This window comes from Fistularia commersonii, chromosome 9, assembly GCF_037954325.1.
Source record: "Fistularia commersonii isolate RoL2024-O1a breed Wild chromosome 9, RoL_Fcom_v1.0, whole genome shotgun sequence".
Classification (NCBI taxonomy): Eukaryota; Metazoa; Chordata; class Actinopteri; order Syngnathiformes; family Fistulariidae; genus Fistularia; species Fistularia commersonii.
The window spans coordinates 6,711,862-6,844,349 of record NC_141292.1 but is presented as its reverse complement, the minus strand read 5'-3'; the positions used below and the strand labels follow the sequence as shown (position 1 = coordinate 6,844,349).

The 132,488-nt window shown below is 39.1% G+C and overlaps 4 protein-coding genes across 7 annotated transcripts; 2 read left to right on the top strand and 2 right to left on the bottom strand.

Moving 5' to 3' along the window:
* Positions 1 to 2,174: 2,174 nt before the first annotated feature.
* Positions 2,175 to 9,164, bottom strand: st6galnac4 (ST6 (alpha-N-acetyl-neuraminyl-2,3-beta-galactosyl-1,3)-N-acetylgalactosaminide alpha-2,6-sialyltransferase 4). Its single transcript, XM_086152189.1, has 5 exons — positions 8,808 to 9,164; positions 8,548 to 8,694; positions 7,771 to 8,180; positions 4,441 to 4,548; positions 2,175 to 4,323 (listed from the first exon to the last, which is right to left on the bottom strand). The coding sequence occupies exons 1-5, from the start codon at positions 8,862 to 8,864 to the stop codon at positions 4,137 to 4,139; spliced, it is 909 nt and encodes a 302-aa protein (XP_086008315.1). The 5' UTR covers positions 8,865 to 9,164; the 3' UTR covers positions 2,175 to 4,136.
* Positions 9,165 to 10,567: 1,403 nt separating this feature from the next.
* On the top strand, positions 10,568 to 19,443 carry miga2 (mitoguardin 2). Of its 2 annotated transcripts, XM_086152187.1 has the most exons (16): positions 10,568 to 10,632; positions 11,412 to 11,681; positions 12,415 to 12,625; positions 12,965 to 13,080; positions 13,185 to 13,305; positions 13,539 to 13,666; positions 14,356 to 14,473; positions 14,689 to 14,795; positions 14,947 to 15,059; positions 15,588 to 15,660; positions 16,475 to 16,561; positions 16,702 to 16,800; positions 17,338 to 17,472; positions 17,560 to 17,613; positions 17,713 to 17,829; positions 18,460 to 19,443. In XM_086152187.1, the coding sequence occupies exons 2-16, from the start codon at positions 11,586 to 11,588 to the stop codon at positions 18,658 to 18,660; spliced, it is 1,776 nt and encodes a 591-aa protein (XP_086008313.1). In that variant the 5' UTR covers positions 10,568 to 10,632; positions 11,412 to 11,585; the 3' UTR covers positions 18,661 to 19,443. The 2 variants fall into 2 exon arrangements, with proteins under 2 accessions (XP_086008313.1, XP_086008314.1); XM_086152188.1 differs by lacking the exon at positions 16,702 to 16,800 and having other exon boundaries at positions 18,460 to 18,795.
* Positions 19,444 to 25,912: 6,469 nt separating this feature from the next.
* Positions 25,913 to 32,575, top strand: dolpp1 (dolichyldiphosphatase 1). The gene is made up of 8 exons (XM_086153065.1): positions 25,913 to 26,003; positions 26,688 to 26,788; positions 26,906 to 26,990; positions 28,716 to 28,812; positions 29,029 to 29,127; positions 29,971 to 30,099; positions 30,229 to 30,318; positions 31,195 to 32,575. Exons 1-8 carry the CDS (start codon positions 25,928 to 25,930, stop codon positions 31,229 to 31,231), a joined length of 714 nt encoding a protein of 237 aa, XP_086009191.1. The 5' UTR covers positions 25,913 to 25,927; the 3' UTR covers positions 31,232 to 32,575.
* Positions 32,576 to 63,305: 30,730 nt separating this feature from the next.
* ntng2b (netrin g2b) lies at positions 63,306 to 129,222 on the bottom strand. Of its 3 annotated transcripts, XM_086152183.1 has the most exons (27): positions 128,794 to 129,222; positions 126,995 to 127,738; positions 114,345 to 114,988; positions 94,053 to 94,225; positions 91,864 to 91,893; positions 90,796 to 90,960; positions 87,978 to 88,043; positions 87,248 to 87,274; positions 84,675 to 85,079; positions 79,676 to 79,789; positions 79,474 to 79,575; positions 78,978 to 79,103; positions 78,311 to 78,427; positions 77,393 to 77,503; positions 74,953 to 75,048; positions 74,764 to 74,862; positions 74,501 to 74,554; positions 74,283 to 74,393; positions 73,085 to 73,168; positions 72,902 to 72,988; positions 72,562 to 72,678; positions 71,655 to 71,774; positions 71,055 to 71,165; positions 70,128 to 70,202; positions 68,207 to 68,374; positions 65,261 to 65,395; positions 63,306 to 64,237 (listed from the first exon to the last, which is right to left on the bottom strand). In XM_086152183.1, exons 2-27 carry the CDS (start codon positions 127,211 to 127,213, stop codon positions 64,014 to 64,016), a joined length of 3,780 nt encoding a protein of 1,259 aa, XP_086008309.1. In that variant the 5' UTR covers positions 127,214 to 127,738; positions 128,794 to 129,222; the 3' UTR covers positions 63,306 to 64,013. The 3 variants fall into 3 exon arrangements, with proteins under 3 accessions (XP_086008309.1, XP_086008311.1, XP_086008312.1); XM_086152185.1 differs by lacking the exon at positions 70,128 to 70,202; XM_086152186.1 differs by lacking the exon at positions 84,675 to 85,079.
* Positions 129,223 to 132,488: the final 3,266 nt, after the last annotated feature.

The following is a 132,488-nucleotide window of genomic DNA, read 5'->3' as shown; positions in this document are numbered from 1 at the left end:
TCACAATGTAACAAGCGCTGCGACCGAAAAGAGATGGAATGCAGAATGGAACATCATATCCAAGTATTGGAATGGGTGGCTAAGAGTGACGAGATGTAACCAAACCTCACCCCTCTGCTATCTGAAAAACATGTCTCTACAGTATAAGGTTTAGTTTATTTTTGTACATGATTTAAAAACAAAACATCCGGTCCAAACTGCCAATCCAGCCATTCTTCACTCTACATGAGAGCCCCTTGGTGTTCCTGGAGACACTTTCCGTCCTCAGTAGATTTAAATCTTTCCTAATCTTGTGATCGTCTCGGCTGCGTCAAAGTTTACGATTATCCAAACTTTTTATTTCATTCTATCAATAATGAGATGTTTTGCAGGTCTCAATAAATCTATCTAAGTTGTCTAGATTAATATCAAAGTGTCATACTGGTACGAGATTTCCATCCATCTATTGTCTGCCACTTATCCTACTCAAGGTCAATGCTGGAGCCTATCCCAGCTGCCATCAGGCGAGAAGCACGGTACACCTGGACCGGTCTCCAGTCAATTACAGTCATATCGAGATGAACAACCACTCGCTCAATCGTTCGCACATATGGGCAGTATAACCAATTACTGCATGCTTTTGGGCAGTGGGAGGAAACCAGAAAACTCAGAAGAAATGGGGAGAACATGCAAAGAACTCCACAAAGAAAGATTGGAATAAAACCAGGGTCCTTCGGGCTTTGGGGCTGGAATGTTAGCCACCATGCCACTAGTTTTTCTCAACTAAGTACTATTAAAACAGCCTAAATTTGATTGGCTGCCAGATATCAGAACACCTTTCTGTCTGTTGGTCGGCAAAGACTTACTGTTTGGCTTGGCAGTATTTCAAAAATTGGGCAATTGTTTTTTAATCTTTGGCCATCTTGCTCTTGCAATTTAAATTATAATATGGGCCTTTTTTATATTCTTCTAACAGCAACAGTAAGCAAGCTTTGAATTTAAAATGACTATGGAAACAACCTCTTAGCACTCTTAGATCAAAATCAATTAACAGGTTTGAGATTGTTCCACACTCAACCTTTAGTATTTGAATAGGATTTAAGAAAATTGTACCGGTAAGTTATGCATGTCCCCTCCCTCAGCTATGGACTTCACAATCTAAGGAAATTAGATCAGGAGAATTATTTTCTTTTAAATCTCAGTTTAAAAGGGTCGAGAAAATACATACATTTTTTGATCATAGAGCCTTCCTTCATTTTGCTTGAAATTTATTGAGATTCTTTCTCTGGTTTTGCTTTTTGTTCTCTATAGGAGGAGCTTTGTTGATTGTCCCTTTTTCAAATTTGCTTGTTAAGTGCATTTGTGATCCAAGGGTGCTTTGCTCAGACATAAAGCTACTGTCTTGGATGTTCCAGCTGATGTTTAGGACATTCTCCACTAAATGTTTATTGTTGTCATGATGTTAATTCTGATAATCGTCTGCACGAATTTGTTTCCTCAGTCCCTTGATTGTTTACACCTGTTCCCCAATCAAAATATAAATATGAATACATTTTTATACACATTGATATATGGTCTAAGGTGCTAAGTGGGTGCCACTTTGTGCACATCCATGTCTAGTGGTATTCCTGATGATGGTCCTGGTCTGTACTGAATTCTTGCTCTTGTCGTATTCCTGTAAGTCTATAGAGCACTGATTTCCATGTTTTATGACTTTTTTTTTTTTCACCTTTTGAGACTTACCTTTGTTGATAATTTCAACTGAGTTAAGTTCACCATCAGCCCCTTGACATAGGATTGGATACAATCCTTCACAATAATTTTCATATTTACCAAAAAGTATCCACAAACTACCTTCATTTTCTATGCACAACATTTCAACATATTAGTTAACACACTATATATATATTGACGTTCATCTATGTGTTCAACTACTGCTCTTAATATTTCACAGATCACAAATTTTGTGTACATATTATTGACATTGGCAAAGGGGGTCTAAGAGAATTTTACAAGAATACTGTTTTGACCAATTTTAACTTTTTATTTATGGTCTCACACACACACACACACACACACACACACACACACACACACACACACACACACACACACACACACACACACGTCTTTTGCTGCAGCAGTAACAAATTACTGCCTTTACATTGTTAAAGCCTGTACAGTACTGTGCATGCTTGAACCACAACAAAGTCCTCAGTCAATGGTATTTGAATCACAAACAATCATCAGTCACAGGGAATTACTTTGACAAAGCAGTTCCTCAATAGTGCAAATATAATTAGTCAATAAGAAATGGCTACAAATAAGAACTGTATAACTGAAAAGGAAGCACTATAGTTTGTTTTTTTTATACACATGAACAGGAAGCAAAAGGGTGTGAACAATTTTAAAGTGAATATTTGAAGAAAAACATCTGAATTTACTGTCTTGCATAAGACTTTGTCTTTGCTTTTTTAGAATTATCTTCCATTAGATGCTTTAAAATTCCACACAATTACTAAATATTTTATTAGAATTATGTGGTGGTGCTATGTAATGATCCATCCATGGGCACAGTTTGCACTTCTTCAGAAGCCTCACAGAAACCCTGAGTGGTGCAATTTGAGTGTTTTAGCTATTGTATTATTTATGCTTGTGTAGTGTGCAGTGGCAGCAGTCAATAGAAGCCAGTAGGGCACCTGCCAGCGGCGATAGCAGCTATTGCCCTACCAGGCATGGTGTTCGCCTGCAACAAGCGCAATATTGCAGGAAAGTCTGTTTTTCCTGTATTGACTGTACAGCCAAAGTTGGCACTGTACAGCCAACATGTGACCAAAACCAAGGCACGAAATTCCATTGTCTACTGAGACAATGAGACGGATGCCAACAATAATATTTACACTTACACAAAAATAGTGGTTGTATTATTTATTTAATTGTAGAGTTTATACTGTGCCCGCACATGTCTCCATACTTGTGAAACAGAAAATCTGCAAAGATTATTTCATACGTTTGTAGTCCATCATTCTCGTGTAGGCATCAGCACTACAGGTAAAATATCAAAAGGCAGCAGATGCTAGGGAGCAAATATATAACACAATGTCTATTCAGTGGTCCATTAATACCTTACCTCATGCATTAATGCTGTGTATGCATAAGATAAAGGTACATTAGATGGCCCATTACATATATCACGACTGTAAGGGAAGCGTGGCACGGAGGTCACTATAAAATCACCCGAACAGCATTTCAGTTCAATGAATAGCTACCTAAATGTCAAGCACTTCAAAGTAGTAACAGACTGCAGTCATTGTACAGAATGAGCTTAATAATAAACCATATCTGTGTGACGAAAAATACCATGATGACAAAGCTTTGTTTTTCACAGTAAAGGTCAATATTTTAGCTTAAATTTACAGATTGCAGCACAATAAGACTAAAAACGAAGGCACCATGATTAAAAAAATACTAAGAAGTTTATACTTTCGTATAAACTGGCTTCCAGTATGAATACTGATATGTCTATACACAACTGAATGTGTATGATGCTATCTTGTCAATAGCTGTAGAATATAATAATCTTCACAATTTCTCACTCTTTGTTCCTAAACTTAGATTTTAGAATTGGGGAGAAAATGGAACTTCAAATAGTAAATTGCCCTCAGAAAACACTGTTGTTGGAACACGAGACCCTTTAGGAACAACTGAACTTAATTCACCCAAAAAAGAAGATAGAGGGAGGACTTTGGATTAATAATAGTAGGTCCTGACCATTATTAAAAACTAAACTCTTAAGGTCAAAATAAATCAAAACTTAACACTATGTGGATGTCAATATTTGAATCTTTGGAGAATGTTAGATTTTGGTTCATCAGCAAGATAAATTCAAAAACCACATAGATGCCACCAGTTGTCTCCACTGACATTGGGCATTCTGACATTGAAATGACATCATGCAATCAACCAAATACCAACATCTAAGCAATCTTGGTGTCCAGCTGGATGTCTAATGAAAATTGATACACAACACATTTGGATCAGCTACTTACAAATACTGAGTTAAGTGTCATCTTGATCAGTGCGTACAAATATAACTGCAATGGGCCGACATAGGCTGAAAAAGGCCAAAAGAAGCCCAGCCCCAACTTTCATCTATTTCATATTTTCCATGAGGGATGTTTGAACTGTATCTTATGGTGTGATGCCCACTTGGCATATATGGCCTTCTCAGTGATAAAACGGTGTCCTCCACGTTGTGTGCCTTCATGGACCTTGTACATCTTGCATTCATCAATTCTGTTCCGCTCATAGTAATGGTAAGGAACAGTGGTGTGATTGGCTTCACTGGCAGGAAGAGAAAATAAAGGAAATAAAATAAAGGCTAGAACATGAACATACATGAAGAGAAAACATGCAGTCTGGGTATGGATTATATTAGTAAATTATAATCAAATGTCTTACCTGCAGTGGTTTTGATTGATCATTCCATAAACATTGATGCTGTCACACACATCCATTGCAAGAATCATCGTAAAGAATCCTGTGCTGAGAAATGCCCCTGTCTTCATTCTGAGTAAGACACAGAAAACTTAAGCTCATCTTAAACTACACAGATGAACGTAGCTATGAATCTAGAATTACGGCTAGGTGCTATGTCAAAAATCTTCTATTACTGCACGTAAGGGGTAAGCAATATGCATGTAAACTATATAACTATTGTATTAACTTTCTCATTCACAGCAATGTAAAATTTTGAGTCTTCAGATTACCTAGATTTTTGTACTGTGAGAGGAAAACAATGAATCCAGAGGAAACCCACACAGAAAGACCCCAGTTGGCTACTGAAATTAAACCTGAAACCTTCTTCTGAGCTGCATGAGTGAATGCACAACCATGACAACCATGATCTCAACATATACTAAGAATATTACAATAGAAGTTTTTTTTTCCTCAAATATTCTGTTTTCCCTCCTCACTGTCCAATATTTTTCCCTGTCTTGTCAAAGTAAAAGGTACAAAATGGTATTAAAGGGCACATGTAACAGATTACATTTCCAGCTCCATTATTCAGTGACCCAGCAGCTCAGTGTGCTACCAAAGAAATCTTCACTCCACAAACTAATCCCCTATAAGCAAAGTCGATGTGATCCACATAGTTGCCGTCATATCCAGCTGGGGGTATTTCAACAGCTGAGCAATTGGTTTGCACAGACATGCTGATTTATTACATATTCTTTGAGTTTTCTGCTTCACTCATGGATGAGGAGCTTAAAATTGTCCAAATGTTTCTCATTTGTTTTTCAAACTACTGTCATTTTGTTTTTCTGTCTTGCAGCGCTGTCACTCACAGGGTTAATAATATTCAGTCGACTTATTTTGTGTCTTTAAATCTTAGGCAGTGAAGCCATGTTTAAATCTTTTGACTTCAGTATTGTTTTGTGAACACTATATTTATTAGGCATATTGATTATATTTATGAAGTATATATGTATATAATCACAAGATATATACACATATCTTGCTATTATTCTAAATGCGAGCAGAGGCTACAATGTCCACACAACTGACCTTTTGTCCTGCTAGATTAGCTCTTTGCAAACAGACATGCTTTTCCTCAAAAATGGTAATTGTGAGTAAAAGAGCGACCTGTCACGTTCGTACCTATAATCTGAATGAGCAGTAAATTTTCTCTGGACAGAAAAAAACCTCAAAGTAACTAATAAATACTAACAACGAGAAATTCCTTGTTCAACTCTAAAAAGGTCCCAATCTGCCGATGTCTCTAGCTAACAGTTCATACCAAAGAAAACTTTAAGTTTGAAAACTTAGTGCACAGTTTCGTAAGACCATCTACCGTTTTGTATGATTTACAATTGAGAATGATGGTTAAGTTAATGTTCTCAAATTCAATATAACCTCACCGTACTCTACTTTGTCCTGACAGAGATTCTGGATCTCAGAGTCCTCATGTTGGGCCTCTTACTGTATATAATCTCATCATAGGTAGATTGTTCCAGAATAGGCCCTCCTGAGATAGTCAGTCAGTACGATAGTACATGAATATTTCTTTCTGCTGGTACCCTCAGCAGTACAGGGACTGCATACTAGTTTCCATTTATACATTCATCAGTCAAGGGGAACTCCTGCAACTGAAGGCACACCAGGTTAATCAAGTACTTGGTTTCTGTGTATGGAGGAACCACACAGAGAAAGGAATGGTCTGTTACAGCTCTCTCACTTCCAGATAGTATCTCCATCTATTCAGAAATCAGAAAATATCTATGCATTGCTTTTGCATTTCCTTTTAGACCTATATCCCTTCTAAAGCCATTCTGTAGAACCAATACCCCCAATTCAGACATCACCAGCAGCCAAAGACCAAAAAAAAAACATGTAAAAAGCCCGTAATGCATGGAGAGATTAAGTTTTGTTGGAGTCCAAGAGTCCATCAAAACCAATGTCCTTCCCTTTAAATAGATTCGGGGATTAGGATAGCTTGTCATGAATATTTGTTGCATCTATTGCTTACATCCGTCTCCCTCTTCTCGGTCTCTTCTTGATAGTTTTCACCTGTTCCCTATTCTAGTTGAGTATATATATGTTCTGTATATCCCGAAGTCAGTGTTTGTTTTATTCCGGTTTACTGCTTTTCTTGTTTATGGATTTCCTTGGATTTCATGTTTTCAGTTTATTGTTAGTCAGGTCCATTAGTTTTGGGAGTATGATTTCTGGTTCTGGTAAGTATTTTTCTTTGCACCTTTTGTAAAGACCATTCAAATGACACTAGCCTCATATTGTCCATTTAGGTTTTGTCATTCTAACCAAGTCAGTCGTGTCTTGACAAAAGGAAACCCCCCAAAATTAACCCAGCCAACATGGACTTGCTGGCGGAAGCCACTTTCTCCCAGGAGGTGCGTCTGGTCTGGGCAGCGGACCAGATATTGTCTGTGGACCGCTGTGTGGGGAAACTGAAGTTGCTTCAGAGGAAAAACCAGGTGAACCCTCCAGGGGCCCAAATTCAGACACTGAAAACACATTTTGCTTGCTCTTCTGCCGAGTCCCCCAGCGTAGTGCTGCTTCCCTCCATAAAGATAAGATTGCTATCAACTCTGTGTCTTGTCAGTCCAAAACATACAAATACTTCGCCCGCCCATGATCAGCCGGAATCAAAGCGCTACAAAACGCTTGCAAACACCTTACACAAGAGACAAAGCAGTTTCAACACAGCAACATAACATCAGGGTTGTAACTCTTTGTTTACACACAACCACACACCTACAGTGTAATGGTGCTAGTCATCCAATTTTTAATGGGTCTTAAGACTCAGTCTGTGTTAACTTGTGAGAAAAGGTCCAACAAGATCCAGGCACATACCAAATTTGAGGGAAATAAACTGTATTCTAACTAGAACCTGTTTAAATTTCTTATTTTTTTCAGCTTTACTGTTCCCGCTTCAAAATAATGAAGATATATGTTTTAGACTACACTGTCATGTTGACTGATAGATTAGGTATACTTGATCATCCATCTGTATTTGCTTCAATTTTAGTGTTGTACTTTACTGCAGTAGCTGCATCATGAAGCTCCACCTTGCTGGTGGTACAAGTGTTATCTTGGTGCGCCCGCTCTACGGCATATTTTGCCGTGTCAGTGTCACATTCAAATTGGGAGATAAAAAGAAAATCCAGCCCTAACTTGCAAAAACAGCTTCAACTGTAACACAATAATTATCACAGCAATATTAAACACATTACACCAGTACAGTCCATTTTAAAAGCATTCATAGCTTACCTGTTTTTTCCTGTTTCATTCTGAAACAGAAAGTCACAATATTGGATCTTCTCCCGGGTCAAAGCGTATAGTCTGACATTTGGATACTTCTTTGCTATTTTCAAAAGGGCATTAAAGATGTGGCCTTTACCATCTTGCCTCATGTTTCTCTCAGGACCCCAGAACACATATATGGTGTCTGCTGATTGTTGGAAATAGTAATCCTCATTTTTTACCAACAGAGGGACACTAGTGTGGGAGACAACTCTGACACTGGTTTGACTGCCCACATCTGTCTCAAAACCCTGGGTGGGTGCGTTGTTCATCCTGATCACACATTCGGTTTTATCTATCTCCTGTCCAGCGCTGGCTCCGAGCATCTGGCCGGAGCTTGAGATCAAGGCACACTGGCTGCAGCTCAGGTCCAGGAACTGGAGACAATACATGGAAAACTGTCAGCTGTTGATTTTGGAATAAACACCTGGTTATTAAAGCCAAAGAGAATAGTTTTACTATGTTGGGAGCGGTCTGACTTCTCATTTGTGTTGTATATCGGACTTGATTTTGCAAACCGATGCTTATATGGTAATAAGTAGATATAGGAATGTGACAAAAAAAAGGAACTTGTACAATGAGGAGATAATCCTTGTAGCAGAGGTGCAGATTGCATTTGCGGCACAAACGAGACATATTCTGGCTGATAAGTAAGAAAACAAATTACCCTGTGAAACCAACACTTCCGAAGCTGTGATCTGAGCCAAATCTCTGCGTGTTTTATTTGTATATCCTCATCCTCACCTGATCCACGCTGCCTGGGAGGATTCTCATGTACCCAATGAGCCCGGTGTCTCGCACCGCAGGCGATGGATGCTCCCGACTGATCACATGTCCGAACCAAAACAACAGAGGAAGGCTCAGGCTTAGCAGACAGAGCCAGCGGAGAATCTGTGCAAGATAATGCCTCGTTATTACGCTTACAAGGACGACACCTGAACATGCAAGTGCGCGCCTGACTCACATGTGGGGAGGCTAATACACATTTCAGTGGGAGCGCTTACCAGAGATTTCATGTCAAGGCCTTTGGAAGAGCCCTGATCCAGAGAGCCGAACGGCATTCATTCCCCCGCTCCTCCAAGACGTGAAAAGCAAGGCAAGTCCATAAATGATCGAGATCTCGCAAAAGGAGTCCACATTTTCAACATCCGATGATCGGCTTTTGTCGATCAATTCCGATCGGCGTTTACAAACACCCCGGACTGCGCTCCTTGACGATGGGCTGGTCACTACAACGCATAAAATACTCAATTCTAGACTATTAGACCGCACATAACATCAGTACCGCTGCCTGACAGCTGTCCAGATAAAACTTGAGTCATCGCGCCGCTTTGTTGATAAAGAATCCCCGGTCTTGACGGTGGCTGAATTCAAGCGACTTCTCCGGGGGCGGGCTTCTCATCCGGACTTCTTCCATAATAAACGCGCCAATGTGAAACTATTCATTACAATTGAAACAAAGCGGAGACCTGAAAATGCATTGCACACTAAAATTTGATTTTACACTACACAAAAAATTCAGATGATTGTAAATCCTCTCATACACAACATATGTTTGGAGAATTTTATAAATGACACTTGTGGTAGTTATGTTACTTTGAAAAAACACAGGATGTTCGCTCTGCTTTTTAGCAGAATCGGAATCAGAATCTCTTTAATCACCACATGAACAATGTACATAGGAATTTGACAAGGTATGACAGCACCTTATAGCAAGAAGTGTGGTCTTTCATTATTTTTAAACTGTTATAGAACACTCATTTAAATGGGCAATCCAACCGGAAGCGATACACTCTTGTCAATATAGGCAACTTAACGTAGTTCAATTCTGAGGTTTTCTGCTGATACTCGTGAGTCCAATATTATATGTTGAGCCTGCTGATGCCATGCGTTTTTGCTCCAAATACTATTACCAAGTTGAAATTAACCATTTTTATCAAACTGGTATATATAGGTGATGATATTCATGTAAATATCCTTCATTCGACTTTGTAATTAAAAAAATATATACAATGCGAATTTAAGTTACTAACTTGTAGACGCTGTGCAATATTTAAATACAACGTTGATTATCCTAACAAATTGTGATTATTCAATAACAACTATTCTATGTGAAAGTGAATTACTTTCCAAGTTGACCCTAACTCTGAGTTCACCATACTGGTGTAGTGCCTGCTTCCAATGTGATATCACATCCCCGCTGCTGCTGCTGCTGCTGCTGCTGCCACAAACACACACACACACACACACACACACACACACACACACACACACACACACACACACACACACACACACACACACACACACACACACACACACACGCACGCACGCACACACACGCTCTCTCTCACACACACACGCAAACAAATTTTTTGATTTCCAGTAAACTAGATATCATTATAATAGGTTGCAGTGCACGTTAGAAAGTATGAAATAACGATTTAATTGTAAACTTGCAAACAGAAAAAAATACTTTCCCTGTTGCCAATTTATGAATAGTGAATCAGCGAAATTAAACTCATGCGTCTGCAAAATTGCTGCAATTAATTAATGGACTTTTTGAGGGAATTTCCGATCCCCTTTTTACTTTTGATTTTTGTCCCAGCAGACTATGATCTTTAATGTCCCATATGATTGGATAGTAGAACAGCTTCCTCACTTACATTTCATCTGATTGGCCAGTAATAAAATACCCTCTTCATACCCTTGCGATCTATTGGCTTAAAGCGTTTCGGCAGTCCCGCATTTCTGAAATAGGGAAGCCGTGTGGCGCTTTCACTGACTGTGACACAGGAACGTCCTTCCATGGTCCCTCGGATGCTCCCGGTATGTAACCATGCAAGAGATTAAGCTATTAGCCGTGTCTTGGGCGAGTCATGCCTACAGCCACCCGTTAAAGCCTCCGAGTTCACCGTTTATCCGCACAGTGTCTTACGGAGCTGGTGATGGTGTGACGTGAAGTGAAAGATCACATAGAGCTATGCTAGCTTATGTGCTAACCAATGTTGTTACGCCTGGGTATGATAACCGGTGCCCCATCCTCACTGTTATGGTCCTGGTAAAGAAAACGGCCACATATGGAAATCAAACTTTTTTCTCCTCTGTGTAAAATTTTGGTAATTGGAGCAAGGTCTGTATTTGACCACAGCTTCCTGACAAGCTAGCATCCTAGCTTGCTGTTTAACTTTCCATTTGGTCTCCAGAGAAACAGTGATGAGTCCCTAGACCGGATTATTATTAATATATATTTATTAAAAAATTAAATCGTGAATGCGACAGTTTTGGCCTCAAGAGTCCGATAGTTTTCTACATTGAAGCAGCACCTGCTGTTGGCCACGTACAGTAGTTATGGGGGCTGGCTAGTTACTAGCAGTGTGGAATATTTGGAAGCATGTCAAGTTGCTCAACTGCTTAGCAGTTAATACAGGCGTGAGTTTTCCAGCTTAAACTATTAACCTCATCAAGATGTCCCTAGAGGGTTTTCCCTTGGGGTCTTAGTTATACCATATTCTCTGCTGTCTGTTGACCTCCAGCCTTAAACTATGAATGTAATACTGCTGAAGATGAAAAATGAAGTCTGATTATATTTCTTTCATCTGTTGCAGGGTAATCAATCTACTTTCAGACACTGTAGACTACAATTTTAGGAGTGGATGACAACAGTTGGTTTATCAGCAAGCTCAGAGCCTGCTGATCCCAAAGAAGAAAGAAAAACCTTGATGCAGGTGAATGTGAGGGCACCCTGTTGAGCAGAGGAGGGAGACATCTCAATCCCTGAAATGTCAGTCAAACGAGCCGACGGGATGTCCATTGCCCAAGCTTTGGCAATGACTGTGGCAGAAATCCCAGTTTTTCTGTATTCTACATTTGGACAGGTAAGCCCCCTTGCTCTCAGTACTTGCATGGCTTCACTGAGGTATTCTTTTTTTCATTTTTCATTTGGAAGTAGTAGTTGTCGTAGTAGTACAGATCAGTCAATTGAGTATAATATTTCAGATATCCACAAATTAAATGTCAAAACCTGCCCCAAACCTCATATAATTCGAGGTTGAAATAACAATATTGCATATGTCAAAGTCATTGAGACATGCTGAGAATTATTTTAGAGTGAATCTTAAACACTCTGGTAACATCAATCTAAGGAGTGTAATCATTTACAGTGGGACAATCTCACACAATATTTATCAGGAAGAATAGTTGGCAATATTGAGTCAATTAAAATATCTGCCAAAACACAAGAGGGCTCTGTTGTGTTTACAGTTTGCTTGATGGGAAAATGTAATAAGAAATCAATCCTATTATGATATCAGTTTTTAATGAAAGAAGACTTAGCCACAAGCATAATTTTATTGTTAATAAAAAATGAAATACAGGGCCCACAACCAATTCTTGTCTCCCCATCACATTTTTTCTATATATTTGTGAACACAAAAAAGTAGAGTGAGGGAGATTCACTTGTAAGAACCAAACAGAATACATAAGTGATATTGTGATATAATTATAAATTATTTACCTTGCAAACAGTTTATTATTCACCACATCAGATGACGATTCTATTAAAAATTACTAAAGAATCCTGACTCATGATGGGTTTTTCCCTGGTTTCAGTCAATCTTTTCTCAGCTAAAGCTCACCCCAAGCCTGAAGAAAGTGCTGTTTGCCACAGCACTGGGAAGTGTAGCCCTGGCTCTCACTGCTCATCAACTGAAACGCAGAGGGAGAAAAAGAAAGCAGGCAACAAAGGCAAAGGAGGGCCAGAAGACAGTAGGAATTCCCGAGGCACTGATGAAGACAGGGAGGCCCTCCTCATTAAAGAGAGGTGTGCATATTTTTCAATTTTAAGTGTTGATATCTTACTTTTAGATTCTTTTAATTTTTTTTGAACATCACTAGTAGTTTTTGATTATAAAGCTGACATCACCAATATTACCATTAGTCCATTTGGTGTCTTCATGTAGTACTTATTAATTAAAGCGATATTATATACACAATAATACATTGAAATACATACAAGTTCCAGAAGAGGAAGTATTGTGAAGAAATTTTAAACAATAATTAACACATTTAACAGTGTTTATTCTAAAAATTCAGACTTTCTAGGTAAATATGCCACTGCTAAGGAATATAAAGGTAACAAAATCTGTAAAATTTTCCACAGGTCCATTTACTGGGCGACAAATGATGAGCCCCAGTACTCGCAGCAATGACACAATGAGTGGAATCTCCTCTCTCGCCCCGAGTAAACATTCAAGTTCCTCTCACAGCTTGGCATCTGTTAGTTTAAAATTTTACATTCTTTTAAACATTTTAATCTTGAAATGTTGTCTTTATATGTTAGGCGTTTCTCATTTCTTTTTATTTAAATTTTTTTGGCACAGATGCGGGTCCCGACCTCCCCCAATCAGTCTGCCAATCCATCAACCCCCTGGGAGGCGGAGCCTGTGGTAGAAGAATCCGGTACATTAGAGGATACAAATGCAGAAAACCTATATTTAGTGGGTAAGTGTCAGCCATAGTTCTGCACTGTCTGTGGCAATTGCTTGGGTTGGAGAATAAGTAAAGGAAATTTGTAGATAAAAGACCACTGATCTGACTTTGCATTATGCTGTGTGACTGTCTGGCATTTGTCATCTGCTTTTTTACCCTCTAAATTCTCCCTGTTTAGTCTTCAAGGCTCTGGTCATTTACAAAATGAATTAAGAGTCTTTGATCTAACCACTCTTTTTCTGCAGGGATGGAATTGTTTGACGAGGCTCTTCGAAAGTGGGAACAGGCCCTGATCATACGTCACCAAGGCCAGTCTTCCTCCAGCAACAGCAGCCTTGCTCTTCAAGGGGCAGCGGGTGGAGACTTTTCTATGGTAACAGTTATATAATTCTTGTCTCTACCTACAACCCAGATCCATTTTAAATAGTTTATTACTATCCAAGCATAATATTGTATATTAAGTTCTCTTAGGTGTTCCAGTTTTGATGTTTTCGATATCTTGTGTTTTGCCTTATGATGGAAACCATTGCTCTTTCTAATTTCATAACTTGTATTTCACTACTGACAATTCAGAGGTCTTTGTACTTTAATAACACAAAAAGTGTTGTAGTACCAATTATAAATATTTATCCTTTTGTTTGGTATATGAGTTCATGCATTTACACTCAGAAAAATCCCACTTGAACGGTACAAATAACCCAGGAATGAGTTGTATCAGTTGTCATTGAAGTGTGCCAAGAGTTATTTAAAAATACCACAATACACCTGCTTGGTTTCTTGTTACATGCAAAGAATATTCAGGAATGTGTGTGAAACAAGAACTGGGTCACTTTTGTCAACAGTTGTGGATACATCCATGATCGTCTTCAGTCGCTTTGAGAAATGTATACCGTTGTGGAAATGTAGTCTGAGTATCAAGAGGTTGTTATTGTTCTGGAAAGTAAACCGTAAAGACACCTTCTAAAGCTAAATTGCAAAAGCAGTACAATTTAAATGAATATGTAATGACTTTTGATTAAAAGTATTTTGGGTCTCCCTAATGTGTAATCCTGTTGTTTACAGGTTGAAGCTCGTAATAAAGTGTTTGCTGACAAATTAGAGACACTGCTACACAGGGCGTACCACTTGCAAGAGGATTTCGGTAGCAGCATCCCAGCAGACAGCGTGCTAGCTGACTTTGGTAAGAAAGCTGGTTTGTGACCTGAATAAAAGGCTAAAAGTCTCATTATCAGGAAAACTGATGAAATTTGAATCCCAAATTCAAAATAAAATTGTATCCAGTGCTTATTAGTGAAATTATTTTGTTTAAGTTAACAGTGTTATAAATTTTAGTCGTCCTCATCATGTATATTTCCATTCTTGTCCCTGTAGTCAACTTTTCTGTTTCTTTGGCAGAGAGTGAGGGAACCCTCATCTTGCCACAGGTTGAGAGTTTCCACAGACTTCAAGACGATGATGCAACAACTGTTACTTCTGATGATTCCTTTTTCTCTGCTGCGGAGGTTAGTTCATCTCCTGCCTCTTCACACTGACAGAAACCACAATGTGTAAGACACATTTTCCTGGACAGCTCTTGTAGTAACCAAGTTACTAAAATTTTACTTTTATTGAGGTCTGCTGATGTATTCACCTGACATGTTTTTGCATGTGCAGTTGTTTGATGCCATCTCTCTGGAGGACGTCTACCAGCCACTTAAGCCGGCAGCTCTATATGAAGAGGCTTTGTGTCTGGTCAGGGAGGGGAAAGTGGCCTATCGATCCCTGAGGTAACTGAAGAAACAAGTCTGAGCTAAAACACCTGGACAACCAGTGTGTGAAGGCTTATTTGTGGTTGGAGCCAAATTTGTGTGCAGATTCGTAGACAGCCTTTTGTCTATACCTTGAGTAAATATTGTCTATTTGTGCATGCTTTCTGGAAGCTCGCAGATAAAAACAAAATTGAGAAATCCCACTCGAAAATTGTGGGTCAAGTTTAGGGATATCTAGTGCTGTTGCAGCTGCAGAAACATATGATCTGATGATATTACAATAGCATAATATTTAGCATTTTCAAAAAACTGTTTGCAGTCTGCATCTTTGTTGTAAAGGGGATTAAATCAGTGTTCATTAGGGTTTCAGAAATACAAAGCCTATGTGTCTTTGATAAATTAGATAACTCAACCAGCATATACGCCTTAACAATAGCTTCCAGGTGGATTAAAAAAAAAAAACGTTTACTGTTTCTGTTCTCTCCCAAATATAAGGTAAATTCAAGAACCCGGTCTTACTTGTTTCGCACAATTTCTGTTTTCCAGGACTGAATTACTTGAATGTTATAGTGACCAGGACTTTCTTGCCAAGCTTCACTGTGTGAGACAAGCATTCCAGGTATGTTTCAGGTGGTAGGATTTTCTATTTTTTCCATTTTCTATTTTTTTTCTTACCACTAGTATAAATGCCAACATCTTCCAGTGGACCCAATGTTAAAATCCTAATAACTTGGCATTTCATTATCTTAATTTCTAGTGTTTATTTTAAGTTTAGTGGGCATGTTTGAGTTGATAAGTGGTAGATGATGGATGGATGGACATGTTAGAATTAAACAGCACCATGTATTTATAATTACATACGGGTAATTTAATGTACATGGGTATCAAATAACACTAAGTTTTTCAGCAACATTTACATCCAAATATACGTATTGTTTGGACTCTACTATCCTACCTGAATGTTGTCTCATCTTCTGATATTTAAACTGCTAATGATTGGGGTTTTGTCTATGGGCTGTTCTTGTATTGAATTGTCCAGACTACTTCAGATCTGAGGTTTTAGGCAGTGAGCCTCTGATAGAAAAAAGAAGACAAGGGCAATAAATCATGTTCTGTTAAGGGTCAGATGAAAAGATAACTGCTCTTCAATCTTCGACAATATTTTTGGCTCCCACAAGAAGAAGTAGAAGTTAAACTGCGGGAATTGAGGAGAGCTTTTGCTGTCTGCAGCGTCCAGCTACTTCTCTATATATTTACTGAGGTTCTCCTGAATTTTCTTTACGCTTTACAGTATAATACGAGCTCAGTTAAGTTTTGAAGCAAGTTGTAGGCAGGAACATGTTGCACTTTAACATTAGTTGATCATTGTACAGAACTTACTTGAAAGGAAAATATGATGAACCAAAACATTTGCTTTTTTTTTAATTTCTCAGGTCCTACTCTTAGATGAAACTCATCGGACCTTCTTCATGGAGACTGGCAAGCAAATGATTGCTGGGTTAATGGTAAAGGCAAAGAAGGTAAGCCACAGCTATCCTCAGGTAATTTTGTGGAAAGGTGTCCACAGAGGCAGACACCTATCACCAACAGACACACACAAGTTTGCAAAATGATGTTTTTTTAGATGTATGTAAGTATTTATTTATCATTTATATTTTAGAGTCCAAAATCCTTTCTTGAAAGTTATGAGGACATGCTGCTTTATACTCAGAGAGAGGAAACATGGTCTGTAACAAAGATGGAACTGGAGGGCCGTGGGGTGTGTATATATCACTTGTTGTATCCTGGGACACCTTTGTTTTATATATTTTTTTCCTGTCATTATCATACAGTTGACTATTTGCTGTTGTCAAAGATCTAATGTTTGCTTTTGGCAGGCTGTTAGGCTTTTTACATTCAGTCAGTTTCAATATGTGTGTTCAAATGAAGAGTCTAAAACCGAGGCTGCCTTTTTACCAAAGCCATTTTTTTTCTTTTTACCCATCCCAGAAGACATAGATTGCATATGTATCATTGAGATTAAATCAGGAAATAGAAAAGGATTCTGTCTGTATAATATGTTCAGCATGAATCTGGGGTTCACGTGGCTTAAAATGTAATCCATTTTATATGCAAAGGGCGAGCTTAAATTGCAGCAGGGCTTTCAAAATTATAGCAGAAATGAAATACCTGTGTCAATACATTGGTGTATCACTAAATCCTAATTAAATGTATTGTAATTCTGTTTTCCTTTTTAATGAATTGTAATTGTTGGCATATTAAGTCTAATATTCTGTTGGGGTCCTGATGCCTTCAGGTGGTTTGCATGAACTTCTTCGACATCGTGTTGGACTTCATCCTCATGGATGCCTTTGAGGACCTCGAAAGCCCCCCCACGTCTGTGGTAGCGGTGCTGAGGAATCGTTGGCTATCAGACAGCTTTAAAGAGACAGTAAATAAACACACCTTGAAATGCCTCAATCACAATTCTCATTTGGTTGTTTCAAGGGTCCCCAAATCAATGTTTTTTTTCTTCTAGGCTCTAGCAACAGCATGCTGGTCTGTCTTGAAAGCAAAACGACGCCTTCTCATGGTAAATTTGAGCCAAGTTGCTCTTCATTACTTTTCGTGTATCTCAAGGCACTGTTTAGTTGTTTTTTTTTTTACAGCCCTGTCTCTACCTGATTTACAGGTTCCTGATGGTTTTATCTCTCACTTCTACGCCATATCGGAACACGTGAGCCCAGTTTTAGCTTTTGGGTTTTTGGGACCCAGGCAGCTCTTAAGTGAAGTGTGTACTATTTTCAAGGTGAGAACCTGCTGCACTATAATGGTGGAAAGCCTTTTTTCAGCCAAAATCTTACCATTCCAGATTAGTTTGTTTTTCATTTTTTTAATTGGTGCCTGTTTTTAATTTTTTTGGACAAAGTAATCACTATACATGCAAAACACTTCTTCAGTTAGCCTTAAGGTAGTTCTTAATTTATAATTTCGAAAGGGAACATGAAAGTAAATTTCCACTTAATTGCTGTCCCATACCAGATTTTTTTCAAGCAGTAAGTCTGTAGGATGTTTGTACGTTGTTTATCCCCAATGGCTAAATTTAGTCTCTGTCTAATTTCTGACATAAATAAAAGCCAGTTTACTCACCCAATTTGTTTAAAAAATCTGTGCAAAATTTCATGTGTAATTAAGAAAGATAAGTCTTCAATATCTGCAATTTCATACATACATAGCGGGTAACAGTACCATGGCAATCCTCTGGCACATTTATTTCTAGGGTTGGGTTCTGCAGTGTTAAAAATTCTGGCTCACTCAGGTGGTTTCAAGTTGCATCTTGAAGGTGCACAACCGCCCACTTATGCAGACACAGTAGAATCAAATATTTTGATATTCTGTGTACCTGTCATTAATCTATCTTCTCTCCTTTCATCTACAGCAACAAATTGTTCAGTACCTTAAGGACATGTTCGATCATGACAAGGTCCGCTTCACCTCGGCTCACTGTCTGGCAGAGGACATTCTGAACCTTTCCCATCGTCGGAGTGAGATTTTACTGGGGTATTTGGGTATTGATAGCCTTCTGGAGCTAAATGGTGCCCTTCCCAGAGACAAAGAGGGATCTTTGGGGCCCAGCTAAGATTATTCCTCAACCTAGGATTCACTTGGCAAGAACAAGCCGAATGCCGGAAATTATGTATGTTTGTCCATCAAGACCCCAATGATGCTCTGAGAACCAATGTTGTTTTTCACTCATTTGTGTCTATCAAATACAGATGCTTTAAGAGGATCTACTATCATCTTTTACCCCTCTATTAATGGGGGAACCTTCTTAGATGGTTTGATCCTTTCCTTGTTGTGTATCAAGAATGCCTTCATGAAATTTCAGGGGTATGAGGATCAGCCCCTGCCTTGCTGAGTCAGATGTATTTTTAGTTTAAAAAAAAAAAAAAAATCCCCCACTAAAGCAACACAAACCCTGGGTCTTCTACACCATGTTCCACATTGTTCAAGTCACCTCAAAGAATCATTGTTTCATCACTTGTCGAATTGGATGAGCTATATTATGCTTAAGTCTTTTTATAATCAGAAAATGTAAAATTCATAATTGCTGTCTGACAACTGAAGATAAGGTGATGGATGTTTTTTTATTTCTTCACTGGTTGTACTTCCATCTTTTCTATTCAGTCATATTTATTTGAGATGGGTTTTAATTGAGCAGAATCAGATGTGGTAACTGTGAAATGTCCTAATTTTTCATAACTTGTGTTTCTGTTGCTTATAGGAGTATATATTCTCACTCCAGGCATAAATGAAATCTTTTCAGTGAGCAGCTACTATTCGAATGATCTTGTCTAGGTACTCAGAAAAGGTCTGATTGATGGATGAAGTGTACAATATCAAGGCACAAAAAAAGAAAAAATATTGATGCAAATAACTGTCAGGTGTGAAAACAGCTGTACCGTCCAGCAGATTATCATTGCCAGTTTTGACGGCACAACTGATCACAAACCTTAAAATACTGCTCTCAGGGAGTAAAAGGAGACCGAGAATAAATATTAGTGCAGAGTGCATTTATATTCAAGATGACATTTTTTAATCATACTGAGAATGTTAGTGCAAATATTGACTATTTGCTGTAAAAAACGAGTATACAGTAGTAAAATTGTCACATATTTGAACTGCATTTAAATGTTGTCATACTAAAGCTCAGTTCAGTTATCCTGTTGGAACAATCAGCAGCTTTGATCATCAGCTTGTCAGATATTAAAGCAAAACACAAACCTTTTAACAATCACATTGTTGAGATGCTAACATTTGGTCATTTGAAAGATGTTTGACTTTGGCTGGCTGGTTTTAAAGCAACACAAAGGCAACATCTGCCATTGTCATGTAAAAACCAATTGGTTGATAGGTCTTACATTTATATTGTAACCAAATATCACCATCTAAACAATGCAAGCGTTCAGCCGGGGGCTGATGGGACAACAAGTAAGAAAATTAGTATGAAATTAAACAAATAATAAGAATAAGACAGTTCTCATGTAAACTACAGATATACAGTTGTAGCCTGTATCTGTGAGGCTATATGCCATATATTTATTATCCTAATATATTTTGGCTTCAAATCGCTAATTTATTACATATTAGTGAAAATATTTGGTAGGTGCAATTGAAAAGAAGTGTTTAACAAGAAAATGAAAACTAAACTAAAAATGACTCACATGTCAAAGTCCAGATAGCAATGAGTTAGATTTTTTTTAAATTTCAAATTGAAGGAACAGATGTGAGTTACAAGCCCACAAAACTTTAAATGGGTTCTTTTCTACTGAGGGCACCTTAAACATGAGCCTTTCAATGTTGTTCATGCATTATGAATTATATAACTGACACTCGTGCTTTCTCTTGCAAGGGGTTTTGTGTAAGGAGGCTTACCAACTCCCCCAGCTGCTTAGCTTAAAATAATGTACATGTAAGAATTTGAGTATTACCTACTTATTAGATACTAACAGAAAAATAATGGAACATTATGCTTCATCATTAGACAATGGAAAAATGTTAGAATAACAGCCAAAATGAAAAGTTGCCTGAAAACAAAATAGCCTGATAATTGGAAGACAAATACATAGCATGAGAAACAAAAATGATCCGGGTATTGTTGTAGAAAATATTTTCAAGTGTGATGGAAATTGGAAGAAAGTACCTGAAAACTAACAAAATGTAAATTACAATCAGTTTAAAATTACTATATGTGCATTTGAACAACACATTTCTTAACGTATTCCCAAACATTTAATTTGGACTGAAAGATTTCTTCATTTTGCTTGACTTTAAATTCATTAATTATATTTCCTGTAGATGGTGTTTGTGAACCCACCAACTTAAAGTTCTAATTGCACCTCTATGTAAGTGTTTATCCTTGGGGGGGAGTCCAGGAGTGTAACACAATGCAACTTCACCTGCAAAAAAAAAAAAAAAAAAATAAGTTAGTTCTTGTACAAGTGGGCATTTTTGGGTCCGCAAGGTATAAAAAGAAATGGTGCCAAATATCAGGTCTGGGATGGCTGTTTTGACTAACTTACAAAGCTTGTAGGTCAAGCACTGTAAGTCAAGTGTTCAAACCATGTTTGAATATTGATTTTCATCGCTCTTTTTTTTTTTTTCTTCTTGAGTTAGGAGATTCATTCTCAGCTGGAGGGAGACCAGAAGTTGACGTTACAGGGTTAGACCGCAACTTATACATGCACTGAAAACTGCTGAAGTTCTGCCCGTTTTTTGGGTGCCGAGTTACTGATGGGCCACGAGGATGCCAAAGTCTAAGGGATTCTAAATCCCTCCCCCTCCCGCCCCCTTTATGGGAATGTAATTTCCTTGGAATTTCCTTGGTTTTGTGTTGAAGAAACTGTCAGATTCCAACCTGTCTTCACAAGATGATGATTTTGGTGTCATTTATAGAAGGGGTGATTTATTTCTGCTTCACAGTTTTAAGTATTGGTTACACTAATCACCGTAAATTAGTAGTTTGCTTTGTGTTACAAATCCCACTCTCGTTGCAACATGCTTATGAAATTCTGATGGATTCTCATTGATATTAAAAAAACAATGAAGTCTCTTAAATGTGTTGCAGCATTATAGGATTATTTGTGTCACACATGAACCACAATTCCCAAATGTAAATAGGGCCTTTATAATGAAATTACACAGTTTTGTTCTGGCACATACTGGCGCGCAGCTTATTGTTGCTAAACATTTTGCACTTTATTAAAGAAATAAAAAATATATATATATACAAAGATGCAGGAATGTCCCAAAACCCATTTTGGAATGGTCAGTTACACAATATTGAATTATTTATTGCATTACTGAATGAGAATTTGAATAACTTGTTGTGCAGTACAGCAATTAATTGTCAGAAATGTATATTATGAAAATGTTTTTTTCAGTTTTTCTTTTATCAGTTCTTGTTTTCGTCTCTTTGCTGATGTGTTCAAATTCCCTGATGTGACTGTTCTCAGTGTGTTCCAATCCTACATGAACTTCTTAAGACACTATGTTAAGTGCTTTCTTCCTATGTAAGTGTATTGTTGAATATCAAGGATATTTACAATAATACGTGTCATACAGTTAATATAATAGCAAAAAAGTCTTAATGTTTAATCCCTTGTTCACAGATTGGTCACTTTTTCCACTTGTTCTCTTTACGGAGTAGTTAAGCAGAGACTATACAGAGTAGTATCGCAGAGATTAATTCTTCCAGTAGTCTTTTGCATGTTAACATTTTGATACTCAAAAAATGCATTACTCTTGTAATCTTGCAACATTTAACCCCAAGACAGTTAATCCGTTTAAAGAACAATGAACAAGGAAGATATAAAAGACAAGCATTTTCAATCTTGAGAATTGAACTGCTGATTCAGTTTCACATTTATTAATTGTTGATCATTTCAGATGGCCAAATGTATGTTTTGTATGTGATTATGTGTCTTTTTTTAACTGTTCATTATGAATGTCTTGTCCATGCCTTTTGTCTTTTCTGTTGTTGCCACAAACTGTCACTTGATTTTGATTCTCCATAATAAATGTTATTTTGTGTTATTAAGCAATGTTTTATTATACCTTCTCTCAACTGATGATACCTAGTTCATGGTAAATCAAGATATGTTGACTTCTTTCAGATTTAAATTTTAGTGGACACACAGTCCTGAAAATGGCCAACATTAAAAGGATAGTGATATTAATATCCCTCCTGCAAAGACTTAACTTTGCCTTTTAACCAGTGAGCTACATCTACTGTAATAAAGAATTACATCAATAGATAACTTATTAGCAGGGACACAAAGCACTATTTGCATTCAAACTATAAATTCTCCTTTTTCAATTTAATTTGATTTAAAGTTAAATGGTAGCTGATTATGTTGAGAAATTGGCTCATCTACTTCCACTCAAAAAAAAAAAACAGCATTAAACTGAAAGAAACTATCAGAAATCAGTCTTATGGTCACCTTAAAAGAAAAACAGTCATAGGTCATTCAGGGATATGAACACATTATTTTTATATGCACATAATATTTATTACTTTGATACTAGCAACTCAGACTAAGGCATTTCAAGAAATTTCTTGAAATTAAATTGACATAACTAGGTTTCTATGCTTGTCTTCTAGTTGTTTATGTCAGTGATTTTGGCTTAACTTTCTATGTAGTGTTGCATAGTACTGAAATGTATATAAATAAAGTTTTGTTTACAAAATGAAGGGTTTGCTATCATTATTTCAAGATTTAAGACACAGGAGAGGTAGACAGTAAGTCATCTAAAAGTCTGAGTCTACAGCCCGGTGGCATTAACGTCACATGTCAGTTGTTCAAGAGGCTAGTACTCCAGCACCTGAAAGACCAGCTATCTGCTTCCCTGGACCCTCTGCATGTGCAGGCAGCACTTGGGTGTGGAGGATGTAGTCATCTTCCTTCCCCATGGGGCCAAATCTCATTTGGAGGGTACAGGAAGCACTGTGAGAGTCACCTTCTTTGACTTCTCCAGTGCCTCCAACAGCGTCCAACTTCACCCTGACATCACAGCCTGGATCCTGGAATACCTCACAGGATGGCCGCAGTAGGTCAGGGTTGATGGCTGTGCTTCCAAGGCCGTGGTGTGCAACACAGGAGTGCCCCAAGGTACTGACCTTTCTCCATTCCTCCTCCCCGTGACTTCCAGTACAACTCCAGTTGCTGCCACCTCCTGAAGTTCTCTGATGACTCTTCCATCGTTGGATGCATCAATAATGACGACGATCGAGTTTTGTTGAGTGGAGCAACAGGAACCACCTCGAACTCAACATCTCCCAGGCCGAGGCGGTGGTTGTGGACTTTCGGAAGAATCTGAAGAGACAGGAACCAATCACAATCCAGGGGAAAGAGGTGGCGATAGTGGACTCCCACAAGTACCTTGGGGTCCACATTAACAATAAACTGGACTGGTCACACAACACTGATGCACTCTACTGTCTGCTGTCTTTTTTTATACTTGTTGGTCTCAGCCTGCATGCATCCTGCCAATTTTTTTTTAAATCTATTTTAGTCTTGTCATTGCTATTGCCACTCTATTAATATTGTTGTTTAGTTTTGGTTGTCTATTTTCACCCTTAGGGGCGGTTTGGCGCAGAAGGTACAGCAATCATCTTTGGAACCGGACATTCCTGCTTTGATTCCCGGCTCCTCCTAGTGTTTTTACGTGTTGTTGAGCAAGACACTGAACCCTTAACTGCTCCCTTGGCACTGGTGGACCGCAGCCAACTACTCATAGTTCATCCATGATGGGTTAATTGCAGAGAATGAATTTTAATAAAGGATAAATTACTATTATTACTATTCCATTCTGTTGTCCATTCTTATCCCTGATGTTGTTGCTGTTGTTGCTCTCCCTGCTGTCTATTTATATGTGGATGTCTTTGCTATCTTCTGTCTTCTACCTGTCTCTCTATTTATATTCATATTCATATTTATTTTTGACATTATAACTGTATTTATTTTCTCCAATCGGGATCAATAAAATTTAAATCTTATCTTATCTGATCTTAAGGTAGATAGACAGAATCATGATCTAACTGCTAGTCCTCAATTTGAAATCTAATTCTACCTGGCAATAGGGATATAATTAAGTTTATGAAGGTTGTGAAGAAAGGGAGGATAATAACAATCAACTTTGAGAATTTGTGTTCTCGAAAAAGGATGTGGCTGTGTCGCATAGAAATACATTGCTTTTTTTCGAAATTGTTAGCCTACTATTGGGCTGGATATGAAGATGGAAAACCTGCAATTGACCCATTAAACCAGTCCAGGCAAAAAAACTAAGAAAGAAATCCCATGTTAAACCCTTTCCTATTGATGTGGTCAGAGTTCCACAAAATGATGGGGGAATCTTAATATCGACAGGGATATTCTCATAATGGAATAAATCTTTTTTGGTGAATAAAAAAGCCCTGGCCGATACCTCCTCCGATACCACAGGCCTTCTTCTACAGCTACCAAAGGATGTCACTAAATTACAGTTAAAATGTGAACCGCCATCATTATCAAAACTTGCTTTTTGTAATTTTGGGAAGTTACCGTATTCCGTTCTTTCAAATGTTCTTTATTGGTATCACTGTTATTAGATGTTCCACGTGAGATCCGTGCTTTGCAATGTAAATAACAAAAATAAAAAGGATTCTAAGTTTTCCCATGCATGAACACCTCTTAAGTAGAATCAGGTGTTTGGGGAAAATCTTGAACTTAAGATCTATTTAGTCTTATTTACAATATTTACAATATGACTTTAATAGATGATTACACAATAGAAACACAATAGACACACAATAGAAATCAACTACATTTTTAATAACTCGTTTGGGGAATGTCTTCCTGCGTAATTTCTTCAGCGTACATTTTAGGAATATCAGTCTCACTTTTGTGGATTATGTCTCATGTCAAATTTGTCAATTTTTGTCAATAAATTGAAAAAAATCATGAAATGCTGTTATTAAATATACATAAACTTGATTATGGTGATATGTGTTTGTATTTCCTCACTGTTCTCAGTGTTGTTTGCTTGTCTGGTGCAAGGTCTTTGAGATCGTCCTCAGCATGTGGACAAACATATTATGCTCTTCATTCGTTTTCAAGAATATTTGAAACACTTTTTATTTTTGAATGAGCGCAGTTCGGTCCTTTAATGCACTGGAGCACTGGACTTGGTTCCCGTGCTTCATTCAATAATTCTTCTCTATGGACATCATTTCTCATCTCCAGCGTGCCGCTGATTGGACGCCTCCGCGGCCACCGGGGCCGGTTTGAACGCGAAGCTCCGCTCGCCATTGGCTGGACGTCTGTCTGGGGCGTTTCACTGGGGCTACCCGGTTGTGTCCGGGTAAGATGGCGTTGGAAGAGCAGTGCTCGGCACCACCTCGATGGCGGTCTATATCTCTAACACACGTTGAATTCCCAGAGGGTAAGTAGACTGAACATATTTCTCTTACCACGGATCGTCTGCCTGTGTACAACACGCTTTGTGAATTTCGAGTTATGCGTTTTTTTTCTTCTTGCAAGTGAATGGACACGGCAGTCTCTGGTACTGCCAAATTGTGTGATGCTGTTAAAGCCATAGCACAGCGGGGAATGTCACCGGGACTGCAAAATTGTGAGACAGCGCCGCATGCGCAGTTGATCACAGTGTCCACAATGAAGGCTAGCTAGCTCGCTAGCTGTTTAAATATCGGCATCGATATTTTATGTAAAAATTCAATAAATAGCCGAAATATTCATTAGAATTGGCCTACCCAGAACACTAATATCTGATATGTTGAACATGTATCAAACGAATTAATTTTTCACATATTTTACATATATTCCTAGACTGGCTAACCTAATAGCAAAGTTAGCATATTGGCCTGATACTGTTTAGTATAACTATAATAAACCACGTTGCCGCTCATAACATAATTAAACGTTACGGGTTATTTCCTGAATGAAGCGGCGGCTAATAAATTCCATCCAACCAGTTTCCTTCCGGTTCACCCGTTTACTTGTCCTAATTTTGGTGCTTATTGAGCACCTAAAAAGTGTCACTCCCATCATGCAAGGTGCTTAAGAAAGTCTTGAAAACACTTAACAATTCTGTGCCTCTGTGTTCTAGGTGATCTGACGGGACAAGTGCTGGCCTATATCAGTCTCCTACCCATTGCAATTCTGGTGGGATTTGTCACACTTATAGTGTTTAAACGGGAGTTACACACAGTGAGTTCTCACACGTAGCAACCCATTTAAACTCAGTCTGGCTGTTCGGTGTTCAGCAACTGCTGGAACCGCAGCATTATCAGGCTGCAGTGTTCTTATGTTGACCTGTTTCTGCAGATTTCTTTCTTTGGTGGGCTCCTCCTCAATGAAGGGGTGAACTGGTTAATGAAGCATATTCTCAGAGAGCCGCGCCCATGTGCAGGTGAGTGTTAGGCTTGGTTGTAATATTGTGATAGCACCACCAGAGCCATTCATTTCCAGTACTGTGTATATGCAAAAAGTGTGTCTATCTCTGGTGTCTGCTGTTTTTTTCCGAAAAATATCGGGAATTTATGACCTCCACTCTCTCATCAGGTGCTATTAATGCACAATGCATTGCAAAAACCAGGAATCATAAAATTTCCAATTTACATTTATTTAAATGTAATTAATCTTACAGCAGCCAAATTATTTTTTTTTACTTTTCTCCAGTTAGTGAAAACAGGTAATCAAATTCAATGGAAATGGAACCTATTGGTCTGTATTCAGAGCATTATCATTTAACATCTTGTCCTTTTCAAATGTAAAATATTACATGCAATGATTGGTGGGATAAATTTGATGATACAGTCAACTAATATTTTGCCAAGAATTTATGACACTGGGCGAATACAGCGGACCCTTACTTTTCGTGACAGTTTACTTTCAAGACCCCTCACGAAAAGTGAATTTCTGTGACGTAGAGACTTGATGATTTTGATGATATTGACAGATATATTAACCCAATTAATAATTTTGTAGTGTACTAACCATTGAAAATACTTTGCTGCGCTGAAACGTGAATGATGATGAATTTGCTGTGCAGTGGTTATGGTGATGTATACTGATTAGGGACCATGGAGCAAATGAGAGCTTTACAATTCTATTGATTGCGGCTCTGGCAATTAATTTATTTTGTTTCTTCATCACCTGTTTTGCCGTTTTACTGCAGCTTAAGGTCGCTGTCTTTCTAATGTTACCTTTGTCTTTCTTAATGTAACAAACTGTAGTTTTGTTAATGTCATAATGGTAGCCAACTTCAGCAAAACTTCTGCCTTCCCTGAACATATTGAGAAGTTTTATCTTTTCAGCAATAGTCAGCATCTTCCTGCTACGCTTGGGTCTGTTCCAAACTTTCGGGTAGATGCTGGGCGTTTAGGAAGCATCGTAGAGCTTGGGGTATCTATACTTAGCCAGTGTTATTCCGTATGCGATCTCGTGTAAGTACAGTGGGAGGAGTGAGTTCACAATGCTGGGTATCTTTGTTTAGCAAAGGGGATGTCATATTTTATTTATTGTATAAAATGAATTATAGTTTAATATTACTATATTTTTTCAGTTTTTTTCTTCTTAGGCTAGAATATGGCTATTTCATCACGAAAAAAATTCAAATACTGCCAAAAAACACTAAAGAACGATAAATCACGAGAACCAAATTAGAAAAAATCTGCGAAGTATTGAGGCTGCGAAAGCCGAACCGTGAAGTAGCGAGGGTCCATTGTAGTTTCATATGACAACATTATAATTAGTCAAACAAACAAACATCTCATTTACAATTTCTGATTTGGTTTCTTACAGTGTTCTCTTCTTTAACCATTCTTTACTGTATACATTGTAAAGTACAATCTTTTTTCCTTGTCAGTACAGACCCTTGAATCCAAGCCATGGACATGATATTGGGATAGATCATTCAGTTTCACAGTGCATGTTTTGTTCTGTACAGTTCAGCAACATTGCATTGTCAGAGCCTCAGTCTCAAATGAAATGCATAGTCAAAGATATCAACTGAAATTTAAATCGATGCAGATCTTGAATTCATTTTCTTGTGAATTTGCCATGCTTAGCTTTTCAAGATTTGGAAAATGATTGTGAATTCATTTTTATACTTGGTTCTGTTTACTTTCTGCAGGGACTCATTCAGTGCACACAGACTATGGGATGCCCTCCAGTCATTCCCAGCTCATCTGGTTCTTTGTTGTTTACTTCTTTCTTTTCCTTTATTTACGGTGAGCATGTTTTTAAATGGTTTGAGAATGGAATATGTACAAATTTCCCATGTTTTTTTGCTTTTCAAAATGTATTATAAAGTTCTGTGTTTGTATTGTTAAATGTTATTTTGTATCGATTTTTCAGAAACTATCTCACATCTTTTTAATTCATTGTAATCATCAAAACTATCAGAAGAGGTATTTTCAAGGTTTTAAAGTAACACTTTTCTCCAGAATGCATCAAACGAACAATGCTCGATGTGTGGACCTGCTGTGGAGACACATTCTGTCCATTATCCTGTTGGGCATTGCCTTATCAGTTTCATACAGCAGGTAAGGGATTTACATCTTCTCCTATAAATCCTATTCCAAAATCCGGGAAAGTTGCAAGTTGTAGGTGTAAAATGAGGGATTCAGTTGATCACAAGCCCAAGAACATGTTCATTTAATTTATTTTCTTAAACTAATTTCATGAGCTACATTTATCTTATTTCTTTAAAAGTACCAATTACATTGATTTAGGGCTATAACGTTTTAATGACTGACTCCTCTTGTGTAATTCTGCATGACTAGTAAAAGTTGGAGCAGCTGTTGGCCCTTTAAGCAACCTCTCAGCCCCATTTTCACTCTGAGTCAAGTAGTCAACCGAACATTAATGTCTCTAAATGGCCACTTTCTTCTGATAAGCCAAATTTTAGAGGCCTGCGGAAGTTCAGAGTACCTGGCCATGAGCACACATTGTGTGTGTGATTGAGAAAGACCTCTATGATTAGTTGGCGTCAGCCTGACATGAAAAAACAACTTTTGAACCTGGTCAGAGGAATCTGAAATCTGAGCTTGTTGTCAGCTTGTTGGTAACCACTACTTACGAAATTGCCTGATTTCCAAACACTTATTTATCAAAAAAAATCCTTTCTTTCAGCAGTGTGAAAACATTTTTTAGAAATTTCATACAAAGTAAGCCAAAACTTTTTGAATTTATGTTTAGATGAGTTTGGGGGAAATATGAGGAACGTTGAAAATAAGGCTTTGGACTATAGCATTTCAGCCATTGTTTTATTACATTTTCACTTGCTTTGATTCATTCTTAAAAGAGCACACAAAATTCTCCAGCATTTCTGTAGCCTCTGTACAAACAGACTTTGTTTCTGTTTTTTTCTTGGTTCTTATTCTCAGGGTCTACCTGTTGTACCACACCTGGAGCCAGATTTTCTATGGTGGAGTGGCTGGTTGTACAATTGGTATAATCTGGTTCTTTTTTACACAAGAGGTGCTGACACCATTATTCCCCAAAATAGCTGCCTGGTAAGTGGTGTTCTATTTTCTCCATCTTATGTCACAGGGGAGGTCTATTTAGTCTTCAGCCTGAATATTAACTGGTCCATTATGGTTTGTGTTATACTTTCCTTTCCAATTCCTTCTTTCAATCCGTAGGCCAATATCAGAGTACTTCCTCGTGCGAGACACAAGCCTGATTCCCAACATCCTATGGTTTGAGTACACAGTGACCAGATCAGAAGCAAGGTACATCACTGTCTGACACCTGTTTGCGCCATTTTAATACAAGCAAGCAAACATTCACCACATCAGTATTTTGTGTCCGACCAGGGTTTGTGTATTAGGGAAAAGGCAGTAGATATTTATTTACTTTTAAAGTGGTCTATTTCCTCAACGTTGCCTGGACATATTTTTGCTTCAAACTGTGTTGGTGTTCAAAATCCTGCCCTTGGGCCAAAAACTGTTTCCACGCCACTCCCATAGTAAACATGGAAGCTGAATGGCTAGTCTATGAGGCAGAGAAGCAGTGGATCCCATAATCCCATGCTCACAATATCTCAAGACAGGTCATCGGGAAAAGAGCAATTGATCAATCACTATATGAATGGGAAATCACTTGCCAGATATTAGGGTTGTCAAAATCTTGGTACTTCAACAGTTTCTCATTACCATTACCATAAAAATGTTTATACATTCCTTTCTTTGGAAAAGTACCAGCACAATATAAACAGATTTAGACCTTTGAAACAAATGGCTTTAAAATGGCCTTAAATGGCTGACCTGTGTCTGCAGTTTACCTTTTAAGTTATGTGACAAACCCATGCCATGTGACAGAACTCTAAAAGGACTAAACACACTCAATCACTGATTTTATAGATTGTAAAATAATGACACCAAGTTGTTGAATGTTTTATACTATTTTTTGGAGTTTCAAACGAAGTGCGCTACAGCTAAGTTCAGAATGGCCTTTATTCTACTTCAAGGTGGCAAGATACTGACAGTCACTGCAAATTTGCTCACTTGTGTTATGTTAGGAGTGGATGATAGTGACAAACACCTGTTATTTGTAAAGCCTTGCCTTTTTACATTTAACTCATTAATCTTTTTTGTTTTCTCTTTCAGGAACAGACAACGAAAGCTTGGAACAAAACTTCAGTGATCCAAACAGTTCTATGAAACTGAGTTAATAACCCCACATTAGACCACACACAAACACACACACACACACACACACACACACACATAAACAAATGTTCACACAAATCACACTGGAGAAGCATCTTTTGGACTGACATGGTTGCAAGGAGAAAAGGGCAAAAAAAAAAGTTTACAGGTGGCGATAGAGTGCCTGGACATGGCCCGGAGCCTACAGCCTGAGCAAGTCCGTCCTCACACCTCTCCTTCTTGTACAGCTTGCCCAAATGCTCTTCAGTGCATGCAAGATTGTGCAAGAGGCGTTCTATTTAATGATAGATTAATATATATATTTTAACGATAAACGCACGCTGAGAGTAACGTTGTACTGTAAGAAGAGATTCAAGGAGCCCAAAAGGAAGTGGTCAAGTTTCAAACAAAGTAATGGGCGTTATTGCAGCATGTATTAGTGATTCCTTTTTGTAATACTCTGGATAGCTGGTGGGGTTTGGGGTTGGCTAGAATTCTGGGTATGTGGAATTAACAATTTTTCATTGTAAAAAAAAATATATATATATAAAAAAAAGAACCATTTCTTAAATCGGTGATGGTGTAATATACATGGAAAATTGCACTTTGTGAAATTTATAAGTAAAAGAAAAAAACAATTAACACTAGTTAAATGTTAAGACCCCTACCCTCTTATCCCTCATCAGTCTTTGCTTTGTGTCTTTGACCGTCAGTCCCAATATATTAGACTCCAAGGCTCATCTGCAAGCAGTGTGAATTTAATGTACTATTGAGCATCAAGGTTGTGGTTACTGTTCATATCCAGGTTTAAAGTTGAAAATGAATCGCAGGAGCAAATTTCTGTTGTTTTTTGTTCTTGTGCCCACTTTGGACTGAGACGGTGTTTTCTTTTCTTTTTTTCTATTATTAATGCCTCGCACACAGTAGCAGCCTGGGAACAGAATTCTGGGACAATAAGTTTTTTTACTCTATCATTCAGTTTATCTGTTTTTTCTGCTGTAGCAGAGAACAGATTAATTTTTACTTGCTTTTCCAAAATAACATTCCATGTCCTTTAGTGAGAAAACATACAGAATGACTGCTGAGGGGGTATACTTTCTTTTTGTATCGTTTTTGAAGAAAGGAAATGAAAAGTAAAGCCTCAGGTCAGTCGTAGCATGTGATGATGCTCAATTCCTCACGGAGAACAGCAGCTAATGTTTGAACGCTGTCCAGTAGGGATCCGAAGCTGATTTCAAACTGTCATATCATTAGCTCTACAAAGGGAAGTAGTTCTCTTAGAAATGATTTTTTTTTCCATGTGTAACCTATATCAGGCAGAATAAAATGTGTTTATGTACAGGTGATGGTTCAAGTCTTTAATTTAAAAAAAATATGACTGGTATCTTGTCCTTGTGCACAATTATAACATATGGAAAAAGATCACTTCATGGTTTCCACATAAAAACGATGGAAACAATGGTATACCTATTGGGGGTTGTTAGAGAACATATTTGACTCAAAGGTGATGAAGAAAACCGATGAGCATTTTACTATAACATCCAGTTTTTGTAAATCTTACTCCAATCCAAAACCGCAACGTTGCTTAGTCTATGTACTGTAAACATAAAATTTAAGCTGTTTTTAACTTTAAGATCATTTAACATGATCTTGAAGTTAAAAATATTTAGATGTGTTTTTTAATTTTACTTTTTAATTGCTGAGAACAACCTTTTTTGGGGTGTGCCAGGATGTTAGCCAGTTTCTGATCAATTATAAAAAATTGTAAACATTTGACCGCCTGTATGAATTTCTTGGGTCAAACTTCAGCTGGCCGAAGATTCATATCAGGTTATAAGATATCAGAAGCTTATTCATGTCACAGGTGCAATCTCGCATTGGCTCCTGTGATGATCCAAATTCCCCAGTGGCCCAAACCAAAGATGCATGCTATACAGATAATTTATATTATATTATTATTATATTTTATTATACAGATCATTTCCTGTAGCTTTTAGAAAATATACTTAACATTCAAGATAAGATCATACTTTATTGATCCCCATAGGAGAATTTCAGATGTGGCAGCAGCACAGGGCAGAGAACAGGTAACAAAATTAAACATTGTTTAAAAACTGTTTAACAACAGTTTAACAAAATCAAACAGTGGCAATAAGTATAAGTAGAGACATTAACGAGGACAGACAACAACAGTTAAAACTATCTGGGCGTGAGGACAGGAGTAAAGTGACCATGAAAAAAAAAAAACAACTTAGAAAACATTTATCAGCTTAAAGTCTTACTAATAGATGTACACCAACCAGCAGAATTTGTCAATATTGTCACCAGTTCCAGTAATGTTGCAGAATGCATCTCTTTCAGGAGGGATACAGATATTTGAAGCTTCCACTGCACAAACACAATGTTGTGGATGACTACTGTAGTGGACAGTTCATCCAATACTTTGACTTTTATGTGACAAATCTAGATGCATGCTCATGTGCTTTGGATTTTTCAACTAAGATGAGGAATTCAATGTAACTGTCAAAACCCTAATTATGTATGGATCTAATAATAATAGGAAGAGCATGTTTTATTTGGCAACAATTTTTTTCCCAAGATCTTTTAGGCTATAAAGCAAGTGACTTGCAGTGAAACTTTGGCTAAGACTTTTGTATGGAAATTACTCACTTTTATGCAAAGTAATCCAAAGAAAATATGAAAACTAATCACAAAAAGCAAATTGGGATCGTTCGAGCCATGACTTTGTGTTTTAAGCCAGCTCCAATAGAGGGCGCCATGCTTCCATTGGCCATAACTGATGGAAAATTGGTGGCTTTAGAACCAAAAACCTCAATTAAAGTTATACGCATTATGCAAAAATTTTAATCTAAACAAGCCAAATAGAAAAAAAAAAGATGTTGTCTGGTTTGGTTAAATGTTTTTTTTTCCCTTGGTAAAGGTCACTTTGTTCATTAACAGCATAACAGCAACAACATTAACAGAAAGATCCAAATCTGAGTTTCAGAAACCTTGAGCCGCATGATCTATATGTGTTATAACTTCACCATAATGAGCTAAAAAAATGACCTCGACATTGAATAGATAATTCATTTGAATATGTATATTCAATTTCTATCTGAATGTTTCGGTGATAAAAATTACAGCCTGTCTCTGTGTACTGCTATTTCTCCAGTTGGAGGCAGCACACTCCAACCGGCTGTCTTTTCATCCAAGGCGATGTTGCACTTGTGCTGTGGGGTTGGTTCAAGGGTAAACCAACTGTTTCAAGGACAAACCGGAGGTATGAAAGCATTTTCTTCTATATAATGCTTTAATTTTGTGAAAATTAAGGGAATCTTGTTCTTACTTTAACAGATTAGTCCAGATGAACATCTTGTGTTGGATTACTTTCAGTCCTCCATGATTTCAAAGTTGCTTTAAAGTCAATGAATAGTTTTTACTTTTTGAGGTAAAACTCCCAAGACTTTCACTGAACTTTTAAGATGTTCAGAAGTTTTAATTGCTCAGGGTTTTTTTTCTCAAGCGCCGACCTCTCACCTCCGACAGTTTCAGTCTTCATTCAGAAAGTAAGAGCAAAGAGAGAGAGAGCAAAGTTTCTACAAAATTCTGATTCAAGATTGGCCATTGAACACAGAGTTGGTCTTTGAACAGTGTTGAGTTTAAGTTTAACAAACATGGTCAAGGTATTACATAAACAGAAACAAGATGAATTTTGTTGAATTTTATTTTAACCAAGTGTTGAACCCATTGCATGCTGTTATGTATCCTTGAACTGTATTTGCCTCAGACCCCCTTCAAGTTGGACTCCAATTTATGAGTCACACCGATGTCTCAGAATGTCATCCGAAACACCAGTTGGACTCTCACTCCACAGATGGGTGTGTAATCTGCAATGCAGTATGATTTAAGCAATAGGGGACACTTCCTCTGTGCTATGCAGTCCACCTCAGCGAGGCCGTCAGTTGACAGATCATAGAGACGTAGATGTAGACATAACAATCTTTGTGTTAAAAGAATTCCCCTGTGGCTACTTAATGTTTAAACTCAGATTTAAAGATGAAATTATAGTGACACTATTGTGATACAGTTGTGAAGTGTTTACCCTATATTGTCGGATTTAGCCTCTGTAGAGCCAGTGTTTACTCTATATTACCATTTTTGAATGTTTTTGACTGAATTTTCTATTTCAATTCAAGCAATTCAAATCAATTTTGATTTTGTTGTTGTACTTGTTTCACCTGCTTTTAAATATTTACATAGACATATTGATATCAATGAATAAACCCTGTGGGAAATGTCAGTGCAGTAAAACAACAAATAGATAAATTAAGTGCATGAACATGAAAAGCTCAGCGTAATAAATAATAGTAAAGTGTAAATGGCATTTGTCTTGGGTTGCTCAAAGTGCAAAAAATAACTATGGTGATTCATCCTTGATGTAATTTATTCATTTCTATACCATTTGTACACATGGCTGTGGGCAGGTTACCAGTCAATCGCATGATATACAACTGTTCTCTCTCTATCTCATTCGTAACAAGAGAGCCTCCCAGTGCATACTGCATGTTTTTGCAAGAAAATGAATGAAAACTCACTCATGCATTGGGAGAACATGTTGTGAATAGAGAGGCCTGAGTTGAGATCAAACCAGCTTCTTTCTTGCTGTATGGTAGTAATCTGCATTGAGTCTTTGCAAGTTGTTTTGCATGTAGGAGTGGAAGAAATAACATTTTACATTTTGTACATAGAAAATACATTGAAACTAATGACCTGGCTTCTAAACCTTGTTCTGAGCATCTTCATTTCAATCTTGGGTTGTAGTTCAGTCAAAAGAATACAGAGCAATAATAACTACAAATAGACAAATAACATTTAGTCCACTCGTGGTGGATATATATGTCTATTTCTGGACAACCCAAGATCAGCCTCCTGCTTCCTGTCACTCGCTCTCTCTCATTCATCTCTTCAGGGTTTCCCCTCATTGTCCCCTTTATGTCACCCTGTTTTCCAGTTCTTTTCGGTTGCTTCACCCACAGACGGAGCTCCCTTCACCCTGGAGTCTTCCACTTTTCTTCTTTACTTTCTTTCATTCTGACCTTTTATTTCTTCACTGTCTTTTGGCTTTTTTGCTTGCCTTTCAACTGATGGGTTTCAGTTTTTTCAAGCCTGCACTCTCTCCTTTTGAAGTGGCTTCCTGCCAAGCCATTTTAAAATGCCTTGGTGAACAAAAAAGCCTCATCATAACCATAATTCACTTTTTAAAAAGCCTTGTAATGAGCATTTAAAAAAATACAAAACTAAATGAATCCACCATTTTATCCCTTCTAAAAAAGGGTGGTTCTTGATAATTATCTCTATTTATAATTCTTAAAACTCTCCTGGATTAAACAATGCATGTTTCTGATAGTCCAGATGAATTTAGAAGTGTTTATGACGGGATTTGGTGTTGTGCAGTTTTGAGGCATCACCATTTCATTGACAGGCAAAGCCTACTGTCATGCACAGTCAAGTGAATTCACTGTCAATGCTTTTAGTGAGGAGATAATGTCATTGTCATTGTAAGCGTTTTCATTATATATATATTTCATTATATATATATTTCATATATTTATTAAGTCTTCTATTTATTTCTGATTTCCACACAGACCCTCCACTCACAAGTGATATTGTTGAAAACACTCACAAAGAGGGCTGTGATCAAAAATGACTTCATTGTGAAAAATGTTTAGGCTGTAAATCATAAAAATTAAATGCTATTATGAAAAAGTTAAAAAATGGAAATCTTTTGTAAATATAAATGGACATTTGAGAAGTAGTCTTCTTTTTGGGTCCATCTCCAAACTGGAAGCATCTTTTTTATTAATGCATGTTTATTTCAGTGTTCTTTTTCATTTTGTTATGCTTATTTCACTTTTTTCTTCATCCTTTATTTTTGCCATTTCAACTCTGGTGCTGTGAATTACTTCAATCAACTGTGATATACGCAACTGCATGGGCTGGTGCAATTGTCCTTGTGTAATTTGAATTGAAATGACCAGATTTGGAAAGGGTTAATCAAATTCCATTTCTCTTTATGACCTACGATGCCCTGTGTGTTGTGTAATTACCTGCTTATTATGAGGAGACTGACCTAAATTATGATGCAATACTGAGAAACAGCATCTGTCAAGTACAAAAAAGAGAATGCTGACTCATGTTGCCTAAACTATCAGTATCGACCATTTTCTTGTGCTCTTGACTTTCCCACATGCTTCTCTTTTAGGTTTCGCCTCTACTTCTGATCATATTCATGGGAAAACATAACACTGCCTGCCTATTTCCTGCACCTGCTATCCCTAATCAATTTTGAATCAAGCGGAGGAACACATTTCTTGGATTATCACATTCACACAGCTAAATAATCTAAATCCCCCAATAAATATAAATGTGTTTCTGATGAAAACAATCTACCTGAACACAAGCTGATGCTCACCCTTGTGTATTTTTTAGCTGTAGAGAAATGAAATTGTTGGTCTGTCCTTCCACCACTTTGTTCTGAAATGAAATATTAATGGTAGTTTGTTGAGATGTTCATGGTTCACTGAGGAAAAGGCTATCTGTAATTTTTTGCTGTTTAGTGGAATATCAGCCTGTACATATATGATTTGCTTTGAAAGTCATTTGTGATTGGTGTGCTGGGTCATCCATAGCTCACCAGGTGGAGTGAGTTTAACAAAGACTTGAGCTCTGACCTGCAGGAACATGGCTTTTCAAAATAAGACTTCCTGAGGGCAGCAGAGAATGCTGATACTTTTTAAAGCACACTAAAAATAACTTCCTCTTTAATCCAGCAGTTTCCCATTTTTATACATGATATGCTAAGATATTTTATTTTACCATTGTACATGGTCAACTTTAATTTTATATTTTTGTGTCTTGGTTGATCTTTTTTTTCATGTTATTTAATGTCCACCTCTATTTCCTTAAATGCATCACCATTCTGCAAGGTTCATTTTCTTATGTCGTCTTTATATTTCTCCTACATCCTTTTTTGACCAGAGTATTTTCACAAATGCTGTTAGTGCTATCCTGTTATTGTAATAGGTTAAAAATATAAAATGGTACAGAACTGGGTTCAGGCTGTTTTGTGTTGTATCATTTGAATTGTATGTATCACTTTGATAAACACTTGGTTTTATGATATTAAGTACGTAAAAAAGCTAAGTGAATCAAACTTGCATCTCTTTGTTACTTGTCATTTACTCATTCATCTCCCTTTAATAAAAACACGCTAGAAAATGAATCTCTGTAAATTGTAATAATCTCTTCCGATCTCTGTCCGTTAAGTTATTGACTTACTGATCTCCTGTTCCATTGCTGAACTAGCATTGCCCGTATTATGAATGATGTCGCACAGAGCCAAAGGGACTAACATCACCTTCTGTTGCTGCACAATGTCAGCAGCAAATGATCACAATTTGAAATTGAGAAGCAAACATTTTCCACCTGCATTAAAATGTCTGCATCATCATGAGACTCCTTATAAGTCTATAGCTTCTCTCTAATTCTTTGTCATTTTAAAAGTCTGTTTCTTTTTCTGCCTTTTGAGGAAGATGATTTTACTTGATTGCTCCCTTGTGCACTTAACAATATAACATTTTTTTTTTTTTTTTTTTTTTTTCAAAAATGTTGTCATTGTCATGTCATCTGACATTTTGTGGCCAAAGCTTAAATTGAAAATTAGAATAGAAATATATTTTCCAAAATAATACATTTATTTTTAATTAGCATGGTGTTGCAGTTAATTTCTGCTCTGTGTTATAAAGACGAGGGGATCCAATCTCTGTATGCATTTCTTCCTCTGGCCACTGAAGGCTCATGTCTGCACTCTAAACCAGTGCAAACTGTGGGCTGTGTTTGTAGGGATGATGTTACTGATCATCTGACAAAACAAACAAAAAAATAGAGCACTGATGTACAGCAGGAATGTCTGTGATAAATATTGATGAATGAATTTTATGGACAAAAGAAGAGGGTTTTTACTATTTGAATGGGACCTGAGGTACCTGATGAGCTGAAATTAAACTCTCCATATCATAAAATAGAAATATTTAGAGCAAGGGTCCAATTATATGAAATATGTATTTTATGTACTTCATACGTGTATTTCAAAATTGTTAGTTCACTCATAGCAACCATCTCTTTCTGTCCACATGTAACCCATTCCATATATATAAACACATCTATGTATCAATCTATTTCTGTAGACGCTGCATTTTTTATTCCTATGGTGAGACCACTTTGGTCTGTCTATCTATCTATCTATCTATCTATCTATCTATCTATCTATCTATCTATCTATCTATCTATCTATCTATCTATCTATCTATCTATCTATCTATCTATCTATCTATCTATCTGTCTGTCTGTCTGTCTGTCTGTCTGTCTGTCTGTCTGTCTGTCTGTCTGCCGATTACCTTTTCTCTTGCAGGGCTGTCTGTACTTAAATGCCCTCCTTCCCGTGTGTGCTGGTGTTGTTTGAGCCTTGTGCAGCAGGTGGAGTGATCCTCCCTAATTGTGTGCTGTCATCTGTTGGTACTTCTGCTCCATCACAATGTGAATGCTAATCCCCCCCCCTCCCTGTAGACCAAGTTTCTTTAGCCTTTATTTAAAGTTCACCTTGACAGAGTCTGCTGATGAAAAAGTGACTGTAATTCAAATTAAACCTGCCCGAAATATTATAATATCTTCAGCAGCATGAGTTAAAACTGGTATCGTATTCAATGAAAGCTACCAATGTGGATTTAGAGAATTTATCTACCTTAGTAAAATAAGTGGGTGAAAACAAGGCTGATGGTTTATGAACCCCATGGGTTTACTAAATTAAACATTCTTCCATTCATGAAAACTGATTTTAAATTTGATCACAAAGGCAGAATTAGAGGCAGTTACATAACATCCACTCTATTGTGGAAATATGATATCAGGGCTGGATGGATAAAGTGACTTCATTTAATTTAATTAAATGGGCTGTATTTTTGTATTTAAATGATTTAACATAATTATTTTCAGCATAATTTTGTCAACTGTTACCAATTGTACTGTATATACTGTATATATACAGAATTTTTGGCTTGTTTCTGATATGATTTCTGGGCTCTTTTCAGGTGTCATCATATGATACTGTGAGGTAACATCGCCGTCATTTCAATAAGTATGAAATTAGATGAAAATTCACAAAACATCTTAGAGAAGAAGCATATTGGTAAATAATTGACATATTAAAACATTTCATAAATTTAATCACCCATTTATTACGGGCTGATGATTATTTGACTATTTCATTACATTGCATAAAAGTGAGTGTTAAGTTTGAGAAATACAATCCTGACTGAAATGCAAAACATCGACACCTGTGTATCTCTGTTTTCTGTTTATTGCTTGTTTGTGTTGGCCTACTTCACCAGGAAATTTATGCTCATGTTTATTAAAATGTGGCTTTTAATTTCTGACCGTTTGACCGCCATCCATACCCATTTTCTATTTGTCTACACACACCGCCATTTTTTTTTATTCAATAAAACAATTTTCCAACACTTTTTCTCACACTTAAGTTTGCATTGTTAGGTCACAGTTCTCCATCACAGTTGTGAGGTGCCTGCAGCACTGGCAGTCATTTTACACAAAAGATATTAGTTTGTTTTATGTTTGATGTTTTAACCATTTATTAAATCAGCCCACCATCTCTGTACTCAGAATCTTTCCCTCTCACTGTGAAAATCCACACTCCTGTCCTCTTCCATCTGGCCAATCTCCCACACAATCCAGATTTGTGAAGTGTAGCACTGACTGTTTTCTCTCCAGAAAAATCTGCCGTTGGTGCCAGGGAACATTGTAGTTCAGATAGACAGGGTCCTTGGATTGTGGTCATCCACGCCACTTTTTGCTTTTACTTGATTTTCTTTTTTTTTTCCTGTTCGTCTTCTTGTCATGGGGAACGAGTCCTAACTGATTTCATGAAGGCCAAACATTTCCAGTGTCTTTACTTTGGCAAAATAAACCGAGCCCAATACAAATGCAGAGTGTGTCTCGCGGAGTAGATTCAGATGATGTGACTGATGTGGGACCATGTTCTCGCAGTATTATCTTTTTTCACAAAGTTTTTCTCTGTCACGCTCTGTGTTTACCGAATGGAACGTGTCACCAAGTGCGCATTGATGGACAGCAGTGATCCATCTGAGAACTGCAGGGAGCTTTAACTCAGCATGCTTTTCTGATTTCCTGAGCTCTCTGACAGCGTCATGAATATCTGGTCACATCTACACAACGCACTGATGCAACATTTTCTATTTTTCCCAGCCTCTTGTTAGGATTGTAAACCCCCCCCCCCCGCCCCCCCTGTGACTGCAGGCCAGGAATTGACAACTTCTAGACAATAACTGAAGCTTTAGTTCACAGTCACAGCAAAATTTTTATTCAGTTATTAGTTTAGGTTGAGCTTGTCGTGTGTTTTTGATGTATATGCTAAACTAAATGAAAAACAAGAGGGCTGAGCAATAGGAAGATCTTTTGTGGCAGAAATACATAATTTCAGTCATATTCTGGGCCCTACTTTGATTGATTGTGACATAAGATAGGCCTTTTATGCCACTATTGTTTGTGGTTTTAAGTATGTTTTTTGCAAATCTACAGATGTTTTTTTTTCTCTTTTTTTAGGGATTGTTTGTCATTCCAATACTTCTAGCCATAAAATTATGGCTTTACACATAGAGACATAAAACGAGACACCCTCTCATCCACACATCACATAGACACTTACAACCATTCACTCTCATTTATACATCTGGGCTGTTTAAGGTTTCCAATTAATAGACAATGAACAGGAAAAAAAGGAGGGAAAAAAATGCAGACACAGAGAGAACATGGAAGCTCCACACAGTTGGAATTGAACCAGGTACCTTCTTGCTTTGAAGCGCCAACCAGTGTGCCAATCTGCCACTTCTTATTGTAATGCTACTCACAGATACAATCATGACTTTTTTGTTTTCTTATCTTTTTAAAGAGAGCTTGAAATGTTTGCAACAGTGTGATTTTTTTCTCTTGCATATTTCTAAACATGAATGCAACCGAAATTTTGCATTGCAGTAAACTACCAAAATAGAATCAGACACAGGCAAGTTCATCTGTTGCCTCTCCATCATTTTAAACATAATAAGTGTGACATAATGTATATTTCATTTTGTATTTTCTATGTCATTGTTATTAATAACTTTATACACATTTACGTGGTGTTTTTTTCATATCATACAGTAAAACAAAGAAGCAAACAAACAAATAGTTCAACTGGTCAATGTCATGCTCAACATATTGAAGAACTTATGCAGTATTTTTGGTCGGTTCTATTACAGGATTCTGTCTAGTTGGAAAAACAAGGGTGGGCAATATGTCAGATTCCATCTAATTCGGATGTTGTACCTCTGATGTTTCATTCCTGATAAAAGGAAATATTAAATACTATCCTTGTCTTTGAATTTCTATTAAAGTTTACTTGTTTGATTTTTTGGCCCTGCAGCAATTCCATTTAAATGTCTTTGAAAGCATATTTAAAATTCTATGAATGAATTGACTTTGTTTCTACAGAAACAAAATCACCAAGAAATTGACTGAAAATTATAAAAAAATGATAAAAACAATAAAAAGTCACAAACACAGGGGAATGGAAATGTGATCCAGTATGTTTGAGCAAAGAAATGCAAATATGTATTGAATCGGTCACTCTAAATTCAAAATAATTTAGATAAATAATTTTAGTTAGAATATATGTTAATATAGTAGTTATCCACATTTCCCGATTTAACTGAATGTATTTGACCAAAAAATGTAAACGAACCCCCCCGAAGGTCGCGTCTCAGCCGGTCCATCGATGGTCAGGTGACCAGGTGACCAGGCGCGCATGCGCGTCACGCTGTCTCAGGTGCGCCCTCCATTAGTTGTAGGTGTGCTAAAGGGTGTAACCACCTGCTGGGAACTCAGCTTTGGTTATTTAAGTTGTTGGCCAAGCGTTTCATGTTTCTGAAAGTACCGAGGTGAGGTGACTGGTGGGCATCACTTCAGAAGGAAGTTAAACGTCCGTCTGAAGTGAAGTGTGCGACGACCAGTAGGCAGCAGCTCGGATGATTGACGTCGGAACGCGCAGCGGCGACATTCGCACAAGCAGTGGATCTGGAGGAGGTGCGTTATAATTCATGGTTAAAATGTCATGATAAAGCGTGTGTAAATCCATATCATCTGTGGACAATATAATAAATGATAAAGAGGAGGCTGACTTATTACTGAAGCAATGTGGCAACAGAAAATTCTGAAGTACAAATTTAATCGGAGTAAAGTTGCCGGATGAAGTTGTGCAGACAAATGGATGAGACAGTGATGGACTTTTAGATCAGCTTTGGCCCTTAAATGCATTGCCTGCAAGTGTGAACCAGCTTTCAGTAGACAAGACGACGAGAGAATTTAAGATGTTGGGGTTCGGGCAGAGATTGCCTGGAGTCAGTTAGTCCGGCTTTTGACTAGTCGGGATTTTGCTCATGCAAAAAGATTTTATTTGTGTTTTTTTTTAATTTTTTTTTTATTTTGACAGTTTATACAAAACTGTGGAAGGTCTTGGTGTCAAGTGTTTTTTTTTGGTCCCTTCTCTCCCAAAAAATGTCTGGAGGATCTCAGTCATCCAGGTAATGGTCAATTTTTGTCAAAGTCATCTTCTCCTAGCAACCGGACTTGGTTTTCTTCCCTTGAGGATGTTTCACCTCATTTTAGAGGCCTCTCCAGTTATCAACTGAGTATTTTGGGTATGATCGTGATGAAAGGTGACCTCTCTCCTTCCTCAGCTGAAGGTGATTGGAGACATTTCAAAGAGGATCCTTCCAAATTTGAATCTCAAACACAAGATAATCCCGATTCTCCCTGAAACTTCCTCTCAAGAGCCATTGAGTTAAGACAGGCTGCTCTTTTAGTGAAGGATGGTCAGATGAACAGTACAACCTAAGTTCATACAGAAGTTTTTGAGGTCAGTCAGTACTTGTTTGTCAAATGACCACCTTAAGTTCCAGCTAAAACCTTAATGATCAAAGATTGCCATATGAACGTCAATAGGTGGAATGAGTGAAGCAGCTGGGGTTGAATTGGAAAGACAGCCCAGGCCAAGAACGGAAACCTGCTCATTAAAGTCACAAATGTAAAACGAAGTAAAGAGCAGGCAGCTGGATCGAGTTGAAGCTGAGGTCAGCATGGGTTTTTATTGCACGCAAGTTGTGAGACCAAAGACCTGTGAAGTACCTGCTGTTGATACTTCAAGAGACAGCGAGCACGTAGTAATGCTTGAGGGTTTGCAACGGCTGATTGGACGGATATTGGGTCAAAACCTTCAGTGTCAGATTCCTTGCCTGCATATGTAGCAGAGCAGTGTGTTCACTATCACCTGGCTGTCATGTTACCATTTTGACTGTGCGCAGTGTCTCTTGCATGGCTTGCTCCTTTAGCCAACCAGCGTAACTTGCCAGTACTTACGAAACACTTGGATGACATTTATCTTGAAATGTCAATGTTTTCTTTAATTTCTCTAGTTGTGTAAAAGTAGTATACCTAGTACTTAGGAATACTGGCAACGAAATGATTACTTAAAAAAAAAAATAGCACTTGTTAGATATTTACAGCTGTACAATTCAGCATGAGATTGTCATCTTACAAAGTGCCTGTGAGGATCATGCAACAATGACTTCTAACCTGCTGGGATGTGATGTATTTGCATGTGCAGATGAGCTGTGTATCTAAGCAAACTTTGGAGCATTTTAGGTTTGATTTTAAAAAGTACACATGGAACGCAATTAATGTATTGCTGCTCAGATGTCCCTGCCGCGTGCACACTTAGATGTGCTTAGTTTCTGTTCCTTTATTTCCAGATTAAAGAAATGATGTTAAACTCCTGCCAACCTGGATGCTCCCACTTGGGTGCAAGACCGAAATTGGCGTTTTTTTTTTTTTTTTTTTGTCATTGGTTAGTAAAATAGAGGTGTTGGGATGAATAATTGATTCTGCAATGTTAAAATGCCAAGACAGACAACAGAAATTAAGGTAATTACTTAATCGAGTAAAAAGAAGACATCCTCTGGTCTCTGTGCTTCAGGAGAAGCACAGGTTTAACTAAACTGTGCGCCTGTCAGGAATGTTATTGGTCACAGCTGCACTTAACAGGTCCCTCGCTGGTGTAACACCTGCTGACAGTCCTCTACATGGTCCTAACACGGTTATTGTCCTCATGTCTCCCTTTAACTTCAGTCATTTGGGTGCTTTTAATTGTTTTAATCCATTCATAATTGGCATAAATGATGGTGGCAGTAGTGTTTTTATTGGTAATAAATGTTGCATTTTGCAGGCAGCATTAAAAATCATGGAGCCTCTAGGAGTTATTTCATCAACACCGTAGCCTGGTGGGAGAGCCCTTTTAATGTACAGGCGCACCAATTACATGGCATGGAAAGCTAAGAGCATTTGGTGACCAGGTGTTATTTAATAACCATGTTAGCGGTTTTGCTGCATGTTGTCGTGCTGAGCCAGGGGGATCAGTTGGAATTCACTCCTCAAATCTAATTCTGGTTTCCTCAGACCTGGATGTTATGAAGGAACAAATAACAGGAAATGAATACTCTACACTTCCTTTCATGGTTACAAATAAACTAATTTTATAACCAGACTGCGTCACATTCCTGCAGGTTATCATGCTACGAAATGTCAAAAAGTAGATGTAATTACATAATTTAATCTGGTAAGAAAACAATTCTAACCTTATGGACATTGTTCCTAACCATCACATCTTCTTGCTTGAAATAAGTCACACAATTTGCAGAGGGAAAAATATAATTATTGACGTATCTATTAGAACCGATTTTGTCTCCTGTTAAGTTTGAGATTTTTTATTTTTGTCAAAGGTTTGAATAGATGTCCTTTTTTTTTTTTTTTTTTTTTTTTCTAAAGAGTTTGTTCCTTTCAGAGCATCAACAAATTTCCAAAAAAATGTTTGCTTCTTTCACCTCCTCAGGTACAACTGTATGTTATCTCTCTCTCTCTCTCTCTCTCTCTCTCTCTCTCTCTCTCTCTCTCTCTCTCTCTCTCTCTCTCTCTCTCTCTCTCTCTCTCTCTCTCTCTCTCTCTCTCTCTCTCTCTCTCTCTCACAAACGCATAATCACAACTTCTCTTGGCTCTACAGAGGTTTGTCACTCTTAATGATCTTGAGCCAAGGTGTGTGAATTGGTGAGTTATTTCAGTCCACTGAGATGTCAGTAGAATGGCACTTGCCTTTTTAACAATTAGTCTGCTGTCAAACAGTCCCATTACATGAATGAGTCTGGAGCTTGAAGCTAGAGGTCCTGAGAAATGGACATCTCCGGTGAAGTGTGGACTTAAGTTACCTTAAAGATCAATAACAACTCAATCTCTACAGTACTAAGATGTGTATTTGTCTGAAACGGATTGATGGTAAGATGTGTTGGGAGCGGTGGAGGAGGGACTCAGACCTTCAAGGTCCATGTAATTTTCCAGAGAAATTAATCCTGAGAGAGGAGTCACCACGTTGAATATTTATGCTTGATTATTGCACACACAATGCTCAATGCTGACAGAAGCATGGCCTCTCCAGCTCATTTGACAACTTGTTGGAAAATATCTCTCTGGATAATATCACAGGTTGAAATACATGTCAGTCAGCTGTTTCTTGATCCCTACAAAGGTAAGCTCAGCAGTCAAATCAATAGATATCTATGTTGACTTTTACCCTGATGATGCAAATTAGATTCTTTATAATAAAATGATGCGGGTTGAGAGACACCCTTTTGAACTGGCTATAATAATAAAACATTTTATCCAGGCAGCCTTAACATCCAAGGACACCGTACAAACAGATTCAAAAAATACAAATTAAAAGAAACATTGAAAATAAAAAACAAGAAGTGATAAAGATTAAAAAAAGTGAATGTAAACATATACTAATGTGTGTGTGTGTACACACATATGTAGGTTTGTGTATGTATGTATATATGCGTACATTTAGAAATATATATACATAGTGGCAGAGCAGTTGCCGTCAGATGGAATAGGCCGCTTTAACCCTCATATTATGTTAAGGGTCAATTTGACTCATTTCACCCATTGACCCAATGGGTCAAATTGACCCTCAACATAATATGAGGGTTAAACAAGTGTATATACATGTGTGTGCTGCATATGTCATGTAGACTTTGCATATGCTGCATATGTCATGTAGGCTTTGACCAACCATTCTTTTTAGCTTTTACTGTGAGAGCAGTAAAATCCTGAAAATCCCTCTCGGGTTACTGTTTGAACGCCATTTAAGTTATGTTATATTTAATTCTGTGTTCTTCACATGGGGAGTTTTTTTTTAAAGGTTAGCAGACAAAAGCCGGGAACTCAACAGTACATGATCTCTTGCTGTGCTGCGAATGAGGTGAGTGGATGTTGTGAGTTTTCTTGGCAGGGATTGGAACTCTTGTCATGATATGGGTAATAATAAAGTCACTCCAATTTGAAGAAAAAAAAAAAAAAACTTGGAGTAGAATGTGTTGGACACAAATCTGTCACTTTAACGCCACCTCCTGATGCCAGTCGCCTTTTCTCATAAAACATATGAAAGGAGTTGCACAAAACCGTATTTTTTAACACAATGGACCCTTAACCGAGGTTCCATGTTAAACATGATGAAATTCTCCTAAGACTTAAAAAAAAAATTGAAAAATGTTTTTTAAAAACAAGCAATGCTCTTTCATGACACAACTCCTTCAATGTAAATTAAGTTTGACGGTATCCCCTTGAGGTGTAATAACATTTTGCACATTCTCCGTTGGCCTGTTCATAATTTACCATAGGGGGACCTTGAGAGGGCAGTGTGCTGTGTGAGGTAGAGCAATCGTCTTTAGATCTGAACGTTCTTGGTTCTATTCTTGGCTTGTAAAAGTGTTATTGAGCAAGACACTGAACCCCATGAGCCAACTGCTCCTGGTTCATCCATGATGGGTTAAATGCAGAGAATGAATTTCCCCGTAAGGGATTGATAAAGTCTAAATTCTTGTCAACACATCCAGACATTATGATTTTTTATGTGCTCTTTAATGTAGGAAATCCATCACACTGGTCCTCTTTGCCGCTCTCTGTACAGGTCATGTGACACGACCTCATCATCGGTGGCAGTGGCGGTGTGTATGATGGCATGGCAGACCCGGTCACAGATGGTACGCTTAGGCACCCTAGAGGCTGCCTGCTGGCAGGACACACGTTACACAAGTAACACCGTTATCCTCGGCTTCCGCTTCAGACAAACCGAGCAAATGCCTCCTTCAGCTCCTCATTTGTACAAATACCACATTAGCTCTCCGGGTGCCTGGCAGGACTAAGCTGGATGATCTACTCTGAAATGTGTTTCTCCTTGTAGCTGTGTAAAGTCAAACAAGATATTGTGTAGACTGACTGCAGGTAAATGAAAGGAGAGGATTTGTTTTTCCTTTTTTTTTTTTTTTTTTTTTTCATATTAAAAAAAACAAAACAAAACAGATTTTTGGATGGATTGACCAGAAATGGATTAAGGTTCCTACTTATCCTCAAGATGAAAGTAATAACCTGCATGTTTCTGATCTTTGTCCACGTAGAATAAATGTAATGTCGCAAAACCAAATGTATAATAATGTAGACACCCTTAACCTTTTGTGCAACAGATAATTGCACTCTGTAGCATTAGTTTGGAGTTTCTGTTCTCTGGTCTGCGGGGAGATTCTGCACCGGCTCACTTTCTTGCTCTTTCTAAAATAACCTTATTGACTCTATCTCTATCTCTTTCTTGTGATAAAGTGCTTTTGGCAGATCTCATTAAGGCGAGACGTTACATCTAAAAGAGGCTTATAGCAGATCTCCCCAAGGTCATGCCCTCACGTCTCTTTAGCAACATTGAAAAGTTCTTGAATCAATCAGAAATTTTAAAGCCCCTGCTGTTTCTTGTCCTGACAGTCTTGAGACATTTGAAGTCTTGCTGGTCAGAGTGTATAATGAAGATATGTGCTCCCGTGAAAAAGGAATTCATTAGCAAAATCTAATCTGAAAACACACTATATTTATTTAGTTGCTGAGGTTATATAAATGGCAATGCCAGTGTGTTACTCCTATATTTGTGCAGAATGAACTATACCATATTCCCTATTGGGACTGGTACAGATTTCCAGATTGCATATCAATAATATTGCTGTCTTTGTACTTTTCTTTCAGAACCCAGGTTGATGCTTTTACATCTTTTGCATTGTGCTAAGGACTCCTTTGACATTTTGATTTGCCCATGGATGGCAGTTTCTTTCTTTTTAAACTTATACCATCGAATTACTTTGCATAATGATAAAATCGCTCCGAGGGCAAAAACTCAGTATACTTCAGTATTGTGTAAACAGAGGTATTTGGATTACTTTTCCTGCCCTTTTGTCACTTTTCCCCTAAAGACACAGCTGCATCCCGGTTTACTCTGACAGTTTCTTTTGAAAAGGAGCCGTGGCGTCTTCTAAGTGAAACTCTTGTGTTCAGGTTCAGATGTAAACCGTATACTACAAGTACATTTCAGCTGAGGATGGCTTTTACTTACAGTCAAACAATCTCTCGCTTGTTTGTTTGGAACTCTGCTTTCCTTTCGTGTGTCACATCATTGCCAGGATCCCTCTCCACCCCCACGTTTTCGTTGAATATGCACCGCATCGATATCTCTTGACCTCCAAAATGCTTAGTGGCGGCTCATTTTCACTCAGCTCTCTTGGTCAGCAAGGAAACCGAGAACTGGGTTTGTGAATTCCCTCCCGCTGCTTCAACAGAAGAAGAGCCATTATGTTTATCTACACTCCTGTGCCTGTGGCCACATTTAGTTGGAACGTGACTCACAAAGGTCCGATTATTCTCTCATACTCTTCAATGTTTGAAAGAAAAGACATTGGCACAGACGCAGAAAACTTCTTATACGTGCAGTTACTCTTAAATCCCTGCTATTACATAGGCTTTTTTTAATGATGATTTAGCCAAACATATAACATCCAGTTAGATATCAGAGATCAGGAATGAGTCCATCAAAGGGAGAGCACATGTTAAATCTATTGTCGATAAAGTCAGACCGAGGTGGTTTGGACTTGTGCTGAGGACAGAAGGTGAATATATTGGTAGAAAGATGCGGGGGTCGGAACGGCCTGGCAGGAGGTCTAGAGAAAGACCCGAGAGGAGCTTTGTTGATGGAGAGGATGGGGGAAGTCCTTTCCCGTGGTGAGAAGAGGATGCTAGAGAGAGGGTCAGACAGATTATTAAACAAACATCTGCTTTGGAGAGTTTTGACTTGGGCAATTTTTTTTTATATTTTATTTAATTTTTTGATTTATCATTTACTTCCTCTGAATTGTTGCTCACTCTCCTCTTTTCAGGAAATGCCTCCCTAATGTAGATTCTTAGTAGTTTTCCGGTAACTGTGATCGATTAGATCTTTCAATGCATACTGAGGAAACTGACATGTTAGTCAAGAAACCCCTTAGTCCTGCTGTCCTGTCGTTTTTCATTCCGTGTGCAGAGCATGCTACGCGTTACTTCATTTTTTTGACGCGCAGATCATATTAAGACCTTATTCAACGCCGTGTGTAAGAGAGTGTAACTGCAGACCATCCACATCAGACCTAAGGACAAATGCCTAATCGGTGCAATGGGCCAGCAGGTGGCAACAAATGATCTGTCAAATACCAACACAGAATGTTCTAAAAATGGGTGCAAAAATCTTTTTACACAATCTGCACTCACAGTGTGGTTGATTAGAGATCTTTAAAGTGAGACAAAAGTTAGTTTTGCAAATTATCCATATACATTTGTCAAGCGCCTCATAACTGAATAAAAATATTTGTTAAATATCAGTTATTTAAGTAGGTAAGGCTTTCCATTCCTTGATGGAGGGGACAATATGAAATTATATATTTCTAAAAAGTGAGAAGTCCCTCACAAGTGATTAGTGTTGTAACTAGTAAATTTAATTAAAAAATACCTGGAGGGGTCATGTGTTTATATGAAAACAGAGAGAAATCCTCACAACCCCCAGCCTCTTATTACTTTATTTTAAGCACAAAAATGAGCTGCAGACCCAAGTTCACTGCGCAACATTACATTAATCTTTTCGATTTGGTGGTTTACTTCCCCTAAGCACTGCACATGCAACAAAAACACTGCAAGAAACAACTGTGCAGCTAGGAGTGAAATATTTAAATTCAATTTTATGCTGTTTGCCTGTGAGGGTTAAATATCTGTCATTTGAACCCCATTGATTTCACATCCATAACCTCAGGCTTCAATTGTAGTTTTACCACTTCCTTTTGCATGAGTACCACTTCAAATTGCACATTAGAGGTGCACTAGTATGCAAATATGTATGGAAAAATTGTAAAGGTCTGTTTTTTTGTAAGTCTAAGGCAAGAAACTCCTGATCTGAAAATAAGTCCCACTCTTGCCCTTCTGACCAGGGGAGCAGTTTCATTCTTAATGACTTCCAACCGGACTGGTTCTAGAAAAACACGATTCAGGACAGGGTTGTTTTGTTGTGGGATTCCAGACTAGCACTGTTAGTGAATTCTGGCTCAGAGGTAGCGTTGTGAGAGATGCACCTGAGAAACCCCAACTGCAGAATTCCCCCCCGTGTCATTGCATTGCATGTTGTCTGTATTCTCAGTTCTCATAAGTCCAAAGGGTGTTTGACAAGGTGGATGTTACCCAGAGCTGACAGTCTGGTTGATGTTTCTTTGGGCTTATATTAATTCAGAACTGTACTGAATGAAGACTTCTTCCCCTTCTTCTTTTTCTCTTGGTTGCTCCCCTTGAGGGTCTCTACAGTGAATCATCTGCCTCCATCTAACTGTATTCTCTTCGTTCTTTTCTCTCACCAACTAACTCCATGTCCTCTTTCATTACATCCATAAATCTCTTTGGTCTTCCTCTGGACCTCCTGCCGGGCAGTTCCAGCCTCAGCCTCAGTCCTTCTCGACATATATCCACCATCCCTCTGTTGTACATGTCCAAGCCATCTTAGTCTGGACTCTTTGACCTTATTTATAATACATCTAACATGTGCTGTCCTGATGGACTCAGACCTGACCTCTGACTCTGCTTCCTGTCTTTTCCTCAGTGCCACTTTCTCTAAACCAAACATTGCCGGGCCAGTCTGACCACTATCTTGTGGACCTTTTCCCTTTCCTATCTGTTAATACAGATATCACACATTACTGTGGAAACTAACCTGCCAGCACATGTTTCTTCACCTTCTTTCCACATTCTCTGTTGCTCTGGACTGTTGACCCTAAGTACTTATAATCCTCCACCTTCTTTATGTCTACACCATATAACCTCACTACATGTTACTTGGGTCCCTCTCATTCACCTTCTGCCTTGCTGAGGCTAACCTGCATTCCTCCACCTCCCTAGATTTTCCTAAACTTGCTTCCTGCTCTCACTACAGATCACAATTTCATCTGCAAACATCACGGTCCATGGAGATTCCTGTCTAACCTCATCTACCAGCCTGTCCATCACCATAGGGACTATAATACCCGGCAGGGAAAAATGTAGATAATTTATATTTTTCTAATCTGTGAATGATTTTTATGTTTATTGAGTACAGTCTGAAATCCATGTTTCAGATACTGCTGTCATAAATTTACTCAGGACTCCTCTATAAAAACGTTGTCCTTTTTTTAAACTTTCAAACCTCAGTTGGTGATTTTTCTGACTGATTAGAGAGCAGGTACGCCGCTTCAAAACAATATTAATTCACCATTGAAAGTATGTGGAGTGTCTGAAAAGCATTTGAGTATGTGCAAACACATCCATAAAGTCTTAGAAGAGCCCCCCCCCCCCCCACACACACACACACACACACATCTCACACAGTAGAGGGATGTTTTATAACTCGTAGTTAAACCTTAGATGTCCCGACACTTGTATGTGGAGCCTCACTACTGAGTGAATTTACAAAGACTCCAATTTCTTTGCCTGAAGGAAAGACATTTTCAGGGTACATACTGCACATTGGTACCTCCTTCTCAAGGAAACGTGTTTGAAATATGGCAAACATATCATTGTGAAGAGCCTATTAGTGATGGACCGACAGTATTTCCTATCGAATTGTTGCTGTGTCTCGAATCCGATTTTTTTAAGACCCCCTAAACCAGTTATTGGTTGCATGGATAAACATAGCTGGTTAAGGGACAAAGAAACCTGTGAGTGTGTGTGTTCCTCTCAAAGATTTATCAAAAATATTTGTTTTTGTTTAGCTGTACTTCACCAAACCTTGCAATTGTACTGTTTTTTTAAAATACATTTTCCTCATTTTTTGCTTTGGCCAAAACTTGTGTGCATTTTTGTTTGTGTATACAGGTCTGTGGTAAATGCATGGATTAGGGAGAGTCACCTGGATTTATTATTAAAAATTTAACCGCAACAAAGGCAATCCTACTGCTGTGCTGTGCAACACTATCATGTTGTGTCTGTTGTATTTCGTTGGGATTCTACCCGTGTTTTAGAGGGATTGCTATCCATAGGCGGATGCTGCCTGGAAGTGGAGGATGTATTGAAGTCAGTGATTCAGCGTTGCTTTGTGTCATTGCTGTCGGAGTTGAACCAGTGCAGAATTCTGTGTACCGGTGCTGATTTAATTCTGCTACTCTATGATCGGTGTGTTTCCTGTGCTGAAGGAACCAAGGTTTTTATTTTATTTTTTTTATCCGTCAACAAGTGTCACAGTTTTCGCCGGGACGGGAATTTTCACCCATAACAGTTCTGAGTTTGTATGGCAGGAAGCACTTCATTTTCAACTCATGTTTATGGGGATGAGAATGAGGTTGCAGTTTTCCGTAATCTGACAATTGCAGAGGAGCAGAGCTTAGATCCCTGCGTGATATTTTCATGTAAGTGCTCTTACATAAGGGGGATGTTTCCAAATAGGGACTTTCCCCAATCCTGATCACCTGAACATGACTGCTCCATCAGTTTACATAACCTTATATCGCCAAAGGCTGTCCAATGTCACTGTGATAACTGTGTGATAACACTGTGAGTACAGTAATAGTTCAAGTAATATGAGATTTTACAACTATTTGGTCTTTTTTAAGAGGCTGGAGAAGCACGGACAGATCTTGCTTTAAAAAAAAAAAATCATATTTGATCTGGTGAGTTAATAATGTAAAAAGTTAGCATTGAACAAAGCCCTTCATAAAAAGTTATTTCTATTTCTTCAGGCGATTTTACCTCTTGTCCATTTCATATGAACAAGCCAATATTGAAATTATGCACTGTCTTTACAACTTCGTTTATTGTTTCATTGTCAGTTGCCCCATAAAAGTCAGATAAAGCAAAAACACTGATTTCTTGCTCCATGATCTGTTCAGGTTTTACACCTTTGAGGATTTATCTACTTTTGGTAATTAGTGCAGGACACAAAGATGAGAACATCAGTATATGATGGAAGAGGGATGTTAAAATAGAGCGCAGCAGAGAGAATATATGGACTGAAGAACAATCAAAGGCAGCAAATGTGCTCCATCTAAATCTAAAACACTGTTATAGACCGAGGTTCAAAACGGACAAAGTTCATTTGAATATGTCAGTGTGTGTCTGTCTACCCTCTTCTTACTCAGGCCGAACTGCTTCCTTGAACTGGCATTTTCCATTATGAACAGCGATGGATTTAATAACAACAGCTACGGCATTTTACCGAAAGAGAAAAGAAGAGGACCAGGTAAATAGAGAAAATGAGGGAGAGGGAGAAGGATGTGTGAGAGGGAGAAGCAGGCATCTGGAATCCAAACTTCTTTTTTTTTTTTTTTTTGTGTCTTCTCATAATTTGTTTTTAAAATAAATCCTCTAGTGTTGAAGGAAAGGTCTATTTTCTTTGATTTGAGCTTCAATCTGATTTCATAAAATTAAAAATACAGGATTTCGATTGCAAGTCACCTGTAAATCTACAGATTTCAATGTGACAATGCAACGTTTTCATACAGTGCCTATTTAGTAGAAATGTTGATAATAAAATGCTGCTACTGGCTTGCTGTGATGCAAATTGCTTTGATATCATTGGTAGGCAAACACTTTTGCCTGTGGAAACTCACACAGAGTTCCTTTTTTAAATAGTGTTTGGTGTGAAATTGCCTCCACTCTTCAGTCACACCTGTTTTTATCAAACTGTCAAAATGGCTGCTGTGGAAAAAAGGCCCATCAACAGTGTCTTCACAATTTCCTTTAGCCCAGCCTCAGGCAGATGCCTCAGGTCGACATCTCATCAAGAGGAGAGAGACAGGAACTTGACCAGCTCACTTAGAGTGGAGAGGGATTACATGGCTGACTCAAAGAATAGAGTTGCATATTTTATTTTAAACTGAAGTGCGATATTTCAATTTTAATATGTAAATAACAACACTGTTATTGAATAGCACCACTGGGAGATGTGTGTTTTCACTGTGAGCATGTAAAGAGCACCAGGCAAGAGAAATGTAATAATGTGTACACCAGTTGATGTCAAGCTATCTGAGGCAGTAATAAAAAATAAATAAACTCAGGCATATAAATGCAGATTTAGAGCCAGTATTTTTCACAGGAATACCACAGTTGCTGTTATACCATTCAGAGCAAACAGGAGGAGTTTATAAAATCAATTGTCAAACCAGGAGCCTCAGTGTTCGTTGGCCCTGTTTCTCTGCCCCCAGCCCGACAGGTTTCCACTCAGAAATTGAAAAAAAAATAACATGCATTAAAAGATATTTCGATTTGACTCTAAGTGTTTTTTTTCCAGCGTCCTGAAGGACAGCTTTCACAATTTCCACATCTTTGCTTTGAGCACAGCGGAGTCAAACTATATGTCGAATTTGCAGGTGCAGGCAAGATTATGGGCTTGAGAAATTGTGTATTTGTTGGTTGTCCAAATTGTATTCAGATTTGAGCAGGTTGTCAGTGGGATGAGTGAAAGAGATGGTTTTGGCTAAAATTCAATCTTTCAACCAATCTAGTGATGATTTTGCTTTTTAGATTATCCACATCCATATCTACCTCATAAAACCATCTGTTACATAACAGCTTCCACTAAATGAACAGAAAGCAGAAGAAGAAAACATCAATAACTACATCAGGGGTTTTTAGAATTAATTCATAGTTTCTATTAGAATAATTTCAAACTCCTTTTAAATTATGCTATGAAAAGGAGTGACGGCTCTACCGTAACAGTGACGTTGAAATGACGTTCAGCTTAAAGAATCCAGTTAAAATGAAATGATAATAGCCCTAGAACATGAAAATTATGCGAGAACACTGAATTTGTGTTAGATTTTCCATCTGTGACTCGTATTTACATGAAGTGCGGAAGAGGTAAATTAATAATTCTCACACCAGTCCAACTGATGTTATGCACTGCCACCTCAGCGCTGGTGCTCTGAAGCAATGATTCACCGTGCGCTGTCAAGCAGGGCATCTGCTTTGGATCCTGTACAGAGGATTATCAGAAAAGGGAGTCCTTTGTTTTGCTGTACTTTTATAGTTTTTTTTAAAGTATATTTTTATAAAGTGATTGATTTAGCTTGACTTTGGATTTCAGTAAAAGGTTCCCACCTGTTTTACAGCCTCTTTGTTTTATCTATATTAACTTTCACAAGATGACCCCATTCAATGTGGTAGTCGAGCTGTACAGGAGCATCAATTTACAGCTGATTAGGCACCGTCCCAACCAACGAGCCATTACAGAGCTTATGAAAAAGATTCTCGAAGCCTCGGCAAAGCAATTAAAATGGAGCTTTGCTGTCACAACCTGTGTAATTACAGATATTACACATGGACTTATTCTCTTGTTACAGCTCCATACAGTAATATGAAGGACATATTGAGCAATATTGAGTCCGCTTGCACAAATTGTTTTTTTTTTTTTTTGAGTTGCAGTTTGGACTATATCCAGGACAGGATGGTGATAATTTCTAAATGTATGTCAAGGAACGCTGATCGATCGATCGATCGATCAATCTATCTATCTATCTATCTATCATCTATCTATCTATCATCTATCTATCTATCTATCTATCTATCTATCTATCTATCTATCTATCTATCTATCTATCTATCTATCTATCTATCTATCTATCTATCTATCTATCTATCTATCTATCTATCTATCTATCTATCTATCTATCTATCTATCTATCTATCTATCTATCCATCCTCTGTAAATATATAACATTTGTATATATATATATACACACACACACACGTTGGCTCTTGCTATGGAAAACATTTTGGTTTACAGCGATGATTCACAGCGTGCAGAAATCCACCAAACACAAAGGCTCCAAGCAACGTTTGACTACACTGAATACTCTGGTAACACATTTTTTTAACAGGTAGAAGGTAGCATGCATGTGTGTGAAGAGTGCTGCCTGTAGTCCCAAAGGAAGCATCAGAGAGGGGAAAAAAATGCTTCTGCACACAATTTCTATGCTGATCATGCATTAGAGTCATACACTTATCACCTATATAAAAAAGGTGGATCCCTTTGGCTACATATTAAACTTATCACATGGACATGATGGACAAGCATGCACTGTTCTTACCCTGTGCTGGTACGATGCGGTGATGCCAACACCAGACATAGTGAGACTAACCCGCAGTCCCAAGGGGATGACAAGTAAGACAAAGGTGAATATTTCTTGACATACTAGCAACAAATAACTACTTTGGCTTTTGTTTCCATTGTGAGACAGCAGCAAATATCCTTCTACGTGCAAAACATATCTTCCACATATCTACCATTTTTTTACTGCTATCATAAGCACAACAAATAGCAAACACATTTCCCCCCATGATGTTGCCCAAGACCTCCTCCTTTTAACTTGATTCTCCTGTGGCTGGAAAGACTAAAAATTGCTGCTTTCAGTCTTGCAGCTAAGCAAGCTGCAAGACTGAAACTTGAAACTTTCAAGTAAACCGAGAAAGAGAAACGTCATGCCTTAGTTAAACTGTCAAAATTGGTGCTTAGAAGAAAAAGTTGCATTGATTGCTGGATTAGAAATCAGGTGATTCTTGATTTGATGTGACTGTTATTGTGTCCTATCCAAAAGATTCACAAAAGGTTTGGCAAACAAATCCAAGTGTCTTGTATTCTTGTAGAACAATGAGTCTAATATGACCAGGGAAGATCTCCAGGCTCTCAGGATGACCGCAAGGGACCTGAGTTCTGTTGAAACAACAGATACCAGGCAGAGCAAAACTGTCGGGGCAATCAAGACACGGAAGTTTTAAAATTGTGAAATCCACAGCTCCAAACAGGAGGCAGACTTACAGCTGGGAAAACAGAACTTAGCTGACAGGGACAAACAGAGACGTTTTCTGAGTCACATACACGAGGCTGTAAGATGCCAAAAGAAGGAAAAAAAAAACTTCTGGTGCTGTTCTCCCACGTCTCTGATCTCTTATTAAAAACACAGCAGCGTTGGCAGGTGCTTCAACCTACCATTTATAAATCAGTTTGTGCTTTCAAATGACTAGTGTTTTGTTCATGATATTGCTGTGACAGTGTGTACCGTCTTCAGTATCAACAGCACTTTGCAACTTCCTTTTTTTTTTTTTTCTTATCATGGTAATAAAAGTGGTGAGCTCAATTTCAGTAAGTTCTTGGCTTCTCTACAACTTCTCCAGCTTTGTAAAATCTTTCTATCTCTCTCACTTTTCACCTCAGAATAGGGGAGCTCTATGTTGCACTGTTGTAATCAGGGAGGTTGATCGGGTAATTGATTTATTGCCATAATAACTGCAGTGCACAAATGAATTCCATTTTGATTCGAGCAGTGAGATCGTTTGGCAGTTCCAGGGTTATCTGTTAGGGTGGATTGAGGAACCTAATCGACAATGCATACGTATTTTGATTAAAAATGTAGACTGTCAGCACAAATTATTTGAAACCAACTATGTTGGAAAATGTCAGTTTCTGCTTTTTTAACCTAAATCTCAGGAGATGATCTTTGGTAGGAAGGATGGCGGTACCACTGGAAAGGAAATATTTAATTTGGAGATGATCTTAAGGAAGTAACCCCGCACCTTTTATTATCCAAGTCAGTAGGGGTAATTCGTAGCCGTGTTGATGGGATTTCCACAAATGACAAATGACATCTTCTAATACTAACATGGTTAAATGCTTTGGTTAGTTACTAAACAAATGTGACTTTTGCCAATGAAATGAGTGTCCTACAGAAAAATATGCCATTCTTTTCCCAGAATTTCCTGCAATAGCTGGGTGACGACGTATGAAGATTGACTGAGTCTTTGCCCTCCAGTCAGAAAATGGCCAGGTATCATAGACAAATCCAAGCAGATCCCTGGAGTTGTTAATTCTGCAGTGCTGTCTCATGAGAAACAAAGTGGTGTTGCATAATGGACTGATGCAAACATATTGAATAATATCATCCCCTTCCAAATAATTTGATATTGAGACCGAAAGTTAATTTGCACAGCGAGATTACCCAGAGGCTAATGGATTCAATGGCTGGCAAGGCATCAATGCATGAGCTTGAAACATTGAAATTTATGCTGTTGTGTAATGGCCTTTCAACATGAAGGCTCCTCTATATTGATGCTTGGTAGATTTGTCATCCAAATGTTTTTCCTGTAAAATGCGATGAAATTCACTGTTGTGTGGCCTCGCCTGGATAAAAAGGCCCTTTTATTTCCCACATAACCAGCACCTCCAGGTGCAGCGCAGTAACGTTATGTCTGGTCGAAGAAAGGGCTGAAATACTGTTGCCCAGTGAAAACACGTGGGATCTGACACTGGAAAATTATACTGTGGTTAATCTCTGGTATGATAACATACATTTTTTTTTCTTTAAACCCATCTCTCATTAAATATATATTCTTGTTGTGCGACTTTAAGATGCTGATGCAAATTGAGAAAATTCCATTAAAACAAGAATATTTGTGATGTTGAGACATTAGATGTCACATCTGTTGATGTTTCACATTGTGGATCTTTATATTGCAGTATAACTAGATGGAAAAGGGGCATAATTAACATAAAATGTTAAATTAATGTAGTAATAAACTCCACACAAACACAACACTAATAGAACACAAAGATGATATGAAGCCCTTATATGTCATTAACTTCTTAAAATAACTGCCTAAATCATTGTTTGAAATGATTTTATTTTTTTGACCTACATCAACTATTTAATAATAAATAAATGGCTCATTTTTTTTGTGTTTTCGGAAAAACTTGAAACAATGACCTAGGCAATTATCTTAAGAAGGTGAGGATGTTAAAATACATTCTGAAAATTCCACATTTTTGGGAAGCTGTATCAATACCTGAACAAAATATTTAAATGTGCTTTTCAGGATCTTCCTAAACTGGGTTTTTTGGGAGTGTTGTTAACACTAATTGAATGAACTTGACTTTTAAGGTCAAGTTTACTTGGATCTTAGCCTGGATCCTTCATGCTGAAGCCCTTTAATTTATAACTGTACTATTAATAGTATCTGCAGTCTGTTTACAGAGTTGTTTTTTTTTGTGTTCAGCCAGTCTATAAAATAATTAAATTTCATGCTCAGACTACAAAGAGCACTATAGAGCAATAAAGCAATATAGTGAATTCATTTTTTAACATTATTTGCATGTGATTTGTTGTAATCCTCAGGTTGTGAGAGATTTCTGACCCTCTTTGTACAAGTGTTGTCTGTATTATTTCTTGTATTCTTGTGTTTCCCAGATGTTTTTTTTTTCCTGGAATCACATAGTAATGGACTGAATGCAACATATTTCCTTAGCTCATTTGTTATTTTTCGCTAAGTTCAGGGGATTTCAAAAAACTTTTTTTTTTTTAAAGTGGAAAATAACAGGAATAAATTGGCCTCCTTCTGTCGAGGGCTGCGATAGACGGGGAAAAAAAGGAGAAATGACAGTTTGAAATAATGCAGTTTCCCAGGGTCTCTGCTACCCTCTGCAATGTCTTGTCTTGTTCGACCAACTTTACGAAACCTAAAGATAATAAATTAACCATGAAAGAAACTTTGCCTTTCTAATCGACTGGTAGTATCAAGGCTTTCCCACTATTTGAAATGTCATTACTGTGGCAGCCCAACGCATTCTCAACGGGAAAGAAAACCTCATTAGAGTCTGTGGCTCAATAGAAATTCCCAAGAACTCTAACTTTTGAAAATTCTTCCTTAACCTTCACTAATTCGGTTAAGTAAATACAAAAAAAAAGCCTATAGCTTAAAAAGTGGAACTGCAGTGGGATAAAAGTTGCTGATTTCAATGGTGCCTTTTCTCAATGTTTGACTTTATGAAGAAAATTCTAAAAATAGAATACGCACGCACACACACACACACACACACACACACACACACACACACACTTTTCATTAATAATTATAAAATAATTTTACTAAAATAGCAAATGTCAGTGATGCAATCTTTGAAAATAATAAAAAAAAAACATTAAAAAAAACAAACATTTTTTTTTACTTTTAAGCATTGTCAATATTTTTAACTACAGTGTCCCCCTGTGGGTGGATATTTATTCATAAGCTGAGGATTTGACACTTTGGAGCAGGAGTTATTGAACCAAAGGGCTTCTTCATGACTCTGTATCATTAAAAACACACTCACCTGATATTTTAAACTGCTCTCAGCTCACTGGAAGGGGCTTCAAATGGCATTTACTTGTTTAATTTCAAGCAAAATAAAACAAGTTTAAAAGGACATATCCTAACCAGAATCTTACCAGGAAATTTACTTGTGAATCGAAAACACATTATTTTATTATCAGATTATCCAATGGTCAACTAGACAACTAATCAGACCTCATTTAAGTAGAAGCTCTGTTTTAATAATTGGATTAAATGACCCAATGAATCAATGTTCAAAAGTTTTTCCTCTGGTTATGGTTGGCGGCTGCTCTGTGATCTGCTACAATATGTGCCTCACATCATTTCTCAACGCTCTACATTCACAAGCTACTTCCTCTCAGTTCTCAACACCATTCAGGCAAAGACTGGATGAGCCCCACACATAGGAAAGCTAACAAAGCTTCTGCCAACTCAGAGAGAGAAAACAGAAACCAGAATAATTTCTCAAAGGCTTAGTCTCACTTTTATCTTTTGATGTACACCGTATCCTGCTGTAATGCAACATCCATGTCTCTTGATCCGCTCTGTACCTGGGCTGACTCAGCAATAGGAAAGATGTAGGTTTGGTGAGCAAATGCATGGATATGCAATCCGAACATCGTTGCCGGTAGATCAGAAATGTCAAAGAAGGAGGAAATGATGACCCCGGGGCCTGTGCCTTACCCGACACTGACGTGAATCATCACTTTGAGATGCTCGTCATATTTATACCCAGGTGATGATGTTTGATATAAAAGCGCTTTGCAACCTTTATCAGAATAAAATAATTTATATTTGATCAGTGTTTGGTTTCACAATGGAATAATCCGTCTGTAACACTAAGCATTTAACACCATGTCCAGAGTGATGTTTTTCTTTTTTTTTCCAACATTTGTTTGTTTTTTTTACCTCCCTGCAAAAAGATGATTTTAAACAGCATGTAATTGTGAACAATCGGTTGAATGAAAAAAAGTACAAACAAGAAGGCAAATAACAGTCATATTTACTGCAAGGTTTACACTTGGTGTAATAAAATGCTCATTTGAATAGTTGTAAATGTCTTTTTTTTATAATTTTATTATAACTCCAAACAAAAATAATTTCTACAAAAAATATTCAAATAATGTCATATAATATTGATACGTGATTGATATTTTTCTCTCTCTTACATTTCTGCTAATTTTGTAAAATTCTTCCTGAATACTGTGTGAAGATTAAATCTCGCTAAGTGAGGCAACAATCACACATTCCCATAACAACCATAATAGTGACTAAATCGCTTATATTTTGTAACCCTGCCCCCCCTCGGATATTATATAACATGTATAATCTCAGCAACTGTTAGTGGGCACATTAGATACAATGACTAAATATATCATTTAAAAAAAAAAAAAACGCAGCAGAAATAGATTAAATGTAAAATAAGGTCTCATCTTTTGAGAGGAAATTAAACCTGGTAAATATAGTATGTAGGCCTCGGCAGCAGGATCTGTAGCGAGTCTGTGATCCTGCATAGCGGCTGATTCTGCACACATCGGCAGAACGGTCTTAATGGAGGTGAAATCCCTAACTCAACGAAGGGCAAAAAAAAATTCCTCGTGGTTACAACAGCCATTCCCTTTGATGTGAAACAGTGGTGATTTAAGTGTTTTGTTTATGCTTTTTGGTTTGATGCACATTGCTCCTGCTCAAGAATAAAGGGAACAGTGTTATGATTTTTTTCTTTTTTAAATTTCCCTTTAGCCAGGATCTCTTATCTCTGATGTCACGCCTCTTTTTATCAACTTGTCCATCTTGCACCTGAGTACCCACTCAGTAGCATCAGTCCTGTGAGGCGTGTGTGTATGTGTGTTTTAAACGGGGTAGTGTTTTTTGTGTGTGTGTGTGTGTGTGTGTGTGCGCGCTTATGTGAGTGCTGTGGTGTGTGTGTGTGCACACCAGGTCCATGACTTGGATGGCCGAACCCACTCCGGGTCGCCCCCTTTATCTCACATACACACACATAAACACACTCCTTGGTCTGAGAGTTATTTTTTTTTCTTTTCTTTCGTGGCTCAGTGAGGAGTTAGCGTGGCCAGCAGGTGGGCGAGCAGAGTGCAAAGCAGCAGGGTGGCCATGGAGAGGTGCGGTGAAGAGGCGGCGTTGCAGTCCTTGCCCACTTCACAGCGGGATTGTTGGCACAGTACCCCTTTAAACTCTGGGGGACAGATGCACTTCTGGTTCTGGTAGCACGTTCCTCCGTTCTCGCACAGGAGCATCTCCTCATCACAAATGTTTGCTGTGGGTGGAGATAGGCAGCGGGAGCAGGAGAGCAAGAGTTGCAGTGGTGAGGAGAATGACAGATGAGTTGGGAATAAAGAGGATGCAGCAAAGTGACAGAGTGACAGGTGGTAAAAGGATGGAGGGGAGCGGAGTAAAGAGCACAAAGAAGAAAGAGATGTACAGCAAAGGGAGAGACAGGTGGGGAAAGATCAGGCCCAATGTTAGAAAAAGATGGCAACCCGAGGTACAAGGTTAGGAGAGGAATTGAGGGCAGACAGAGCAGAGTAGAAGAGACAAAACAAGAGGAAGGAAAGAGCCAAGATAAATTCTCCATTCTTTTCCTAGGGGACAATGACAGGTAACATCTGCTTTTATTTTTTCACTTTTTTTTTCACTAATTTTCTCAAGCCTGCACTTTGACTTTTGTCAAATTAAAATCATTGTCTCATACCCAGCAGACACATAACAGGTGCCATATCTGTTAAGTAATGATACGAGGAACAAATTGCATCATTAAAACGCTATAAAATTCATTAGAAGAGCGTCCAGGTAGTCGTATCGCACAAGATACTTGACCTGAAACTGTACTGGGAGAAAATTGAGGATCTTCCTTATTAATTAATTACTCATGCTAACATTTTTATCCCAACCAACTATAGTTGGCTCTGTTGGATTGGAGAAATGTGGAAAATCTAAAACTTCTTCTTTCCCCGATTTTGCAACAAACACGTCTGCAGGCCAGATGCACGTTTGTGTAGTTTTCCGCATATGTGTAGGTGGCGAGGGCCCGTGTGGGCCTGTGACTAGATGGTAGATGGAAGCGATTCACCGTAATGGGGTTAAGGTGTGACAGTGTCATCAATTTGAGGAGCAGCGGATGCTGCTAATGAGCTACATGATCTATTCCTCCAGGAGTAAATAATAAATAAATAAATAAATAAACTATGGGGACGCACAAGCCAAGTGGCACAGTGCACGGACCTCTGTGCAAAGTGAAAGGACCCCGGAGGACTGTGTTTCTTTCTCTTCTTATACTCACAGTAACAGCCTTGTTTCCAGTAGTATCCTGGCAGACAGTCGTCACACTTGGCCCCCGTTGCGCCATCTTTACACTGACAGAAGCCGGTGCCATTGCAGCGGTCGTGAACGGAACCCATCTGGTTGCAGTTGCACTCTGGAGAGCGAGAGAAAGAGATGGAGGGAGTCATGTGGAAGTATTGAAATTCTAGTGACCAATGGTCACATGGCTTTAAGGCATAAGAAGCATGGGCCTCCCGTGTCGTGGCAAATTAACTGTAATTAGTTAAACGATGAAAAATCTGTGCACAGAATCATTGGGAAATGCTGATTCTGTCAGATATTTAAATAATCAATAATCACGCCACGTTGCCTGAAGTGCAAATGTGTGCAGCATCTCTCCTAATGAGGGGAGGCACTAAAGATTTGTCCTGCAGCAGAGACACTGCAGGTATTTGATAAACACAGGGGCCTGAGAGTGCTTGCTTGCGTGCTTGCGTGCTTGCGTGCGTAGACTATCTATGGGCACTACAGGAAACCCACACTCCCTGAGGTGAAGCAGGTGGGATGTCAAAATGACAAAATAATAATCTTTCATGTTGTATATTATAATCATGATCTCTTGCATATTTGTGTTGCTGTGAGTCCCGGTGTGTAAAAGCAAACAGCTGTGCTGGTTATGAACTAACAATAATGTCGACACTGCAGCTTGCGATGTTTTGTACTGGGTGTACCAGGGAGGGCTTGGGGTCGTGATGTAGAACAAGTGTGGGGGAGTCAGGATCCCCAGGCTGTATCCCAACACAAATGGGGGATAGTGAGATGATTTCTGAACCTCTAATACAATTTTATCATCATAAGGAATATTAATTCATTCATTTTCTATACTGCTTATCCTGCAGACAGGGTCACTTCGGAGCCTATCCCAGCGCCCAACAGGTAAGAGGTGGGTTTCACCCTTAACCGGCTGCCAGTCGATCACAGGGCAACATAAAGAGACATACAACCTCTCGAACCTCTCCTTCACACATAATATAGAGACGTGCAAGCATTCACTTTTAATTTAATTTAGGATCTTTAATTAACCTGCACCATGTTTCGGGGCTGTAGAAGGAAACCGTAATAGAAATAAGGAAATAGAGAAAACCCACACGAACGTTGGGAGAATATGGAGACTCCCAAAAGAAACTGGACAACCCGCTGCCCATCACGAGGGAATTTATGCACGTGTGTCATGATATATAGTTACCGATTAAGCCCTGATAGGAGATTACATTGTATTACATCATTTATTTTAAAAATAAATTTTGTATAATTACATAATTCATTTTATTCATATTATTTATTTATGTTTTTCAATTATTTTTTAAAATTATGTTTATCCTTGTACTAGTTCATAAATATGCAGTAAGCTTCACCATTAAAACAAAACCTATTAAATCATCAGTGTGGAGAACATTGTGTGGGAGGCACAGAAGTAGTTGTGTCTCACTGCATAATTAAAAAAACGTTAAGAAAATTATGTTAATGTATATATTTCAAGGATTCATCACAGAAGTCTCATATTTCTTCTCAAATACCTGACATCCAAATGGGTTTAATGTTTTGAAGTTGGCGCTTGGTACTTGTGAATTTAAAATCAAGTCTGTAGATAAAACCTTTTACAAAAGATGATATAACATGTGGTTTTGGATTAGTGTTTTTCATATAATTATATTTTTTGAAGATCACTGGTTTGGTATAGTGTTGCTGGCAGTAGATCAGATCTGATTTAAAAAAATAATAATATTAAAAAAATAAATAAACAGAACGGCAGATTTTTATTGTTTATTTGTATCACATCTCATATTTCAAGACTCCCTCATCACTTTGATAGCTATAAATCATTTGAGTCCCAGAAAGGAAAAAAAGAAGGGTTATCTATTATAAAATGTATTTTGAAATATTAATTAGAAATGTAACAAGCCCATATTACACAACCAGAGCGATGCAGCTGGTATCTGTGTTTGTGGGTCATGTGCATTAAAATTGGGATTACATGCGAGCCACTGAGAAGCCGCTCGGCGTGGAGAATGTGTGGCAGTGGAAAAAGTGTGTGGAATTGCATTTGTGTTGGAAAGCATATGGTTTAATGCCCCAGAGATAGTGGTGTGAGCTGATTTCTTTTAGCGCGCTCGCTGTGCCACAGGATTGGCAGATGAGCTAATGGGGTCTTATTTGTGCTGACTCCAAGGCCTGGCCCTGTGTGCGACCCAATCGCTGTGAGTTTACCCTCCAGCCCCCTGCAGTCCTCCTCCAGACTGATCCAAATCAACACTGAAGCTCCACAGTTATGCAGTCACAGTGACCTCTTCTGAGGACTTGTCCCTAATAAGGTTGAGTGGAAAAATGTCAACTATACAGTTTGTTGCAGTCGGGGTTGGGACTGAGCCCAAATCACTGAAATCATCAGGTTCTCAAATACCAATATATAATGTAATTAGTGGTTGTATTACTACGTTTGAACAGAATAATTCAATACGTCATTAGATCTCTGACCTTCAACCCAAAAATGTTTCACTATTGTCCTCGTATTTTTTAAAATGAAGATTTCAGACGATCTTCCCTTGCACTTTCCGTTCATGTTGTCACATATCACAATTTTACAAATAAGTAGTTATTTCGTAGCTTGTTCTAAGTATAAAAGCTCTCTAATTTCATGCACTTTCTTGCTGATTTGGGGGGAATTCCTTTTCAGTGAATTAGCGCTCAGTTTTGTCCTTACGAGACATTAATTCATGTTTGGATTCAAATCACGTGTTGTTATTTCGGTAACTTTCAGTAACTTCAGCAACTCGACCGTCACATCATTTATTTTAAGGGACTTGGTTTTTCTGCTTGTGAAAGATTCCAGCACTAGTTTATAAGCATGCACAAGACACCCATCACCCTCCATGCCCTCCCCCCCGCTGTGCTCCCGCACACTGACCAATGCAGACGCTCTCATCATCCAGTTCGGCAGAGGCGTTGCGGAAGTATCCCAGTCTGCAGTGCTGGCAGTTCTGGCCCCTGGTGTTGTGCTTGCAGCTGACGCATGTAACAATGTTCAGGTAGTCGATGTAGCTGCAGCGGTTGGAGTGGCCGTAACACTCACAGTCTGAAGAAAAAGAGACATTGGGAAAAGTCGAGTCTGTTGAGTCTTTTCTGCCGATACATTCACGGGTAGGATTCTTCAGTGACAGCAGGAATACAAACGACTTTCCAAATCAGATGTGGGGGAAAGTTTTAGTTTGAGATGCCGGTGAACAAATGAATGGCCTTGTGTGTGTGTGTGTGTGTGTGTGTGTGTGTGTGTGTGTGTGTGTGTGTGTGTGTGTGTGTGTGTGTGTGTGTGTGTGTGTGTGAGAGAGAGAGAGAGAGTGCGTGAGAGTGTGTTTTATGACTTGTCTTTCTATATTGGTTCAATAAAGACAAGACACTCCTTCTCCATTACTACACTTACAAGTTTGCTGACTCTGCTTCACTGTGCGGCACTGATTACTGATGGGAATTCCACTGTGCTGTGTGTGTCTGTGCACGGTCTCCCTCTGTCTTGTGCACATACAATTACGTGCTTGTCCATGTGTGTGGGGGCAGCGGCGTGAGGCATGTTAATTGTGTCCAAGAATTTAATTGCATTACTGCACGAGCGGATTAGATATTACAGAGTCGTAAACAAGGGAGTAATGATCCGGGGCGTGTTTTTAGGTAGACACCTTACACCGTGGTTCAACCCTAACCATTGCAGCTTCACTCTTTTTCCACCGCGACTTCCTTACTTCCTATTTAATTCTCTTTCATAACTTCACGCACAATCGGAGCTTCTTATTAAATTTTCCCTTTGTGATTCATGAGCATATTTCATTATTGTTTGTATTTTCCACAGTGTACTGATGATAATTAAGACTTCTTCAAATTTTGACCCCAACAGCTAAAAATGGTTAGAGCATTTGTGTTGTTTAACTGCGTAGAAATTAAAGCTCGATACACTTTTAATGTGGTATTGTGCAGAAGGGGTGCAGCGAAAGGTGGAAGGGTATTGCTCTACATTCTGGCTCTGATTATCCTCGCTGAAGCTGCTACCTAATTAAGGTTTTATTAAGCTTTAGAAGTTGGCTGCAATAGTGTGCTGCAAGGCATCACTGTCCTCTAAAGAGGCGTTTACCAGGCATGTTTATGCAAATACACATTTAAATGCACATTAAAAAGTCGGAGTTTAGCTGTTTAATCAGCCGTCACATTATTATTTTATTATTGTTTGGTTGATGATGCCGACTGAATTATTAATGAGCCGGTTTAAAGGAAGCCAGCGAGAAGAGAACCATAAAGTGCCTCTCTCAGCACACAGGGAACCGTGCAAGCAGTGGGGCTAGAACTGGCTAATTAAATATAAATGGCCAATTACTCCACAGATGAGAGCGGCAATGGGACATTGTTCGCCAAATTAACATTATGAGTCAAGATGCTGCTTTATAGGTATTTATCAGTTCTCAATGGGTAACACTGAAAGACAGGGGTTTTCCAGCATCACAGACGTCATCAGACGTTCAGAGGATTTTAGGGTATTTTGCGAACATGAAGCTTTTGCTAAAATCAACAAACAGCGTGAATTGTTTGATGGCTTTTTGATATGAATTGTGAAGCAACTTACCTTGATCGTGCATTAAAAGCAAACATAACCATAAGGGATTCACAGATGCATAGGGAAGAAAATGAGCACAATAATTAAAAAAAAGAGAGAGAAGAAGGAGAAACAGGATGAAAGGAATTTTTCCACAGGTTCCTGCTAGAATTATCTACAATTTATTTAAATGAACGAATATGCTCTCCTCTCTCCAGACCGCCTGCCAGGCAAGCTCTTGGTCTCTTACCTTTGAAATCCCCGTATATGATCCCAAACAAATGTCTGGTTCCAGACTCTCCCGAGATCAAGAGTTTCAGAAGCCCTTGAGGGATGAAGGGGTCTTCTTCAGATTTGTTTCCACATCTTTATTTTTTTGCATCTATCTATCTATCTATCTATCTATCTATCTATCTATCTATCTATCTATCTATCTATCTATCCATACATTCATTCATTCATTCATTCATTCATTCATTCATCCATCCATGGGTTTTAAAGAAAACTACATAGATGTCACTCGGAACATCAAGGATGGGATTCTCACAGGAGTCTAAACTACAAAAGAGCTGCTTTGTCCGACAAAACTCCACACTCAGTGTTTCTTAACTGGTTCCAAAAAAACAACAAAAAAAAACCCAGAAGACACTTGGAAGGTTTTGTTCAATGTTTTTTCCTTTTTTTTTTTTTTTTGCATCGAATAATATAAAAATACCTCCAAACCTGGAGTACATACAAACTGTGGATTGACAACCAGGACTCATTCTTTCTTACAATCATATACTCTTGGACAATAATAATATTCAAAGAGTAATGTGTTTCAAGTGGGTCATGGGATGTGTATTTAAAGATGTATATTTAGCGGATGAAAATCTTGGTTACAATATATAGTAAATATTAATGATATTTCAAGCCTCTCTCAACCTAGCTTTGCACCTTTCGAAAAATAGTGCGTTAGGTTATAAAATATAGTATCTGTTTAACCATTCAGTGGAAAAAATGATGACACAACCGAGCGCTGAAACAATCCCGGGTTTCCGAATAAAGGCCGGAGCCCCGAGGAACATATTAGGTAAAGACAATCTGTAACCTCTTCCCCTGCTGATGAGTCTGAGTTGTGATGTATGAAACCAGTTATGAATCACCCAGCTCAGAAACTAAACCGTTCAAGTGATACCTTTCCTTTTCTGCTTCTCTTTTCCCTCTACATCTTCATCCTCTTCCCCGTGGGACTTTACCGTTTCATGACTCCCACTTTCACTCCCAGGGTTTTCACCGACTTGGTGCACTACAAAGGAGCAGCGGCTCACAAATCAATCTATATTGATGTAGAACAGATTACTCCAGGCTATTTTCCCAAACAGCGTTTACAACTAATCACAAGATGCTATCCAATCTTTTACACCAAAAATGTTGCTCGAACAAAACAAAATAACAAATAACAAAATAACAAGTGTTATTTTTCTCATATTGACCATTTACTGTAGTTGATAAATAAATTGGGGCATTGCAATCTGACAGTTACAGTTTTATTTATTTATCTATCTAGTTATTTATTTATTTGCCCTCCAAATCACGTCTTGCTTAATCTTCAGTGTCCATGATATCTCAGAGAGGCTCGAGTTAGTGAAATTGAACATTTATTTGTTGTTACTTATGTTCAGTTGCAAGAGTCAAGCAGGAAAACCAATATTCATTAAGCTCATGAAGTTCACTAACTGTATATTTACTACCTAACAAACAAACAGAAAAATGACTTTCAAGGTCTGAAATGTACCTTTTTCCTTGGCATTACTTTCGTGATGATGCTTCTCATCCCTTCCCTTTCCATGCTCCAAGGAGCTTGAAGTTTTGTGACCGTGAGTTTCATGCATGTGTTCCTCATGGTGATGGGAAACTAACGTTGGTCATGTCATCGTCATAACGTGCACAAAGAACAAACAATTGGAGAAAATTCACTATCAGATAGAACAGAGATAACATGTCTATCTTTCCTCAAGCCCTCTTAGGAACTGAAGAAGCCTCTTGGACAAGAGGCCAAACCCCTTCAAGAAATTAAGAGTCCAGCTTCCATCATGAATTTATAAACCAGTAAATTGTATAAACATCTCCTTCATGAAAATAACCTTCATATGCTGCCAATACGAATCAGAAACATAAATATAATCGCATCTTTTATTTTATAACTCCACCAGTGCATTGAAGAGAATTAATAATACATAAGTTATTGTGCAAGAATAGTTTGTCTGTTTGTGATAAGGTTGAAAAGAGTTCAAAGATATACTCGTCTTGGGCACTTTTTGTGTTTCTGCCCCTTTCCTAAAGTCACAAATCAACACATGCCTTGAGGCAAAGTTTATTTATTTTTAATAAATCGATGTAGTCCTTGTTTAAAGAAACAGCATGATCAGACTGCTTTGGTTGTATTTTAGACTGCTTTTTAATTATGGTCCTGTTTGCCTCTAGGAATTTGACCAATGGGCCGCACCTTAACTTTATCTGACTTTGAAAAGTCTGCTCTAAATAACAATTTGACAATGTTTAACTTAATCAAAACTATTTTCCTGGTGCATTGAAGAGAACTTTAGTTTCAAAATAATATTTAATCACTCCCATGATGATTAGTAATTTATAGTATCCTGGCCAAATCAAAGATCTGGAATCATATGCTGCAAAACAATTACCTTTCTTGTTAGCTTTGGTTTCTCTGTGTTCTTCCTCCTCTCTTTCATCATGTCGCTCAGATGAAGTTATTTTGTGGACATGGATCTCGTGTGCATGTTCATCTGACTCGTGATGGACTGACAAAAACAATCACTGTTAACTATGAAGCAAAAGAGTAGACATGCTGTTTCTCAGCTTTTTTAAATTTCAGGGGCGCACTATTATCAGTTAACGATAGCATTACTACTACTAAAAAATTGAACATCTATGTAAAACTACAATCTACGAAAAAAGGTTGTTTATTTATTAATAAGGTTGTAATGTTCTTGCCTGTAGCTTGTAAAATACTTAGTGTTATACCTTTCCTCTCTTTTGCCTCCTTTCGTTCCCCCCCGTGCTCAGATGCTGTGTGAGGCTCGTGAATGTGGACCAGAGACTCTTTGGAAACTGTCACATCACAATCACCATTATCAATATCGAATATGTTGCATCACTAGTTGGGAAACTACATACGAGCCTACATACGACAATGCAAACCTTCACCTTTTCTCTCTGATTCCTCTTCTCTTCTTCTGTGCTCAGAAGACGCATGGGTCCCACCAACGTGGCCTTCAGACTTGTGAGAAACTGTCACACCACAATGACTGTGAACACTACAGGTAAGTACTTACAGGTAAGTCTTCTAATTTCACTTTTCAGTCGATGGGAAATTAATTGTAATTTCTGCAATGAGCTTTGGAGATAGCTGTTTCACACCTGTGTTATTTGAAAATATGGAGGATCCAAACTGACCATTTGAAAAGTATTTACACAAGTCCTGGTGTGGCTGATCTATCTAGCTCTACGGATGTAAACACCTTGCAGTTGGTTTTGAAAGGACTTTTGTCATAAATTGTCTTACTGGGACACAAAAGCTGGAGGTTGTTTTGTTTTCATCCCAGAAAACCTGCTTTTATCACAAATGACCGTAGACACATTGTCACTCAAGGAGAAAACTGTGGACTTGAGAAAACATATTTTCTAAAAATAGCAAACCAGGAACGTTTCATAAAAAATGTTGGTAAGTCCCAAATACTGCTGTCCCACATCCGACAGCATCTATGGAGCAAACAATGACTACATAGTACTTAGAGGGCTCGAACGTCAATACTACTAGGAGGGGGTGGCTTTGCTCTACATACGTTAGCAGTTAAATATCAGCTACATCAGCATTTTTGTGGCCTCCTGCAGGCTGGATGATTTTCAGTCATATATTATTGTTGACTTGGGTGTTGGGAAAGACAACGAGGTGTTTGTCTTTTGCAAAATGCTAGATCTAAGCCTAATCTGGGTCTAACAAACTTGAACCGGTATGGATTTTATATTTAAATCCCGGGGCTTCTGTGATCATTCCCTATGCATTGATGAGCAGGATTTTATAGGATCCCATAAAAAATGGGTTTGTTTGCCTTTTTTTGGGATGAAAATTTATATTAGGTTTGAAACGCCTTTAAATATTTAGGGTTGCATACTAGTGGGTAGCTGCCAATATGTGTGTTTGTGTCCGCGTGTCTGTGTACGGACACACACACACACACACACACAAACAGACATCTTTTATTTCCGTTTCCGCTTCCTGTCTTTCTCTCCCATGCTCGGACAATGTGGCGCTCACATAATTTCTTCACTTCATCCATTAGTTTTTGTGTTAATCTAAAGCTGGAAAATACAATTTTTTTATCTGCATTTCTACAACAGGTACCTGTCACGTTTGCTTTCTTTGCGTGCTCTGCCTCCTCCTTTTCATTTCCGTGATCAGAAGAATGGCCATGAATGTCATGTACAGGTACATGGGCCTCAGATTTGTGGGAGGCTGTTGCATCACAAATAAAATAATAAGGGGATAATAAATCACTTTTTTTGTAACTCTAAACTAAATACTAAACACGTGCACAAACAGACATACATCTGTACTTTCACCTTTTCTTTCTGTTTCCTCTTCTTGTTTTTCTCTTCCATGCAGGGACAATGTGACTGTCACATAACAATACACCATGATAAGAAGAAAAACAAAACTTGATGAAAAGCGTCCTCTGGCTAGAAATCTAAACTATAGATGTGCAACTTGGTTTTCTCAATGTCCTTCATTTCATCTTTACTGTCCCTTTCCATGGTAATTAGTTTGTGTCTGAGATTAACACTGGATAATACTGTAATATTATCTGTATTTCTACAACAGATACCTGTTGCTCCCTTTTCAAGCTCTGCCTCCTCCTTTTCCTTTCCATGATCGGAAGAATGGCCATGAATGTCATGCACATGGCCTTCAGACGTGTGGGAGACTGTTGCATAGCAAATAAAATAATTAGGGGAAATTAAATTAACTAAAAAAAGTATTTTTCATGAATCCAAACTACATACTAAATGAATACCTTCCTTTTCAGATTTCACTGCATGCTCTATCGCCTCCCTCTCCTCAGTTTCATGGCCCTGTATCGTGTGCAGATGTTCCTCTGTCAAGTGGGAAACTGAAATCACATAATTTACTGTGAAATAACAAGCAACCGCTTTGCTGTTGTATTTGGGGAGTCATTTCAGACATTGCTCATTTGTCATTAAACGGACGCACTATCAAGTGTAATCACTACCACTAGAAACATTTACATGGGGCCAACCATATCTACCACTAAATGCTTATTAAATGTTCTTACAGCAATAAATCCCTGCTCAATTAAACACCTTCCAACCAAACAAGGTCTCTTGGAAAATAATGGTCAGGGCTTCTGGCTAGTGAGGAAAATTACTAAACCACTATTTCACATTATTAAAATAATGAGGAAAAGTCATTCTTGATTTGTAGGAGCAAATGCAAATCTTGCTGTTGAAAATGAGGCTACAAACGGGATTGGAAAAAACCATGTCTGGTCGCAAAGTCTGTTAAATAGTGTGATACATTCACAGCTTCAACCCGCAGCTTTGCTCATTAGCTGAGTTAGTCCTCTACTTTTACTGTTATAGTACCATAGGGCCCTACTATCAAAAAATATATGCTCCTGACTACAGCTAACAAAGACCTTGTCAAGGGCTAGAAAACGCCCCAATGCATTGAATCTTTATGTACTGCTTAAAGTATACCTTTTTTATCATTGAACATTGGTAGAACAATATTATAGACATTTTTTTTAATTACAGCTATAGCAATCAGTCATTTGCACATGAGAGAAGTCATATGAGTGGGTGGAATAGACGTACAGTGACATTCGGTCAGGGGAGGCAGGGGGAGGCAGTGCCTCTCCTGTACCGTTGCAAATAACAAATAATGATAAAAAGTAGGTTTGTAAATATTTATCCACTGATCTGTGATACATATATTATTATAGGATTCCGATCATTCTAATTCTATTGTCAATATATCCGAATTTGTGTATTTTCCTGTTGAAATTTGGTGGAAAGACGTTAAGTGAGGCTGACACAGCTCGTCACTTGCACAATCCCTCACCAACTGGGTTGAGCTGCTCATTTTTTACTTACATTGAACACATGCAATTGATCTCTCTGTATGTCCCTAATGTAATGTACACACTTTTAATATATGTCCTCACATTCCATAGGCTAGGTCATGTATTTCACGTATGTGCATAACATATTAGCCTTGCTCATTTGACATAAAGCTACAGTGAAAAAGCAGGAGGGGAGGCTGTCAGTGCCTCTGCCTCACTGAAGGGGGTGTTTGCTTATACGTGGGCTTGTTCTGCTATTGTTCTTCTGCTATGTAAAGACAAAGTATTGTGGGTAACATGCTAGCAAAAAAAACAGTTGAGAAAGTCAAGTGCGCTGCGTCAGTCTGTTTGCTTCTATTTTTTACCCTGATTGCAAAAATGGAAGATATATATATGTATTAGTTAAAAAACTTCTCAAAACTGGACTTTCAATCAACTCTGGAAGTGATAAATAATGGAAGCTAAATGATTTGCTTCAAACGATGGGACGGAAAATAACACGCTCTTTTCAAACAGAGTGGTACATCCTAGTATATAGCTGGAATTGACCTGACCAAGGGCGGCTTTCCTCCCTAGCAATAATCTCTGAGACAGAGGGACTTTTAAAACTAAAAGAAGATAAAGAGGACTTTTACACAAAAGTCATAGAGATGTTTGTCCAGAAGGATAGGCGAATGGATTTCATTTACAAGTAGAGGTAAGACCATGCATACACTGCTGTACAGTCCACAACAACATTTAAATTAAATGTTCTACTTTGGCCAAATGTGTACCTTACCTATGTGTGTGTAAAGAATGCTGATAAGGGATATAGAACATAACCAGTGGGCAATGTGCAAGCAGCCAGTTGGTGAATGGTGAATTAATGCTACTCTGAATTTAAATACACCATTTGTAAATCTGACTTTGAAAGAGTCAGTGCCTCTCTAGCCATGAACCACACCGCATGTCACAGACATATATGCTATGTCTAAAAGTATAGCGAGCAAGTGCTCCATTCCCTTTTTCATTTGATCCCAAAATATATTACTACTTGTCTAATTTAATTGAATAATGTATCAATCACTAGTACACACATTTTAGGTTTTTGTTAACTCCGGCTCACAGTTAATTTGTTTTTCCTCGCCAGGCAAAGCCGGCCTTTTTTTTTTACCTTCTCTTCAGAAGGAGACTGAATTTCAACTTTTTTTTTTTTTTTCATCATTCACCGTGGGGAACAACTCGGTGGTTTTATGCTAATGGCTGTCCTGAGTCACTTTTTCCAAACTGCAAGTGACTTTTAAATGAGTTTTATTCAAAAGGTGCAGGCTCACTTGGAAACTAAGGTGAACTACAGATTATAGAACTACAAACAACTATGCACTACAGATACCTGTCCTTTCAGGTTTTGCCGCTTTATGCGGTTCTTCCTCCCTTTCTTCCCCATGCTCAGATAAGGTTGATGTTTCATGGCTATAAGTCTCCACATGGCCCTTGTGAGAAACTGAAACACCACAACTTTCATTAGAAATGTCATTGTGTGGACTTAAGTCAGTTCATCAGCTGAAACAAGAATAACATGGGCCTAATATCAGTGCAAAATTTTGATTTTGTGTTAGATACAGTTCTATATATTATAATTATAATTTACACAGTCAAAGTAAAAGCAATACACAAGGTTCTTGTATGTCTTTGACCCTATGTTCACAATATTATAAGGGGGAAAAATGGCCATTGAGTCTGAAGCCCATGGCTAGAAGATGAGGTGGGTCACCCTGCAGAGAAGATTTGTCATTTACAGATGAAGCGGTCAGAGTGTTTATCTGGCAGATTATGGATTTCTTCAGATCCTAGACTCACAAGGCTGATAGCCTACCCTCCCCCCCCCCAAAAAAAAAAGAAACAAAAAAAAAACCTTGACAATCTGAAACTTTGTATTTATGGACGTTTAAAAATGTTTATTCTCGCCATGAATACATAAGATGCATTTATCAGTAAACAAATGATTTTAAACTGCACCAAAACTCAATTTTTCATTTAAATTACAGAGGTGGAAAAATCGCCCATGTAATTTAAATGAACTGGCAACCTATCATGTCATAAAGGAAACAAATTGAGTTATTTAATTTGTGGGTAAACATCTAATTTAAAAAAGTGAGGAAACTGACCAAAAAACAAGAAAAACAGAGCCGTAAATACCTGTCCTGCAAGTGCAGAGGTAACCTCCCCTTCAGGCGAATTCCCACTTATTCACATTTATCAATGTGTATTGTCACTGATTAATAAATCAAAATCCCAGTAAGCAAAATACCTGTAGTTTCATCATTTCCGTCTTTTTTTTCCTCATTCTGCCCTCCCGTTGCAAGTACAGATGATGGCGTGTGGTGGCCGTGAGTCCCATGTGCGTGGCCCTCAGAACTGTGAGAGACTGACATGCCACAATTCACTGACATAATAGCGCACCGCCTGTTCTGATGCTGGATTACAAACGTATCTTTTCATATGTGAACGTCTTGCTGAAGGTCAGGTTTGGTTTGGATTAAGAAGAAAATTTGAAGAGGGCGGATCAAAGAGGGCGGGGGTGTAAATGGCTGAAATAAATTACACTGTAATGTTCATAGACAAGTACACTGACATCTACTTTTTGTTTTAGCGTTTTCGTCTATGTCTCTTTCCTGTTTCTGCACAGATGGCACTGTTTGGTGGCCATTAATGACATGTATGCTTATTGGACTCACTGCAACTGGTTTCTACGATTATTGTTGAAAAAACACACAAAAAGGCGGAGTTTCTAACCAGTATCACTCTCATCACACTAACTTATCGTCCCTCAGCTCCAGTGAAGTTTTATTTATAACCTACTCACTGAAACACTGCCTTGTCCCTGAGCAGATTCTGTCGTCTTCATTACGCTGGGTGTGAGGTTCAGGGTTTAATTCCTAGTCTGAAGTCTTAGCATCACTACATGTGACAAATACCTTTCCTTTCAGCTTCTCTTTTCTCCTCCTCGTCCTCTCCTCCTTTGTGCTCTGCACTTGTTTGGTGGCCGTGAGTATCGTGTACATGTTCCTCTGACTTGTAGAAGACTGAAACACTGTGTTGGTCTTTGAAAAAGAAAAAAATCTGTTTGACCACTAATTAAAGAAACTTGACTACATTTAAATACCTACAGTCTTAAAAGGGAAACCTTTCTTTACAGCTTTTAGTCCTTCTGTCCCTCTCCTCCCCTCTATGAGAAGCTAGGAATGCCCCTTTGTGGGCATCTGCTTTCAATAACCTTTCACTTAAGATGTGACCAATAAACATCTTCTGCCTACAGCGGTCAGAGATCTGTGCAAGCTCGACTGTGCATTCTGAGATCAGACAGTCGAGCTTGAGAGCAAAGGATTCCTGATAACTGTGTTAATTTTCTGCAGGACTCTCATGGATGGCAGTGTCTCAGAAGGTTTCCATTACGACATAGTAAAGAGATACCTTCATGATTGGTTTTCATTTCTCTTTCCTCCCCATGTTTTGATGAAGGCTTTGTGTGATGGCCTTGGCTCTCATGTCCATGGCTCTCAAGTTTGTGGGAGACTGAAATATTTAAAAAAGCAAATTGAATATCTACTCCATCTATCTACACATCTACACATTGCTTTTAAACAAATATTTCTACTACTCTAACAAGAGATACCGGTCTCTCCAATATGGTTTTCTTCTCCCTCATCATCCCTTCGTTCTTCCTGGTGTTCAGCTGGCATTTTGTGGCCCTGATGCTCAAATCCATGCTGGTGAGGTGTTTGGGAGACTGACAAGGGAAAGGCATCTTAATTAAGATTTGGATTAAAAAAATAAAAAATAAATAATAAAAAAGAATATATAGATATATATATATGGATGCAATTCGAACACCTCATCTGACCCACACATTCTTGTTCCTAAGTTCACTTAATTGAGTTAGGGAAAAAAAAACTTAACTTTGATTTTGGCACAAATACAGACTTCCATTGTTGTTTCGGGCATGATTACGAGTCATGTAACCTTTTCTCAGTATAATCATTTCTAGTGTTGCGTGTTTCATATTTGAAAAAAATAGGTCAAAATGAAGAAAAGAAGGAGCATTTGTATGAAGAAGAAAAAGCTTGATGTCAGTGTTTGGCTGACTTGGGTCCGATGTAGTCTCAGCCAACAGAGAGACAGACCTCCACTGCAGCACAACATGGTGAGGATTTCAAATTTTTTGTTACAAAGTTAAACATTTCAACACAATAGGCAAAGGAAAAGCTGCATCTACGTAATTGCAAAATCAACACTGTTATCACTATTATCAATACTATAACAGGACGCCTTGTAAAACATATTCAATGTGTCCCTTGCTACACAATCTCTGCAATAGGAACTTTATAATTGGGCAGATATTGCAGTGAATAAGATTACTGATAACATCTGCTGTCTTTTAATTCTACTCTTCCTTTGAGATTTTGTTTCCCCTTTTCTCACCCCCCCCTCCCCTTGTTAGACAGTGGATTGGCCGATGCGGGGCTGTAGCGCCCGGGCTTGGGAAAAAGCCGAGAGGCTTGAGAAACTCCCTCACCAATACATTTCACTTGAAGTGTGAAAGAAATGACACACACTTCCTTTTATCTGGATGTCATAAAATCTTCTGACTGGTGCTTCTTCTAAACTGTGTATGAGCTTCGATCGCATCTGTCTGTAGTAAAGAAGGGATAATCTGTGGTTTTAGCGTTTACTGCAGTTTTCTTAATTGTATTTACCATATTCTGTCTTGTATAACACTAACTTTGCCTCATGGGGGCACTTCTTTATGTTGAGATTTACAGGAATAGCACTTACACTAACATTTTCTGAAGACAAGTGAAGACATATATCCCACTCTTTCTGCATTTTTAATTGTCTCTCGCTCAACGTTTTCCCTTCCTCTCCCTATTTCTTTGTTTCTGTGTTCCAATTTCCCAGAGGGTTTTATGCCACTCCCAGAATCCTTTGCATCCATTTCTTAGGGCTACTCTGAGCAAAAGTGAGAAGAAGATGTGAAAGTAGTTCAGTTTGTGGATCAATCATCTCTTACTTTTTGAACTTGTGATTTCCGGTTGTAATTCAAAAAAAAAAAAAAAAAAAAAAAAAAAAAATCCCAAGCCATATCGCGCCATTGCAAAACACAAAAAACAAGCATTCCTTTAAAAATAAATCCACATGAAGCGACAACATCACAAACACATTACTGTCTAATGATTCACAGCTGGGGGAATACAAAGCCGCATGCCTCCATCTGTGTTTCCCCCTTGAGGTGTTTCTGCATAGGGGATGTACATTTCCAGTTGTTCTTTCGAGAGGGGTATCCTGCTCCCCTACGGAGCGCCTCCCCTTCAGGCTATCCTCCACCCACTCTGTGCCGTTCATCCCTCCTCCTCCCCAGGGCTCCAGTGACATGGGATGCCAGCAGCTGTTCTCACAGCATCCTGCATCATTTCACTCTCCTGGCATCAAGTCATTATTATATGCCATCAAAGTAAACCCTACCTATCTGCTTTTACATCCCACTCCGACTCAGCTAAACCAGATCCTGGTTGTTTACAGGGCTCATATGGCCTGAGAATAAGCGAAAAAAAAAAGAAGCATTTAATATTTCGAACCAATATTTCGAACCTTGGCGGTGGCGGTGGGGATTCACACCCCTCTTGGCATTAATCTCAATCAGCTCAGCCCAAACTATCAGACATCAGACTCTGGCAGTCAGAGCACTGGAGGTTCCCACTTGCTCTGCACTGAATGAAAGAAGAGTGTGTGAGTCTGCCGGGCTTATTAAACCATGAAATTGATAGAGCTCTTCATCTGTTCTGTCATTGGCAGGTTGACACTTTGCAAAATATGACCCTCTATAAATTAAAGCTGCCCTCCAACAACACAGTACCAGTACTTTATAACTTGCTGTTGTCAGTAAGGTTTTGTTATGCTTACATAAATTCATAGACGCAAGTGTTGTTGTGCCATCAAGGCTGTAATTACATTTAGGCTTGTTTCTTTGTGACTTAACTAGTAAGATCAGACACAACACACATGGTGCAGCGGGAAACACCTGACAAACAACACACCGCCTTCTGTGTAGGCTTTAAGTAAAGTGTGTGACCATATTACAAACATCAATTACAAAAAATGACAACGTAATAAAATTGTTTAATTATAAAAAAGAGCTCTGTATCTGTGAGCATTACTCTCGATGAATTCAAGGGATGAATGGACATCGGCTTGTCTTAGCTTTTTTTCAATAAACGCGTCACCTGCCGTGTGAGTCAAAAGCTGAGGCCAAACAACGTTGCAATGGTTTGAAACAGTGACGTGCAGTCAGGAGAGGCAGGGGAGGCCGGGCCTCACCTGTCATCATGGAAAAAAAAAAAGCCAAATGAAAAAATAAATTAAATGGTTATATTTATTCAGTAATTTTTACTATAAAGTTATTTTCCACGTAGCTTCACCATTTTTAGTTATATTTTTTTCAAAATCGCAAAAAAAAAATAAAATTCTAATTTACCGTTCAAATATGAAGAAGAGACGTGCGGTGACGTAGCAACCAGCTGAGCCCACTATGGATTGCGCAATGATTCTGCTAGCTGTGCTGGCAGAATGAGACCATATTGCTGTCTCTGTGGATGTCACCATTGAAAGACACACTTTTAATATATAAACAAAATTTCCATAGTTTTGCTGATGTGTCGGATGTTTCTCGTAATCATAAAACGACTGCGACGAGACATTAAGTGAGGCATGCAGTGATGGTGCCTCATGGTAGGAGGCACCGCTGATCCCAGGGATCCTTCTTACTACTCGGCTACAGAATAATAGAATTAGCAATAGCAAGCTACGGTAAACAGTTAGCAAGTCAAGTGCAGCCATCCAGCTATTTTTCGCCGATCTCATCGGGCTGTATAGCTCACAAACGGTGAGGGATGAATGCCAATCTCCTTGGCAGTTTCTAAACTTTTTGTACCAGAAGGATCTCATTCAAACTGTTCGTGATGTGACAAAGTTGCCCCGTTCCGGCTACGACCGCATCGGTGGAGCGCTCATTCTCGGCACCGAAAAGACTCAAAACATACAGTCGGAACAGGACCGATCAAGGACCACCGTCTTCACTGGTAGCGATTTCCACATAGACAGAGAGACTTTTAAAACGGAAGAAAGAAACGGAAGACTTTTACAAGCAAGCTATCGATGCTTCAGAAGGAGCGGCGCAGGGACTTCATTTATAAGTAAAGGTAAGAGACAAAACGTTTTTTTACATGAGCTTTTTTATATGCTACAGTTTGTATATGTGAAGAATGCTGATATGATATTTCAAACAAAACACGTCAACTGCCGCCAATAAAATGGTGAATAAGTCACTCTGTAGGGTTCATATGTTTGTAAATCTGACGGTGATGACGTCAGTGCCTCACCAGCCATGAACCTCACTGCACGTCACTGGTTTGAAACGTGTTCAAACACCCAGGAAAAGCTCTGGCTTTTGAAGTCAGGTTGACATTTTTAAAAAACCTGCATAAGTATCCATAACTGCTCAAATCACCCCCGCCCCCTGAGAAAAACATACCACATAAAAGAAGATGTGGGAAGATGGTAAATCTATATATCACAGTGCAGTAAAGTTTTGAAACCATCTTTTCACCTTTTACTTTTGTGCCTAAACCAGTTCTCTGGTGCAATTGCCTTACAGGCAACGCTATGTGGAAGAGTACATCTGGAAGTTGAGCATTTTCATTTAGGTGGCTCTTAAGGGTAAGTGGCACTGAGCAGCTGTCCTAGAAATTGAACGAGACACTGCCTCTGACATTACATCCAGTTCTCTTATCACATTCATGGACTAACTGCTCGCCATGGCTGAGTTTTTTTTTTTTTTTTCTGCGCTTGATCCAATGCCAACTTCTTTATACATCATTACTGTTCCCTGTCCAGCCAGCAGTCAACATGGAGGAATGATTTGATTATGAGTTTAAAGTGGCCGATTCTGAAAAAGGCTTGGTTTGGAAGGAAATATGGGAGTACAAACAGGGTACAAATCACAAAGATGAATAATTCTGTTAGTGCAGTGATTCTAACCCTCACAGATAAAGAGATCCAACAGATGAAATGATTAAAACTACCATTACTTATGAAAAAGCCTAATAACTGACACTCGTTTCGCATCAGCCATAATTTGTCCGGGCAGATTTTGCACCGCATCTGCCATAGTTCACTAACTCTCTGGAAGTTGGGAAGGCTTAAGAGTCCTCATTCTGTCTGTCTCCTGTTACCTCTCTCTACACTTGTCACCCTGATTCTGAAGCTCCACAGTCCTCTAAATAATTCTGAACGTAGCAAAAACAATTGACACTACCCCATCAGCACTAATATACTTTCTTGTTTGTCACAACACCAATCTCACTTACCCACATTAACTTAATTTTAGCCTTACTCTCTAAATCAGATAAACATCTCTGACATGCAATATGAAGCCAAACAACATAAAACTCCAACTGATAACTTGTGTGTGTGTGTGTGAGAGGACACATGACTAACTCTCAGCTCCATTAAATTGTCCTGAAAATAAAATGATCTCCTGCTGCTAAATCAAATTATTCTATTTTCTCAGAGCTTTCAGCTCAACCCTATTTCTACTCTCATCTCTATCAGCAACTTACCTCTTTTCTCATTATGCTGTGCGTCTGACAGTTTTTCCTCGGTTTTCACCGGGCTCGTGTGATGTTGAATGTGAATGGGGTGGACGATGGACTCCTCTGTGATTGGATAATGATGATGACCAACATCCAAATGATTCACGGGCTCCACCGGGGCCGGGAGAGATGGGTGTGAGTGTCTATGGTTTGAGTCTGAAGGTGAGAACTCCTCTTGAGCTGGGGAAACTCTGTGCTCCTCTGACAGGGAGGATATGGAACGGGGGAGAACCGCTGTTGTATCAGGATGTGTGTCAGATTCTCCCATGGGTGCTGGTGAAGCCTCAGACAAAGAGCTGGTGGGTAGCACGTTGTCTGTTAGCGGAATTGAGCTCTCTGTATCTCTGCTTTCTGCTGTTGGAACTGTGATGTCTGTTGCATTAGTTGCACGAGGACAGAGAATATAAATGCAATGAGAAATGAGCAGGGTACGGCATTAGCATAAGAGATGCTGCCTCAGATTGTTTATCTAGAGAAAGCCTAGTCCACCCCCCCCCCCACTTCTTCTTCAAACGTGCACATAGGCACACACGAGCATGAACGCTCACTTGCACCGAAGTGAGAATACACAATGAAAGTGTGATTTCACACTGCTGAGATAGGCTAAACTCAAAATCTGCTCTCCAACCCTTTCAGTGCTGGATTTTTTTTCTTCCAAAAACAATGACTGCTAAAAGGTGCGACCATAATTAAATTAGTCGTGTGCATTCATATCACATACTTTATATGTATATGTAGTTATATGTAGACAGGTTGAGAGGTAGGAGAGGCATTTCTAAATTTTCTGTTTCTCAGACCAAAGAGATGACAAAATATGAGGGACCAAAAACATCTATGTACAAGAGTGTAAGACAGAGCGATGCATTTAAACAAATACGATGATTTATAATCATAAAGTATGTGATATGAATGCACACGACTAATGGTATGTTTTTTTTATGTTTACAGAGGTACATTAAAATCAATCTTTTGAAAGGTAAGGTAAATGACATAACTGCACTGGGAAGAGACACATTTCTCCCAGATATTAAATGGGTTGTAAATAGACAAACGAATGCCTGTCAGGTATGAGTTGGTGTTTAGATGAATAACAAGGCTTGAGTTTTTGGCAATGTCTAGAAACTGGCGGTGGGAGTTTAAGAGACATTTTTTAACCCTCCATAAAAGCCTGTCTATTATGTGAGAGGGAGGGGAATAGCTGCAGAGGGTCTCACAAGGTTAATGTATCAGAAAAGAAACCTCAGGTATCTAAACCTTGTCGAGGCCAGAATAGACACGGACCTCGGAAGTACTCCGTGTAGGTCCACTGAGTCTTCTTAAGATCAAATAGAATCTATTTTTGCTTGATCTGAACTTCTGGAAAACACACAAATTCAATTCTGTTACATATGGCATAAGCTAAATGAGTGTTTGTTTGGGTTAGTTTTTTTTTGCAACAAACTCAGTTTATTATTTATTAACCCCCCCAGGTCTTATAAGCCACTAGAGGTAAACAAATTGCTGGAATAGGTTTCACTTTTTGATTTACTGTAAAACTGAAGAAGATTTCCCCATTGGCATAAATAGACAGGCATAAATATTAGACAGATTCCTTAACTCCTATTTTCACTTAATAATGTATATCTTTCTGTAAACATTTCTAGCTCTTAGTTAAAGGGTTTGATCTTATGAAGTACTATTGTCAGCTGGACAATGCAGTGGTGGGCAGGACATTGGAATGTAGTTCCATGGCTACTTTTGCAAATACTGATATTGAGGTTTAATATTATGCCTTTTCTGTGGAAAAGCTTTTTACAATAGCCATGATATTTTGTGTCTGCAGTGGAGCACATAAGCTCTTCAATGGGGGGAGGGAGGCATTTCTTTGAAATTGAAATTCATAAAGTTCCAAACTCATAAATTTGATGTAATTGAAAAGAATCAATTTATTGCCCAGCTCTTTGAATTCTCTGTTAGGGCTGCTATCATCCCGTACCCATGCTGTTTTACGACAGTGAGGCATTTGGTTAGCATGGGCTGCCAGCCGGAAAGCAAATGCTTCTTTTTGTGCCTTCAAATATTATTGAAATAAAAAAACAATAATAAAAGTAGTGATCCCTGAAAGTGGGTAATAATGCTGATGACAACTAATTTTGCACCTCTGCCTCCCATCACTGCCCTTATGAGCATTCCTTCCACTTTATAGCTTCTTACAGAATCATGAGAGTGGGTGGGGGTTAGCTCAGACAAAGGGTATAGCTATTTGCAAATTGCCATACTGTTTCCCACTAATGTGAGCAAAAAAAAAAAAGTTATACTGAGGCAGCAAGACATCTAATGGCAAGAACTCCTTGGGAACTAGAGAAGTGTGTGAGGAGATTGAAAAAATAATGGACATGCATAGAATGGGGGTTTTATCATGGATTTGCAGGGAGATTTGGGGCTTCAAATGTTTGCAAAATCTAACTGAAAGGAAAGGTTTTTTTGAACTATCTGCATTGCTATGTGGTAGGACAGCATACTAGTGTCTACTACATCTGTCTCTGTTTGCATATGCCTACCTTCGGTGAAATGTGAAGGTCCGACTCCTGAGACAAAGGCAGGCAACTCCACATGTGAATCAAAAGGTTATGGGAAAGGTCCTAATTTTCAGCAATGCAACAGCACCATCACTCTTTCACAGGGTGCAACCAACAATCCGAGCTCATTCATTGCATAATGTTCCAGCATATGCCTGTCTGTCGGTGCAGATGGGCTTACTGTCCCATGATACAATCTCCAGCACAAACATGTGCACACACAGTCACACGTAAGTGAACATAAAGTGTCACTTCATGTGACTTTTCTGCTTTGGCACATTTTTCAGGTGCCTTCCACAACAGTGCATTTGCATGCAATGAGATCATTTTTCACTCGTACTAATGCGGCCTGAAAATTATAACAATGATTTTTAATGCCACCTGTCAGTCTAAGCATTCTCATCCTTTATTACAAGAGTGCTAGACATTGATTTCGCTCTGGACTAATGAAGACATTGTGATTCAGCAACGGTTAACATTTGCCAGAACACCTAATGGCAGTGCATTGACTGGCAGCATGGATCTTATTAATATGTCACATGATTTTCCAGGCATGATCCAATCTCTCTTTCTCAAATCCAAGTTCAGTTTTCATACGAATGCAAGCATTTCATTAGCGGTCGGTGGACTGAGAGGCTTTGGATTGTCGGACATGGGAGGAAGGTTATACGACTGGTTGTACTCAGTTCGCATGCAATACGCTCATACTTGCCTGTATGTGTGTGTTCCGGTATATGACTGGATGTGTGAGTGTGGCTTTGCTGGGACACTTTGGGATCTGAATGTGGATGAAAAGATGAAATAGGGTCATATTGGCTAGATGCGTAGGTGAATGACTGGGCATTAGGATTTGGTTGCCCACCCCCCTGCCCCCTACCCCCTATCTCACCAAACACCCATCTGTCCAGCTCACCAATAGGATGTGAGCTCTGTGAATCTGATGCTCTTGCCAATAGGTTGCTAATCCCCATTTGACTTAACTGGGGCAGAGACATGACAAAGGGTACAACTATGACATGTTGTCCGGCCCCTAAGTCTGCTGTACGTTTATGAGGAAACATCTGCTTGGCCAACACAAACTACATTTGATGAAAAAAAAAAACCAAACACATGATGTGATTATGCCTTTTCAAATTCATGAAAAAAGTAGCAGGGAGGTTTAATTCATAGAACATTTATGTGGGTGAAATATTAAAAATGTAATCCCCTCTGAATATTTAGTTTTACGGTAATATTTCAACATGCTATTTTTAATATTGTAGCATGGAGGGTGGAACCTAAGACCTCAGCTCGTGGGGAACAAAAAGAAGGGATGAAGATGATTTATGGGTTTCACTGAATCGCACCATATGCCCACAATAAATCTACACATGCTTTTGTGTGTACCCCTGCAAACACACACTCAATGATGACAAGCATTTGCCATATCAGGTCATTATCAGGTCAAAGTAGGCGCATTTCAGGTCTCAACAGTACCTTCAAAGTTCGAATGTAAATAACCTTTAAAAACTTATTTACATAGCCAACATGTAATTGTGTGATGATTTGATATTTTTGGGCCTGTCAGCAAGCTTCAAATAGTTTTTCCAAGGGATCAGCGCTCTGTTCATGGTGTTAAAACTTTTCCACCCTTTTTTTAAATCCTAGGTAAACCCTAATTCCATGAGTCCTCTCCTGTTGTAGGCCATACAGTAAAAGTGCTGCGCTGTTAAGGGCTGAATGCCCTTAATGGTTTTACTCATAACAAAAAAAGACATCGTAGCAGAGCTGAAATCCCAGCTTGTCCTGTGTCCTAAGTGCTTTCCAGGTGGAACATGAGAGCTCTGCTGCCTACCGAGATGGCAGGTTTAAATTTAGCATGAAGGGCAGCTGGGGTTAGAGGAGAACTTTACTGTATATTCAAGTGGCTGCCAGATTCTGTTTATGTCCTCTGTGGGTTGCATGGAATCAGTCAGTCAGAAAAATAAAGATTGTATGAGTATATGGTTTGATCTAAGTCTTGTCCCTGACATGAACGTCAGAGATGGGGAATGCACATCCTCAGACTTGCAGTAAGTTGCACTATGATTTATATATGATGTGTACACAGTCACAAATACACGTCTGGTTCACATTCACGAAGGAACCCACAAGCACGCAACCATAAATATCAGCTTTGATAGCAAAGTACCAGTGGTGGTACCTTTCTATCAAAAGTAACACTGTTTTGAATGCCTTGTTTCATAGTACTTTCTTGACATTGAGTATGGGTTCATAATATTGATTTATAGTTTGATCAATTGCTCTCTGTGCCATGGACTATTTCACCTTAGACCTTTAAGTCCAAATTAAATTTCATAACACGATAATTTTTCCCACGTATATTTTTATATTTTTATTTATAAGTGCATATTCAAAAAGGTGCCCTTTACCTACTTGCCTATCATCAGATTGTAAGTCACCTTTGGTAAGATGTTATTTGAGCACTCTTATGAGAATTTTTATTGTTTCACACATCATACCATTTACCGGTTTTAGGTTTATTCACTGATGGTCTAAGCGGCATACTGGAATTTTGCTCTACAGTTCTCACTCGTAGAAAAGGATGCTTTTGTAGGAAGAAGCGGGAATGTTTTTACATAATGGGAACAAAAAGCTGGTTGTTCTTCTGTGGCACCCTTCATATATATATATATATCATTAGATATAATGATAATTTCTTCCTGATTTCTCTTCTTAGCGTCTCATAAATGTGGTCTATTCTAATACAATGCAATTCAACACAAAGATCATGCAAAGGCAGGAGGAGATACTAATTATTCAATCCAAATGACACAGTGCAATATTTTTTTTTGAGAATTAAGAAAAACAAATCCTATCAAAATTCATCACTGCAGTGATGTAATGCCGTATTTCCTTTTATTTCAATGCCTTTCTCTACTCTTTTTTTTTAAAAAAAAAGAGAATATCTTGACTGAAGATGTGGCAAGGGCAAAAACATTTTATTCTAATGTGTATATTCACAAACCCTCTCAACTCCCAACCAGTAAAATAAGTGCCTGAACCTGGTGACCTCTACTGTCACTGGAGGTTCAAGCAGACAAACACTGCAAACACACACTGATCGGGCTATTTACACACACCAAATTTAAACCTGTTCTAATGTTGACATTACTACTATTTCCCCTTTCGTCTCATTTGTAGCCAACTTAAGCTACTTTCAACGGTATCTTTTTTTCTCCCAGTAGAATTAAATATTTTTCAGCCTGCCAACTTCTCAGGAACCTCTGTTTGGCAAAAAAAATTACACCATTCTATAAATATTGGAACAACAATCACTGGTGGCAGATAGTTTCACTTGTTCCAACACGTTAGATTTCACGTTAGGCTGTTATTAAGAATATATTCATCATTGATACAGTCAGTAATATGTTAACTGCCGAAGAGTGGTGGTGTTAATTTATTGGTGTGAAAAGTCCAATATTTCCTTTTGAAATTTACAGCAGTGAATGAATTCATCAACTGGCTATGACTAGTCTACTTTTTCGCACCTTCCTGATGGGTTCCAATGGGCTCTCGGATAACAGGCGGGTACCGTTTGGCTTCTGAGACGATCAACGGTCTCTCCAGTTTGCCCTTGTGTTCCCCCTCAACCCCGGGGAGACCCTGAGCGTCACCTCCAACTGCAACGTCACCTTCAGTGTCGTCTTCGGCGTCTGTTTTAGGTGCAGCAAATGTTTTGAGATGCGGCTAGTGCTGTGGCATTTGGAGAAACTGAATCATTAAACCTTAATTGGGCCATTAGCAAACAACAGTCTTTTTTGATAAACTGAAACCATTATTTGACAAATAGCCACGGAATTGAATCGGTTTATGAGAGGAGAGAACAGGCTCCTGCAGTGCAGTCCAATTGTTCAGTCTATCCATGCATCAGCCTTTTACTGTTGGGCCATGAGGAGAAAAGCCCAGTGCTGTCATGGTTGATGTTGCCACTTTGCCGATCGTTTCTGTCTAACAGCTCAGAGGCTGAGAGCCTCTCCACAGAGAGAATCCCTAATCAAATTCCCTTTTATTCCTGCCTCCCTGAGCTCTTCACCCAGAATCACATAGCATTACAACACACTAACATATGCCCAAATCCTCCTCCACCATTCCTCTCCTATTCCTGTCTATTCTGGCTCCCCTTAGCTCCCTTTGTCGTCCCATCCGCCACCCATTCCCGCTCGACGTTCTAAGTCAGCTCTCAACCTTCTCTTTCTTCAATCCATCAGCGGCACTGTCTATAGTCTCACTAAGAACAGCAGAACTGTGGAAGAATTCCTCCTGTGCAGGTTTGTGTGATGTGCTGTGATGAAAGGACATGGCGACATAGAGGCCTATTAATAATGAAGCACACAGGGTCCAAACTGCAGCGCCGAGAGAAGAGATGCAGGGGAAAGAGAAATGACTGACTAGAGAGCTGGCTGAACATCACAAGAAGGAATTGGGAAATTAGGAAGCATTCAGAAGGCAAGGCATGAGGTTAAAACTCACACATTGGAAACAATGTGAGCGATAAAATACAGATAGATGGAGTGTGGAACACCACTTCCTCTGCTTTCCTTTACATCATTACTTACTGGAACCGGAGGGGGAACCCGCAATGGTACCTGAAAGAGAAGAAGAAGAAGAGGGGATGAGAACTTGTTTATTTATGCATTCACTTTGCAGAAAGACTTGATTCTGCCCCATTCATCAGACTCAGGAGGAAGAGAGCATTTAAGAGCTCTTCTGCAGAATAGAGGCTTGTTTTGAACTACCTTTGAATGTCGCACAGGAAGTATTAGGTCTTCAGCCACTCCCTCTCTATACCTGAACCTTTATCATTTCTGTATACGCTTACATTCAGACACCGATATCATATATGTACATTCTAAGTGTGTAACTTCTTTACCATTCCTGACCCAAAACTTTTTATGCTTCCCTGCATATTTCCTCGGATAGTATTTATAGTTAGCTCTGCATGCATGATGCAATCTGCAGAGACCAAATGTTTTCATGAGCCAGGGCTATTTCGTGTTGCATTTCAACCAAGTATGTTGCAAACATTTTAATTTTTAAATTCCACTAATGGGATTTGAGAGTTTAAAAGGGTGGTGATGGGATCTGAAGGTGTATTTCAGTACCATTAGAACTGGGTTGGAAACAACAGTATTATAAAAAGGGTTTGCAATTGGGCCATTCTCTGCAGTGAGTGCTGGCACAGGTGTATGTATGTGTGTATCTTCCTGTGTTTCGCTCTGCATGGGTCTTTCTGTGCAAGTGAGTCTGTCTATGTTTGTCTGAAAGGAGAAAACTAGGGAGGGACTGCCCTAGATTATTATTTTATCATAGCTACCTTCTGTAGCTGGCTACATTCTCCAAGAGGATTTCCCCCCACGCACTTCTCTGTGGTCTGATCTGCACTGAAGTGACGACAACTCAGTCTTGCAGTTGTATCTTCTCACTTTTCTCTTTCCATTAAACATGCTGCTTTGAATTTGCTTTGCATTTTGGGGCCTCTGCATGATGAGGAAATTTACAGGCATCAAGGAAGAAAAGAAAAAAAAAAAGATTCAAATGATCGGACTAAAACTGGTAAAGATGTGAGGGTCATTATATTACCTAAACAAGAGTAAATCTTCAAATTTTTGTGCTTTGGACTAACAGTTTTCAGGCCACTTCCACTGTAACTGTGGTCATAGACTTGATAATCTATGAAGTTGTGAAGTCATGACTCCTACATGCAGACGATTATGTCGCGTTTATGAGAAAAGTAGAGAGTGGACTTGTTTTAATCCTAGTTTCTGACCCACCTGTTATGTTTAAAGCTTGCGCTTCTGCTGAGGTAAAGAGGATACTGGTGGATGAGAAAATGCTTTATTTAAAGTTTGTCTAAAGCCTTTCTTCATATGAACCAGGCTGGTATTAATGGCATGCCAAACAGAAACGGATGATTTGAGACTACACTTTTTTTTCTTGTAAACTAGAAACTTTGTTGTTTCTTTTAAATTCATTCTATGCTCTGATATTCAGTGATACTCTGTGGGTGTTTAAAGAGCAGTTAAATTTGCCAGAAATGTTGGCGCTGGCTAGAATTTTAATCATTTTATTATTTCTTTAAACATTCTGGGAGGAAAACAGTAAATAAATCGCAAAAGATTAAGGAAAAGTGAATCTTTCTCTACATGTTAATTTTTTTTTCCTCTTTTTAAGCAAAAAATTCCATAGTCCTTCATATGACCTGTAATCAGGAAGCTGCATTTAAACACATTTACACCACCTCTTGAGGCAGTTCATGCCACTCTCGGAAAGCTAAATGTACAGTGCATAATGAAACAAAACAACAACAAAATTAATTTAGAAAAAGATATTTTCATTTGTTCATTTAAGTTTGAGAATAATCCTTATTGTTAATGGTAGTTTGGGGGCCCTGGACGAGTCATCAGTCCATTAGTTATAAGGACGCACAAGCCTTCTCTCTCTGGTTCAAAACCTAGGGATAACTTTGGGTCCTTAATAAACCTGTAGCATGTTTTGAACTGTAGGAGAAAACCAGAGATGCATGCATTTGAGTACCTCCTATTATCGTTATAATTATATGGAAAGTCTAAAACTTGCAGCCTCATTCTTGCTTCATGCATGATGGAACATGAGTTTGGCTGTTGTGATTCTTGCTTTCCACCAGAAAGCAGCATTCAGTCCTGCACAGCACACTTTTGGCAAACAAAAGCATTTTCACAACAGGTAGTTTCAAATGTAGTTCACACGAACGGGTTGGCTAACGTACAGGTGTTGGGGGATCCGTTTGGTGTTGGTAGGTAGGAACCAGCCTTCCAGGACCTGGCCTTGAAGCCCTTCTTGCACCGCTGGCAGTCCTGTCCTGTGGTGTTGTGTTCACACTGGCACTGGAGGTTCCCATCCTGCAACAGGCACTGGGAGGCGTGGAGGTTACACTTGCACCTTTTAAAAAAAAAAAAAAAAAAAGAGATAATAACAGATGATGTGAATGGGGGGGAAAAAAGCTGCGAATGTGTTACGTGTGTGCGAGGGAGAGAGTTTGTCCGACTGACTCCACACGAGGCAGTTGTAGGTGAAAGTTGTGATAACAAATTGGTTGTCTTGGTGATACCTAAAGTAACATTATATCACCGAGAATATAAAAAGGGGTGTTGCAAGATATATATCCTATCTCTTGAGGGTAAATTGCTTCATGAATCAATATTACAGGATTAGGAGGCGACAAAGTTGAAGTGTTCAGATTGTGTGGTTTATTTTAGGAACAAAACCAGAAAACAAGCTACTCTATGTGCAGTTCTGTTAAATGTAGTGTTCACACCTGTTCTCCTCTTATTCCCTAACTGACTTCTATTCACCATGAAATCCTTCTCGGTGTAGGTTTGCAGAGACATTTACATGGATCTTTAGACAATAATTCTAGCCTCAAAAAATGGGTCATGCTCACATTGTGGTCTATAAATCTCCAGCTCTAATTATATATGACATTGTGTTTATTACCACTGTGACAATTAAATTATTTGCTTGTTTATTGTCTGACCAACAATAAAGACATTTAGATTTATACAGAGTATAAATTCACCTCAAGGAATTGGTAAACATATGTCAGTGTTAAGTACAACATGAGTGTAAAATGTTTGTGCTTAAGATTGTCAATTTATTTACTTGCTATTTGACAATTTGGGAGGAAATTATTGTTTACTCCACATGAAGTGGATGTGTTTGAATGAGAGCAACTGTTTTTATATGAAGGCAACCACTCATAAGCAACCTCGACAGAGGGCAGGACCCAGGTGGGCAGATCTCGAGGTTAGGGTTCTTTTAGGAAAGAAATTAGGATCTTAAGGACTCTGCAGCCACGACTTTGAATTACAGGCTTTTCCAGATGAGCGACTGGACTCCAATCCAGTTTGTTCCGCTGGAGTGAGTGGCTATCCGTCTGCATCAAATATTCACAGAATGGCCCCTGTATTCTGGCATGATGACTACTTCAATCTTCCTTCCTCACGGTAATCTGCACTTTCTCACCAGGTTGTTTTTTTTTTTTTTTTTCATTTTTTTTTTTTTTTTTTTCATTTTAGGCTGACAGCCAATCAAATGCATTCACAACTTTGAGTAAACTTCACAAGCAGGATAAGGGTAACTGCATCTAATAAACCTGCTGTAAGCCTTTTGAGGAAAAAAAAAAAATGGATAGAGTTAATCATCGTGAGCTGTCTTGCATCACACTGTTGTTCACTGTTCTATAAATTACCTCCATTTTTCTCTGATCACCTAGACTTGCTGACAGGACATGCCAGGGAGAATCCATCTACCAACAAGGTCTTGTCATCTGCATGCCTTATGAAGGACACGGCTGTCCATTTACCGAGGACGGAAATTGAACATCTCTTTTCCATAGAGAAAATTGCATATACGTGAAAGAGAAAAAGAACGCCGGTGACATAGGACAGGTGTGTGTGAGTGTGTGTTTGAACTGTGTGACTGTGATGCATTTGCCTGAGAACAGCAATGACAGACAGCAGATCAGAAAAGCGGCGGCCCGGTGACTAATGCGTCCACTGAGTGACTGACAGCACTCACCATATCACAGCTTCTCATCGCCTGCATCTCTGGTGATAAATCTCATCTGTCTCATCTTAAACGTAGAAATGTTGCTGTGTACAAGATCTAGATCTAGTTGCTCTTTAAAATCAGTACTAGGGGGGAAAAAAAGCTATGATTTTCAATATCTTGATGGCCTACTGACTGAAGAGTGTGAAGGGAAATGACCTCCCTCTGGGCAAACTCTGCACCTCAACAATTACTTCATGATCTCTGGTGACTTTAGCCTGCTTAAAAATGGGCAGTATCTCTTTTTTTCAGCTTGTAGTATGAGCCGTTACATGTTTACAAATATTTTTTCACTTTTTCCCCTTCAAAAAAATTTGGTGGCTGATGCTAGGTAACAACTGTGTTGCCTGACAAGCCAGGATCCATGGATTTGGACATGAATGATACTATGGAGACCCATAGATTCTTTACACACAGAGATTTGGGGATATCAATTTAACACTTTATCTATAGATAACACTGGATTGGTCTTTTAAAAGTAGACATTTAACTTGCAGGCTGAAACTTTATTGACACTCCATCCCCTTGACCTTGTTTTCTGACTCCCTTCCCATAGAACAGCCCAGGAAGATCAAGAGTACTTTTAGCTTTGCACTTCCTTCCACATGAATTATGTGACACTCTGACTTTTCAAGTGCTATGTCTCTTTTGGTCTCTCTCTTATGGATGACAGCTTTCTCCTGGTCCCGCTCTTCGGTCCCTTCACACACAAATAATACATGGATACAATCATATGTTAATGTGCAAGATGTCTGCCTTCACTGCACAGTCATCAAAGTGGGAATAGCAGCTCTAAGCTGAAGGAAGTTAATATGGGACAGCTGGATCCATCACAATCCTGTCTGTTTAGAAAGAGAGAAAATGAGGATAGATGAAAAGAAGGTGAATGAAGGAAATGACAAAGAAGGGCAAAACGACTGGTAAGAAGAGGAGGCGATAATTGATGCAAATGTATTCCAGTGTAATAAAAATCCCAAACACATGCAGTGTTTTTTTTAATTAACTGGTGTAATTATGGGTCAGTCCTTCTGTTTAGCTGTCTGTTAACTGTGTTTCCCTAAAGTTGCAATTATTTGGAGCTGTTGTGTTCTGTCTCGATTCAATTGGTGACACCTCAAATGCCTTGTGCTTTGTGTAAGTCTCAGTTTTTTGTTTGTAGCGATCGCTTAAGAAGTTGAGTTGTAGTGCAACGAAAAAAGATTCACTGACATCGTGTCCTTACGCAGGGGTTCAGCGAGTGATTGGAGGATCTAAAAGGATCTCACATACACCAATTTCTAGTATATCGGTACTTAGCAAATAAAACATTTCACAACCAAAATTAACAAACTACTCACAGTTTTGACTGTTAAGAGGCTCGAGCTAAAGAATCTTAATCGAATTATCAACTAATCAGTCTAATTCCAAAAGTTGCAAGTTACAGCCCCGTTGGACCAAAATCGCTTCACAGAACAAAATGTTGAAACAAAATGAGCTGCTTAGAGTGGAAAAAAACCTGTGAACCAACAACTAACAAGACAAAAAAGAAAGTCAAATGAAATTATTATAAATATTCTCTCAATAGAATTTGTACGAGAAATCGAATGATAATGTTAATTTTTCAAAAGAAAATATTTAGTAATCTAGTGTACGATTTATAACTTAAATTTCAACGTTTACAATTATAAACAAACTAACACATACTGACACGCTGTTGCATGATATGATATTAAAACCCCAAATCTAAAACTCTCAAGATTATTTCAATTGCTCTTTTTCTATGAATAATTAGCTGAGAAGATTTAAAAGAATTCCACTGTGTTTATTTTACCCCCCTTGTTTTCTTAAACTCCTGCCCACCTTGAGCCAAAGCATCCTAATATCCATGTTTCTTAACCTTAGGCCAAACACTTAAATTTCTTTCCTCGGGCATTTCTTTCTTTCCAACCAAATCACATGCAACCAAATCAGAGAAATCCAGGCTTTACTGTGCTATACCTCTGACAGATAGATTTACTTTCACTCACCCCCCTAAAACTGTCTGACATCTCTTTTGGGAGGCTTGCCTCCTACTTTGGAAACCTCTGGTTATTACATTACTAGGTTCTCTGTTTTATTTACTCTTATCCTGTCGTGGGAGTGGTAGTTATTTCATTCCTGTAGTCTAATTTGCTTTTTGCACCCACTATGCTATCCACTGCTCTTTTTATTCATTATTGGCTATTCATTTTAAAATATATATATAATCATTCAACATCTATATCGCCTCTCCTGCAGTCAGGGTTGAGGAGGGGCCGGGGCAGAGAATATCCAAGCTATCTTAGGCTGGGAGACGGGATTCATCCCTGGGCCAGTTGCCACTCGATCACAGGCCCACATGTCGAAACATGCAGCCATTCACTCTCTCATTCACACATCCATGCAATTTAGGGTCTCTAGTGAACCTACTACATGTTTTTGGACTATGGGAGGACACTGGAGAACCCTGTGTGAATCGAACTAAGGAGCTTCTCGCTGTGAGGCGGATGCCCAAACCACCGCCCATGTTAAAATCAAACAAAATAATTTTCATCTCTTTTTGCCGGTTAATTCAAATGAGTCGACCGCATCTGGCGTGGGTTAAGACCTAATCTCTGGATTTGGTGTACTTGCCATTTTTTTAACAGTGGGGCCTGCTAGCACTCGCCGGTCTGCTTTCTCTCTGAGGGGGGAAATGACGCTGGAGAAAATCTGTCCTCGCTTACACCTCAGTTTTCTCAAGAGTTTATGTTAAGGAAAGCGCCTACATTTTCACAAGACATAACAGTCTGTCTGCCTTTTTAATTGCCTTTTTTCGGCCATTATGATCCGATATATGGCTGGCTGCATTGAAATATTGCCCAAAGAACGCTTCAGACGGTGTAGTAACACAGTCTGTTCCAACACTTTTTATGCAGACAGATGGCTTGTAAGTCATCGACAAAAGCTGGGACACCTGTAGGAAATGTTTGCTTCAACTTTCATGGCTTCATTTGCTTCCATTTCTGCTTGGAGCTTTAAGCCGTTTACACTGTAGATCCTTGAAAGACCAGCGACAACATTTACACGATTTTTCATTTGTAGTTCATGTAGACTATTTCTAATTGTTTCCTTTTATATTTATAAAAGGTGAAATTATTGCAAAAAATATTTATGCTTAAACATAGAAATTATATTTTCAACATTGAAAGTACACTTTCTTCAAGTCATGCTTAACTTGAATCTGGGTTTCCTTATACTATCAAAAAGAATATATAGCCATCCCCACTAAATCATCACATCAGTGAAATAAAGTCAACTGCATCAAACGATTACTAAAATATGAGCGTTCTAATTCACAATGAATTCACAAACAGGTACAATTATCAAAAATCACCGATTTGCATGTGACAAGATGACAGATCTCTTCAGGCTCTCGCCTGCATGTAACCAGTGATCATTTTGATCCTTCAGGAATTTGCATTTTCTGCATTTTCGGACACACGCGTTTTGCTGCTGGTCTGTCCGGTCTTTTCCGAAGGCTGTCTCTCTGAAGTCATGTCATCCCTTTGTATTTATCTATGACTGGACTGCCTGATTCAGATGGCAGACACGGCAATTAGGGGTATAAATAAGAAAAAAGATAAACAAACTTCAAGGGGAGTCATGTGGTGGCAAAGCCTGAGAAAGCAGCTGGAAGCAGCAGTTAATGGTGCTTTATCTGTCCCTTTATTGTAGTCACCGCCTATTCCTCCAGCCCTCTCCGGGGACACGGATATCACTCCCTCTTTCTCTTTTTTTTTCTTTTTTGCACTCTACACCCACTATATATGCATTTCTTTTATTTTCAAGTCGATTCAATCTACTTGTCTTTCAGCTCTTTTTGTCCATCTTTTGCTTTGTGTCTGCCAAAGCATCCACCACTCCTCTGCTACTGGCGCTCGCACCCGCGCCCGGGGGCGGACAAGCGCATTGGTTCGAATTAGACGGTGGGCGCATGTTCGGCAGGAGAAAATCGAGGGATATAGATGATGGAGGGCTGAGCGGTTTGTACAGCTGTCAGTGGGGCAGTGGTGTCAAAGCTGTGACAGTCTCCTGCCTCTTTGACCACTGTGGTGAGAACGGGAGGAGGGGCTGGAGGAGGGGCTGCGTTGACGCGGTCTAACCTCTGATGACAGACCTTGTGGATGCGGCGCTGACCCAGCGGGAGATCTGACGCCTCTCCTGCTCTGTGTTCGATCAGCTGTCACTGAGAAGACTCACTCGCATCAACTCCTTCCCTCAATACCTCAAATACATAGCTGCACAAAAAAATCATTTTGTTTTGTCTTCGCTTTCGAAGCTGTGCTGAATGATGAAATAGAAGTGCATAAATTTACTATATAAAATGATCAGAATGACAAAATTGGAAAACGCAATAAACGATGAAATGACATAGCATAGAAAGGGCGATACATGCTAAGTCCCATTCCGTGAATGTAATCTCTAGTAATATTGTCTTTTTAGATGCAATATAATTGATAATATAATACCTCACCAATAGTGAAACTATCATTGTGGGCAAGAGAAAAAAAGCCAAACAAAAACAAAGAAAATCGAGACATTATGTAATAAGTGGTGACAATTTTGGCTGGATTTAATAATGACTTTTAGGAGCAGAGAAGTACAAGATTTTTGATTCAGCCATGTAATAGCATTATCAGCAAGTGTTCTATTTAGAATGGACGTCATTTCATTACCTATTATTACATTATCAGACATTATACCATTATTGATGTATAAAGTCTTGATGAGTAATTGAGTTCAGCAACATCATAATGACACTGTTTTTGGATGATCAGGCACTATGGTTAGGCTTTAAGAGGCTCCAGAGTGAATGTACAGGAGGTAAAAGTAATTAGGCAGGAGAGTTGAGCCTTCGTTTTTTATTTTTTGTAACGTGTGTATCACTTGTAACTTTCTTGTGACTACAAGGCTGTAGTTTGTCCACTTGAGGATTCTTTTCATATTTACCTGCTGACAGATGTTTTTTATTTTCTTTTTACCTTGAATCAGACTTTAAGGATACTACCCACACTTATAACCAGGATTTTGAGACATCACTAAATCAATCTGAAGCCCGATGAGATCCAGCAGGCAATTAACCAAAGTGTGATATGAACAGATGCTAATATAGAAAAGAAAACTCTCCGAATATGAGAATCGGAATACTTGCATATTCATGGATTCTTAATGTTCCAGTGAAAACAAATGAATAAATAAGACATGTCTGATGGAATATTTAAGTAGCACCGCGCTGTAAATTATCATCTCGGTTGAGAGCGGGCTGCACGGTCCCCGCTATACATTTTATCCCTCGTGCAGAGGGAATTAACCAAGCAGGGAGAGGGCAACGAATGAAACTCGGATCATTGATCAACTACACGCCTTATTGGCTTCTGCTGAAGTCTTTATCACCGCGTCCCCTCCCACGTCCTCCCCCAGCCTTGCCTTGTAAATTCACAGCGGCTAATTGGACATGACTGTGTTTATGTTCCAGCTTCATAAATTTCTTGCTCTGAAGGGAGGGGATCGATTTTCCTTGAGTACCACCTCCCAAAGCAGAGGTCTCCTCAGACTATCTCCCCTCTCCCCCTCATCTCACCTCTTTTTTTCCCCTCTTCAACATGCATCCTTTCTCTCACATGTGTAATCCCTCCAGACAGGAGGGGTGACCCAACAGGTAATCCATAACCAACCTCCCCTGCAATCTTTCATTGAGAGAGGAGCAAGACTTCACCTCTCCTAACCCTCACTCCCACTCAGCGATAACACGAGTGAAGACGTCTTCATCAAATAGTTCACAGAAGCTCATTGTTTTAACTTGTGAGGGAAAACTTTGGACAGCAAAACACAGGATATTTTTTTGCCCGCTCCTGACATTTATTTCAAACACATTTTGGGGCATTATTATCCATCGGAGAAAACATCCTCCACAAAGGGACAAATCCTAAAGATTGCGGTTTTGGGATTTCCCTTTTCTCACAACACACATGTCACTAAATATCAGCGTTGAGAGGCCATGCCAAGGTTTTGATTTCAGTCAAAAGGGAGTAAAATATCCGACATCTCCGATCGTAAATTATTCAGAGCTGAGGAATGACCTTGACTGTTTTTGAAAGAGTTTCACACCCCTGACTGTTTTTGCAGCGCGTGTGTCTGAGTGTGCTTTGCAATGTGAGGGGACGGGAGGCATCCTTTTAAATAAATTAACTAAATTCCCTCTGATTTCAAAATATTGTATAGTGAGAGATTATACACCAGATATATACTGTAGAGAGAGAGAGAGGTTGGGTGTGACGAAGGATATAAGTAAATTATTTACATGGGGATCCAGCAAAAATGGCAGTGGCATGCAGCTGGCCCTCCGTGCCGAGTGTCTCTTTGAACGTCCACGTTGGGTCATGTAAAGACAGTTTCCAGGCCCACTTTGCGCAACATACTCTCTGACGCATGTACTATATGCGCAGAACCTAATAACTAAATAATGGAGCTGGGGCACATCTTGTTCTCTGGTCTAGACCTCAAAGGACCATTCTTATGAGTAAAGACACTGAGTGTGTTTGGAAGAGTGAGATGCGATATATTGGGATAGTTTCAGTGTGGTATGCATCGACAGATGATATGAACTGTTTCAAGTGGCCTTTCATCTGCAAGGGCAATTATAAGCTACTTTGATAGTATTTGGTAATTCAAGCTGTTATCAGTTACATTTTGTAGTTGAGAATTTTAAATTAGTTTATTATTCCTTTTGACTAATATTCTGACTATATGGTTATTATGGTTATTCCTTAAACACTGAGTAAAAAACAAATAACTAAAAATTGGTGGCTAGTCTTTCAATAGAAATCCCTCCACTGACAGTGATGAGGACGCTTATGCCGGTCTCTTAAGGAAAAAAAAAAACTGCATGGTCATCATCAATAGTTTCAAAAAAAAGGCTAAATTACATCCAGTAGGGTTGTGAAAAAGAGCCTTAAAAAAGAAAAAAAAAACGCTTGTGCAATTTGTACCTCTGTTAACATTACGCTTTAATCATTGCAGCACTTGAGAGATTTATTCTACATTGTGAACTCTCAGTATAGCAATGGGGCACACATGTATGATGCAAACTCCCAGAGAATGAAATTAGAGCATGTTACACTCACTTAAACCAGGCACGCAGAACTTCACTGAGACAATTACATTGACTAATGTCGGCGGCGTCAGTGAATGGTTTCCTTTTCTGGTATTAGGGTGGGATTTAAGGTTGTGACAATGGCCACTGGTTTTCATCACCTGGCTATAGATGCATGTGATGTGAAATGACAGTTCATCACATCCTTTCAAGTGTCACATTATCACAAAGGCCTGGTGTCTGGGGGAAAAAAGCACAGCTAAAATCGAAATACATAAATTAATCCAAACTTGTCTGAGGTCCCTGACTTTGGCAGGGGTCCATGCCTATCTGCTATTGTTCTGCTTATGACTCAGGTGAAATTGTTTTCTTGTTCAGCATAATATCCAGCAAACAGATAGGGGGGCCAGACGGGGGCTATTATATAGTTTTGCTAGTTAACGTTACTTACAAAAGTACATTTGGTAAAAGTGTGCTTTCATTTAAAAAAAAAGAAAACTATGAAGAAAAATGGGTTTTTAAGGCTGAGCTTCACAGATGCTATCAAATGTACAGATTTATCTCTTGTAATAGGATACAATATACTCCCCCTCCCTGTCTTTATGCTATAATTCAATGCATTTGCATGTGCAAAGCCATCAGGATCAACTGCTCAAACTGGGATTCCTGCACTGTATTCCCGCGCTGCCTAATCAATCGAGGAGAAACCAGAGGTTTTGTTAGAAACAAGCTGAATATTAATGTTTGCAAAACATAAATAAAGACCTCACTCTGACATTGCCGTCTCTGCGTGATACTAATGAAAAGGTATTGCACTACATATAACAGATGCTTCGTGTTATCACCTATGAATAGATGCATCCTCAAAAGTCATTGACCACTGTGATGGATGACCCCCATTAATCTGTCCACACAAGATGTATCTTACTGGCTGTTGGCACTTGTCGAGCAGTAATTCAAGATTTGGCATGCCAGGATTGTAATATTCATGCTGCATGATGCAGTATAAATGATGGCGAAAGGCTGACACGATACTCACTGATGCACGTCACTGTAAATTAAAGCTCCTTTCACTAAACACACTCGCTGCATCCCATTCTGATCATCCTGCGAGCTCACTGCGCCGGATATTCGAGGGTAACCTCCCAGAAGAGTCCTTATAGCTTTTGAATGTGTTTTAATGAACACCCAAGCAAAGTGTAACACCTGAGGAGAGAGGAAATCGGGCACGGGTCGGAGGAGGGGGTGTTAATATACATCTGCCTCTTATTAAAGATATGAGCTGCGATGCTGAAGGAAGAAGTAAAGAGATATGGGAGAAGTGGAAAAAGTGATGAAGAGACAGAAACTGGAGAACAACATGAGGTTTGGCAGGAGTCACATTGTCTTGTGCGTACCCCTGCAGCGTCTTCAGACCAACAAGGGCTAGGAGTGAAAGTCAGACTGAGGAACGCCGGAGTTAAGAATAGAATATGTTGCTGATATCTGGATCCTCTATTTGAGGCGAAGTGTCTCGTCGTTGTCACGCATGGCTTTACTCTAGTGCAACTCTGAAACCTGCACGCCCAAATTATTCATCACTTTTGTTGTTGATCGCGGTTCCTCCTGAGGGATGGATTGATTCTGACCTTGTATCAGCATGAGGATAAGTAGTTAATGACGGAATTATATTTTTTTATTCACCAAAACGTACACACCTACATAAACACATTAATGCAAATCCAAAACTACAACAGCAACGTGGCCTCACGTGCACCCTAACGTATGTATTTGTGTTTCACTGGAGTGAGACAGTGAAGGGGAGAGTGCCCGGGGAGCAGTAGCTGAGCCGGGATCAGCCAGAGGACAGGGGTTAATATAATTATCCTGCTAAAACCTTGAGACTGAAAGAACATCATTAGTCAGAGCTACCCGAGCCGCAGGCCAGAAACTAGGTGAGGGCAGAGGAACAGTGGAGAACGGGGTGAATGAGGAAAGACAAGCTTCCAATCACCGGTGGAGTTCGCAACAGAATCAGTAGCACTGCAAAAGTTTAATGGTCTAAAAATGGTGATATTTTGCTAAATTATCTCAAGCTACGCCTATTTCCAAACAACTGTAAATGATCAGGTATACAGATTTTAATAAAAGACTATAATTTCTGAAAAATGCCAATGGGTGAATATATGGGATAGTCTGAGAGAACATAGTCTCACTGATACAACTTTAGCTCTGGTGAGAGGAAAATACAGTATATCTTCATCATAAAAAACAATTTGTCAGATTTTTGTTTAGACAATGACAAAACTGTTGAAAACCACTGCGCTTTTTGTATAACATTGAAACAATTACGTCCCTTAAATCTAAACGGGATACCATTTCTGTTTAAAATGCTTTGGGCCTGTGGCACCCTGAGTGTCTTTAAAGCGCCCTGTGAATGCTGGGTTTCAGGCTTAATATCCTCGCTGAAAAATTCCCCTGCAGTCTCAGGTGATTGCTGCATGCAGCGCACAATGCCGGCATAGCAGAAAAGAGAATGGTTCATTTATTTTAATCAAAAATGTGAAAGGAGTTTTGTACGCTATTTTAACTTTTTTTTCCCCCTACGCCAGGTAGCGTTTGCATGCACATAAAACATCAAAATGTATACAAGTTGTGTTTAATTTGTTCTGTGGTTTAACTCAACTCTCTTCCTGCCTTTTTCAAAAAAATCTCACCAAATGAAATAAATTTTACAGCGACCTCACCTGCACTCCTGTTTAAGCATATTGAAGACTCATCTCTCTCTGTCTCTCTCTTGCTCTCTCTCTCTCTCTTTACAACAAATCAAAAATTGAGCACCCACAGTCTGCTGCTGGGTTCTCCCTGACAACCACGCAGACTTCTTTTTTCCTGCTTTCACATTTGCACTTTAACTGACAAGTTGTTTATGCGCCCATCTACATACTACTCATCGCAGCGACAGCAAGCAGCGACGCTGGTTTGTTTTTCAACGTGTGTGTGTGTGGGGGGGGTACCCGTAATAATGGTATGCTAATTAATGTGGCTGACCGAGAACAGACCATTTTTCCAAGGACACCCTCCCTCTTCCTCATGTTCTTCCACTTACAATTCTCAGCATGCTTTTCAGCTTTAAAGCATGCTTGCAGTATCAAGAGATTCCCCCTTTGCCAGATGCCGGGTAAGTCAGGCACTAGCGGGAGGAATTCTTTATTGTATTTGTGAATTTAAAAGGATATTTATGGGATGAGTAAGCACAAGGGGAGGAGGGGTAAGTAAAGAATATTCTATTGAAGTGGTGATGGTAGTGGTGGGGGTGAGGGGGTTCATCTGTGAAACAAGAGACAGAGAATGAAAGGGGGTAAGGCAAAATTGCTGACTTTAACTTTCTACTCTTCTGAGGGGAAATAAACTGATTATCAAATCAGTTACAAGCATTGTGTCATAAATCATCTCATATGAGGAAAACAATGACACATCCCTCATTGGAGTCCCAAAGCTGTCTGCGTGCCTTTCTTTTCTGGGGAGTGCTCATGAATGATTTAAAAAGTGATCTGTCTGTGAGCTGCGGCAACCTCCGAGGGGAGGAGTTAGCGAGGGGTGGGAGGGTCCGACGAAAAGAAGGCTTCCCATCTCGCACGACAACGCATGAGCCAGTGCTTCATCGCATCACACATCAAGCACCGGCTCCATCTTTCATTCATGAGGGAGAAGGTGGCCATATTCAACTGCACAGCGTTTTTTTTCTCATAAAACAGAATAGGTGGGGAGGTTTTCATTGAAGGTGGAAAATACGAAACCAAAAAAAAAAAAAAAAAAAAAAAAACACATGGAGACTGCTACCCTGTTCTGTGGTCTCCGTGTGATCTGGAGAATAATATTTACAAAGCATCACACCTCACATCATTCATCACAAAATCACACACACCAGCTAGTCCCATGAAACTAGAAGTTAATCCATCATCTGCCTCCCTTTTTCTCTCCCCTTGATCCAGGCTTATACCTCCCATGCTCTCACCTTCACTGTGCAGAGGACACAAAAGAAAACTTTGGGCGTAATTCAAAAATAGGAGCTACAGTTTCCAAAGTCACCCTACATGGAAAAATTGAGACAAAGAAAAGACTGGGGGCTCTGAGAATGGAAAGGTGGAGAGGCATCTGTTCCTCCTTCTCTCCAATGGTGGAGATGGACAAGCCTCCAGGCCACAGAGACGCAGCAGTCTCTGCCCTGTCGAGCTCAATCATGCCACGATGACAATAAAGTTTGGTAACAATTGGATGAAGGCAGTGTGAGACATTTAGAATCTAATTAGTATATCCCTCTGAGGGCAGCGTGGCTCAGGGTCACCGGAGGTGTTTGATTTCTTAGTTTAAATGAGTAAAACAGTAGTTGTAGTTTAAACAGAAATTGCAAATTTTGTAGTTGTTGGCACAGAACAGCTCTCGGGATCAGAACTTTTCTATAGCCAACAGAAATCTTTTGCCTCTATCCACACGCTTGTTCAGGATTTGCTTTGCCATGTTGTAGGTTAACCTTTGCACTCACCGCCAAAAGCATCACAAGCAACTAAAGCAGCCAGCGGTCATTCATTCTCAATGGAAGCCTGCGACAAAGGCTATCATGCGCATTGGCGACAGCGAGCGTTCCGTTGGCAGCAGCCACGGCGAGGATTTGGAGTTGAACAGAATTTAGCCTTATGCAAATTTGGCTGTGACAACGGTGAAGCCAAGACTAATTGCAGATCAGGGTTTGCCGTGGGAAGTGTCAGTTAAGCCACTAAACAACTTTAATCTTTTGTACTAATACAAAGTGATAATATAAATACTGGAAAATGTGACAATCAGTCACGACCGAGCGGGGTGTCTGTAGCGTGGCTTGTACTGCCTTTTTGGTTGAAACAAAACTGCGTGATGTGAGTGACCCAAACATCACGGCGGCTCTGGTGTGAGTGCACAGCGAGAGTACACAAAGAGCGCACAGTCAGAACGGAACAATTGGTGGAGCAAAGGAAAGGGCAAAATGCTGGTGTAAAAGAAAATGCTCTCACAAAATCACAGACACTGAAGTGTTTACATGCTGCGCTACACCATTTTACTAAGTAGAAATTCACACCCCATGGCAAAGTTATGCTTTTCTTTAGTTTTGTGTAAACAATAGCTTGCTTGTATTTAGTTTATACATTTATTATCATTGTTATTGTGAATTTATCTTTTTCTAATGAAAGGTAAGTTGTTCAAGACCATGGTGAGACTTAACATGTATGGTTTAGAGACAGTAACATAGCAGAAAAGACAGAAAGAGGAGCTGGAGGTAGCAGAGGTGGTGATGCTGAGGTTTCTTATGGAACAGGATTCATTATCCTCATTTATTGTCTCAAATTTCAGACTGAGATAGTATGGACATGTACAGAGGAGGGACAGTGAGGATCTGGTTAGAAGGATGCTGAGGTTGGAGCTGCTATTAGGCCTTCAGGAAGACCAGGGCTGGATGGAGACGGATGATTAACTGTGGTGACCCCTGTAGGGAGCAGTCAAAGTGAAGATTTCTTGATGAATTTATGTAAAACAGACCTATTACTGAGGTTTCACGATGAGACATGGTGAAATTTGGAGCACCAACTTGAACGTTTGAAAAACCTGAGAGTTTACTGGAACTAAGTGGTACAAAGCGGGACTTGCTTGGAGCAAGTTGAATCAAATTTGACATCTCACCCTGGCTGGAACAGGATACACATACACTAAACCCTCTGTGCATCCTTGGTCTAAACGGCCCTTGAAAGTGGACTGTGTGTACATGCAATCAAACATTTGTATATATTTTGAAATTTCTCTGTTTCTGCTCTGTTAATTGTCTCATCCCAGCTACAGCCTTATCATGTTTTGCACAGGCATTAGACGTCTTTTAGCTAAGTCTGATCAATGTCCTGCAGCTTCGAGATTACATTTTAGCCTTTCATTGACCTCTAGGTACAACACGTTTTGCTAAGTATATTTGTGTAATAATTGTGGAGGAAGTGCGGTTGATAAGGATTGCTATATGATATTTAAGATGATATCTTAACAAGACATTAGAATCATCCTGTTACATTAGCAGAATTCAACCTAAAATATCCTAAAGGGGGAGTGTTTTGAAGGTGGGTTAAAAGCAGAATTATATCACCTCAAAAAGAAAGGGTAAAGTCTAATTTTGCTTACTTAAGTGTAAAACAAAGGATGACCCCATTACCTTTTTTAGATGAAACACATTTTGACTAACCCTTTATCTAGGATGACATTTGTTAAGTGATTCTGTTTTGAATCATATATAGATTTTATGTGTAACAAGTTCCAACATTTACTATTTACAGATAGTCACAGAAAGTATTCTCCGCAGCATAGGTTTTTTTTTTTTTATTGTGTTCAGGTTTGATTCCTTTATCCTAGAAATACTTTTATAAGCCACAGCACACAAAGCAAAGAGTAAACCTGTAATTGGCATTTTGAGACACAATTCTCTAAAAATTATTTATGCGAGAAAATTGGGCTGTTTAAAATTCTAGCGTTTCCGCACTTGCATAGATCAGATCCGACAAAATCTTTGTGACTCGTAACCTTTTGAATTTCGCGTGCTATTTACAGAAACACATTGAATTTGAAATAATGTGTGTCATGACCGCATTGCATATTTTGAGAAGCAGAAATCTCATTTGATGGAGACTTACAAAGACCCTCTGCAGCACCTGTCATAATAATCACAAACAAATAAGAACATACGCATAAACAGGACTGAAGTTATTAAAAAAATGGCTTCGGCTAACTTTCAGCAAATAAAAAATTCCATGGAGGTTTGTGAATAAATGTTAAATTCTCTCTGCATATTCATCCTGTAACTGACAGAGCCGAACTCAAATGACTCAGGTCAGTAAAGCCGGCATGAAATAGCATGACGAAGTAAAAAGATTCCAACTGTCTTTTCCAACTCGCATTCACGTGGCCAGGTTGGTTTCTATTAATTTTCTTTACTGGCAAGTAATTAATTGTTGGGAGTAGAGGAAGCCAAAAGGCATGACAGGGCTTATCGTATGTAATTACTGGCAAAAACACGCAGAGCTGATTTATTTGGTACAGTTTTTGTCCCCTTTAAATGCAGATTTTACTCAAGGGATTACATCGGTATGTTCATGTAACATTTAATCCGCAAACTACCTGCTGTCTGTGCATATGTGGAAAACATATCTGTTTTTCAGGTTATACATGTAACTCCTTGACGTTGATGACATTTTGGCTCCAAAAATTGCTCCTCAAATGGGTTGCTTATATTATGCCTCAAATATAACTCTACAATTATTCCTAACTTCTTCCAGTGCATTATATTGGAGATGAACTACAGTTTCTCAATTAAGTATAAAAATTTTCCATGACTTCTAAATTTCGATATTTCCCCTGCTGGGAAGTGTGTTGTTTCATTTAAAACACATAATTGCCTATTTGTATCTTTGCACATAGTTTACAAACTGGATTATAAATCAAATTCATGCAGTTAATTTGTTTCCCTCCCCCTCATTGGGCACGTAACAAAAGCGTACTTGTTTTTGCCTGAAAACAGTAAAATGGTGGATCTGTGTGCTAAACGTTATCACATAAAAAATCTGATGTTGACATTGTTTTCTTTTTCTGTTTCCAAAAAGCAATGCTAAAATGAAGCTTCTTTTGAAACCAGGTTTTAAGTTAACTGTTGACGGTATTCCATTTTTGATCTTGTTTTTCTTAGTTTATTTTTATTTTTAAAGTGGGGACGACTGAGATGCAAAGTTTCCACTGTCGTGTCCCTGTTGGTTCAGCAGTTTTTCAGAAGTCAATTAAGGACAACAAAATTACACTTACATGTCTTAACTAGGTCACTTAAGAATAAATCACATCATCATGCTTCGGATACTTTGCACATAAAATTTAAAAAAAAAAAAAAAAAAAGGAGTGAAAATGTTTGCATGTTCATATTGATTCATAGGAAAATCAGTCACAGCAGTGAATGTCAGCAGTAACTTGGTTACTTTCAGGGTCTAGTTTTCTATATTCTTTCTTACTGAGAGAAGGAAATATTCAAAGTGCAAACCTAGCTTATCTTAAATATCATTCCTCCTCCATCAAGACAATAAAATCTGACTGAGAAGTTGGGCCGAAGGGGACCTGATACTGCAGCGAAGAGAGAAAAACAATATGGACTTCCGCCGTCTCGTGCTCCATCTCCTTCCTTCTGTCTTAGCTCTAATCCACTTAGTTGTCTCTTCCTGCGCTTACAGCCTTTCCTTTATTCCATTATAAAGACCCATCGTATGACCTGCTGCTTATTTCATTAAAAAGGCCCAATCCCTGACCCCTCATCTAATCTATAATGCAGACGACAGGCTTGCCACGGCCCAGTAGGGTCCATGCTGCAGTCCAACAGCAATGTCTGACAGATGGAGCACAGGGATCAGAGATCCAATGAATGGGAGAGATTGGAGAGCTCCGCTTAGTGTTTCAGTGAAGCTTTCAGAGAATATGATTTTGCTGATGTAAATGATGATAGAGTTGTGGCCTCACCGCGCTTTCTTTGATGGTTAGAGATGGCCTCCACACGGCTCATCACTGATATGGAAATGGCCAGATCTGGGAGCGGCTTATGGTCTGTAAAATACCCATGAAGCCTGCAGCTTTTGAAACCCCAAAACACCTTGGCTTAGAGTTTATACTGTAGTCAGTTTTGTAGCTCATTACAGGTGACCTTGGGAGAACTTTGCAACACCAAGTGAGTGATGCTGAATCATATAATAATATTCCATTGACTTTGCCGCCACTCCCTCTGCTTGACATTCTCCTCTCTCTTTTCCGCATCGGAATCCTTGCTCCATCTCTGGCTGCCCTCTACCCCCGATGCCCTCTCGCAACCTGCTAAAGATCCAGCTTGCTGAGTGTTTTCATTGCGTCCACAAATCTAAATTTACAACCTCCCATCAAACCTTGCTTGCTTGCTTTGGCTCTTAATGGCCTATCTGGTTACGTATTTATTGATAAAGCAGCACTATTTAGCCCTGAGCACCTGGCTTCCCGCTTACCTGTGCAGGCCTTTTACACCCCTGGCAGGTCACTCTGAGGATGCAGCTCAAGATAAAACAGACGCGTCCCATCGAGATTATTTTCTCTTGGTTCCACTGACGTCCCTGAGGACAGTTGACTTATAATAATAATTTAACCTGGGTCAACCGGGAGCTACAGGTAGCATCTTGGGGAAATGCAATATTACCAGGAAGTGACTACAACCCTCTCTCCATCGATAACACTAACATATCTCATTACGGCGGCGACCTGCGGTGTGCTGCCACTCGGTCTTTATCATATGAAACCCATTTCACCTCACCGTCTCAGGCACAGCAGCAGTAGAGTGGAATATTCATTATTCAAATTTTAAGCATTGAAAATCCCAATATGTTACTAAGGCCAGATGAGATGAGATGAAATAGCTTAGCCTTTTGTCCAGGGAACATTGACTAATCGTCTCTCTCTCCCAAAATCAATTTCACAGCCGTAAGCATCAGACACTCCTGATTGTACAGTACTGTTGAGGACCCCCCACCACTATCACCTAATACTCCTGCTGGCTACCCAGAATAACTTATTGATTAGTGATTATGTTACGGGAGCTGTGGGTAGCAGGGGCGGAAGACCGACTCACTTCAGTTGTCGCCACAAGGCTATATTTGGATTCCCTGTCACTAGATCCAGCTTATACCGACACTTCTCATAAGCTGCTACCAACCCTGCTCTGCAGACTGAGAGATGAATGAAGTTTTTTTTTTTTTTTTTGGGGTGAGGAGGGTATTTAGGACCAAATGATGGTGGGAACACTGCTGGACAGTTGGGACTCTGGACTTTGTGGATAAATACTTAGATGTGCTGCACCTTTTGGAATACTATATTAAGAAATGAGCACAAATATTTCCAACATGGCGAGATGAGTAATGCATTTTGGTATGGTGGAGATTCTGGCTTAGTGATGGACTGTTTCACTGCGTGGGTACTGGACTGATCTCTCACTGCCCCCTCCTCCACCCTGCAACCCTCTCTCTCTCTCTTTCTCTCTCGGATTCTGTGCTGAGCTTGAAAAGTAGCTGTGATCAATACCTGCAAGCCCTTTACACAGTGCCAGAGGGTTGTTTGCATGCGTGTGTATGTGTGTGCGTGAGCTGTGTCAGCATCCACTCAGGACTTCATCAAACACCCCCCATACCTCGACCGTGCACTCACACATGCGCAGACGCACACACAACTTCACACAGCTCCTCCCCGCCCATTGCAGGCCATCCCAACCAGGATGTTAAATACCATTCAAATGTCAGCCTGCCTTATTGATTGAAATAATAATTCTGAAGGGTAGCAGAGATGGGTTGTTGCTAAGCGGGCGTGTGATGGCCCAGGCATCCTTCACTGTCACAAAGTTGCCATGTAAGGGTTCCCAGCTCCTCTGGCAGGATGTGGATTGGTGTTTACATTAGACCACCAGTGCTCTATGTTTCTGACATTAATCATTGTCCTAACAGGCTGGTGAGAGACAGACCACGATCTACACAAAGAGAAATGGGGTTATCCTAGATGCCCTCAAGCAAGTTGGTTTGTGCACTTTTATGCTGAGTGGTTCTCCAAGTCATATGCAAATGTAAAGGGAGTTTAATGGAGCAGTTCACCCCAACATTTAAAAAAAACAGATAAATAAATAAATAAAACTATTTTATAGCCCCATCTCTGATCTGCAATGTTTTCTTTTAATTAATCTACATCGAGGATGCATAGTGAAGCTTTCACATCATAGTTCATTTGCCTGATTACAAATGATGACACCTATTTATCTACGTTTTCTGCGCCCTAATTCCAGAGCAAATTAAGTATGTCCTGTAATGGAATTAATATATAATTCAGACTATCTTATTATTTCTGCCAATATATGGGAAATGTGAGCATTTCAAGACCAAGATCACTGATGATTGAACCAATACATGCTGATACCGATGACGAGATGTTCCTAAGGAGTTTTTAAAAAGTGTTTTGTGTGTCTCAGCACAGGTACTGCTTTTGTCAAAATCCTGCCATTATTGTCTGAAGGGTGGGATGTTGGCTTTTGACATCTGACTGATGATGAAGTCATTATAAATGTGTGTTTGTGTAAATTTGAGCCTTTTACATTTCTTTGATTAAGTGAAATACAAAGGGAACCGGGTATACTGATTGTGTCTAAGTTTAAATTTGTTATAACTGTTGGTACTGGCTGATAAATACTGGCAAGGGAAGCATTACATTTCCTTCCATATTCAAAACATGGACACTCACCTGGCAGGTACCTCGATGTTGGAGATGGCATAGAAGTATTTGAGCAGGTTGTCTTTCTGTACATAGGTGCCCCCTAGCGCAGGCCTAAGAAGCCTCAGACGAAGGTTGGTAAAGGTGAAGAAGTCCCTCAATCCCTTCATACTTTCCATGCGAGTGTACAGGTTGTCCATGTTCTGAAGCCGGGGGCCTGCAAATACTGCAAAGCGCGACCGCACCTCAAATTTGACATTCTTGTCATTCTTGGAACCAACCCATCTAGAGTACAGCTCGGTGCAGAAGACACGCGTGACGTTGGCAGGCGAGAGTTCTTGCGCACGTTTAGATGGCATGTTGAAGGCATCCAGACAGTCATCGGCATAGAACTGGAAGGGCTGCCAGGAACGCCCGAGGTCCATCGACTTATCCAGAATCATGATAGTGGGGCGGCCATATTCGAAGGTGATCTGGATGTCATCAGTGAGTTCCAGACTCTTGTTCCAGGACAAGGAGATGTTAGCCAGCAATGGCTCAGGGTGGCGTCTCCATGTTGCTGTCTGCCAATAGGTGATTAGACCATTACGCTCAAGGTCCTGCATCAGCTGAGGCGGGTGAGCCAGGTCTGGATTTGAGGCGTCACACTCGTCACTGCAAAGGTATGGGTTCTCCTGTTGAGGGAGGGAATAAAGAGCAGAGTGGGATAAGTTCTAGTTTGAGTGTTTATAAAATAATGTTTATCTACATCATGACAAACAAACATTTTTGAGATCAACTCCATTTAATGCAGATAGTGTATATAGGTGACAATAAAAACAATCTTAAGGATAAATTTTGGATTTAGCATCCCATCAACCACTGCAACTTCACAGAATCGGGATACAGGGGTTCCTGAAATACAGTGGTTTTGCTGGAATGACTGACCTTTTTTGCTTCCTCCACTTTCATGTGCATGTGAATTTTTAGTTGTGTTTAGGATTAGCTATGGGCTTTAACCTCGAGCCTTGCTGAACAGGAGACTGATGTATATATCTTTTCTCAAAGTTGGTGAGTTTTATTGCACAATTCACATCTGCAAGTCAGGATAAAGAAAGACACTCCACACACATGATCTTGTTGTTCATACTTTTCAGAAATGAAAAACACCCGCAGACCGTTTGCATAGCCCTGGAAGCCAGATCTTTAAGTATTAAAAAAAAAAAAGAGAAATGGGAAAACAAAATAAATCATCGTGTTTTGAATCAGTCTTGGGATCGGTAAGCATCTCTAGCCTGGTGCCACTAGATCAAATCCACATGTGTTTCCAGGAATTCTTTAATTGACAAAATGTGTTGGTAAAATGGTATTGCCTTCTTTTGAGTTCACTCCACATAAGTCCTTCTCAGTAAGCACTTTTCTACTTTGTGTGATCATTGCACAACAAAGTTTTATATGCACCCACTGTATTCGATTAAAAAACCACAACACTGATATTTCTTCCATTAACGACAGTGTGGATTTAAATGAAGTCTGCCAACGCCGTGGCAAAACACTGAGGCACAGAAACAACACAACAGGAAGTGTGAAGGTCAAGGGGATCGCACATCGTCACTCTCTTTGCATAGACAGCAGAGATCTGCAGCACTTTTAACACCAGTGAATTGATCCTCTTCTAGTGATGCCAAGACTTTAAAATCGCGGCCCTTCCTCAGAACTCTGAACAGGATTATTCATCCTCCTCAGACAGAACTATCGGCTTCCTTCACCTCCACCAAGAAATTCTTTTTATTCTCATTCACCCATGTCCTCTTCTCCTCTTTTCACTCTGCTGTCTCACGTTCCAAGCATTTCAACTACTGTAAATACTAAACGCCAAACTGCGTCCTTCCGATATTTTTCAAAACATCCCCAAATTCTCAGTTACTGGCTTTTTCATCTTGACATATTTATAGAAATCTCAGCAAAATAGATGTAGCTTTGCTTTTGTAAGCCACTTTTCTGACATTCACATCGCCACAGAAGTTAAATATTTACAAGAAGAAATCCCAGAGATCCGTGTTGCCGTCTCTCCCGGTGCATAATTTTAGCTAAAAATCAGCTCCGGTAAAGTTGGTTGTATCATCCTTAAGGACCGTCACGCCCGTAGGACGCACTAATTAGACTAAGGATGGCTTATCAGTAGCTGCAATTTCTTGTTAGTCACTTGGTGTATGAAAGGACCATCATAATATACATTATTTATCACCAGACTCAATATTATCTTTTTTAATTGTACTTATTCCGTAGGGGAAAGCTGTCTTACATATTTAAATAAAATTGTGAATTTTTTTTCAATCCATGACAGTTTGATGATCAGCTGACCCTGTCCCGATCTTAAACTCTGCGTTCTGGTAAAAGCAAACAGAGTTACATTCCGCTTGTTACATATAGATTTTAAACAGGTAACTTATTTTACATTTCTGTTGTTGGTGCTATAGAATAATACTACAAACTCTGAGGTACTGATTGGTACTGTTAAATCCTTCAAATAAAACAGCTCCGGTGTGGAAGACTATTTCTGTGAATTTTGGTGCTTCCTGAGTGAATGAGAGAATGTGTGCAGCTGTTTCTGTTGCCACTAACCGCATTGTTTTTGAAACGTCAACGCCATCATCATTGCCACGGTCATCATCACTGACAATATTTTATAGATGACTTGTTGTGTAGCTTTGCTTCTGTGTAAGAGCACGTCTTCATATGTAAGATTGTTTTTGCTGCCTATTTTAGCTGAAAATAATTGCAAATTTAAGCTCAAGTGGGTAAGCTAAAACAGGTCAGTCCCAAAATATTAAAATTGGCTCCTCAATTTGAAAAAGATTTATGTAGATTTGACCTCCTTACAGTATTTGTGATGCATCGGTTTGGTTCAAGCTACTTTACATGCAAACTATCAGGCCATGACAACTAGTGTTGTAGCACCTTTTCCAAAGTCTAATGTTGCAATGTCATCTCAAATTCTAAATATTGATTCTGATGATGGATTTTTTTGTTGAACACTTGATCTTATTCAATAAACTCAATTTTAAAGGTGTTAAAGTACCCAAGAACTGTTGCCTTTTTTGCCAGCATTCCCTTTTTGTTTATGAACATTTACTGACTGAAGTATTTTCCTCCACCCAAGAATGACATTATTTGTACTTAACTTGAGTTTACAATTATCTGCTGATGCTTGTGATGTATCCAAGTTCCCTGCTATTTTCTGCACTCGTATTGAGTGATTCAATTTTATTGCTGATGTTGTCCTCCTAATTATTGGGAATCTATTCTTCTGAATTTTACTGCAGCTTAACAACCCCTAGATGGACAACTTTGAGTTTCTCTGTCTTTTTTTCTTTTTTCCAACCACTTCTTCTGCACCATGTCCGTTTTCCTCATTATTTTTTTATTCTTGATATCTTTGCTTTCTGTTTATAATTGCCATACTTACAAATGACACCAACTCATTTTCAAATCTTGTTGAGTAGCATAACCACTTTTTTTGTTCATTTGTTTTTTGTTTTTTTACACATAGAAATAGAATATGAACAAATTACTAGAAGAAGCAGGGGAGGGGGATCCACCTGAACACCCCGAGGACTCAATTATCTGTCAGGGTGACGGTTTCTCTACTGACAAAAAAATATAAAATATAAATATAAATAAATAAGTCCTAATCAAGGCAGCAAAACAAGTTTGCAGTTCCTATACTTAAATAAAACTGATTTGTTCGCAATTCATCAACAGACAATGGACAGGATATTAGTTTTCAAGTATTAGTCCAGTCAAAATATATCTGCCGATGAAACAAAAAGTTGGTTTGACATACCACTGATTAAAATCCTTTCAGGCCGAGTTGTTATTAGATTTCTTCCCTTAAAGCAGTTAATGAATATATTTTTAAAAGAACAATCCGTTAAATAACAATGTCATCAGGCTTTGAAGAAACACGGCTCCCTCGTGTATGTTATACAAGTTTGAGCTTATTATTTACTGTGTTTACCTACAAAATTCAACGTCCACTTGGCTGTTACTGCTTTCTGAGGGTCAGGCGGAAGCTACTTTCAGAGGAAAATCAGGTCGAGTAATTTCTTGTCAAATTTTAGATGCTTTATATTACAAAATTGTGTGTTTTTAGCAGTGTATAAAGGTGTGAGAAAATAGTATGGATGTGAAAATTATGCCAGATTTCACAGCATTCAAAATATCAATACCCACAATATGGTATTAAAGTTAAAATCAATACAAAATTTGTGCATTTTCCAGTCCAACTTGATAACAAAGAGTTAAACATTCATCAAATGTTTCGCCAAGTCCAGCAGCAAGGTTTAAAAGTAACCATTTGGAAAAGATGTTGGCATGATCGATCAGCCATCATACTCGGAATTCCATTAGCCTCAGCTCGCCGTATTTTTCTTTCCTCAGTCAACATTTCACTCAGTGAAAATGAAATATATTCAGATTTCCAGTTAAACAAAGGAGGGAAAAAGCTAACATCAGAATAAAAAACATTTCATGGCACCTAGAAGCATAATTAAAACTAATCTATGAGCCACTCAAGGCAAATGCAGTTACTGTTGTTTTTACAACCAACAGTAATTAAATGTATATTAATACTCGCGATTATAGTGGAACGAAATGATATCATTGTTTACGGTAAATTTGCTATACTGCTGGGTATGAACAATACCGTTTTTACATACAATGATTAATGTTACACTTAAACTATACCTATTAAAAGACCAAGTGTTGAAGAGTGCAGCATTTTGATAATCTAGGATGTCTGGAGAAGATTCTGTCTGGCTACGCTCATGCTGATTTATCAAATTCAGCGCAGATGCTACTGTGTACTTTGTGTTTGAGTAACAATAACTTAGTCTCTAGTTGCATCGAGAGGACTGATAATAGTAATTGATTCAACTTTAATTCAAAGAAGACTAATAACTGCCTTGAGATCATGTACAATTAATCCAAACAAAATGTATCTTTGGAAATATAAAACCCACATGTCGTGTTGACAGCAAAACTTATAATATAGTTTGTAGATATTTCTTACACGGAAAACCCACTGACAAGCTTCATGATCACGAGGGCTAAGATAGAAATTACATCAAGAAAATATATGAATATTCTAAAGCATTCAGAAGAGAAGTGTATTTCATGGCAGGATTGATTTCAGACTGCTCACCTGAAACCATGAATTCATGCTGATCACTTGATATAGAAGCTGATATTTTGATATCTTAAAAACCTGTGCGCCGTTTCAGTTCAAACAGTGGGTTTCTCCTCCGTGATGTAAACCATAGCCTGCAAGTAATACAGCATTATATTGATGTTCTATGCAAGTGCAGATCATGTGTCATTGTTAATGTATTTGTGTCTTTTTCCAAGAAGAGGCATAGTTCTGCCTTAAATCAACATTGCCCTTTTGCACCAGAAAGTGAACCTTCAATCAAACCCACTCCAGTGGGCTTACAACAAAAGCGAAAGTTACAACTCTTCGAGGCTGATATTATAAATCATGTGATTTATGGTGACAATGCAGAGTGGGAAAACACCAAACATAAGCAAACGCTGAACTGCTGCTGAGGGAAGCTGTATGGCATTGAAGATTTGATACAGGATCATAATGCATGTCAGGACACAGCAGTGAAACTGCAGTGTCTTTATACCCAAAAACTGCAGATAATCCATCTCTCTCTCTCCTCAATGGAATGACATTGAGCATTGTTCTCTATCTGATAACCCAATTATCTCCCTCGCACTGACTCAGACGGGGATAACTGTCAGTGCAAACACACTTAAGATGATAATCTAGAACGCTTATAAGCAACGATGACCGGTGAAAGTAATTAGTCAATCGGTGGGGTCTCAGTGAGAATCAGAGCGGGAGTTTCACCTCTTGGAGTTGGCCTCCTGGTTTTTGTGTCGCGGATCAGTCCATCTCTTGACCTGAGCGACAACACACATTACACACTGGACCGGATTAGTGGGCTGTTGTTCCAAGGATGACCCTCGACCTACAAATCCTTTTGAAAATGATCGTGCTTGTAAACTGTCCCAGATACGGCCGCAAACTTAAATAGGTTATCCACTGATGGGTGTTAGTGTCATTGTTTAGCGTATGAAACAAAGATTAGTAGTGTGCAAACGACTGTCTGCTCCGGACGAGAAGCGCAGATCGTTTTAATGTTTTCCACACGTTCATTTCCAGCTCAAAAAGTGCCAAGCTGCTGTACATCAGTGGGCTGTGACCTCTGTGAGCCCTTCGAGATTAGCCACCATCAAGGTGATGTGTACAGTCGTAGTGGCTAGAATATTTTTCTCCTCCACATGAGACACAAGGTTGTGTTTAAGCCCTTTGTGCTCCCTATCCTCGATATCCCCATCGGCCCAGTATATCCATGCCAGGATACACACACACACACATCCAGAGACATCCACACACACACAGATCCTGGCCAACTGCTGCGGCAGGTGGCCTACACTGCTAAGCCCCTCCAGCAATTATCCTCTCTGGGATCCTGTCTCCACTACAACAGTCACCATGATTCCCAGGCGATGAGTGACTTCCTTGTTTTCACCCACGGGAGGTAAATGCTCATTAATAAATCCCAAAGTATGACAGATTGAATAGAAGAAATAGCACAGTTTCCATTTAAAGAAGTTGACTAATGCAACTTTAATCAGAGGACCACAAGTTCTATGCACAAATATCACCGTGCACGTGCAAAAAGACAAAGCAACTATATCTAATTTTATGTCCCTTTCTGCTCCTCAAAAATATTCAGCCTCAGTTCATTCACAGCCATCTCGCTCTCTGTTTTATTTCTTCTGCCACTTACAGAATTTTATCTTTTACTGCCAGCAAAGAAAATAAAGGTAACGACACATACTCACACAACATGATTTATTTTGTTTTGGAGAAACGTCACATTAAATGACCCTCACATTAAAAAGGAAAATGCCACAGAGTAGAAGACAAAAGAGGATTACTCTTTCACACATGACATCAGTCTTTTATGTTGCTTGATGCACTTTCATCAGGTTAGAGTTGGTGTGTGTGTTTGGAAATGGTTCAAAGTGTAATGCACTGTCTGTGTGAAGGCTACGGACCAAAACTTGACTATTATTGTCCATAAAATCAATTGTGTTAATGCCCCAGTTAATTGAATTAAAAAAAAAACAATAATAATAATAATAAAATAAAGCAAAGTGAGAGGGGTTCAGCCTGAATGGTACCTACTGAATTACAACAAACCAGAAGCATAATCACATCAACACACACACACACACACGCATACACACACATTCTTTGTCTGTATGTATGCATCTATGTATGTATGTATGTATGTATGGATATGTGTGTGTGTGTGTGTGTGTGTGTGTGTTTGTGTGTGTATGGATATGTGTATATAAACTTTTAGTTTCTTATTTAAAAATCGGGAATACACTAGTGTGAATTATGAGAAAAAAAAATACAGGTACCTGAAAATTCAAAATTCAAAAACAAAAATTATCTAGAATTTGGAGTGATGTAACCTTATAATTATATATTTTTGGACTTTTTTTATTCAAATGACTTTCAGAGGGACTGTATATTTGCCTTTTGTTGTTTTTTTTTAATAATTTCTAATAGCCAAACTCTGTTTTATCAAACAGGCGACACTTTGAGTGTGTATTTAGCTGCAGCTTTCCTTCTCCACCAGCAGAGGCAGCAAAACACATCATTACTTTGGTTTGATTATGTGTGACATTATGTGCGACATGACTATATAGAAATCTATGTTTGTAAAATATATGAATGATCGAAATGGATGTACCCATAACTGATGTCTATTTAAAAAGTCTACATTAAAGTGCGTAAATTCTTTTCCCCTTGCTTTAAACAATTGCATTTCAGCAAATGTGAACAAGTAAGCACATGACTTAGAACATGCAAATGTTGACTATGCGTTTATGTTAAAGTGATGGAGGAGAAGAGAGGGAGGAGACAAAATACTGCTCCAGAGCATCAGTGGGACTCATCCTTTTCAGATCACCGCAGTAAGACAGGATGAGATGTATGAAGAGCTTATCTTAGAATTCTGGCAATACTTACAACACACAGTGCACCAATAGAGCAAAATGTCAGAGGCGGATTCTTTTTCCTGAAGTGCACTAAAGCGGTAAAGACAGGTAATACTTAGCCAGAAAAAAACGAGACACAGTGCAAGAGAGAGTAACACTGTAAGGTGGCACCTTAGGGAAATGCTGCTTCTGGCTTATGCTGGTTTTTAATTTTTTTTATTTGTAAACGTTTAATACTCCCCCCCCCCCCCCCCCCCCTGCACACACACACACACACACACAATAAAAACTCATGAAAATATCTTTTCTATTTTTAACAGGTAGGCTCCCATACGTCCAATGATTTTTGGAAAATCTATACAATTCGGCCATTTAGACATTATCATCTTTTTATCCATTGGTCATAATACTACTGCTCATTCAGTCTTGGTAAATACAGCATTTCCAGAAAAGAAGTTTGACTCCAGACAGAGGTTATACTGTCTATATGGATTTTTGCTTTACAGCGTATTGTAAAAGGAAAAACATGTCGATAAAATACATGAATGATGGCTTTCCTCCATTCAAGTGTTCCGGTAGAGCTGACCATTTGTTTTAAAAGCATGGACAATTACAACGCAAGGACGCTGAGGCCCAAGCAACTAAATGGACACTAGCCATTATTATTTCCGTGAACTCACTTCTGTTTGCGAACTTTGACATGGAGTTAAATGAGGCTGACAGGGTAAATAAACTAAAACACATTCATTATAGCCTCATACTGAGTGTTTGTGATGATATTTTTATCACAGATTTGGTTATTTGTTTGTTTTAAAGCCATGGACTCCTGCTGCTTTTCCTGAAATAATACTGATCTTGCCATAGTGTTCTTTTCTCTTTAAAGGGATCAAAGAAAATATACATATTGTAGTCAGGCCAAAAAGAACTTTAAAATATTCATTTTAAGTCATTTTCAGTTAACTTCTTTCTGGATTCCTCTAGCTGGAGGGAGCTATTTGTCCAGAGCCGTGTTTATCAGAATTTTCTTTGTATAACAATAGTAACAACCATATTGATAAATGTTGTTACATCTCATATTTACTCACACACACACACACACACACACACACACACACACACACACACACACACACACACACACACACACACACACACAGAACAGCACTGTTTGCTACTTGGAGGAGTGCAGGTGTCCCAACAAACAAGTCTGAGGTCCTGATGGTGTGTCTACATTCACCTCCAGGTGTCTAATCCCTGCAGCCAATCCCTCTTATTATCACCTCAGTCGCAAATAAATCTCACTTATAGCTACCCTCCTGTTCAGCTGCTACATCTAAACACCCTCTGATCACTTTCAACAGTAAGGACGAAACAAGCAATGCCATTACATCATTACACTCTGCTCGGTCTCCCTGGTTCATGCTGTCACTGCCTCTTTAGCTGTCGGTTTTATTCGCCCATTAATTATGCTGTTCACTGTCAAACCCGATCATGTTGTTCCGAAATTCACATCCATGGGTGTATTATTAGGACTCCGACCACCTGGACTATCTTTTGCCCTGGGGAGCTGCACCGGGGATTGCCCACTGCTGCGAGTGGATGGCCCCTTTGCATGGCCTTGATAGCCCCACTGCTGGGCTGAGCACGCAAGCCGGACCTGCCAGGGCTACTTTGGGCAGGGCGTGTGAAGTATGGCTGTAGGCCCAGTCTGGGAAGCACTGATCCACAGTACCAGCTGCCATCTTCCTTCCCTTCCTGCATGCTCCCCTTCCGCTGCTGCACAGCTTCTCTCTCTTCTCATGTCTATTTTTAGATCTGGCTGATATCTACCTTCTAAAACAGGCAAATGTGTTGTAGAAAAGGAAGGTGTATTTTTTTTCTGTCTTTCTTACATGTATCATTGTGTGCCACGGCCAACTCGTGCTCGTGCTCGTCACAAAACCAGTTCCCTGATAATGTCAATGGACACTGTACATTCCTGAACACATGTATCCCATTTGCATATGAATGCTTTCTGTCGTCGACCCCAAAGGGCATAACTGACTGCCTTTTTGTATTCCACCCCCCGCAAAATGAAATAGCAAACAGAAGTCGGGCAACATCTCCTTGAATGCTGCAATCTATATTGACACTGTGTGCGTAGAACTGTGGTCTGATTTCATCTTTCTGCTTAGCTAAGCTTGGATCTTTCTCACCTCTCTCGTCATTAACTATCTCCCCTCTGCATCGCACTACCTCACCCCCCTCAAACCTCCTTACTTCATCCTTAACTGGATACTGAGGCTGTTGAGTAGCTATCATTCGGAGAAACTACAAAGAACCCAGTGATGCTCGTAACACAGCACTAGTAACAGTAGCATCTTTGTCAAAGTGTTGGAAGCCCGTCATGTTGAAACAAGCCAACTTACTTGCCTGTTTGGCTGAGGAGAAAGGATGTTGCAATCCCAGGGAAAAGGAGAGATAAATAGAGTAGAAAAAATGCATCCCTGCGGAGCCCGAGGGAGCGAAAAACTACTGTAAACCAATGCAAGCTGCGAAAGACTGTGCCTCAACATCAAACCCCCCACGAAGTGAATATTCCCATAGTTTTGGAAACGTACTGTAGCATTCATTGAGAGAGAAGGGGAAAACATCATTTTGCATCTTCCGCAGTACGTCTCAAGTCTTATTAAGGATGAGCAGCTCTGTGCATTGGGGGTGCGCAGGCATATTTTTTCAGTGCCCTGACTTTCCTTTGACTTGTGGGATTGCTGAATGAGTGAATGTAAATGTATACCAATTAGAAAAAGAAACATAGCTTTTCTGTAAAGCTGTCAAATCCTAGGCCAAGAATTAAAAAAAAAAAAAAGCTGGTCTCCTGATAATAAAATCTGTTTACCAATGACCCTTAGCCTATGCCGAGTCGGTGCTTCCAAAAAAAAGGAAGGAAAGAGGAGGAAAAATAGCCTTGATTCCCGACTGAAGTGTCTTAATTAATCCTTTGATAGTGAGTAATATGTAACGGTTTGGGACTCTGAACCTAGAATAGAGGAAAATTTGATTTTCTATCAGATAGATAAAAAAATTGAGTTGGTTCACAATAAAAGATGTTTTTCGAACCATAAATGGCAGCCAAAACTGTGTCATATAATCATGGAGTGACATAATTAACATACTTCTTTGCTTTCTCATTACATGGGAGCCTGACAGATCCCTCAACTCTCAAGAAAACTTTTATCTCAAATCTTCACCGATCTCTAAATCCTGAGCAAAAGCGCGCGCAGGGTCTGGTAAAATCCACAAACTCACAGATGACCTGAGAAGAACCAGACGTTTCCACAATAAAGATCCTGTCCGCTGTAAAACTGCTGACTAAGGTCAGAGTTCTCCCTGCCCTAACATCTTTCCTCACTTCCTCTCTCTCTCATCTGCCCGTCAGCTCTCTCCAGATCCTTTGGATGGAGCATTGCTGGCCAACCCTTGTAAGGAAGCCCATTAAGAAACCCATCAATATTTCATCATTGCTCACTCAGACACATAGTTATAGAAGTTTCCAGGCCAGAGCCATTAGGGGGCAGACGTCAATACATTATGGCAGCAAGCAACCCCCTCCCCCCACTCCCCCACCCCATCCCCCTCCTTACACCCCCCCCCCCCCCCCCAGCCCCTTTGCAACTGTTTCCCTTAAGAGAAGTCATTGGAGACGCTTTCTCAAGACGGCAGTGGTTTCCACCACTGCTGCATTAAACAAATCATTAACCATTAGGTATCCGAGCGGAGCAATATCCTGTCCTGTTCCACCGAACAAACCTAGCTACTCATATTAATCTCGGTAAAAGGAAGCTAGGGAGACTCTGGTCGTTTGTAAAGTTTGCGTTCAAGTAATAAATTTCCGGCCACAGGGGGGAAAAAAAAAGCACAATCAGCAGCATAACATGACGGTGTAATGTAAAGGACTGTCTGGAAGACAATGTTTATAGACTTTAGACTCATGTCTGACATGTCTGTCTTCTGACGAAGTTGGCGAACGGATGCTCCGTGGTGGAGCCGTGTCTGATCGCATGACATACACATCATTCACAGCTTAAGTATTAAACATTTTACAGGAAAGGATTGGAGGCGCCTCATTGCAGTCTTCTTAGGATTACAATGGTTATTATAACCCTTATTTAAAATTATTATACGTACATTAGCTGGAATGGGAACTAGCCTGCAGGCTAAAGTGTGTAAAATCTTGCTGTGGCAGACATTTTAATGAGTTTTACTCCGGCTCACCCTTCAGTGTCCTTGGAACAAGAAAAAAAAATGGTATCTGCTTGAAGAAAGTTAGAATACAACTGGATAAAAGGATGCCAAGACAATACTGATATGAACAACATCTCCCGACTCTTCTACCAGGAAGGTACTTGTGTCATCTATTTTAGATACCTGTCGTGTTTAAAAAAGGGAATCTTCCTCTCACCTTAATGACATCACTTTTTCTGTGACATTACTTTCCCAACCGCCACGATTCATTTTAACAGCATAAACTTTCACACGCTGGTGTTTTATTGAGTATCGGCTCGAGTTTTCTGCACGTACGCTGTGGATGAAAGTTATTAATATACACACAAACGCTAATAAGGGAAACTCACCAGGGTGCAGAACCTCTCTGGCGGGTTTCCACATGTGATTCCAGGTGGATCCACCTTGATGCGCATGTGGTCTTTCATGGATGCTGATTTCGGCTGACACGCATAATGCTCCCACACTGAGCCTTCATCCGTGCTCACCAGGGACTTGCACAGTTCATACTGGCCCAAAGTGGAGGCCAAGCATTGCAGCAACAACAGCAATATGGCCTGAAGGAGCATGGCAGGCTGGGGGGTGTTTGGAGTGGGGTCTGGCACAGGGCGAAGGGGCCACGGAGCTCAGAGGAGAGATGAAGTGCATGGAGCGGTGATCACAGCAAAACGGTGGACATCCCTACCACCACACTGCTGCACTGTGAATCTAGAGTTGGTAAATTAACACTCACCTCCGGGCTAATGAACTGCCGGAGTGACGAGAAAACAATTTATCGGCCAATTGTTTAGAGTCTCCTGATGAATACTGACGGCCGCGGGGAAGCCGAGAGAGCGACACGATGTTGTCCCTGACTTCCAGCAGAGGATGGGTGGTGGATGGAGAGGCGTATAACTTTATACAAATTAGTCTTGGCATGCGCTTTAACCATAGTCTGTCACAGAGCCGGGGTGAAGATGTTAACAGGAATCCATGTCTCAGAGAGCGGAGTCCCGCTGCGCAGCAGTGAAGTTGCTCAGGGAGGATGAAGGAGAAGCTCGCATCCCTTCAGGTATATCCATCCGTGTTGCACTGGCCCTGCTCCTCTGATTGTCCTGGGTGGGGGGGGAATGTGGACAAAGTCCAGGGTAGTTAAGATGTTACCGTGGTATTTAATGCCATTGCAAATGCAGTGATGTGTCTCCTTTGCTTCCTTTTTTTTATTATTTTTAGCACTCAAATTCACTTTATACTGCAGGGCATTGCTATAAATAAACCTGAGTTGTACATATTTAAGATACATGACTTTGTGGTGTTACATCAGCTACATAGCAAACCACTCCATGATCTTAAGAGCATGCGGTTGGCTCCTTAAACAGAAAACAAAATTGTTTGCTTTATTTTAAAGGTCAATATTGCACGGTTAAAACGCACTTGTAAGCGCAGCGCTGAGTGGATCACCCCGTGCGTAAAAACACGTGCTGCCGGGTGTTTCCTGTGCGGATGGAGTTTTCATCTCCTGATAAATCCCAAAGACACAGATTAAAACCCTATTTTATTTCCTCACACTATGCAAAAATCAAAAACATTCAAGTCGGGCATCGGAGAGTGATATTTTTCAATTTTATTTCGAAGATCAATTTTTTTTGTTTTATTTAAAACACAACATTAAATATCGAAAAATTACATCAGCGGCGTTTCCGATCGGGTGTGTCTTCATTTGAATGGAATAGATAGCACTCCCGTGGATCGGGACCCCGCTGTCAGCTCACAGTGACAGCCCCCAGGTGCCTGTCCCACGCAAACCCCCCGCAACCCCAAACTCCCACCTCCCCCCTGCACTTCAGTACAGTTTTCAAGTGAGCATCTCCCGGCTCTGACAGTCCTGCAGGGGTGTGTCACTTTCCTACAACCGGTGCGTCCGTATCGCACACGCTTGGAGCACAATACTATGTTTTTTTTTTTTTTATTAATTTTTTTTTTTCATGAAAATAAAAAAAAAAGCGCAATGCGATCGTGCATTCTGGAGCTCAAAGTCCACCCCACAACCTACACACCCCCCCTCCCCCTTCCCAACCGATGCCACCGGATGTTGTGTTTAACTCCCATCGGCTCCTGGGTACAGTTTTGTCAGAGAGCATCCTTATGCGAGATTTTTTTTTTCACTTACTTGTAACGTGCATTCGATTCACCGGTCAGCACTTTTTTTTCTTAGAGTCCACGCAAGTCTCCCCTCGGGCCAAAAATCCCGTCCCGATCCTCCACTGTACTCCTTCCCCTCTCCCCCGTACTCCCGGCAGCAGCCCTCCTGCCCGGCCGACCGCCCGTCCGTCCGTCCGGCTCACGGGATGTTTGTTGCCTCACGCCGGACACTTTTCTTTAGCGCACCGTGGACGAATGCGCACGTCGGATCGGTGTCCTAGATCTGCCCCGTGGAAGAGGGACTAAATTCCAGCGTCTAGGAGTATGAAAAGTATAAAATATGGACTTTGAAGCAAGGCTCGTCCCCGCCCCTCCTCTCCCCGCTCCTCCTCCTCTTCTTCCCCACTTTACAAGCGCCGGTTTACATGGGATGAATCTCTCTCTCTCTCCCTCCCTCTCTCCTTCTCTCTCTCTCTCCCTTTCCCTTTCTCCTCCTCTCCCTCCCTCTCTTAATGCCGGGGCTAAATCCTTTCGCCATCACATTCAATCACTATCGGAGCTTTTATCTGCCCTGGACCGCGGCGGTGTGACTTCTCCTCTCCGCCGCCGGTCGCCTCCCAACGGGGCGTAGATCAGCAGCCCGGCTCGGTTTTAAAAGGACCGGCGGGGATTTTGAAGGGGGGGGGGGGGACCACCGGGTTTCTCCACTGGTGAATTTAATTCATGTTAAAAAGCATTTTCCAATGTCTTTTGTTTTGCACATTCATGTTGCTAATTATCAATAATATATTTCTGTGTTAAAATATTTACATCAGGTTTCAAAAAAAACCCAAAAAACAAAGTTGAAGAAATCAAGTGAATCTGCCTTTGTGATTTTTTTACGCTGAGTTCCCCTAGTGTGAGTTCTTTTTAAGATTCAAGAATAAAAGTGTCTATTGTAATATGTACAGTCTCGAAAAGTGCTTCCCTGTACAATGGAATTCTTATTTTGCTGTATAACAGTGAATCCAGATAAGTAGCAATAAATAAATAATAAGCATATTGTTGCAGTCAGATGTAAACAGTGCAGGGAAACGTAAACAGTCTTAAAAAGATTATTCTTTTACTTCTGATTGGTCAGAAGACATCTGTTATCTTTCAACTAAGGCGAAAACCCAGTGCACACCGGAAAACAATTTGAAAAAAATGATAATGAAAAATAAATACATTTTTTTGGAATAGTAGCCATCTATCATCAGGAGTTTTGCTGGCTGACTTGATCGAAGTAAGAATTAGTTTTACTTTTTCATTCAGCCATATAACAGGTTTGGGTCGAATGGAATAAAAGTGTTATTAATTATAATTTCTATAATATTCTAATGGAAATGGCTGCCCAGGACAGCATACAGGCAGTGGTGCTCTGCTCGTGGTACTGATATGGTCCATTCAACCTCCTACAGGAAGCATCAATGACCACTGTAAAACAGATACTGTAACTGGAGTAATCCCAAGAAGTCTGGAGTAAGTAGTAAAATGACTGTTGAAATACTAAACCAAAGGCCCTAAAACTGTCAACTGATGCCAGCGAAATATTTATGCATTTTCTTATATTTATGCATGGATTAGGTGTAACGACCCATCGTTGGTATTTTTTTAAGTTATTATTTGGGTGCACCCGCACCCTTTCTTTGTCTGTTGTTAACAATAAATGGCGATGTTGTATTGCTATGATTTGTCCTCCTCAAGCCACTATGACTTACTTTCCAGGTAGATGCTTTATATTTAGAAACAGGATCTTTTCCAAGAAGCAGGTTTATTGCATTACCTGGATAACTTTGTTCAGGAAACCTGGAGTCTCAGAAAAACCAGAGGCCTGATCTGACCATGACTCAGCCGAAATCTCAGTTATATGTAAGATAGACTCATTGCTGCTGGAATGAATACTTGGTAATCTTTGTTGGTGTTTTTCTTAACTACGTTGTATCATTTCTTCTGAAAAGAGACTAAAGGTGTTGCATGCATGATGTACGCTTCACAAATACATGAGAAAAGACAATAATCCCAATAAAATCTACACGAGATCTAATTATGAACATGAATGTGTATCACGTAAAGCACTACCTGTGTTGTGATACATTATTGGCCTTGAATGGATAAACTCACATGTTTGATTCATGTGTTTCACGTCACTCAAAACTGACCTGTGTAAGAGATGGTTTCTGGAATAGGTGTATGATTTCAAAACCGTTACCACTACTGTAGGCTTTGAAATTCTGTCCATTTGAAACATTTCATTCTTTATTGTCGAATAAAGAATGAGAAAATGGGACACATATTTTGCAACTTGGGTACCGTATTGAGGTTTCTTTCCAAAACAGCGTTTTATTGTCTGGTTTCAGCACCAATATTAGTGGAAAGTACCGAGGTAGTTTTTGGTGTCACACTACCATTGAAATGGTTTGAGAGTCTGGATCGAGAGAGGGGAGAAAAAAACTCATTTTAATCACTGCAGTATGCCAATAATACTCCAAACATGTAGCATGATGTGACACCAGGTCTTTTTCAATACAATGCTCAAGAAACCAACTAGCGCAATTGTGCAGCTTGCAGCATCTGTTACTAATGGATGGCTGTGTCAAATAGTGTCCAGCAGTGATTCTGTATATATATCATATATATATAATATTGCCATCAACTAAATATGTCTACCTTTCTGTACCTGTAGGGACAAACCTCTCCATGTTTGCCTTGAGGATGCACCAAAATTTTTATGTGTGACATCATGCAACAAAGATATACTCTGTTTTTAATGCACGGAGGTCACACTATTATCCTTTTGCATCACTCTTTACTGTGTTTCTACAACAAACTTGAGTATTTTTTTTCTGGCAACCAAGGTTGTGTTTAGGATTACAAATGTAATTGTTTTTGAGTCAACTTTGAAAGGAATTCATGCTGTCTTGAAGATGACTTGATTAACTGATTTATTCAAAAGAAAATGTTCACTGAGCAATGTATCAAGTAAACAGTTGGGTAATTTTCTTTTAGACTTCCACTTGCAACCGCACAATTCAGCCCCTGCTGGCAACGGGAAAGACTGCAGTATGAAAGCACATCCACATTGTCATACCCCTCATCTACTTCTATTTGCTGTCTCCATATCCTGTAGTCTGTGGTTTCACTCCTTACAGTTACATTACCGCAAGCAGTATGCAATGAATCCTTTCTGTAATGGATGTTGTTTAATGTATTTCCTGTGTATATTCAGTTCAGTGTAACTGACCTCTAAACACTTTCAACTCAACTTTTCAAATTGTATTTCTTTTTTTTATCAATTACTAAGCGGTTAAAATAGGCCTCAGACTGAATCTGAGATGATCTTTCCTCTTGTCAACAAAACCTTTCACGAAGTGAACATACCAGAGCTTGGAAGGACAGTCTATTAAAAATGATGTAATATTGACATAAAAAAGGACCCTTTTATAAATTCAGAGTATGCCGCATAATTAAGAATCTCTTGACCTTTTATATTTCCACCTCTCTAAAAGGAAATCAAATATATGGTAAAAATATATTCTTTGTAAGTTATAATGGTAATAACTCACAGACGAGGCATGACCTGTGACGAGCAATCACAGATAGTAACTCAATGATCTTAAAGCATCTCGAGCCAAAACAGTTGTGAGCCTCTTGTTACCGATTGATAATCGAACAACAGTTAAAAGTGAATGCGAAGCCATTTAA

Bases quoted from the DNA above. Each gene is read 5' to 3' on its own strand.
- st6galnac4 (XM_086152189.1), bottom strand. From the start codon at position 8,864: ATGCCGTTCGGCTCTCTGGATCAGGGCTCTTCCAAAGGCCTTGACATG. The intron at 8,695-8,807 runs GTAAGCGCTCCC...TATCTTGCACAG, and splicing joins GCCTTGACATGAAATCTCTG to ATTCTCCGCTGGCTCTGTCT. The intron at 8,181-8,547 runs GTGAGGATGAGG...TATTGTCTCCAG, and splicing joins TCCCAGGCAGCGTGGATCAG to TTCCTGGACCTGAGCTGCAG.
- miga2 (XM_086152187.1), top strand. From the start codon at position 11,586: ATGTCAGTCAAACGAGCCGACGGGATGTCCATTGCCCAAGCTTTGGCA. The intron at 13,667-14,355 runs GTAACAGTTATA...TGTTGTTTACAG, and splicing joins CGGGTGGAGACTTTTCTATG to GTTGAAGCTCGTAATAAAGT. The intron at 17,473-17,559 runs GTAAATAAACAC...TTTTTCTTCTAG, and splicing joins CAGACAGCTTTAAAGAGACA to GCTCTAGCAACAGCATGCTG.
- ntng2b (XM_086152183.1), bottom strand. From the start codon at position 127,213: ATGCTCCTTCAGGCCATATTGCTGTTGTTGCTGCAATGCTTGGCCTCC. The intron at 94,226-114,344 runs GTGAGTGTCCAT...TTTTTTTAAAAG, and splicing joins AACATCGAGGTACCTGCCAG to GTGCAAGTGTAACCTCCACG. The intron at 79,790-84,674 runs GTAAGTTGCTGA...TTCCCTTGTCAG, and splicing joins ACAGCATAATGAGAAAAGAG to TCTCCCAAACACCTCACCAG.
- dolpp1 (XM_086153065.1), top strand. From the start codon at position 25,928: ATGGCGTTGGAAGAGCAGTGCTCGGCACCACCTCGATGGCGGTCTATA. The intron at 26,991-28,715 runs GTGAGTGTTAGG...TACTTTCTGCAG, and splicing joins AGAGCCGCGCCCATGTGCAG to GGACTCATTCAGTGCACACA. The intron at 28,813-29,028 runs GTGAGCATGTTT...ACTTTTCTCCAG, and splicing joins TTTCTTTTCCTTTATTTACG to AATGCATCAAACGAACAATG.